Source organism: Leucoraja erinacea, chromosome 6, assembly GCF_028641065.1.
Source record: "Leucoraja erinacea ecotype New England chromosome 6, Leri_hhj_1, whole genome shotgun sequence".
Lineage (NCBI taxonomy): Eukaryota > Metazoa > Chordata > Chondrichthyes > Rajiformes > Rajidae > Leucoraja > Leucoraja erinaceus.
This window is the reverse complement of record NC_073382.1, coordinates 57970547-58090641: the sequence shown is the minus strand read 5'-3', so window position 1 is coordinate 58090641 and position 120095 is coordinate 57970547. Positions and strand designations below refer to the sequence as shown.

The window sequence follows — 120095 nt, the reverse complement described above, 5'->3', positions numbered from 1 at the left end:
TTTTAAGTTGTGAGTACGTGACTTGGGGGCCAATTCAAACCTGCAGTATCTTTCATGCTGACATGGGCTTCAAATCCACCGCAATGGCAACGTTCCAAACCAGCGCGTTCCAGAAAAACACACTCGCAGGCTGATTTGAATGGCCATTAAGTTACGGCAATTGAACACTAAATTCCTTCCATTTGGCCTATAAATTAATGTCAATGAGATTTAAAAATCATGTTTTATTGTGAATTCTTGTGTGAATGTTCTTTGGACACTTAGGCTATTTAAAAATGTTAATCTTTTCTTAAGAAATGGATAGATGTTTAGATCTAGTAATTGAATTTTGGAATTAGCTACAATTGGGTAACTAACTAATTATATGCTTTAATTTCAGGTCATCCAAGTAAGATTGTTTAATATTTGTTTCAGAATGCTTCAATCTGTAATAACTGAAAATGTATTTTAGTTCTCTTAATTTTTAATAAAGTTATGGCCATTTGACTGTCCTTGATCACAGCTTTTGTGTTAAGTCAATGGAAAATCAATAGGGAACAAGATGCTAATTTCCGAGTATGAAAATGGCCATAACATTTTTAATACTGAAGCTATGAAAATGAATTAGGTGTCAAATTAAACTTATTTTTATGCTTTATCTGATGGGATAAATTGCAGACTTGATTTTTAAAATCTCAAAATTTTGTAACATTGCTACTATAGTCAATTTAAAAAAAAAAGCTTTTAGGGAGATATATCGGTATTGATTGAAATAAATATAAAAGTTGCGGAAGGAAGATCATCTTTATGGCATTAATCTACCAATAAGGGAGATAGGAAGTGTTTTCCAAAATTGGATGTAGGCATACAATTTAGTAATTAACGGTGGGAAATTTATTTTAAACAAAGAGGAATACTTTCTAGTCACATAAATTCCAAGATATCTGAACTTTTCAGTAACGATTCTGAAAGGAAATTGTTGGAGTTGAGAAGGGTCTTGTTCTTTTATTGGCATGATTTCACTTTTGTTCCAATTTATTCTGTATCCAGAAAAAGAACCAAATTGTTCTGTAATGTTTAAAACATTTGGAATACTAATTTGGGGATTGGTAATGTATAAAAGTACATCATCTGCATATAACGACATTTTATTGGAGGTATATTTGGTATTATATCCATAAATGCCTGAATGGGACCTGATACTCTCGGCAAGATGTTCTATGGCTAAAGCAAATAACATTGGAGAAAGAGCACATCCTTGTCTGTTACCCCTAGATAAATAAAATTTAGGTGAAAGCATTTGATTTGTCAGCATTCTATCTGTCGGATTAGGGTATAAAAGCTTCACCCATAAAGTAAAGTTATCTTCCAGTTGGAATTTTTCCAACACTGTGAAAAGATAAGTCCATTCCACTTGGTCGAAAGCTTTTTCTGCATCTAGAGAAATAATTGTTAGATCTGTAGGGGACGCTGCTCTGGCAGCAGCCATGTCAGCAGCGCGTCAGTTTTTTCAACTTTTTTTTATTTTTTAGCATGTTTTAAAGTATTATTTAATGTTCCTTCATGTGTTTTGTGTGGGGGGTGGTGTGGGGGGTAAGGGGGAAACCGCTTTGGTCACCTCCTCCATGGAGAGGCAAGTTTTTTCAGGTCGCCTCCCCCGTGGCCTAACATCAAGGATCAGCGCGGCCTTTCCCGGAGACACGCCCGGGGGCTTCAGCGGCGGGCGCAGCGTGGACTCTCGTTGTGGAGCGGGTGAGCCCTCACTGGGGCTCGCTGGAGGGGAGCGCTCCGTTTCACTGGCCTGGGGCTGCCGGCAACCTGATGCCGCGGTCTGCAAAGTTCCAGCTGTCCCTCGTGGGGGACCCGGGGGAAGAAGAAGCCATCACTGCCGGCCCGCGGCCAACTTCTACCGCGGGTCCGGCATGGACTCACCATCACCCCTGGAGGGGAGCTTCAACCGCCGGCCCTGCAGTCTATGGTGCTTCTGGCTGCGGCGGAGTCTTTAAATGTCGACCTACACCATCTTAAAGCCGCGGTCTCCGGTGAGGAAGAGCCGATCCTGGACTGACTCTGGACTCTGGTCCTGTCCACGGGGGGGAAATGGAGGAGGACTGGCCAAATTTTGTGCCTTCCACCACAGTGATGAATGCTGTGGTGGATGTTTGTGTTACAGTTTTATTGTGGTTGCGTGTTCTTTATTATTGTACTGCTGCTGACAACCCAAATTTCCACCGACCCTGCTTGTGTAGCAATAAATTATATCTATCTAATTATATCTATCTATCATCTTCATTTGGCATTCTCTGCGAATATATCATGTTAAAAAAACAAATTATAAAACGAGTGTCGTTTAGGTATAAACCCAGTTTGATCTAGATGTATTAGTTTACCGATAACTAGGCTTAATCTACAAGCCAAAGTCTTAGCTAGTATCTTCCGATCCATATTTAAAAGGGCTATTGCCCTATAGGATCCAGGCTCGTCGAGATTTTTATCTTTTTTTGGAATTAATGTAATAGTTGATTCAGCGTTTGTGGTAAAGTCTGTTCTTTATTAGTTACAGGTCCGCCCACAGGTTGACCGGTGGGCGGCGCGACTCACGTCACAGCGGCCTCTGCTGTCTGTCTGTTTTTTTGGGGGTTTTTTGTCCCGTTTTAATGTAGTTTTTATTTTTTTGATGGGGTATGTGTGTGTGTGTGTGTGGGGGGCGGGGGGTGGGGGGGGGACTTTTAAAATCTTTCCCCTGCACGGAGAACCCGACCTTTCCCTGTCGGGTCTCCGTTGTCGTTGGGGTTGCAACGTGGAGCGGCCTCCAGCAGGAACGTCCTGGGGCTCCAGTCACGGAGCTGCGGAGCTACTCACCATCGTGGAGCTGGCTGAGTCCGGACCGGGTGGAGCGGTGGTGGCGTGCTGCTGCGACCCGACCCCGGGGATTCGGAGGCTCCAACCGCAGGTCTGGTAGACAGTAACACCGGGAGCCCGCGGGTCCCTGCTGGGAGACCGCTTTTCGGGGCTTCCGCAACGGCGACTTCTCCCGCCCGAGTAGCGGGGTCGAGGATGACCTGGAGCGGGGCCTGACATCATCGCCCGGCATGGCTTCAACGGCTGCGGGACTTTGCTAGTGCCCGCCCGGGGCTCCAACATCAAGACCCGGAGCGCGACCTTGCAGCACCCGGCGCGGCGTTAATGGCCGCGGGACAATTGTTGTCGCCCGCCGGGGGCTCTGACTTGGGCTCTGACTTTGACTCTGACATCGGGGGGAGAGGGAAGTGCAGGGGAGAGATAAGTTTTTTTGCCTTCCATCACAGCGAGGAGGAGATGCGCTGTGATGGATGTCTGTGTAAATTGTGTTGTGTCTTGGGTCTTTTTTTTCTTGTATGTATGACTGCAGAAACAACATTTCACTTGAGCCTCTATGAGGTTCAAGTGACAAAAATAAATTGTATTGTATTGTATTGTATTGTATTATATGCTTGAATATAAAGGACATAAGCGTGGAGAATTTAAATCATTAATTTTTTTATAAAATTCATTACTAAACTCATCCGGGCCAGGAGTTTTTCCACTTTTCAATTATTTAATAGTCTCTACGATGTCTCTACGATGTCTTTTGTTGTTATCTCTGCACCTAATTCATCCCGTTCCCCCTCATTAAGAAATGGGAGATTGCAATTCTCAAGAAAGCTTTTCATCTTTGCAGGGTCGGCTGTTGTTTTTGATGAACAGTTTTTGGTAGAATTGTAAGAATCTTTCATTAATATCTTTAGGCAATGTAAGCAAATCTCCTTTTTCTAATCTAATTTTGTGCATTGTACGGTCATTCTCTAATTTGCAGAGTTGGTGTGCTACTAGCTTGTGTGGTTTATCACCAAATTCAACATTTTTTGGTTTAGTATATTGAGATACCCTAATAATTTTTGCAGAGAGAATCTGGTTTAATTTAAATTTTAGTGCAGCTATTTTATTATGTTTTGCAATGGTTGGATCAGCCGCGTTTTCTAGGTCTAACTTTTTTATCTGTTTTTCTAATTCCAATTGTTCCTTATTTTTCTTGTTTTGAAAAGCTTGGTATGCTATAATACAGCCTCTAACATAGGATTTAAAAGTTTCCCACAGCAAAGACGGAGAAATACCGGAGGTGTCGTTTGTCTCAAAAAATGTTTTAATCTGTAGCTTCAAATAGTCACAACCTTGCCTCAGCTAGTATTTGTGGATTAAATCTCCAAAACGGTTGTTTATTATACATTCCTTCCAATTTTACTGAAAAAGTGAGAGGACAGTGATCCAAAATAATAATGTTGTGATATTTTGGGTTGTAGGTAAAAGGAATAAGTTTGGTGTCAACCAAGAAATAGTCAATTCATGTATAAACTTTATGAACACCTGAATAAAAAGAGTATTGTCTTCCAGACGGATTGGCAATTCTCCATACATCTCTTATGTTTGTATTGTTTATATAGGTGTTTAAAAGGTCACTCGATTTTGATGTACTTTTTCTTTGAAGTGAAGATTTATCCAAGTATTGATCTAATACCCTGTTTAAATCTCCCCCAATTATCAAATTATGCTGACCAGAGTCTGAAATTGTATTAAATATTTTATTAAAAAATTGGGGATTATCGAAATTAGGAGCATAAATATTCACCATGGTCAATGTAGTTGAATACAATTCCCCGGGTATTATAATGTACCTGCCTTCCTTATCAGCTATAGTGGATATATGTTTGAATGGTATACCTTTACGAATTAGAATTGCTGTTCCTCTTGCTTTGGAAGAAGATGTAGAATGATATAATTGTCCAATCCACCTACCCTTCAGCCTGTTGTGAGCTCCATTTTTGAGATGCATCTCCTGAAGAAATATTATATCAGTATTAATAGATTTTAAATAGGCTAATACTTTACCCCTAATTTAACTCACAATTTGGCAGGATATAATAGGCCAAATCAGAGGTCAGGTATATCCCTCAGAATAGCTCTTGACCTGGAGAAGAGTGCTCTTTTCTTAACGACTTTTGGCAGGAAAGTCTCTAAAGATTCGTATGTTTTCACCTTGAAAGGTTAGGATTCAGTTGTTGGCAAATTTCTGCAAAATGTCCTCTAGAACATGGCAGTGGTGCACCCTCAGGATCAAATGCCTTGGTGGGGCTGTGCTGTCTGACCGGGCTCTCAGAGCTCTGTGAGCCCGGTCAAGTTTAGGTTTTGCATCCAAAGCGAGTACGTCTTGAAGTAGTTGAGCCGTAAAATCTAGAAGATTTTGACCAAGTTCTTTGCCTTCTTTCTCTCCAACAATCCTTAGGTTCTAACGTTTAGAGCACCCTTACAAATCTAGACATTTTTCTGTTACTTTAAATAGTAACCCGGAGATACGCTCCACCTCAGCCATCAGCCTGTGTGTTGTCTCGACATTTAAAGCCGCAGTAGACTCCAATTCCCGAATAGCCTTGCTTTGTTTTTGTGAAGTAACTAGAATAGGTTCCAACTTACGGCTGATGTCGGTTTCAAGCCTGTCGATTACCCCTTTCAGGTCGGAGTTAACCTCCTCTATACAGGCATCGATCTTATCAATCTTCCCACAGATTTCTGCCTTCACAGCCAAAAGGTCATGACACAGTGCTGAACGGATCTCCTCCACCAAACCCGGAGTTTACCTTGCTGCTTCCTCTCGGGGGTGTGCCATAATCGAGGTTGAGGCTTCTTCGTGGCCTTCAGTAACTTCTGTAACTTTTGGTTGAAGTTTTGGGCTTTTGGGCAGAAGCCTAACTGGCATATTAAAAGTACCAGGGTCGTGTTCTGATGACGTCACTTGCGCGACTGCTGAACGTCTGCCGGTGAGTATTTTTAGATCTGTCCGGTTTAAATTTTCAATAGGTTTTTGGCGTTAGACGGTGCAGAGGTGAATAGCGCGTGCCATGAGCCACCATAGCGCCATCGGAAGTTTATTCATCCAAAATCTTTTGAGAAAAATGGGAGAGAAGGGTGAGAAATGAAAGTAAACTTAAGGGCCTGTCACACTGTATGAGCTAATTCAAGAGTTCTCCCGAGTTTCTTCGAGAATTACGGTAATAGCCGCTCGTAGGTACTCGGGGCTCTCGTGGACGTTTTTCAACATGTTGAAAAATCTTCACGAGCTTACCGTGTTTCCCGAGTACCTGCCGTTAGCGTTACGAGCCGCTAAGAGACGTCCTGAGCTCCGACATACCCACTACGTACATTCTACGTGCTAACCACGAATTTGATTTTTTTTTTAAACTCGGGAGAGCTCTTGAATTACCTCGTACAGTGAGACAGGCCCTATAAAAATGACCATTCTTCTTCCTCGTGTCCGGCCATCTTCTATATCACGTCTTTCCGGTCGGTCAGTGACGGTTGACGGTCGGTGGTTGCAGAATTGACTACTTCAGTCAGTCACTGTGGTACAGTTTCTGTCGTCAGCATTGCCTGGATGCGCCACGTGGAAGCTTCTGCTTGCATCCCACAAATGAACATTAAAAAGATAGCAGTCCAAAATATTTACATGATTTTTGCAGGAAAATTTCAGCGAAACACTCAGCATTTGCTAACATTACTCCATGTAATCGACACCAGTTTCTGCAATTGCCCTGAGAATGAATGAGTAATAGTTGTGTTTCAGTACGAGCATGGGACGGGAACTCGAGTAAATGCCATGTGTTTAAATTGCAGACTTACTGAAGGCTCCCATTTCAGGTGAAATATTGTGAAACTGATCTGTTCCAAGTGGTTTGAATAGAAATAAATGGTTGTGAGAGCCTTGGTTACTTCAAAGGACATTAAGATAGAATATTAAAGGGTGTTTCCAAGTACTTAGAAGCACATGATAAATTAGGCCAATGTCAGTGTGGTTTTGTGAAGGGGTGATCCTGCCTGACAAACCTATTGGAATTCTGTGAGGATGTAATAACAAAATAGACAAAGGAGAGTCAGTGGAAGTTGTTTACCTGCCTTTTCAGAAAGCCTTTGAAAGAATACTGCGGTCTGTTGAAGAAGATGAGAACCCTGAGTAACAGAGGGAAGATACTAGCATGGATAACAGGTTGGCTGGATGGCAGAAGACAAAGAGAGGCAATAAAGGGAGCTTTTTCTGGTTGGCTGCAGGTGATTAACAATGTTCAGCAGGAGTGGGTGCTGGGGCCGCTACTCTTCACATTGTGTATCTCAATAATTTTGATGGGAGAATTAAAGACTTTGTGGCCAAGTTTGCGGATGACACGAAGATCATCCGCAGGTGGTGTAGAGAAAGCAGGGACTCTGCAAAAATACTTGGACAGGCTGGGGGAGTGGGCAAAGAAAGGGCAGACGAAATACAGCATAACAAAGTGTGCAGTCATGCATTTTGGTAGAAGGAATAAGCAGTTATGCTTATTTTGTGAGCAGTTTTGGGCGTTATATCTGAGGAAGGATGTGCTGGTGTTGAGGAGGATCCAGAAGAGGTTTTCGAGGAAGATCCCAGATATGACTGTGTTAATATATGATGAGTGTTTGATGGCACTGGGCCTGTACTCGCTGGAGTTTAGAATAGTGAGGGGTCCTCATTGGACTTTGGCAAGTAGTGAAAGGCCTGGATAGAATGGATGTGGAGAGGATGTTTACATCAGTGAGAGAGTTTAAAACAAGAGGGCATAGCCTCAGAATAAAAGGAAGCAGCTTTAAAAGATGAGGAGGAATTTCATTTGCCAGGGTGGTGAATCTGGAATTTGTTGCCACAGACGGATGCGGAGGCCAAGTCACTAGATATTTTTAAGGTGTAGATTGACAAATACTTGATTGGCGAGGGTGTCAAAGGTTATGGGGAGAAGGCAGGAGTTTGGGGTTGAGGGGGAACGGTAGATCAGCCATGATTGAATGGCAGAGTAAACTCAATAGGCTGAATAGCTTACTTCTGCTCCTATGACAAACTAATAAAAAGCCTTCTTGACCATCCTTTCTACCTGTGATGCCACTTTCAGTAAATGATGTAGCTGTACACACGTAGATCCCGCTGCTCTACAATACACCCCAGGGCTCTACCATTCACTGTGAAGGAGCTGCCCTGGTTTGACTTTGCGAAATGCAATTTCACGTGTTAAATTCCAGTAGCTATTCCTTAAACATACTTATCCAGCTGATCAAGTGCCTGCTTTAATTCTTGATAATGATTTTCACTATCTATGATACCATCCATTTTCCTGTCATCAGCAAGCTTACTAATTATGCCATCTTATCCAGATTGCTGATATAAACCACAAACAGCGGGCCCAGCACTGAACTCTGATGCACACCACTGGACAAAAGTCTCCAGTCCAAAAAACATAATTCCACCACCATCCTCAGCTTCCTTCCATGAAGTCAATTCTGCATCCAATTTAAGAGATCTCCCTGGATCCCATTTAATGTAACCTTCCAGAGCAGCCCAACATGTGGAACATTATCAAAGGCCTTGATGAAGTCCATTTGGACAATGGCCTTATCTTCATTAACCTTTTTGGTTGCTTCTTCATAAACTTACTTAAATTCAGAAGACCCGTACAAACCACTTCTATTTCCTCCCCAAAATCCATCAACGTGGGGGCAGAGTTGGATTCATGGGAGGTCTTGGAGGGGAGCATCTTGCTCAATACAGCTCACCTCCTCTATGACACACTGGTCAACCTGAGGAGTACCTTCAGCAACAGATTGCTTCCACCAAGATGCAGTACAGAACGCCGCAGCAGATCCTTATTCCCTGTACAACTCCTCCACTCCTGTCGTGGGGTAGACGGACTCCCTCCCCCCCCCCCCCCCCCCCCCCCCCCCCCCCCCACACACACACACACACACACACACAATATTTGCACATCGCCAATCCTTTCCACTCATCACTTTAATTTTATGTTTCACGTGCTTTATGATTGTTGGCAATTGTTGGCAATTGAGACAATTTACCTCCTGGGATAAATAAAGTTCTATCATATTGTATTAAACCAACCTGAAATGAGAAGGAACGTGATCAACGACTTATGATATAATTCTGTCTGTCAGAGAACCTGACTTCTGATCATTATCCTTAGCTCCCACAACTAAACAATTCTTTGATTCAATCATGGTCCTGGTGAGATAGAACACCTGGTTGAATGGTGTTGCAACAAACAAAGGACAAAGGACATTTATTGTCACATACACCAATTGGTGCAGTGAAATTTGAGTTACCATGCAGCACACAGATAAGATAAACACACTTTAGAATTTAACATAAAACAGTAAAAATATCCCCCCACAGCAGAATCATTGTTTCCCACTGTGAGGGAAGGCAACAAAGTTCAGTCCTCTTCCTCTGTTCACCCGTGGTCGGGGCCTGTTGAGGCCTCCGCAGTCGCCGCAATGGTGGCCTGATGTTTCAGGCCCTCGAACGGAAGAACACTCTCAGCGGCCTGGAGCCTCCGAATCGGCCGCTTCCTACCAGAGACGGCGGCTCCCAAAGTCCACAGGCCGAGCTGGGCGGAGATTCAACGCTGGCGACCCCGGCAAGGATCCCAGGCTCTGCGATGTCTAAGTCAGCGCCGCCTGCGGTTGGAAGCTCCACCGCCCGCAGCTGGAAGCTCTGTAGACCACAGCTCCACGGTGTCAAAGTCGGCAGTCCCAGCACTCCAACACGGCAACCCCGGTAAGGCATCGCTCGCTCTGCGATGGAATCCAGTGCGGCGCCGCTACTGAAACTCTGGCCAGTCTCTGGCAGGAAAGGCCGCGCTAATCCAGATGGTAGGCCGCGAGGAGGGGGCGAAGATGCGGCTCGGAGGAAAGACGCATCCTCGACCAAGTAGTGACTAAGAAAAACGGTTTCCCTCTTCCTCCCATCCCCCACATAAAAAGACTAAAAGACCTCCAAAAACAAACTTTAAGACAGACTAAAAATAACAAAAAGGATGACAGTTGCTGGCGAGGCTCCACACTCAATGGCGCCACCACTCGGAAGAGAGTTAGCGGCTTCAGAGTGAGCTGTTAAAATTTCAGATGATTTGGCCTGAACTGTGTAGTGTATTTGGGTGCTTAGAACTGACTCAAAAGAACTCTCAGATACAGGAGTAAACTAACAAGCTACTTTATTGCAGGACGCCACCTTGAGTCTCCCCTTGCGCATTATATACATTACACTGTTCCCCCTTTAGCTTGGAGGCGAATAACACAATTTCTATTACATAAAATATAATTGATTAACACACTGCTGCAAAATTATATTATTACAGTCATCTTATATTACATCCTCATAACTGTAATAATCGTATCTAAACTTAGCACTTATAACGGTTCATTCCACTCATCTTCCTTAAACCAAATACATTACCCCTTGCTTTATGTGTTATCCTTTTCCGTTCCCTTCTGTGTGAATTGCACACTTTTTCTAATCACTCTAGCTCTACCTGTATCTCTGCGTCTTCCCTTTTAAAATATCCTAATCTAATTTGCAGATTTCTTTCTGTTCTTGATATTCTGCTAAAGTTAACATTTCCTCTGTTTCTGTTCATTATTTGTAGGTGGGATCTGACACATGACTGCAGGTTTTCGTTTTTCAGTCGCTCTCTGTCGCTCAATTTCCTGGCGCTACGTATTTACTTGCTCTTGTTGTATAATGACATTCTGCAATGCATAAACATTTGTCCATTGCTCAGTGAAGGAAGCTCCATGCTGGACTATAGTGAAGTGCCCTAGTCGCAATTGGTCCTGCATACTTTTGTCTCGACCGACAAGCCTCTCTTCTTTAGACTTTTCTATTAACAGCTTTTTGCTCATCGTCACACATTTGTTTAACCGTTCTTTGCAACGTTTAAGCATTTTCTGTTGTTCATCTATTTGTCTTCTTAAATCACCTTTCTGGTTATTCATCAAGAAGTAGGATCTATATTGTCTTTGCAATGCAACATTGATTTGCGCTCTGTATATATCTCTTACTACATAAGCACGGTAGTGAGATTGCACTACAACTGCTGTATAAATCAGTTTGAGGAAGTCTTTCCTATATCTTTTAAGCCTTTTGTATCGTTTAAGCCTTTCTGTTGTGCATCTATTTGTCTCCTTAGGTCTTTCCTATACCAACTGACTGCACTTTTACAGTAGCTCTCTTTTGCTTAACCCACTGCCTAACCACCATGTTCTTGTAGGCAGTCTGAATGGTAATAGTTGCATCCCTCATTGACTGATATTGCACAAACTGGGAATGCCCTAATTTGCATGCTTTGTACCATCTCTGGATCAAAATGACTGCTTGTCGCATAGCTCTGTAGCGTACCCTTGATCGGTAACCACGGTATGCAGCTTGCAGAGTGACTACAGCCGCCTTTTGCATCAAGAAATACTTTCTTGTAATGCACATCCTTATGAATGACTTAATACAGCGTGCTGCCTTGATTTTCTCAACGAATACTCTGGCTTTGATCCCGCGGTATAAGGCCTGAATACACACCACTGCAATTGCCTTCGAACAAGCATTCCACGGTAGTAAAAGCAGTACAACGCTTCAGCGGACCTTCATCTAAGTTTTGCGATCACTTTCCATTTGAAGGTGTGCCCTATAATGGGTTTGTACTATTATAGCTGCCAATCTCATTGCCTTGTATTGACGGTATACTCTGTGCATTCTAAATGCTGCTTGTATTACCGTTGCTGCCTTCTGTTTGTTCCGGATTTCTCTCTGTACCTTCATACCCCTGAATGCAGCTTGAATAGCTAGGGTTGCCCTTTGGATGACAATTTCCCTTTGCCTTTGACTTCTGCCACTTTGCATTTGCCCTTTGTCCCTTAGCACTTGACCTTTGTCCTTTTGCACTTGACCTTTGTCCTTTTTCACCTGACCTTGGTCCTTTGAGGGACTCTCTGCCTTCTTTAGTTCAGGCTCCTTGCCTCTGGATACCCTTGGAAGTTTTGGCGAGAAATGAGCCATTAATGCCTCCTTACACTCCTCATACATTTTATCTGTGGGCTTTGCTGGCTGCAGTAACATACGTAAGGTCTGATAACCCTCTCTTCCTAAGCCTAATATGAACCATGCTCTCTTCTTCTCCTCTGCAGCGATATCATTGGAAATGAAACAAGCCTCCAAGACTTCGGTCCATTTCTCAAAATTACACCCATAATCTAACTGGGGCATGTTTCCTACAATTTGAAAAGCCATGCTACCTGTTGCTATTCAGGTGCACTATCTTCTGTTCTCTCACTGTGTATTCTGCACTGGACTTAATCCTTCTACACACTATGAAGTGATCCAGCCCACTGACTATTACTAATTCTTATAATAATAGATTTATACTACTAACCAACATTTCATGTTAATAGACATTTAGAACATTTTAACCATATTCCTGCTATGCCCACAGATTTACTATTAATAACAGTGGCCAATGCATTACATCCAAACAGTCCCATTTTTACTGTGAAGGAATAATGAACAATGTATTACATTCAACAGTCCTGCTTTTACTTTGAAGGATTTCACTGGTCCAGCTTGTTGGCCTATGGACTCCGGTGCCTTCTCGACCTCTCGAGCTGTCCCCACCAATACTTTTGCTGCTGGCCTCACCAAACCTCCGCTGCTGCTTTTGCTGGCTCCTCCGGGCTTCACCGTTACTTTTGCTGCCACTGGCTCGTTGCCCAGTCGACTACCGCTGCTCTGTTGACTTGCCTGCCCGCTGTCACCACAGCCCTTCTTCTTTCCTTTTTTTGTTCTTTTATACTTGTCATGCTGTTGTTGTGTGTTTTGGTGTAACAATTCACCTAAAACTTGTACAAAGACTATTCAGCTTGAGGAATTCGACAAAAAAACAAAAAACAACTCAGTCTAAAATGAGTAACAATTCGAAGGACGGCATCTTGCCACGTAGACACAACATAGAGATAGCCTGACAAAACTCGCCGACTTGTACAGCTGATGTTTTAAATGCAGTCCCCGGCATAGAGGATCTCTGCAGGCCTCTCTTGTCCAGCTCGAAAACAACTGCGACACAACTCCGTATCTACTGTTTAAACTGTTAAACAATCCTGCGTGTTGCAAAACAGTCCCGCGGGTGAGTTCACAAACTCTATCCCATCCTCGTCGCCAATTGTAGTGTATTTGGGTGCTTGGAACTGACTCAAAAGAACTCTCAGATACAGGAGTAAACTAACAAGCTACTGTATTGCAGGACGCCACCTTGAGTCTCCCCTAGCACATTATATACATTACAAACTGAACATGTAGATGCAATCACAAACAGGAATACCAATGTGTTTATTTTCCAAGATTAAACAGATTCGGCATTCACCAAATATTCTGACAAACGTCCACAGATTCACTGTAGAAAGTATCCCGATTGTCCTAACTGGTTGCATCAATGTCTGGTATGGCAATCCTATACTAACATGAATGCAAGAGGCTGCACCGAATGGTGGAAGCCCAGTCCATCATGGGCACAACCCTCCCCACCATCGATAGCATCTAGATGATGCGTTGCCTCAAGACAGTGGCATCTATCATTAAGCATCCTCACCATCTGGGCCAGGCTATCTTTTTCATCACTGCTATCAGGCAGGAAGTACAGGAACCTGAAGTCACAGACTACTTGGTTCAGGATTAACTATTTTCCTGTAACAAATTGCATGACATTATAATTTTGAAAGTTAGTCTATACAATCTGAAATGTTACATTGATTAAATCCATATTGCTTTACCAAAGTCTTACCATGTTCTGCTACTTTTTATGTCTATGGTGAAAGACGTGATGTTTTCAAGTTTCTAAAAGTTTTCATTTTTTTACAGACGTGGAATAGCATTCCTACTGCCTATCATTCTTACTGCAAACATCCGTCAAATTGTGGCCATACCAGGTAAATTGTTTACATTGAATTGCTTAATTAATAAAAATGCACTGTGCTTCTGGAACATTGGAACATCCCCATTTACCCTCAACCTCCTATTATTTACCACCTGCAAACAATCCTTTATACAAAAAACCCCACTCCACATAACTGCAGGTGATTCTCAGCCTTGTTCCATCACCAGATCTTGGACTTATTGTTTGCTATTGAAAACCTTAAATCGAATTAGAACAAATGTCCGCCAACCTAGTATTGGGATGGCTATAGCCTTTGTCTTTGGTACTGATCATAAACTCCCTAGTAGTTCCCTGCTAGCTGTCTCAAGTTGAGCTGTTACAGCAGTTATCTTGAGAAGAAGCTCTAAATACACCAGCTTAATCAACAAGGCAGTGTGCCTGACATTGATCGCACCTCAGTTGTGGCAGGAATCCCCAGCATACCTTTTTAATCTTTAGACTTGACTAATCAAACAGCAAAAGAAAATCTAAACATTGCAGATGCTAGAAATCTGAAGTGGAAACTAAGAATGCTGGAACATTGTACAGGTCAGGCAGCATCTATGGAAGGAGAAAAAAATATATACGCCTGTAATTTGACATATTTTACCTTCTATAGATGCTGCCTGATCTGCCTAGTGTTTCCAGCATTCTATTTTTGTTGACTAGTCCAATATTCCCCTTGGCAACCTCTCATTTGTCTATGCACATACAATTATCCCTTTCCAAAGTTGTTTTTTTGTTAGCATTTTAATTGAATTCCAGTCATCGTCACCTCTAGGACCGTTTGCTCCTAGTGGGTCTCAGTCTGATTGTACTTTCATGATTTCACATTGTGCACCATTTGTGTTGCCTTCTCCAGCCTCGCAAGCCTTGGCTATTTCCACATTCTTTCACTTCTGGCAACCGTGCGTTCCCAGGTCATCAATCCACAGTGGATGTACTTTCAGGGTCCAAGACACGAAACTCACATTTATTTCTCTGTCTCCCTAGCTTCCACAATTTATTTAGCATGCTCCTCATAATCCAAGTTTTGGTAATCTATTCTTGCTTCTTCTTGTATGGATAGGTACCAAAATTGATTCAAACAATACTGACTTACGCCATTTTTCATGTTAAAAATTAATAGGTTGCCCTTTGGAAATGCTCAAAAGTAACCAAACACAGGAACTCGTAGAAGGCCCCAGTACTGGGGTTGCTCAGTTGGTCAGGTAGCATCTCAGCAGCACATGGCTAGGTGATGTCATTCTGAAGAAGAGTCCAGACCTGAAATGTCACATCTATTTTTCTACAGGAACTCACTACATCATTTATTATTGTGTTATACAATTAAAACACCCTATTCTGAATTTGTATACCTATGTAAATCTCCGCCACTCCCCAAGTTCCCAACATGAGCCTGTAATTGCCCTCCTGTTCCAATAGGGGCCTAACTAATGTGGCACTCTTCACCAGAGCCTGTTCTCCATTCCTGACCACGTGAATGCACCATTTTGTCATGTATTCTGCTGTTGGTAGATTAAAGCTTCAGATCCACGATGTTTCATCAGTGAAGATGTGATGAAAAATTGTGGATCTGAAATGTTAACTACTTTTCTTTCCCTGAACTTTGAGTTGAAATTCTGAAATGTATTTTCATCTTTCGAATATAGATATTGAATAAAGCTAGAATACAGCATGATGTTCATATTTTGGGTGCCTATCATCTGCTTCCATGAATTAAAACATCATCGCTGCCGGCCTTCAGTGGAGATGACTAATAACAGTTGATCCCGGACCACGTTCATGAACTTCTGCACTTGCAGGCTGTAGTTTAGGTCCATTCAAGTACTTCTGCACAGCTCAGCAGACAAAGGCAGCACCCCAGACATGATGATCATGCACAGAAGGGCTCCTACCTTTGGTATAAATGTATGTTTTCTGCTCATCATTTCACATGCAGACCCAGTTATATGATTATTAATATAGACATTTGCTTGGGGAAAGAACATGAACTCTCTAAACACTTGACTATAGCAGAAATCCCCCCAAAAAACATCTCCACATACTTATTTGCCAGTCGTGTTCATTACTTGCCATTAATTATTAGCATCTCACTGTGACAACCGTGGCTTGGGTAACGAGGCTATCAATAGTCTGCACCGACTGCAACTCTGTCTTTCTTCCCAGAGGCTCTGGGCTACACCTTGTGTCTGTATCTGTAGAAAAAATATTCAAGACATTCAGTCATATTGGTCTTCATGAACTGTGTATTATTAGGGAGCTGAAGAGTTATCCTTGTTAGGATCAATTCTCTAACCTAAAGGAAAGTGCATTACTAAAACAAAGTTGACTCTATCTCAATTATATCTATTTGCTGATTAATGTACTTGCATAAAGAATTAATTTTAACCGGCACCCAGAATACAGTACCTAGTTTCCTAAATTAAGAGTTTTTCTTCTTCCATTTTCAGATGATTGCAAAGATCTGAACAATGAAATAGAAAGCAAAATTCTTCAGCAGGAGGCATTTAAATTAGAATGTTTCGATGACGTGCTGAAAGCAGAAAACAATGAATCTGTTATGTTTCAATGTTTGAAGAATAATCTTGAGATGATAAGCACTGATCAAGAACAACGTGTTCATGTAAATAATCCTTACCTTTGGTTTTTGCCTGCATTGATGAGCGACACTGGCAATTACAGTTGCTACTTGTGGTGAGTAAACTTTGCTTTATTCTGCAAGCGGGAAAAACCCATACTGAATGGTTAAACAAAAAAATTAAAAAGTATTGCCTGGATCTAGATTAGTAAGAGCTCATGCTGTACAAGTAAATGACTGGGGAACAACTGCATATATCTGAAGTGTGTGGCACAGTAGCAAAGCAGTAGAGGTGCTGCCATAAAGCATCAGCCACCCGTGTTCAATCTTGTCTACAGCGGTCAGTATGTTCTTCCTGCGACTGCATGGGTTTTCTCCGGGTGATCTGATTTCCTCCACACTCCAAAGACGTACAGGTTGTAGGTTAATTGGCTTCCGTAAAAGTAAATGTATAGGAGCCCTATACTAACGACTAGGGCAATTAAAAAAAAAAAAAAAAATGATTCAATTTATTGTCATTGTCAGTGTACAGTGCATTTCGTTGTCTCTGTACTGTACAACTGACAATGACAATAAATTGAATCATTTTTTTTTTTTTTTTAAATTGCCCTAGTCGTTAGTATAGGGCTCCTATACAGGGTGATCGCTGTTTGGCGTGTACTTGGTGTGCCGAAGGGCCTATTTCCACGTTGTATCTCTAATGTTTAAAGTCTAAAAGTCTAAATTGTTTTGATCTTCAGCTGTCACCACATACAGAACCATGTGCCCAAAAGAACCTTTTAAATGTCACTATCACATTTGCTTCAACCACCCCCCGGGCAATGTGTTCTCAGTACCGCTCTCACTGTAAGAAACTTATTCCATCTGACATTAAAGTTATGCCTTCTAGTATCTGACATTTACACTCTAGAAAATAGGGATCTGACTGGCAAACCTGCCTATGCCTTTCATAATTTAATAAACTTCTATCAGATCTCCCCTCTGCCTCTGATATTACTGAAAAAACAATTCACATTTGTCGAATTACTCTTAACAGCCAATACCCTCCAATGCAGGTAGCATCCTGCTAAGCTTTTGCTGCACCCTCTCCAAATCTCCATCTCTTTCCTTCAACGGGGGTGACCAGAACTGCACATAAACCTCCAAATGTAACCTCAAGTTGTGTAAAGCTGCAGTATGACTTCCTGACACATCTACTCAGTGCAATAACTGATGAAGGCAAGTATACCATAGGCTTTATTCTCCTCTACTTCTGTATTGAAAGTAGCTACAGAAGTAGAGGAGAATAAAGCCTATGGTATGCTTGCCTTCATCAGTTATTGCACTGAGTAGATCTGTCAGGAAGTCATACTGCAGCTTTACACAACTTGAGGTTACATTTGGAGCTTTATGTGCAGTTCTGGACACCCCCGTTAAAGGAAAGAGATGGAGATTTGGAGAGGGTGCAGCAAAAGCTTAGCAGGATGCTACCTGCATTGGAGGATATTGGCTGTTAAGAGTAATTTGACAAATGTGAATTGTTTTTCAGTAATGTCAGAGGCAGAGGGGAGATTTGATGGAAGTTTATTAAATTATGAAAGGCATAGGCAGGTTTGCCAGTCAGAACCCTATTTTCTAGAGTGTAAATGTCAAATACTAGAAGGCATAACTTTAATGTCAGATGGAATACGTTTCTTACAGTGAGAGCGGTACTGAGAACACAAAACACTTATACCCAAATATCCCTCTGTACATTAACTACATACTCTTCCTTCTCTTTTGATTTGCTAATATGCCACACCTCACACTTGCCAGGATTAAACAACATCTACTATTTCTCCATCCATATTTGTAGCCAATCTATATCCTGCTTTATCCTTTGACGGCCTTCCTCACTTCTAAAGTCTGCAGCTTTACCAATTTTTATATTGTCTGTGACGTTTGTGAGGAGAATGGCACTCGGGCCTCACTGAAAGGCTCCTGGGATTGATATTGTTTCTGGTTTCTTAGAGCACAACCTCAAAATGGTCCCGTTTCCAGCTGAGGGGAAGTCTAGTTCTTCCTCTTCTCCAAATGCAAATGAAGACATCACAATGGAAAAGGGGAGGGAGATGTTGGGAAATGGTATCAATAATTTTTCAGCATGATATACCTGTATATGCAAAAGTAGTTTTATAACAAATAGACATCAGGTTTAGCCCATTGTATTACACAACCATTTTCCCATCATGAATATCAATGGGGCTCCTATTCTGCTCCATTGCCATGGCTTATACTGGGATATACCTGCTTTTCTCAGCTGGAGCCCCAGTGTCCAGCATTGGACGGGGTTAAGCTGGTGTGCTAACTCCCCACCTCGCTGCTAGTGCTTTGGACTGTCTATGTCATGATTCATGATTTCCATCGGAGATGTACAAATGTCCACAGACTTTCCAGCTTCCAGGCTACATCAGCATGTAGAAACAAGGAAGTGCACATTTTGGTTTACCAAGGAAGACACAAAAATGCTGGAGCAACTCAGCAGGTCAGGCAGCGTCCTTGGAGAACACAGGTAGGATTCCAATTGACTTCTCTGTAGCCCTTCTTGAAAGCCCTTCTTGAAGAAGGTTTCCAGCACGAAACTTCACTTATCCAAGTTCTTCAGAGATGTTGCCAGATCCACTGAGTTACTTCATTTTGCATCTTACGGCAGTGAATAACTTGGCCACTGTAGTCTCAGATATATCGGAGAAACCAAACTTGGATTGTTTGACCAATTCCGCAGAGCATCTGCATTCAGTCCCCAGGGGTGACTCAAATGTCCCTGCTGCTTACTCTTTTAATTCTCTATTCCATTTCCATCCTGACTTGTCTGTAGTCTTCTGCCCTGTTAGAACCAAGTCCAATGTATGTTTCAGTAGCAACACCTCAGAGGCTGATTTGGGCACGTTTCAGTCTTTTAGACTGCATCAAATGCTACAATTTCAAGTAACTCACTTTTTTTGTTGAGATCACAAATTGTCATTTCTGCTGAAAATCATCCACTTGTGATATTGGCTTTGCTTTTCTCTCCCATCAGAAAGCAGGAAGATTGGAACCGGAGGTGACTACCATTCTCCTCAAGCCTGCCCCACTATTCAATGACATCATGCCAATCATGGCTGATTATTCCAAGTTTATAATCCCCTTGAGTCAGAACTATTTTGCCTTAATTTGCATAATCTTTCAAAAGTGTATCTACTTTCTCTTTAAATACCTCCATTGATCTAATGTTTACATATCTGATGTGCAAGACTGAAGAAGGGTCTCGAACCGAAACATCACCTAATGAGTCTGAAGAAGGGTCTCAACCCAAAACCCCACCTATTCCTTTTCTCCAAATATGCTGCCTGACCCGCTGTTACTCTCTCTTTTTGTGTCTAAATTCAGTGTAAACCAGGATCTGCAGTTCCTTCCTACACAATCCTTTAAAAAACAATTATTTCTAGATGATTGAGGTTGTGGGTATGGTAGGTGCTGTTGATAAAGCTTCATTTAATGGAAATATCCTGTAGATGGCACATATTGAAGTCAGTGGTTGACATTGGATGCTTAAAGTTGTGGAACGGGTGCTCATCGGCTTTATTGATATGCCCTGGATAATGATGAACATCTTGAGCGCTATTGGGGAAATATTCATCTAGTCAAATGGACAGTGGAACAATAAATAGTGAATACTATTCTGGATTTGTGTTTTATTAATGCTGGAAAGGCATTGTTAAGTTTGTAGGCGAGCTGTGTGCCACAGACCAAGCTTTGTACTTGCCGTGTTTCAATGGCATTTCATAAGTTTATGTTCTAGGAGCAGAATTAGGCCAATAGGCCCATCAAGTCTAATCCGCCATTCAATCATGGCTGATCTATCTTTATTCTCAACCTCGATCTCCTGCCTTCTCCCCATAATCACTGTCAATCTCTGCCTTAAAAATATTTCTATGACTAGGCTCATTGTTAGTGAGGAACATATTGTTTAGATGATGTTGCCATTGAAATTCAAAGGGAGCTTTCACCAGGATTTGACCTTTCATCACGATTTTACATGTTATTACATCATTATGATCACTATTTATATTTCAGGAATGCAACTAGTTGTATAAAGGAGGTTTTTCAAATACAAGTATTTCAATTGCCCCCGAACCAGTGCTTTCATCATGATTGTCTTCAACAACCATTGAAAGAATCTCCAGCTACTCTGTATATTCCCTGCACAGATGACTATACGTGGACAACTTTACGGTGGTACAAGGTATGTGCAAAATACCGAGGTAGAACAGAAAACGTGGTATATATTTTTTGAAAACATTTTTTAATCACTGATTAATTGTTCAACCCACAATCTGATTTCATGGAGCAACATAACACATTTGCAAAGACTACTGCTGGCACAGAGCTGCCAATTAGAATCTAAGAAGTAGTAACAAGTAACTACCCATGCTGGATTACCAAAGAAAGACACAAAATGCTGGAGTAACTCAACGGGTCAGGCAGCTTCTCTACTGAACACGGATAGGTGATGTTTCAGATTAGGAACATAACACCACAAATATATATTGCAGTATAATGTGGATAAAGGTGAGGTTATCCATTTTGGTGGCAAAAACAGGAAAGCAGACTATTATCTAAATGGTGGCCGACTAGGAAAAGGGGAGATGCAGCGAGACCTGGGTGTCATGGTACACCAGTCATTGAAAGTAGGCATGCAGGTGCAGCAGGCAGTGAAGAAAGCGAATGGTATGTTAGTTTTCATAGCAAAAGGATTTGAGTATAGGAGCAGGGAGGTTCTACTGCAGTTGTACAGTGTCTTGGTGAGACCACACCTGGAGTATTGCGTACAGTTTTGGTCTCCAAATCTGAGGAAGGACATTATTGCCATAGAGGGAGTGCAGAGAAGGTTCACCAGACTGATTCCTGGAATGTCAGGACTGTCTTATGAAGAAAGACTGGATAGACTTGGTTTATACTCTCTAGAATTTAGGAGATTGAGAGGGGATCTTATAGAAACTTACAAAATTCTTAAGGGGTTGGACAGGCTAGATGCAGGAAGATTGCTCCCGATGTTGGGGAAGTCCAGGACAAGGGGTCACAGCTTAAGGATAAGGGGGGGGAAATCCTTTAAAACCGAGATGAGAAGAGCTTTTTTCACACAGAGAGTGGTGAATCTCTGGAACTCTCTGCCGAGAGGGTAGTCGAGGCCAGTTCATTGGCTATATTTAAGAGGGAGTTAGATGTGGCCCTTGTGGTTAAGGGGATCAGGGGGTATGGAGAGAAGGCAGGTACGGGATACTGAGTTGGATGATCAGCCATGATCATATTGAATGGCGGTGCAGGCTCGAAGGGGCGAATGGCCTACTCCAGCACCTAATTTCAATGTTTCTATGTTTCTATGTTTCTATAATGCCTCAATGAAAATTTGCAGAACGTTTGAGTGCATAGGTGTTTGAAAGAAGTGTGGGAGATTGTGTCCAGGGTTGCAAAGAAATGTATGTCTTCAATAAGTAAATATATTGGAATGGCCAGTGATGTCACATGACTGTAGAGTCATTGTGGGTAGAGCTGAGAAATTGTAAGGGTAAAAAGACCTTAATGGGAGTTATTTACAGGCCCCCAAACAATAGCCAGGATATAGGGTACAAGAAATATCAGGAGATACAATTGGCATGTAAGAAAGGCAATGCTATGGTAGTCACGGGGGATTTCAATATGAAGGTAGACTGGGAAAATCAGGTTGCTACTGGACCCCAAGAAAGGGAATTTCTGAGATGGATTCTTAGAGCAGCTTGTAGCGAAGCCTACCAGGGAAAAGACAATCCTGGATTTAGTGTTGTGTAATGAACCGGATTTGATAAAGAAACTCAAGGTAAAGGAACCACTAGGAAGTAGTGACCAGAATATGTTAAGATTTAACCTGCAATTTGAGAGGGAAAAGATGAAATTGGAATGGCCGGTATTGCGGCTGAGCAAAAGGGACTACAGGGGCATGAGGGAGTAGCTGGCCAAAGTTGACTGCAAAGGGACTCTAGCAGGGATGACGGTGGAACAGCAATGGCAGGAATTTCTCTGAATAAATTGAAAAATGCAGGATCTTTTCATTCCAAAAAGGAATAGAGATTCTAGGGAGAGAATTAGGCGACCGTGGCTGACAAGGAAAATTAAGGACAGTATAAAACTAAAAGATAAGGCATATAACATTGCAAAGATTAGTGTGAAGCCAGAGGATTGGGAAGCTTTTCAAGAACAACAGAAGGCAACTAAAAACGCAATACAGTGAAAAAGATGAAATAATATAAAAGAGGATAGCAAGAGTTTATTCAGTTATATAAAGAGTAAGAAAGAGGCACGAGCAGGACTGGTGAAACATTATGCAGGAGAAGTGATAATGGGGAATAAACAAATGGCAGAGGAGTTGAATAACTTTTTTTGCATTAGGCTTCACGGTGGAATACATCAGCAACATGCCTGAAATTCAAGAGAATCAGGAGGTGGAAGTTAATGGAGTGATTATTACATGAGAGAAGGTGCTTGGGAAGCTGAAAGGGCTGAAGGTGGATAAGTCACCTCGACTGGATGGACTGCATCCTAGGGTTCTGAAAGAGGTGGCTTTAGAGATTGTGCGGACATTAAGAGAGGTACTGTATTTCAAGTATCGCTAGAGATAGGAGTGGTTCCGGATGATTGGAAAAATGCCAATATTACCCTGCTGCACAAGAATGGAGCAAGGCAGAACAGTGGAAACTATAGGCTGACTTCGGCTGTTGGTAAGATTTGAGTGTCCATTATAAAGGATGAGGTTATGGTGTACTTAGAAGTTCGTGATAAAATAGGCTGGTCAGCATGGTTTTGTGAAGGATTTATCTTGCCTGACAAATCTGCTGGAATTCTTTGAAGAAGTAAATAGCAGGACATACAAAGGAGAGTCAATGATGATGTTTACCTAGAATTTCAGAAAGCTTTTGATGAGGTGCCACACGTGAGGCTACTAAGAAGGATGAGAGCCCATGGTATCAAAGGGCAGATAGTAGCATTGATACAGGTTGGCTGGCTGGCAGAAGGCAAAGAATGGCAATAAAGGGTGCTTTTTCTGATTGACTGCCAGTGACTAGCGGAGTTCCGCAGGGGTCGGTGTTGGGAACACCACTTTTCACGTGGTATACTAATAATTTGGATGAGAGGATTGAAAGCTTTGTAGCCAAGTTTGCGGATGATATGAAAATAGGCGGAGCGGCAGGCAGTGTAGAGTGTTTAACAGCACTGGGCTTGTGCTTGCTGGAGTTTAGAAGAATGAGGGGGGGGACATCATTGAAATGTACGGAATAGGGAAAGGCTTGGATAGAGTGGATGTGGAGAGGATGTTACCACTAGTGGGAGAGTCAAGGACTAGAAGTTATAGCCTCAGAATTAAAGGATTTTATTTAGAAAGGAAATGAGGAGGAAGCTGATGAATCTGTGGAATTCTTTGACACAGAAGGCTGTGGAAGCAAAGTCAGTGGATATTTTTAAGGCAGACATATATAGATTCTTGATCAGTATGGGTGTCAGAGGTTACGGGAAGAAGGCAGGAGAATAGGGTTGGGAGGGATAGAAACATAGAAAATAGGTGCAGGAGTAGGCCATTTGGCCCTTCGAGCCAACACTGCCATTCAATTTGATCATGACTGATCATCCAAAATCAGTACCCCATTCCTGCTTTTTCCCCATATCCCTTGATTTCTTTAGCCCTAAGAGATCAATCTAACTCTCTCTTGAAAACATCCAGTGAATTGGCCAGCCATTGCCTTCGGTGGCAGAGAATTCCACAGATTTACAACTCTCTGGGTAAAAATGCTTTTCATCATCTCAGTCCTAAATGGCCTTATCATTATTCTTAAAATGTGCCCCTGGTTCTGGACTCCCCAAACATGGGGAACATTTTTTCTGCAGCTAGCCTGTCCAATCCTTTAAGAATTTTATATATTTCTATAAGAATCCCTCTCATCCTTCTAAATTCCAGTGAATGAATACAAGCCCAGTTAACCCATTCTTTCATTATATGTCAGTCCCGCCATCCCGGGAACTAACCTGGTGAACCTACGCTGCACTCTCTCAATAGCGAGAATGTCCTTCCTCAAATTCAGAGACCAAAACTGCACAGAATGCTCCAGGTGTGGTCTCACCAGGGCCCTGTACAACTGCAGTAGGACCTCCTTGTTCCTATACTCAAATCCTCTCGCTATGAAGGCCAACATGCCATTTGCTTTCTTCACTGCCTGCGGAACCTGCATGCTTGCTTTCAGTGACTGATGTACAAGGGCACCCAGGTCTCGTTGCACCTCACCTTTTTCTAATCTGACACCAATCAGATAATAATCTGCCTTCTTGTTCTTGCCACCAAAGTGGATAAAGGACAAAGGACATTTATTGTCACATACAGCAATTGGTGCAGTGAAATTTGAGTTACCATGCAGCACACACATAAGATAAACACAACACTTTAGAATTGAACATAAAACATAAAAAAACATCCCCCCACAGCAGAATCAACATTTCCCACTGTGAGGGAAGGCACCAAAGTTCAGTTCTCTTCCTCAGTTCACCCGTGGTCGGGGCCTATTGAGGCCGCAGTCGCCGCTACGGGCCTGATGTTTCAGGCCTTCGAACACTCTCAGCGGCCCGGAGCCTCCAAATTTTTATCCACATTTATCCACATTATACTACATCTGTCATGCATCTGCCCACTCACCCAACCTACCCAAGTCACCTTGTATCCTCCTCACAGCTCAAACTGCCACACAGATTTGCGTCATCTGCAAACTTGGTGATGCTCCATCTAATTCCCTCGTCCAAATCGTTAATATATATTGTAAATAACTGGGGTCCCAGCACTGTGCCTTGCGGTACCCCACTAGTCACTACCTGCCATTCTGAAAAGGACCCGTTAATTCCTACTCTTTGCTTCTTGTCTGCCAACATATTCTCTATCCATGTCAATACCCTTCCCCCATACCATGTGCTCTAATTTTGCAAACCAAACTCTTGTGTGGGATCTTGTCAAAGTATTTTTGAAAGTCCAGATACACCACATCCACTGGCTCTCCCTGATCCATTCTACTTATTACATCCTCAAAAAATTCCAGATTAGTCAAGCATGATTTCCCCTTCATAAATCCATGCTGACTTTGACCGATCCTGTTACTGCTTTCAGATCAGCCATGATTCAATGGTGGTGTAGACCTATGACGAGGCTTGCTTTTTCATGGTTTACATTTATGGCTGTCCATTGGTGAAGCAACAAAGATAAAGCAAGCTATAAAATGTGTTGGCTCCATGTATTTAATTAGTTTAGTTTGAATAAAGTCAATTTTCCTTTCCAAAAACAAAATATTCTGCTTATTATTATGGAGGAAATGGTACAAAATGACAGCAGTTAGAGTTGATTGTTGAAAGCAACTCCCATCATGTCTAACCTCCTCCCATCATGTTTTGATGGCAATGGAAGGAATTGCAGACACTGGAATCTTGAGCAAAACACTAAGCACTGGAGGAACTGAGCAGGTCAGGCAGTAACTGTGGAGGGAATGAATAGGCATCGTTTTGAGTCAGGACACTTCTTCAGGCTGATTATGGTCAGGTGGAAAAGAGGTGGGGGTGGGGCCTGGCAAGTGATAGGTGGATACAAGTGAGGGACGTGGGGGAATGGGGGGGGGGGGGGGGAGCTTGATTGGCTAATGTGCGGAATAAGTGACGAAGGCTAAAGATGAAAAGGACACAAAAGGGTGTCAGATGAGGAAAGAAGAGGAGTGAAATGTAAAGCCAGAGGGAGGGATATAGATGGAAGGGGATGAAGTGGGGTGGGGAGGGTAGTGAGAGAAACGAGTGCCGGCCATAGTGGGTGAATGCTGCTGGAACAGAAGGTGGAATGTGTCTTGGCAACACCCCTTCTTACTGTGACTGGGATTGATCTGCATAAAACTTTTTCCACTTGGACAGACGAGGGGGATAAGTGGAAGATAGTACCCTTGTTGCATCCCCCCCCCACCCCACAAGAAAACATTCACTGCTTGAGATATGCATTTAACAAATGAAGGCCGAGTTGTGGTGAATTCTATCAACAATGTGAAACTGCTTTGCAAAGTCTCACTGACAGTTGTGGGTTTCATGGAATTATTCCAGAGGAAACATCCAGAGACAGACTTGTGCTTTGAAGACTCAAACACAAAGATTATTTTATTATCATCTGTCCCAAAACGGAACAATTAAATTCTTAGATGTAGCAGCACAACAGAAGAATAAGTATGGTAGACAAAAATGCTGGAGAAACTCAGTGGGTGCAGCAGCATCTATGGAGCGAAGGAAATAGGCAACGTTTCTGGTCAAAACCCTTCTTCAGACTGTTGGAGGGTGTGGGGGGCAGGGAGAAGAAAGAAAAAAGGAAGTGGAGGAGCCCGAGGGCTGAGGGAAAGCTGAGAAGGGGAGGAGACAGCTGACATCTAAAGCAGCGGATGCAATACATGAGGTTGGAGGAGATGCAGGTGAACCTCTGTCGCACCTGGAACGACTGCTTAGGTCGACTCCATTCAAGGACCCAAGCAGTCGTTCCAGGTGTGACAGAGGTTCACCTGCATCTCCTCCAACCTCATCTATTGCATCCGCTGCTCTAGATGTCAGCTGATCTACATCGGTGAGACCAAGCGTAGGCTTGCCGATCGTTTCGCCGAACACCTCCGCTTGGTCCGCATTAACCAACCTGACCTCCCAGTGGCTCAGCACTTCAACTCCCCCTCCCATTCCGAATCCGACCTCTCTGTCCTGGGCCTGCTCCATGGCCAGAGTGAGCACCACCGGAAATTGGAGGAACAGCACCTCATATTCCACTTGGGCAATCTGCACCCTAGTGGCATAAACATTGAATTCTCCCATTTCCAGTAGCCCTTGCTGTCTCCTCCCCTACTCAACTTTCCCTCAGCCCTCAGGCTCCTCCTCCTCCTCCTCCTCCTCCTCTTCCTTTCTCCTTTCTTCTTCTCTCTCCCCCCCCCCCCCCCCCCCCACCCTCCATCAGTCTGAAGAAGGGTTTCGGCCCGAAACATTGCCTATTTCCTTCCACCTATAGATGCTGCTGCACCCACTGAGTTTCTCCAGCATTTTTGTCTACCTTCGATTTTCCAGCATCTGCAGTTCCTACTTAAACAGAAGCATCTCTAGCATCTTCGCTCTCAACGGCACGGGTCCCTCCTCACTGAAAGGGACACAAAACGGCAACTGCAATTGTTTGGATTAGTTCAATGGTACGGACCTCCAAGAAGGAGTGATCACTGAGCGTATCTTAAAGACTTTACATAAAGCTAATGAAAGGGAGCATGAGTCACTGCCATTGAAGGAAGGTGCAGGTACATGTCTGCAGTAGTGTTAAAGGTTTTTTTAATTTCCATTTTTAAAATGGGTTTTGGGACTTTCATTTGGAGGAAGAACTGTCATTCGAAAGTCATTTCTTAATGAAACTTTTGTGAAGTTGTCGTCTTGACCCCGTGTTACTAAGCTCTTTATCTCCTTCCTGTATGAAAGATACAATAAGGTTCTGAGATGAATTCCAAGAAGTGGCCTAGATATTGTAATCTAAAGGAAGTGGGAACCTTACCAAGTAATCAGTTGCAGTCTGCACTTCCACAATAATGTTGCATCACGTTGTGGATATTAACAGAAACAGATGCGATGCAGGCTGTCCCTGCGTTACAAATGCCTGACATGGATATTGTATATGAAAGAGCTCCCACACTGTAATTGATTCAAAAGGCTCTGTCTCTGAAACTGTCATGCTCTGTCAATCTCTCTTGCACTCTCCTGACACACTCTAACTCTCTCTGTGATTATCTGTCTGACTCTCTTGACTATGACTATCTCTCTATAAATCTCTCTCGTTCTCTGTCTGAACCTCTCCCTCGCCGTGACTCTCTCTCTGACTCTCTCGCCGTTACTGACTCTGACACACTCTGACTCTCTAGCTGTGGCACTCAGCCAAGCCACTCACACCTGAAACAACAACCTCTTCTGCACAGCGCTCACGGTCGTTGTCAGAGTTCGAAGGACCACATCTCTCTGAAAATTCACTCAGCCCACTGCACAAGCTGGCCTCGTCACGCTTCCCCCTCCTCTGACATGACACCACCCCCAGGATCAATGCCAGCGGAGGGTCCTGATACCCCTGACAGCAACAAGCTGCCCATGAAAGGCCGGACTGCATTCTCCCATCACCCTCCATGTCTGGGCCTGAGGAAGAAAAGACAAGAGGGACCCCCAGGGCTCGATGTGCACTGGCTCCCCCGGAATCCGAAAGAGCATCGTCACCTGAAACAGCACCGACCTCCACAGCACCCAGAAGATCCTCTCCACTTGCAATACCCAGAGGATCTTGACTTGTTTTTGGACTCTCCCCTGCTAACTCATCTGGTGAGGCAGCACAGCCCACAGCACCTCCACTGGCTCTAATAAGGAGCACAGACTGGAACAAAGATGCCCTCAAGCCTCCCCCTTTGGGTTGACTCTGCTAATCCCCCGTCTCAGGGGGCACACTACCAGGGGAGCTAACCCCATCATCTGGCGTGCCAGCACCCTCAGAAGGCTTCTGAAACGAGGGGATCTCCTCCGACCCAGAGGACACACACCCAGGGGAGCCAACCTCAACACCCGATGAGATAACTCCCTCGGAGGGCCCCTGAGATGAAGGGACACCCTCCGGCCCTAGACCACAACTCCAGAGGAGTCAACCCCAGCAACTGGTCTGGTATCACCCGCAGAAGATCCCTGAAACAGAGGTCCAACCTCCAGCCCAGAAAACACTAGTTCGTGACCACCAACTATATCGGGGTGAAAGGTCTGAAAATAGGCATCCCCCTTACTTTGGACTCACGACCTTGCTCTTCCTCGCCATGCGCATGCCTTCTTTTGACATGCGGCGGTACGATGATCTCCATAAAGGAAGGGTCTTTCACCTCCACACTACCCGCTGCCACTTCACCACCCGCACGTTTTACCTTCCCTGCCCCCGTCTGAACCACCTCAGCTCCTTGCTGGGCCATGTCAGGTGCATTCTGGACGTCACTGGAGCTGACAGGCGCCTCTTGGGTGGTCTCAGATGTAGGCAAGGGCCCACCCGCTTGCGTTTGACTCACTTGGATGGGCTTTTTCTTTTTCCTCCCATTCTCCTGCTCCTCCCGTACCTTCTCATCCCCTTCATCCTCCCCCTGCGCCTCACCATCAACCACCACCACAGGTCCAGGCCGTGAGGAGCGGGGGCCACCACTGCCCCGGGTCTCCAAGGCGGAACTTGCAGTCCCAAATGGGCTATCACTGCCACCCCGGATCACAGAGGCAGAGCTAGCGGCCCCAGCTGAGTCAGCAGTACCACCCCGTGCCACTGAGGCATGACGAGCCACCCCGGATGGGCCAGCAGTATATTCCTGGGCCGTTGTGCTAGAACTTCTAGCAGCGACCCCGCGGTTATGACACTCCTTATGGACTCACTGCACGCATGACACCGTGTCTTTCCCCAACTCCAAAACACGGTTCTGAAGAGTCCCTTATACTTCACTTCAAAGCAACCCTCAGCGCCTCTCGCACCTTCATGAAAACCCTCCTTCTGAAGCAAAAGACACCTTTTTCATACGGGTCATTCCCATGGTGCATTAGCCTAAAGAACTTAGACCACACCTCCCCAATATTAGACAGGTGTGGAAGAAGATTTGCATCCAAATACACGTGGGGCAACTCCGCAGGAGAACCAGTCTCACCCTGGACACCCACGGATCCACCTGTATGTGGGCCCCCCCCACTGAGAGCCCCCTCTCCAACACTAGGGTCACATCCTCCCGGGTCTTTAGTATCATCTCAACCTTTCCTCCTGCGAGCTCGGAAGAGACAATAGCACCCCTCTTGAAAAGGTCATTCACGCCCCTCGCAATTGCTCCCCTGGTCCACAGGGGCCCAGTTTGGACCGAGATCCCGAATCTGTCCCAATCCAAGTTAACATGAGGCTCATCCTCCAATGGCCCCGTACCCGCCGCTGATACCACCGCTGCGTAACTCCAGTCCTTCAACCGCACCCCAACCATCTTGATAGTGGCACAAACCAGCTCCAGGCACCCCTGCAGCTCAGCACAAAACAAAATCTCAGAGACAGTCACAGTCTAAGATAAGCAGCAGAAGCAGATTCCTCCAGCTGAAGCAGGAAAAGTCCCCAAGTTCGTCCACAGCCGAGAGCAGCTTTTGGGAAGCTCGTTTACAGCCTTGCTGGAAGCAAAAGTATCTTCTTCACATTAAACCAGACAGCAGCACTGTGCAGTATTGTCCAAGATGCTCCGCAGTTTGAGGAGCATCCTCCTCTCCAAGACCACCTCCCATGAATCCAACTCCATCCCCAGGACAGAGCCAGCCTTCCTGATTAGTTTGTTAATCCTGTTGGCATCCGCAGCCGTCACTCTGCTGCCCCAGCACACGGCAGAGAAGAAGATGTCACTGGCTACCACCGATGGGTAGAACATCTGCAGCATCTTGCATTGAAGGAGCAGAGCTGGCTCAGTCCCTCTTTGGCAGGGACTCAGCATTCCTGGACCAGTCCAGTTTACTGTCCAGGTACAATCCAAGGCATTTGTACTCCTTGGTAAACTGCACATCCACACCATTGATGGGGACAGGGGTGTTCCTCTTCTCTTGATCCACCACTAACTCCATAGTCTTGTCAATGTTGAGCTGCAGGTGATTTAGCCCACACCATTCTACAAAGTCATAGACTACACCTCTGCATTCAGCTTCCATCCCCTCACTGATGCAGCCCACAGTTGCAGAGTCTTCCAAAAACTTCTGCAGGTGGCAGGTGTAGATGGTGAACAGGAAGGGAGAGGGGACCAGTCCCTGTGTTGCTCACAACTTCTCTTTCTCTCGGTACATTCAACAAATACCAACCTGTGATATTCACTGCAGTGTGCAAAAATCTTATGTCGCATGCTCATTCAACAAGCAGTGCAATTGACCTATTCTCAATTTGTATGTCATGTTGTCACTTGCGAGCGGAGCACCAAGGCAAATTTCTTGTATGTGAATACTTGGCCAATAAACTTATTCATTCATTCATTCATTCATTCAGGGGGGAAAAAGAGGATCATGGAGGAAATAGTGCAGGTGTTAGAAAATAGATTACATTTTACCGGTTTTTAAGTTATAGGCCAAAATATATTGATAGATATGCATACAAAGGAACTGCAGATGCTGCTCAAACTGCCTGAATCACACAACGGGTCAGGCAGTTTGAGCATCTCTGGAGAAAAAGGATGGATGACGTTTTGGATTGGAACCCTTCTTCAGACAGAAGGTAGAGGGGAGGGAACTGGAGGTAAGAAAAGGCCAAAACAAAGCAGGGTCGGCAACAGATGACCAAGGAAGGGTGGAGCCCCCATAATGGGGTGCTGGGGAAGAGGTGATAACAAAGGGGTACAAGGATGCGAACAGTGGAACAAGTAGGATGACTGGGGTGGGGGAGGGAGGGAGGGAGGGAATGCAAGGGCTACTTGAAATTAGAAAAATCAAGAACATTTGATATAACCATATAACCATATAACAATTACAGCACGGAAACAGGCCATCTCGGCCCTTCTAGTCCGTGCCGAACACTTTTTCTCCCCTAGTCCCATCTGAATTGAATTGAATTGAATCCTTTATTTGTCATTCAGACGTTTCGGTCTGAACGAAATGTCGTTGCCTGCAGCCATACATGTAATAATAAACAACACACAATAAACACAAATTACCATCCATCACAGTGAGTTCATCAAGCACCTCCTCACTGTGATGGAGGCAAAAGTCTTAGGGCTGCAGTCTCTTCCCTCCTCTTCTCCCTCTGCGCTGAGGCGATACCCCGCCGGGCAATGGTAAGTCAGCCCCGCGGCTCACTGAGCTCCGTTGCCCGGGGAGGTCGAAGCTGCCGCCCTCCAGTCCAGCGGACGCAGCTGTTGCCACGGGAGCTCCGGAAAACAGGCATCAACTTGTGACCCGCGAGCTCCTGACGATGTCATCCACTGGCCCGCGGCCGAGCCCCGGCTCAGGTCGACCGCCGCAAGAACGCTGCCTCAGCCACCGGAGCACCGTCTCAGCCCAGCACTGGGCCGCCCACACGGGAGCGTCTCAGCCCGCACCGGGCTGCCCCCACGGGAGCGCCTTCCAGCCCCGCACCGGGCCGCCCACACGGGAGCGCCTTCCAGCCGGGAGCCGGGCTGCCCACACAGGAGCGTCTCAGCTCCGCACCGGGCCACCCACACGGGAGCTCCTTCCAGCCCCGCACCGGCTTTCTACCTGCTATGTTGATATATGTTGACAGATAGCGGGAAATAATTGGGCAATGTACACTTACAGTGTTGCTTTCTTTTTCAGAACTGTAATCATATTAAAATTGACAATGAAAAATACTTCCTGTTAAATAATAGACTGCAAATTAAAAATGCGGACTCTGAAGATGATGGAATGTACACATGCAGCCTTGAATTTGTGCACTTGGACAGAAGGTTTAATGTAACACAGACAATGGAATTGAAAATAGAACGTAAGTCAATTGTTAAATGTATGCGAAACATACAGGTTTTGAACAATATATTCTACATTAGAGCCCCATTGCAAACAAATGTAGGATGAAACATTATATGATTATATACTGATAGATATTATAAGCACAATACTGCCACTTAAATGTAGAAGAACATGAAAGGGAATGACATGGGAGAAGTTAAGTACATTTGGCATATGAAATGAATTATTACCTACAAGGACTCACTTAATATAAAGCTATGAAGTTGGGTAGTTTCCAGTGACTGGATGATAAAATCCTCTCACTCTCCCAGGTCTGCTCATTTTTTCCTTCAACTGCACTGTCCCATTTCCAGGAAGATATTAGGAACCTTACATTTCTAAGTACAATCATATAATTTTCCTCTCTTTCCATGCCACTGTCGGTGGTACAATTTTGCCCTGAGAATGTTTTATCCCCTTTGAAAAAGGAAAAATGATCCATAATCTTTTGCTTTGTACACTATTTCTGTGCCTTATCAAAATCTTTTTTCTTTCTCTATAAATTTACATTGAATATTTCAGGCTGTGATCCTAACCTTTAAAATTGATTATTTCAGTCATCAAGTTGATACAGCCAGAGTTAATGAATCCTAAAAACAACACAATTCAAGCAAGACTTGGTAAGAACAAAATAAGTTAATCGACAATGATTTTTGCTTTTTGCACCAAATATTCCTTACAACACTTCTATATACATTTTTTCAATTGTTCAGTGTCATACAGTGTGGAAACAGACCCATCGGCCAAACTTGCCCACACTGACCAATATGTCCCATCTACACTAGTCTCACCTGCCTGCGTTTGGTTCACATCCCTCTAAACCGGCTCTACCAGTACCTGTCTAATTGTTTCTTAAATGTTACAATAGTCCCTGCCTCAACTACCTCCTCTGGCAGCACATTCCATACACCAACCATCCTTTGTGTGAAAAGGTTTACCCTACAGATCCCGAGTAAATCTTTCCCCTTCACCTCAACCCCACTTTCCACTCCATCGCTGCTGCCTCTTCCTCCCACTGCTCTGTCCACTCAGCCGTGATAGATATATTTAATTAATGAGATACCTCTTCAACTTGAAAGTGGACAATACAGCAATGGCCTTATGTAATAACTTTTCTCTGCATTGCATTTTTTTTTGTTGTATGACAGGTTCCGAGCTGAATGTGACCTGTGAAGCTCACTTAGGATCTGGTAATCTGCAAATGTATGGGCTTTCCTGGATGAATATTCCCAAAGATAATTTAAGAATTAAGCAAGGGCCTAAATTGTGAGTCTTTACCTCAATGCTTAAATGAAAGCTGAATGACAAAAGGGCAAATACTTGAAAAATGTTAGAATATTTCAGTATTCATTTCATTTTCATTTTTTTTTAAAAGCATTGCTGGAGTTATACCATTACTCCTCCACATCCATCATACAGCATAATAATGAAAGGGTTATAAATAAATGATAACATTTCTTCTGTTCTCTCTGTAGCTATGCAGACAGAAACTTCCTTGTAGTTTGTGCCCCGGGTCACATGTAAATGGGATGTGAAAAAGACCACTCGGACTGCATCGCTCTGCTGGAAATTACCTGGCTTTTGTAGTTGGAATGGGGATCAGAGCTTTGACAATATGTGTTCATGTGATTCCATTCCATTTCCGAAGGAGCTTGGGCAATGCCTTAATAAGATACTCCAGTACAAAGTTTAAACACAGCTCCTGCTTGAATTTTTAGTTTAGTTTCGAGATATAATGCGGAAACAGGCCGTTCGGCCCACCAGAGAAAACTATGCAAGTGTCCAACCTCTCCCTGTATCTAATACCCTCAGACCAGGCATCAAGTCTGTCCAACCTCTCCCTGTATCTAATACCCCCAGACCAGGCATCATCCTGGTAAACCTCCTCGACATCATTTCCAATGCCTCCATGTCCTTCTTGTAATGGGGTGATGAAGACTGCAGTCAAAACTCCAAATACAGCCTAACCAAAGACCTAAATAACTGCATCATGACTTCCTGACTCAATGCCCTGACCAATGAAGGCAAGCATACCATATGCCTTCTTTACCACTCTATCTACTTGTGTTGCCACTTTCAAGGAGTTATAGACTTGGAACCCAAGATCCCTCTGTACATCAATGCTGCTAAGGGTCTTGCTGTTCATTTTATATTTTCCCCTTACCTCCCAAAGTTCAACCCCTCACACTAAACTACAGCTTGCATTAAAATGTAGGTTTCCTTCCTCCCCCCAGCACAATCTGTCTGAAGAAGGATCCTGACCTTTCCATGTTCTCCAGGGCTGTAGCCTGACCCGCAGAGTTACTCCAACACTTTGTGTCTTTTCCTAATTCTCCTGCCCAACCTACGAGAGCAAGTTCAGTTCAGTCAGTTCAGTTTTATTTGTCATATGTAGGGTCAACGTTACAAGGAAATGTGTTTGACAAGACAAAGGGGCACCTCAGCAATGATATTACAAGGATAAAATTAATGTAAAAAAAAGTGTCACATAGCTTCTTCACCCACCCTATCAACCTATGCAATTCAAATTTTTATTTTTTTTAAGGAATGAGAAACAGCAAAGGTAGATTCCCAACAGCAGTGGAAAGTTGTAACTTGTCTCGACAAAATGCTTACGTTTATTGTATTGTTTTCACAGTCGTAAAAAAGGAACTGGTCCTACTTTTATTATCAGGAGAACCCTAATTATCTCCAAGATCATTGAAGAAGACTTTCAAACCAAATTTGACTGTGTAGCACACAATGCCCTGGGATATGGACATACTTTTCTAAAACTTGCACGTCAATGTAAGACTTTGATTATGAAATAAGAATAATTTTCCATATTTCTATAGTGAACCAAGTAGTCTATGTGTATGGCAAGATTTAAGTCTGAGACAATGTTAAGATCTGTTACTTATTCAGTGCACCCCTTGTGGGGGTTAGCGTGGTCTGAAAAATGGCTTGGCTATTAACTGAAAATTTGTTTAATCCTTCCATGAGAAACAACACAAGGTTACCTATATTACCTATGAAGTCACATTACCTATAATTTTCAAATTGGTTTATTCAACAATTTTTGTTGTGACTTCAATTTCTTGTTAAAATGAGTAATTGTTATAATACCATTCCATCAAAGTAGGCAACAAAAGTGATCCAATCTGTTACATTTTATGGTATTAGATGATTTTTTTTAATGAACAATGTTATTATATTCTCTCTGCTGGCATGATTTTGAAGCAACTTCATAATGGTGTCATGAATATACTGTATAAATCCCTGGCACATTGGTTATGCTGAATTCTTATTGCTGGTAATTGTGTATTCCTTGCCTAATTAGCATGACCAACAAATAAGATAAACGGCAGGAACTTCTGTTGCTGAATTCCTTTGCTTTGCATAATTAGATTTAATCCCACCCAGAACCTGCAAGATGAATGCTGGTACTGGTTGAACATTGATTTTCCGGCACGCTCGGTTCTACAGCCTTTCTTGATTATCTCTTTTTCTGGACCAGCAGAGGTCACGTGATGATGAAACAACAATACAACCCTGGCCTGCTAACGACACCCAACTGCGTCTCTAAAACACCAGGGTGTGCCAGAAACTAATGCCCCTTGTCCCATTTAGGAAACCTGAACGGAAACCTCTGGAGACTTTGCGCCCCACCCAAGGTTTCCATGCGGTTCCCGGAGGTTGCAGGTGGTTGCCGGAGGTTGTAAGTAGTGGAAGCAGGTAGGTAGACTGACAAATGGAAACCTTGGGTGGGGCGCAAAGTCTCCAGAGATTTCCGTTCAGGTTTCCGAAGTGGGACAGGGGCATTAAATAAAACAAATATAAAATGTAAACTGAGTGTGAATGGAATGACCTGCCAACCCATCCCACGCTCCCACCATCTGCTGGGCCGTTTAGAGCCGCGGCTTCCGACCCCACTCTTGACTCTCTGGGTGCAATTCATGATTCCACCTTATTTTGTACTTCAGGAAAACTTAGAAATATTACATCCAAATCATTGGTGTATCTTGTCAATGGCTGGGGCGCAAGTATTGATGCTTGCAGTTCCCGACCAATCGCCAATTGGCATGCTGTAATAAGATGTATACATCCTTATTTTCTATGTCCACTAATTTGCAACCCAGGCTAGTACATTATATTGCATCAAGCCTATGTGATTTCATTTTGCACACTATCCCCTGACATGGGTTTCATTCAAAGGCATTCGGTAAATCCAAATTCACCGCTATATTATCTATCTATTCCAACAGTAACTTCCTCAAAAAACTCCAGCAGATTTCCCAAACGATTTCTCTTTCATAAGTCTAATTTGTCAAATTCCACTGCAATAAACTAGCAATTTTCTGCCTGTTGATGTTAGACTGTCTGATCTGTCGTTCTATTTTTGATTTTCCTTGCATTTAAAATGTTGGGGTTAAATTTTCCATCTGTAGCGACCATTCCATAATTTGTTGCATTTTGGAGATGACAACCAATGCATCCATTTTCTGTGGCTACCTCTTTTAAGGACCTCCTCCACATCCAACATGGACCATTGTGGGCTCTTTGGCCATCGGTTCTAGCTCCAATTGTTCTGTACCTGTTCATATCTTTAGTTTCCCTCTCCCCTGACTCTCAGTCTGAGGAAGGATCTCAACCGGAAACATCACCTATTCCTTTTCTCCAGAGATGCTGCCTGACCCACTGAGTTACTCTAGCACTTTGTGTCTATCTTCTGTTCAGGACTCTTGGGTTCGGGATATGGGCCCTATGGAATTAACTGCTTTTAGATCCTATTAATTTCTCCAGCAGTCATTTTCTTAACTGATGCTGTGACTAGAATTCTTTAATAATAGAAATTTACTTGAATTATTTTTATTCATTCCTAATTCCCTGGTATTTTAAGAATTGGGCCTCTTCCATGTCGCCAAAGCCAAATGTTTTATTCCATTCCACCAGCATTTCTTTGTCTCCCATTTTTGACTGTAAGTGTCTGACATTTTTCTTTAGTAATCTGTTTGTTTTCACACGTTTAAAGAAGCATTTTGCGATGCATTTTTATGTTTATTGCAAATTTTGCTCTCATGCTCTATATTTGCCCACTAAATCTCTTGGTCCATGCAAGGAATTATAACATATTATTCAATGTTTCTTACAATTGAATTCTTTCTTTCCTTTTCTAGCACCAGATGGGATGTATGATGTGATTACAGTCTTCATTCCACTAATCTTTGGATTTCTAGCCTGTTTCGCAATATACGTTATTTTCAAGGTGGAGATTGTCCTTTGGTATAGAGATTCATTCGCATCCCTCACAAATCGTTCATGGTAAGTACAATATTATTGATTTATTTGCTTTATTGTTCACTGTAGATTTTATCCAGTGAATAACCGTGTCATATATATGGACAATTTCCCAGGCAATGTACATCAAATACACAAAGTTTGAGATCATTACTTTCTTCGTTCCATTGTACTTCCATTCCTAATGATCTCCTTATCTGGAGACTTCATATTGAGTTAACAACTTCAGATAGAACCCATATTTCCATAGGTGTTGTTAGGCCTTCATTTTAATATGTTACATGTTAAAATAATGATCTCCGTAGCACTTTGTTTCAACTGTGGGTTTTAAAGTAATTGTTACCATTGACAATTTTTGTCTGCACTCTGTCACAGATGTTGTCTCTGTTCTCTCTGTCTCCCCCTATCTGCAATTAAAAACATGCCTAGTTTCTCGCGTTGAATTCCGATGATGATCTTTGACCCAAATTGTTGAATCAGTTTCTCTGCACAGTTGCTGCCTAACTAGCTACGTTTTATTTTGTTTTCTCGGTTTTATTATAGATTTCAGGCAATGATTCAATTTTTGCTCCAGTTATACAGTGCCACTTGCTATTAGGGATTAACACATCTGTGTTTGGCATCACTGGTTTGATATTTACATTAATTAATGGCTGTGTGTGAGTTTAGGATAATATACAGTGGCTTTGTTCTATAATTCTGGTTCATTTTTGAAGGTCAAGAATTGTATTGCTTCAAATGACAGATTTTTTGAATAAATTCTTATCCTTCTGAACAAATATTTATTCTATCCATTATTATCTTTATTAATTACTACTGATATCCCAACAGATGGTAAGATGTTTGACGCATATGTAATCTATCCAAGATCTGAGAATAAAGGCTCTTTGGATAAATGTAATACAAGCTACTTTGCTCTTCACATTTTACCGCAAGTACTCGAAGAAAAATATGGCTACAAACTATTCATTTATGGCAGAGATGAACTTCCTGGCCAGGGTAAGAAGAAAGTAGTTAATATTGGGAATTGAGTTCCAATTGGGTAAAAGGGTCCTCCCCCACAGAACCTTCATGTTGGCAGTGCCAGGCCTCAGCACATATTCCTGCAGTCTGGAATGGGCAAGTCAGTAAAATTCCCTGAAGGATATCTCACTGTGATGGGAGTTCTTCTTCCAGCTGCACTTGATGTCTGTCTCTGAATGTGTCCCTGGAAACAGCTCATAAATCAGAGAGTCATCTGTTTAAGATCTATTCAGGCTAAGACCAGTTTCTGCTGAAAGGACAGCACAGTGGCACAATGGTAGAGTTGCTGCCTTACAGTGCCAGACACTCGGGTTCAATCCTGACTACGGTGGTGTCTGTACGCATAGACGGAAACCGCTTTAAAAACATGGAGGGGACCGAGGGTCAGGGGGGGGAGGGAACACAATTTCTTGGCGGCTGCGCGCGCATGCACACACTCACACACACGAGGCATTGGAAGCTTCAGCCGTGCGTGCTGAATTAGAGCACACGGCTAATTAGCTTGGGAAGCTTCCAGTTCCCAGCCCCGCGACGTGGATGCTTCTACTACGGGGCCGTTACCGTTAGAATAAGTCAATTACTGCACAGATTTAAAGCTTGTAACGTGAAGGGGACCGTCCCCCACCTCAGAAAACATGGAGGGGACACGTCCCCCCTGGCCCCCCCCGGGTTTTCCGCCAATGTCTGTATGGAATTTGTATGTTCTCTCTGTGACCCCATGGGTTTTCTCTGGGTAATCCGGTTACCTCCCACACTCCAAAAACGTACAGGTTTGTAGATTAATTGGCATTGGTACAAATTGTAAATTGTCTCTAGTGTGTAGGGTATTGCTAGTGTACGGGGTGATTACTGGTTGATGCAGACTCGGTGGGCTGAAAGTCCTGTTTCCACGCTGTACCTCTAAAGTAAAGTCTAAAGAATGCATGAAGCCTGTGATCAGCTTAATGTTTGCCACTATTTGTAATACCATTTTTTAGAGGTGGTGGGCGATGAAATTGGGTATGGGAAACTGAACCTGGAAACGATCACCCATATGAATTTACAACCAATAAATAGAAATGATAAGAGACAAATTATCCCCCTCCCCCCTCAAAGGTTTCAATGTATCAAAGAGTAACAATTTTTGAATTGGATGCCTACTTTTATTTGTAGTAACTATTATCCGTGGTTTATATTTACAGCTGCTGCTGAAGTTATTGAAAATAATATACGGAGCAGCAGGAGACTGATAATCATTTTGACTCAGAAGCCTTCTGCTGATGATCAGGCATACTCTGGATTTGAACGCCAAGTTGGATTATTTGAGGCTTTAATCCGGGATGAAATTAAAGTGATTCTAATTGAGTTGGAGAAATTTGACTGCTTGAATGACTTTCCAGCATCCATAAGACATATCATTCAAAAAAATGGCACCATCAAATGGAAATCATATGAAACAAGTAAACCTAATGCAGCTTGCTCAAGATTTTGGAAGCAAGTGAGATACAAAATGCCAGCCAGAAACAAGACCTGCAGCTGGGTTCCGTATGATTCAGCAACCCATAAAATGAATGCAGAGGTGTAATCCTTGCCTTGTACTTAGTTTCATGCTCCATAGGGCTGAAGGAATCAAGGGATATGGGGGGAAAAGCAGGAACGGGCTCGAAGGGCCGAATGGCCTACTGCTGCACCTATTTTTCTATGTTTCTATGTTAGCCTTCACTGTTAGAAACTTTCAACGTTACATTAATATTCCCAATTACAACGGGATAGGATAGTTTTTAGTTTATTTTTGCATTTTTTAGTCATTCTCGGGTTTATTTCAGTTACATATATAAAGGTACATTTTAATCAGGTGGATTTTCTGCTCTCTTTTGATGTATTTTATGGGCTGAAGGACCCGTTTTCATGCTCTATCTTTAACCTAAACATACTTTATTGCTCTCCGAACGAAAATGATCTGAAAGCTCTTGCGGAACTGAGAAAATAAACGCTTATTGTCTTAAAAGATCATGGTTTGAGATGATCTGTTTTGTCATTTGTTCCACGAAAGATGGTAGCTGGCTACTTCGCTGTTTTTGAGTGATACACCAAGCCCAGTTTATTTCTGCATGTGTTATGAGTTGACAAAGAAAGCTGGTAAAGACAATAAATAAGTATGTTTCTTCATTTTTCAACAATTGGGAGAATTGATTCTTGGAGGTAGTGCCTTTAATTATTCAAGTGAAGAGGCATAAACTAAAGGTCATCATCTCCAAAGGCGATCATTCCAAGTTAAGAAGGTTGGTCTCCTGGCAAGCTCCTTCTATGGGTCTTGAAAGTCCTGAAGGGACTGATCTTGGAGCCACAGTCTTTGGTATGTACCTCTGGGTGTGTGACATCTCTAAACATGGGGAGACTGCACTACAACCACCACACAGTCCTCAGCAGTGGCAATCCTGGATCCTATGGCATGGATTCCATCATGGTTGGTAGTCTCTCCCTAATGCAACCTTCTTCCACTTTCTCAGTCGTTATGTTGCTCCATCCACTGGCCAGCCACCATCTTCTGCCTGTTTCACCATTGAGGTTGTCTTTTTGAGCCTCGTTTGTCAGGAACCTTCCCTTTGACTTGCTAACCATAGGACACCCTACCAGCTCCAGTCGGATTAGCTCTCAGGATCTTTGGCACATGCAACCTTCTCCATCACGACAAGGTGAAGAAGAACTTAACATAGTCAATGAGAAACACAAAGAGAATGAGATAATATGAGATAAAGGCTTCTGATACTAATTTTTCAAATTTTGTTAAAAGAAAGAAAATTTCTCAGAGGTCTATAAAGTCTGAGATCAGTCCAATCACTTTAAGGTGATGGCAGCTTGAACCATGATGTCACAGGCAAGTTCATTTTGTTTCAGCAATTCCAAAAAGTAATACCAGAGGGGGTAGTAGGCTGGCAGGTGGAGGAGGGTTGGTCTACGATGAAGAAGAATGCTGGAGATGGGAAAAGGCATCATCACTGGGAGATGAGGACCCCTTCCCATAGAAAAGGGCCCGGAGGCGGTGGCGATGGAAGAATAGCTTCACATTATGGCAGTCTGAATAAGGGTCCTTACCTGAAATGTTCTCCAGTGATGCTGCCCGACTCACTGAGTTGCTCCAGCATTTTGTGTCCTTTTTCATTTTGTTTCAGTTGTAGGAATTATTCTGAGGTAATCAACCAACAAGGAATGGTGGTACAACAGGTTCCTCAACATTAAGGCATACATGAAAAACCAACCTCTCGGTCGCTGTAAGAAAGGAAAGTACTAAGTACTGAAGGATTCATGAAACAATCAGCCAAGGACTTCAAAAGGAGTGGTCCTTGATCCCAATAGTATGAAATATCAGAGAAAAAAGGCTGTAGAATAAGTGACTTATCAATAGGCATCTGAGAAGGTGCCTCTATCAGAAATAGTACATGGAAGCAAAGGCAAGGTGGCCACATGGTTAGACTGACAGGGCAGGGACAAAAATCAAATCATGTTTAGTTAGTCAGGCTGGAGTGATGTCGATTTTATATAGGGGTTACTGTTCATAAACATTCAGGATTTAGAAAATAATTGTAACACAGGTGATAATGGATAATGGTACTATCATGCATAAGTGGTCAAGCTCGTAAGCAACAGATATGAATATGGTCAAGATCTCCTTTTCAGCAACAACTGTTTGTTACTTGTGCTTCTTGGATTTATATTTGGTCATGCTGCCATTTGCAGTTATCAAAGTCAAAGCAGAAGTTCTGAATTCTGTGTGAGCTGAGAAAGTCATTGTGTGTCACTTCAACCAAATATATTCTTGGGGTCATAACCAGCTTAAACCACAAGAAGTGGAAATTAAATTTGGTGTTAGATCATGTGCAGAAACTGAAATTAAAAGACTGAAAGAAAGATGATATTGAAGAGATTAAAAATTGGAAGGAGAAAGTTAAAAAGATCAAATTATTTTAAAATTCCAACGATTAAAATTGAAGGAATATGATTTCACCCTTACAAAAGGGTGGCACTGTGGTAGATCTGCTGTCTCACAGTGCCAGAGACCCAGGTTTGATCCTGATCTCAGATGCCGTCTATGTGGGGTTTGCACGTTCTCCCTGTGACCGAATGGCTTTCCTTCGGGTGATTCAGTTTCTTCCCACATCCTAAGGAAGTATGGGATTGCAGGTGTATTAGCCTCTATAAATTGCCCCAAAAGTGTAGGGAGTGGATGCGAATGTGGGATAACACAGAATTAGTGCGAACGGGTGATCAATAGTTGGCATGAACTCGATGGGTCGAAGGCCCAGTTTTCATGCTGTATCTTTCAATCGGTCAATCAATCAAAAGTGAAAGTTTCAGTCCAGGTGAGGTTGTTTATTGATGATTAAACTTCACCATTCTGTTGAACATTCACTTTCAATAGAATTAACTTTTGATTTCTACTGGTGTGTTTAGATTATATCAAGTGGGCAGCTACCTCTACCCCATAGACTTAATTTATTTTAATGTCAGGTAAGGTGGTGATACATTTTGAAACTTCTGGTGGATGAAAATAACTCAGGCTTCAGATTTCCGATTTCAACTAATCAATGAGGACATGTGGAGAAACTCCGCAATTTAGCAGCTTCTTCAGAAAGAAAGAGTTAATGTTCCAGGTCTGAAACCATTTGTTAAAACCTGTAGCGAGAGAGAGAGACAAAAAAATCATTTTAATTGATGTTGCAGAGAAGGTGAAGGTGGGATGGAGAAATCATAGGAAATATCTGTGACTGGTTGAGACCTGGTCAAGTGGGATAATGGGGGAATTAGATGGTGATCAGCAAGCATTGTTGTGTGTGATGTACTGCTTAGCAGGGCTATGGGACATGGCCATAGAGTCAGTTTGAACTAATGAAGAGATAAATATTGAGCCAAAATCACAGGTTTCTTATTGAAACATATAAATTTATTAAGGGTTTGGACATGCTAGAGGCAAGAAACATGTTCCCGAAAGTACACAAAAATGCTGGAGAAACTCAGCGGGTGCAGCAGCATCTATGGAGCGAAGGAAATAGGTGACGTTTCGGGCCAAAACCCTTCTTCAGACTGATGGGGGTGGGGGGGGAGAAGGAAGGAGGAGGAGCCCGAGGGCGGGGGGATGGGAGGAGACAGCAAGGGCTAGCAAAACTGGGAGAATTCAACGTTCATGCCATCCGGACGCAAGCAACCCAGGCGGAATATGAGGTGCTGTTCCTCCAATTTCCGGTGTTGCTCACTCTGGCAATGGAGGAGACCCAGGACAGAGAGGTCGGATTGGGAATGGGAGGGAGAGTTGAAGTGCTGAGCCACCGGGAGTTCAGGTAGGTTATTGCGGTCTGAGCGGAGGTGTTCGGCGAAACGATCGCCCAACCTCCGCTTAGTCTCCCCGATGTAAATCAGCTGACATCTAGAGCAGCGGATGCAGTAGATGAGGTTGGAGGAGATACAGGTGAACCTTTGTTGCACCTGGAACGACTGCTTGGGTCCTTGAATGGAGTCGAGGGGGGAGGTGAAGGGACAGGTGTTGCATTTCTTGCGGTTGCAACGGAAAGTGCCCAGGGAGGGAAGGGAAAAATTGACAAGGAAGTTGCGGAGGGAGTGGTCTTTGTGGAAGGCAGACATAGAAACATAGAAACATAGAAATTAGGTGCAGGAGTAGGCCATTCGGCCCTTCGAGCCTGCACCGCCATTCAATATGATCATGGCTGATGGGGGGAGATGGGAAGATGTGGCAAGTGCGGGGTCACGTTGGAGGTGGCGGAAATGGAAGAGGATTATTTGTTGTATTTGCCGGCTGGTGGGTTGAAAGGTGAGGATTAGGGGGACTCTGCCCTTGTTGTGAGTACGGGGATGGGAAGAGAGAGCAGTGTTGCGGGGTATGGATGAGACCCTGGTGCCAGCCTCATCAATGGTGGCGGAGGGGAATCCCCGTTCCCTGAAGAACGAGGACATTTCCGCCCTGGTGTGGAACGTCTCATCCTGGGAGCAGATGCGGCGTAGGCGGAGGAATTGGGAGTAGAGGATTGTTTCGGAGATACTAAGCGGAGGTTGGGCAATCGTTAGAGAATACTAAGTGGAGGTTGGGCGATCGTTTCGCCGAACACCTCCGCTCAGTCCGCAATAAGCTACCTGAACTCCCGGTGGCTCAGCACTTCAACTCCCCCTCCCATTCCCAATCCAACCTCTCTGTCCTGGGTCTCCTCCATTGCCAGAGTGAGCAACACCGGAAATTGGAGGAACAGCACTTCATATTCCGCCTGGGTTGCTTGCGTCCGGATGGCATGAACGTTGAATTTTCCCAATTTTGCTAGACCTTGCTGTCTCCTCCCCTTCCCATTCCCCCGCCCTCGGGCTCATCCTCCCTTTTTCCTTCCTTCTCCCCCCCACCCCCCATCAGTCTTTTTATGGGGGGTGGGGGGGTTTTAGCCCGAAACGTCGCCTATTTCCTTCGCTCCATAGATGCTGCTGCACCCGCTGAGTTTCTCCAGCATTTTTGTGTACCTTCGATCTTCCAGCATCTGCAGTTCCTGCTTGAACAACATGTTCCCGATGTTGGGGGAGTCCAGAACCAGGGGCCACAGTTTAAGAATAAGGGGTAAGCCATTTAGAACGGAGACGAGGAAACACTTTTTCTCACAGAGAATTGTGAGTCTGGAATTCTCTGCCTCAGAGGGCGGTGGAAGCTGGTTCTCTGGAAACTTTCAAGAGAGCTAGATAGGGTTCTTAAAGATACCGGAGTCAGGGGATATGGGGAGAAGGCAGGAACGGGGTACTGATTGGGGATGATCAGCGATGATCACATTGAATGGCGGTGCTTGCTCGAAGGGCCAAATGGCCTACTCCTGCACCTATTGTCTATTGTCTATTGTGGAATTCTTGCAGAAACGGGTAGTTTTTATATGGACATAACGAGCTGGTTACTTTTGAGAGTTTGATTCTTGTGTCTGCAGGTTGTAACATGCTTGACCAGATGGAATGTGAGATGTTGTGGGGGGGCTACATACACATAGGTCGATTGGGACTGGGATGAAAAATGCGGATAGCAAAGAACTGCAGATACTGGTTTATAAAAATAGACACAGAGTGCTGGAGTAACTAAGCGGGTCAGGCAGCATCTCTGGACGACATCAAAAGATGATGTTTCGGGTCAGGACCCTTCAGTCCTCAGCAGAGGCCTTGCCTTTGTACCCCTAAGTGCACACCTCTACAAGTTCAGAGCCTGGAGTCTGAAGAAAGGTCCTGACCCAAAACATCAGCCATGATCATATTGATCAGCCATGATCATATTGAATGGCGGTGTACGCTCGAAGGGCCGAATGGCCTACTCCTGCACCTATTTTCAATGTTTCTATGTCACCAGAGATTCTCCAGAGATGCTGCCTGACCCGCTGAGTTAATCTAGCTCTCTGTCCGTTTTTGTAAAATTAAAGTGTCAGGCAACCCGAAGCTTGGTCTCACTCCTGGCTACTGAACTCAGTTGACCTATAAAGTGATCACTCATTTAGTTTCTCTAGTGCAGATGAGACCCCATTGTGAAAGAGAGGCAAGAAAAGTCCAGGACAAATCAGGGTTGACAACAGATTACCTCGGGCAAGGTGGTTCTCTGGCAGGCCAAATGGAGGAAGGTTCATGACCCGAATCATCACCTTTTTTCTCCAGAGATGCTGCCTGGCCCGCTGAGTTACACCCGCACTTTGTGTCACTTTGTGTCTACCTTTAATATTGGGTTCAGGTTCCAACATATTGCAAACTTTTATTTAGTTTTCAGCTGTTTTATGTGTAGTATTTGGTGCCATTACCAGATTATCAAGCATGAAGGGATCAAAATAATGTTTACATTTATAATATTTTAGACATATCAAAATTGGATTAGCTTTGTCAACAGTGTAATTTGACTGGTTAGATTGTGTTTTCTGATACTGCCACATACATTGCACAGTGTTTGTTTGATTTAAATAAATGATCTTATCAAGAAGTCAAGTCAAGTTTTATTCGTCACTTGCACACAAAGTGCAGTGAGATGAATTTGCCAGCAGAGGTACAATAAAAAATGAATACACAATACACAATCAAAAAATTTAACACAAACATCCACCACAGCATTCATCACTGTGGTGGAAGGCACAAAGTTTGGTCAGTCTTCCTCCATTTTCCCCCGTGGGGGGAAATCAAGGGCTTGTTCAGTCCATGCAATTAGAGATGTCATTGACATTTTCTATAAAGCGACTGCCTCCTTTAGTTACTTCAACAAGACCTCTTCCTACCTGCCTCTAATAAGGATGCCATCCCATTTTCTGAATTTCTGCCTCTGTTGCACATGTTTTTGGAAGGGACCTTCTGCTCTCGAGTTCATGACATTTCTTCCTTCTGGTAGCATAAGACATTGGAGTAGACTTATGTCATTCAATAATGGCTGATTCCCTCTCAACCCCATTCTCCTGCCTTCGTCCCATAACCTTTCACCCCTTACTAATCAAGAACCTCTTAATCTCCTCTTTAAAAATACCCAATGACTTGGCCTCCACCACTGTCTGTGGCAATGAATTCCACAGAATTCCACAGATTCACCACCCTCGGGCTAAATAAATTCCTCCTCACATCTATTCCTCCTCATCATATAAGGTTAATTCCCGGGATGGCTGGGCTGTCATATGCTGAGAGAATGGAACAGCTGGGCTTGTACATTCTGGAGTTTAGAAGGATGAGATGGGATCTCATTGAAACATATTAGATTGTTAAAGGTTTGGTTTTCATTGCAAAAGGATTTGAGTATAGGAGCAGAGAGGTTCTACTGCAGTTGTACAGGGTCTTGGTGAGACCACACCTGGAGTATTGCGTACAGTTTTGGTCTCCAAATCTGAGGAAGGACATTATTGCCATAGAGGGAGTGCAGAGACGGTTCACCAGACTGATTCCTGGGGTCAGGACTGTCTTATGAAGAAAGACTGGATAGACTTGGTTTATACTCTCTAGAATTTAGAAGATTGAGAGGGGATCTTATAGAAACTTACAAAATTCTTAAGGGGTTGGACAGGCTAGATGCAGGAAGATTGTTCCCGATGTTGGGGAAGTCCAGGACAAGGGGTCACAGCTTAAGGATAAGGGGGAAATCCTTTAAAACCGAGATGAGAAGAACTTTTTTCACACAGAGAGTGGTGAATCTCTGGAACTCTCTGCCACAGAGGGTAGTTGAGGCCAGTTCATTGGCTATATTTAAGAGGGAGTTAGATGTGGCCCTTGTGGCTAAGGGGATCAGGGGTATGGAGAGAAGGCAGGTACGGGATAATGAGTTGGATGATCAGCCATGATCATATTGAATGGCGGTGCAGGCTCGAAGGGCCGAATGGCCTACTCCTGCACCTAATTTCTATGTTTCTATGTTTCTATGACACGCTAGAGGCAGGAAACATGTTCCTGATGTTGGGGGAGTCCAAAACCAGGGGCCGCAGTTTAAGAATAAGGAGTAAGCCATTTAGAACGGAGACGAGGAAACACTTTTTCTCACAGAGAGTGGTGAGTGTGTGGAATTCTCTGCCTCAGAGGGCGGTGGAGGCGGGTTCTCTGGATGCTTACAAGAGAGAGCTAGATAGGGCTCTTAAAAATAGAGGAGTCAGGGGATATGGGGAGAAGGCAGGAACGGGGTACTCATTGGGGACGATCAGCCATGATCACCTTGAATGGCAGTGCTGGCTCGAAGGGTCGAATGGCCTACTCCTGCACCTATTGTCTATTGTCTATTATCTCCATTCCATAGGTATGTTCTTTTACTCTGAGTCTGTGCCTACAAGTCCTAACTCTCGCACTATTGGAAACATCCTCTCCACATCTATTCTATTTAGGCTTTTCATTATTCGGTAGGTTTCAATGGGATTCCCTCTTATTCTTCTAAACAACGAGTAGGCCCAAAGCCTCCAAACATTCCTCATACATTAACCCAATCATGCCCAGAATCATTCACATAAACCTCCTCTTGACCCTCTCCAATGTCAGTTCATCCCTCCTTAGATTTGGGGCCCAATACTGCTCTCAATATTCCAGCCTAACCTGACCCAACCTGTGCCTTATAAAGCCTTAAGTTTCACTCTGCTCTAATTGATGGAGCCCTTCCAACTGAGCACCCCACCCTCACCCTCTCCCTCTCCAGCCAGAAACGCATATAATTCTCTGGGTCTTCCCTTGCAGTCCACTAGCCTCCAGATCAAACTGCATCCCACTCCACCATTTATGTCAACTCCAAAGTAATCCCACAACCTGTCACACCTTCCTCTTCTCTGTCCTCACCACTTTTTGCTTTCTATAAGGGACCACTTTCTTTAGGTCACTGGTCCACTCATCATGTGGCACCCACCGTGCCATGTTGCCTAGACTTTGACTGCAACCAAAGGTGTACCACCTGTCCCCTCAGCTCCTCCCTCCACCGATCCTTTTAAATGAAGCAGAGGTTCACATGTCAGTCCACGACAGCCATCGCAAACTTCTGGCTACAAATCACTGCCTCTGCCTTCTCCTATCTACATGCTGCTAAGTACTACAAATCTTTCTCCTTACCTCTCAGTTCTTCTTCTTCTTCTTCTTCTTCTTCTTCTTCTTCTTCTTCTTCTCCTTCTCCTTCTTCTTCTTCCCTCCAGGTGCTGGCTCGAAGGGCCGAATGGCCTACTCCTGCACCTATTGCTGCAGCCAGTTAGGCCTTCCGCATTCAGCTGCAGCAGGGTGATGCTATCCGGTTCGACATCTGTAGGCGCTTGCCCTAAAAAGGCCGCATGCTCTGGGTTGGTGCCCAGCTGCGGCGACTCAGGTTGCATCATTCCTGTGCTGTCTTTGTTTGTTGCCGTTGCTCTGAGGTCAGTTGACAGGGCTCACCACGGGGAGGTCGACAACATGAGCCCCTCCTCTCAGTCCCGATGCAGGCTGACACCCCAAAATGTCAAACCTATACCCTTTGCCTCCTGAGATCCTGCTTGGCCTGCTGAGTTTTGTTTTTTTGTCCTGGTTTCCAACATCTACTGTCTATTTTGTCTTAAGTTGAAAAGTGATAGTTGGAGTGTCACACTCCAAATTGGAAATCCTGCCATCATATATATTGTTTCACCCTTACTGATGTCACAATCTATTTATTTGACATACTTGTGAGCATTACATTACAGAGTCTATTCTTCTAACCGATGTGACATTTTGGCAAATAAATGCAGAAAATGCTGGAACCAGTCGATAGTTCAGACAGTTCTGTACCTGGTTCTATACATTTTCATACCTCTAGTTTCCCTCTCCCCTGACTCTCAGTCTGAGAAGGATCTTGACCCGAAACACCACCTATACCTTTTATCCAAAGATTTTACATGACCCAGCATTATTCCAGCATTTTGTGTCTATATTCAGCAGCTTAGGTGTCCGTGGAAAAAGAAGCAGAGCTAACATGTTAGGTCAACGATCCTTTCCTCCATTTTCTGGTTTATTTCAGGTTACCAGCATACGTAGTTTATGAAGACATACATTAGGGGGCACAATGTAACCAATCTGGTACCCGGAGCAGCCATGGAATCGAGGTGCGGTCCTGAGACTAATTATGGGACATGTTAGATCTGTGAATGTGATGCTTGACACCCAATTGATCATCAAGCATTGAAGACCCAATCGTGGCGGAAGGACCTTCCTTCCATTGAGGGGATTTATCGCAGTCGCTGCCTCAAAAAGGCTGGCAGTATCATCAAAGACCCACACCATCTGGCCACATTCTCATCTCCCTGCTACCTTCAGGTAGAAGGTACAGGAGCCTGAAGACTGCAACGACCAGGTTCAGGAATAGCTACTTCCCCACAGCCATCAGGCTACTAAACCTGGCTTGGACAAAACTCTGAACATTAATAACCTATTATCTGTTATTTGCACTTTATCAGTTTATTTATTCACGTGTTATGTAGTCAATGCCTATTATGTTCTGTTGTGCTGAAGCAAAGCAAGAATTTCATTGTCCTATCAGGGACACATGACAATAAACTCTCTTGAACTCTTGAACTCATTGCTAAGTTATATTGTGCCTTCAACATCCTGACCTATATTAATGTGACCCAGAAAAATTTGCATGCAATATGTGTGTTCAAAATGCTGACATCACTTTCAGATCAATTTGAAGAAGGGTGCCGTACCGAAATATCGCCTGTCTATTTCACTCCGGAGATGCTGCCTGACCCACTGATTCCTTCCAGCACTTTGTGTTTTGTTCAAGATTCCAGCATCTACAGTTCCCCGTTTCCCTGCTGGCATCCTTTAATGAGCTTCTAAAGTACTGGCCTGCCATGATTTACATGCAGTATTGTGGCATGTCTCTGTGTAATCCTGAAGTTTTGACATGCAAAAATGTATGTTGAAGGTGCTAGTCTGACATAATGTAGCCCTGAACTGCTGACATACAATGTTTCCCTGAACTGCTGTCCTGTACGGTGAAGTGCTGACATGTTATAAAGCACTGTAATGTTGCAGTGTAAAGCACTGTAATGTTGCAGTGTGCTCCTGAGGCAGATGCAGATTTCAGAGCAAGAGAACCCTTTACAGCAAGAGTGTATTATTCTTTATATGTTGTTACTGGAAAGCAGGAGCTACCATGCATTTGCAACAAACTGTTGAAAGGACACATCTAACCGTGCTGGCTGCTGCTTCTCTTCCTTAATCTCCAATGGTAAATTAATTGTGGGAGACCTTGGAGCCTGGTAATGGACTGCTCCAGCTGTGTGCTTTATCAGTCAGGTTCTATTCAGCACTGGAGACATGATGGGAATTAGAAAAAGGCCTTAGCACAGGTACATGTTTCTTCATAAATTCATGTCATTGGAGCAGAATTAGGCCATTTGGCCCATCAAGTCTCCTCCACAATTTAATCATGGCTGATCTATCTTTCCCCCTCAACCCCATTCACCTGCCCTCTTCAACGCTAATAAGTAACAAGCTAAGCAATGTCGGATGTGCTTAATATGCCTTGTAGAGTAGGAGATTGAAAATAACTTCTTAGTAACTAAAGCATGAACTGATGCAAATTTGCTACGTGGCATAGGTTTAGTGCATCTGTTTATAAGAATCCGATTTGAGTCATCCAGCTTGGAACAGGCCCTTCAGCCCACCAAGTTCATGCCAACCGCCCATTTACAGATTTGAAGAAGGACCTTTTAATTTCTTATTGTTTTACTGTATTCCGGCAATCTTAAATTAGGCTGAAGAAGGGTTTCGGCCCTAAATGTTGCCTATTTCCTTCGCTCCATAGATGCTGCTGCACCCGCTGAGTTTCTCCAGCTTTTTTGTGTAACCTTTTAATTTCTTATTGTTTTACTGTATTCAGGCAATCTCAAATTAAGCTGTTGAAAGACCATTATCTTATCCACTGTTGTGGTATCCCACTAATGTTTCAGTATACAGATAGTGATCTTTATTTCCTTTTGTGCTGTTGATTTAATTTGAATAGAATTATTATTAATGAAAATCCTTAGAGAATAATTTATTTTTGTTATTACACTGAGGATTGTTTTTGGTCCAAACAGAAGTTGTTAATATTTAACATGAAATTGAAAATTCCTACTACAATATTAAGATCCTATTACTTTTTGTACTCTTACTATTCCATTTTCTTAGCTACTGAAGAGATTTAGTTTTTCTCCTACATTTGTCTGTTTCCCAGCCTCTACTATAATCTATTCTCTCCCTTACATTGCAAAATTAGTTGAACCCTTACCTACAATGCTAGCAACCACTACACCCATCCACATGTCTAACCATTCCTGTTCAGGTGCAAACCTTTCAACTGGTACAGCTCCTCCCCGCTCTCCAAATAGTCCCTGTGATCCAGAAAGCTGAAGTCTTCTCTCTCTTCATCATCCCTTCAACCCAGCATTTATCTCCTATTCCTGTTCTTGCTAGCACATAGCAAAAGATGTTTTGTTTAGTTTAGTTTAGTTTATAGTCACATGTACCGAGGTACAGTGAAAATGTTTTGTTGCGTACTAACCAGTTAGCTGAAAGATAATACATTATCACTATTGTGCCATCCACAGTGATAAAGGGAATAACATAAATAACATTAAGTGCAAGACAAAGTCCTGTAAAGCCCGATTAAAGATAGTCCGACAGTCTCCAATGAGGTAGATAGCCGCTCAGGACTGCTCTCTGGTTGTTGGTAGAATGTTTCAATTACCTGATAACAGCTGGGAAAAAAACTACCCCTGACCCATTTGTCTTTCTGTTGACGCTAGCATTTCCAGCCTTTTGTGCTTTTATGGCAGGAGGGGAAAGCCTTGGGTCCATGAACTAGTCTTCATCGGCAGGACAGTGGAGAGAGTCAACGGCTTCATGTTCTTCTTGGTGATGCTCATCTCTGGAGATGCATCCTGGACCCTGAACATTGATGCAATCACAAAGAAATATCATCATTGCCTCTATTTCCTAGGACGTTTTGGGAGTTATGGCATGTTACCAAATACCCTATCGAACTTCTATAGGCAAAGAGAGTATATTGACTAGTTGCATCACAGCCTGGTTCGGCAACTCAAACACCCAAGAACAAAGAAGGCTGTAGAAAGTGATGGACATAACATAGGCCATAAGATGTGCCTTAAGAAGGCAACTAAAATGCCCCCAAAACTCACACCACCCTGACCACTCCCTCGTCTCGCAGCTACTGCCAGGAATAAATTTCAGAAGTGTTGACGAACAGGTTCTTTCCATTAACAATTAGGCTCTTGAACCACACTGCACACTCCTAACCACAACCCCACCTCAGCACCAAACTGCTATAAATGATTCTGGGTTGCAATACCCACTCCGACTTGCACGGCAATGGTCTGGTTGCCTGGTCAAACGGATAATTGATTGCATTATTTGTTTGTTGAGTTGTAAAGCGGAGCAAGTAAGAATGTTATAGTTCCATTCCCGATACATGTGACAATCAAATACTCTCGACTCTTGAGAAGTGGAGAGTTTACACGCCCACACTCCCGGCGTATGGGAGTCATTTTGAAAACTGAAACTTGTTTTGTTCCCATAAAGGACGGGGGAAATCCGGAATGTGCGCTTTCATGCTTCTTAAAAAGTAGCCAAATTGCGACGAATGGTCCAGAGATTCGTTGAAAACAAACCTGGGCAGTCCACGGCCGAAACTGACGGGACTCGGTGTCCCATTTATGGCTCTAAGTGAGTCCATCTGATACTGCCTCAAATTTCACGGATCGCCTGCCTTCCTGGAGCAAAGAAAGCAGCAAAGGACGAGTGGAGGAAGGAACTGCAGATGTTGGTTTAAACCGAAAATAGACACAAAAAGCTGGAGTAATTCAGCGGGTCAGGCAGCATCACAGGAGAAAAGGAATAGATGACCTTTCGGGTCGAGACCCTTCTTCAGACCCTTTCTTCAAAGAACGAGTAACAGGTACTGTGCTGGAAATGGGCGTGTAAGTAAGGTCAGCGTGTAAGTTGCCAGCGGGTAGATAAATGTTGCTTCTCTGCTGGTCTTGCCTGCCCCTTGAGTGTGTAGCGCGTCCCAGGAGATCTCGCCCCGCAGACCACTCGTTATCATCTTAATTTGACCAAGAATTTACACTTCTCCTGCTTTCTAATCAAAACGTCTATCGCTTCAGCGTTTTCCGACCGCGAGGACGGGTTAATTGTCGAAAGGTTCGTTATCTTCAGTGGTGAAGACCTGTTACATTTCATTCACCGCTGCCAGTGAGAGAGGCGCCGCTGATATAGTGGAGCCACCAGTGGCAGTGTTAAAATGCCAGGTGGACTCACTTGGGAAGAGGCACCACTCATGCCGAGTTCCTCCGCAGAAGGGGCTTAACTTAAAATAAGGAGAAAACACAAAGTGCTGGTGGAACTCAGCTGGTCGGGCAACGCTTCGGATGGGGCGCCTTCTTCATACTCAAGGCTATTAAATACTTTAAACACAAGGAACTGCAGGTGCCAGTTTAATAAAACAAAAGCTTGTCCGTATTCTCCAAAGATGACACAGCGGGTCAGGCAGCATCTCTGGAGAACATGGATACGTGACATTTCGGGTTGGGACCCTTCTTCCTCTGGCCCTTCTTGCAGGTGGGGGCGGTTTAGGGGTAATATGGTTAAAACACAAGAAAATGACAACCCGGAATAAACAGGTGTTTTTAGGTGGACTGACTTGTATGATTAGGGTGCTAAATGCATCACTACACACGGTTCTCCTGAATCCTCGCGTTATCGAAAATCGCATTATAAAGAAAGTTGTTCCAACAGGGAATGAGGGGTCAGGGACGAGATAGTTTAGTGCAACTTTTTAAGGGGGGGTTTCCAAATATTGCATTACTGTTATAGGAACATATCTAATAAGTAGGTCATTAAGACTAGCTAATAACACAGACTACATGGGAACAGTTTGTACCACAGACCTCATGATTTCGCTGGGTGGTTTCTGCTGTCACTGCAATTTATATTTCGTTTGTCTTTTTAACATAAATCATTGCGTGTTTTAGAATGCTTCTTGTCAGCAATTGAAAATTAATCTTGTGCAACAATTGAATTCCATAGTTTAACAAAATCATAGATTTAAAATCACGGTCGACTAAGTACTTAACACAAAGTAACTTTGGTAAAGGATGTGGGTTTGACATTTGCATTTTCCCTCTACATCCAAATTCACATTTGTTAAACATGACTGGAGGATAGCTTCCCTCTTTAATGACAGGTAACAATTTTACTTGGGTAATGTTTCAGTGAATTTGGCTCAGAGTCACACAGCATGGAAACGGGCCTTCTGCCCTACTTCCCCATGCTAACCAAAATATACCATTTACACCAGTCCCACCTGCCTGCATTTGGCCAATATCCTTCTAAACCAATCCGACTCTGCTATTGTCCTTGAAAATCTTGAAAACCTGTTATTACATTTTGATTACATAATTGTATCAGGCATTCGCTATTGAACAGTTTTATTCATGTTTCAAGTTCTGGAATTATAGAGAGTTGCAGCACAGAAACAGATACTTTGGCTCACTGAGTCTGCATCGTCAATCAACCACCCAGTTATGTTACTCCTACATTAATCCCATTTTGTTATACCATACATAAATGCATCATGTGTAGCTCAAGTACACTAGATAGAGTAAAGGGGAAGATACAAAGTGTAGAATATAGCTCTCCACAGTGTAGCCATCATCTCCATTGAAAGTGGCTGATGTACCCTAGCTTATGGAAGGACTGTTCAGAAGCCTGATAACAAAGCTGTTCCTGAGGCTGGTTTTATTACAATTTCATTACAATGTACAATGGCCAATTACCTTACCAACTCACATGTCCTTGGGATGTGGGAGGAAATTGGAGCTTCTGGAGGTGGGCACAGTTAGGTTACACAGTAGGCCGGCACAGTCGCTCAGCAGTATAATTGAGTCCCGTATCTTGGGACCCGAGTTCGATCCTGACTACTTGTGCTGTCTGTACGGAGTTTGTGTGTTCTTCCCATAACCATGTGGATTTTGCCTGGGTTCTCCGGTGTCCTCCCACAATCCAAGATGAGCAGGTTTGTAGGTTAATTTGCTACATTAAAGTTTGTAAATTGTCTCTAGTGTTTAGGATCGCGTTAGTGTACAGGGATCGCTGGTCGGTACGAACTCAGTGGGCTGAAGGGCCAGTTTCCATGCTGTATCTCTAAAGTAACCCGAAGGTAGAATGTGCAAACTCCACAGAGACAGCACCCAAGGTCAGGATGGAACAAAGACACAAAAAAACCATGGCTCTACCAGCCGCTCCACTTCTCTGTTTACCCATGTGTTTACTGGAGTGAGCCAAACTATGTTCTCATGACTTTATCTGAATTGCAGGATGCTTGCACTGCCCTGGATATTTTTTCTAATATTCACCATATCTGAAATGAGAAATGGAGACATTACTGAAGGTAAGACATAACAATACATAATCAATGGCAAACATTTAAAGAAATAATTCATCAGCGAATATAAAGTGCATCAGGAAATATTATCATCGCAGGAATACCAGTCCAAAAATGGCTAGCATTTATAATTCATCATCTTTGCCGAGTAGATCTGTGGATGAAGTTGTTTTGGAATTCACTAAATCACTCCAATAAATGGATAGAGGGGAAAATAGAATGTGAAAGTAAGCTAGCAAGAGACATAATAACAGTTTATAAAATCTCCGACAGTTATGGAAGAGTCTGCCGAAACTGTGGGTTATTTGCAAAGACAGCGGAAATTATCTGCGAAAAGCGGAAATGGCAAAAACATGAAATAAGCACTTTTTTTATTAGTTTTCTTTTTCTGAAACGGGGGAAAAAAACACATTTCAGAAAATACCATTAATCAGAATCTAGTTGCCAAGAGAAATTATGCTAGAAATTACTGATAGTGAGAGAATTGTACTGGAGAAATTAATGCCAATAAATCCAAAAAAGTCAATAAATCACCCGAACCTAATAGTTTACCGGCGAGGGGGCTTAAAGTTATAGGTTTAGTTTATTGTCATGATTAATTGTCATATTTACAAGATACAGTGAAAAGTTTTGTTGCGTGCTTACCGGTCAGCGGAAAGACAATACTTGATTACAATCGAGCCATCCACAGTGTACAGATGATACATGATAAAAGGAATAACGCAAGATATGATGACTATTGAGTTAATGGGTGGAATAGTTTTGAAAAGTCTAGAATTAAGTCCCTTCAAGATTGTAATGTGTCCATACTATTCAAGAAAGTGAAGAACAGACAGGGAACCTTGGGTCAGTTAGCTATGCCATCAATGACAGGCAAATTGATCAAATTGATTATTAGGGACTTGGCAGTATGGCATTTTGAAAATCCAAAAATTATTGAGCAGAATCCAACCCTTTACTATGAAAGTAAATTATGTTTGGCAAACCTGTTTTTAGAGGTGTAACTAACAGGTAGCTGGGGAACAATGGATGGACATAACGTTTGATCATTTTGTTCTGTTGCTATTTTTTGCTTTTCATATAAGAATTACTCCCCATTTATTAACTAGAATTTTAAGAAAAACCATTGAAAGCACAAGACTTTAATAAACAAAATAAGTAATGATATTTGGAGTATCCTTTCTAAGACTAATCATCTTAAGATTATTTATTACTGTTCATTGAAAGTGGTGTTGCTGGTAAGGTAAGCAGTTATTTCCCTTGGGACGGTGGGACAATAATAATGCTGGAATATTTGGATTAAAGGCATGCCCACACTGATGTAAGGATCAAGGCTGTGTGGAGCAAGGAACTGAAGCATTTTGTAAATGATTTATCTATTTTTTACCTATCTGCGAAAGCTTCAACCTTAATATCTGTGTCTTTCTATTAAATCTATTTGTAGCCAAACCTTTCTCTATCCCCATTGCTTCCACCAAGTTGGTTGTGCATTACTCAGTAAATTTGTCTCCAAACTATCAGTAGCAACTTCAACTGTCCAGTCTCCAAGTACCAGCATTTCCTCTCTAGATTTTTCCTGGCTCCATCCTCTTTTAAGATAATCTTTAACACACATCTGAGGTAAAAACAGAAAATGCTGTAAATACTCGGTTCACATTTGTGGGAATAGAAACCGAGCTAACATTTCCGATCTTTGAAAGGCACACAGTGCTGGAGTAACTCAACTAACTCAATCTCCAGAGATGCTACATGACCCACTGAGTTACTCCAGCACGTTGTGTCTATCTTTGGTATAAACCAGTATCTGCAGTTCCTTCCTACACATTTCAAATCTTTGACATAACAGAATTTTCTGGTTTTATATTCAGATTTCCAGCATTTGCAGTTTAAATTTAGAAAAAAACACATTGCATTGTCCAAGATGTTAGTTACCAAACCGAATAACTTATTTGTTTCAGCACCAGGTTATACCTGATTATACCTTAATAGAACCTGGAGAATTTGTTTTACATTGAAGGTGCTTTGTAATTATTTCTTCATTTTTAACTTATTCCATTTGTACCACTTGCAAGTACATTTTATCCTATGGGTTAAAGAACTGTTTTATTTGATTGAAATGCTTCTAAAATTCATTCTGTGTGTTTAGGATACGAGATTGACAGATGTCTGCAGTTTGAATCGACGATGATCTTTGTCCTTGAAGGGGAACATGCCCGCTTGAGATGCCGGTTGTGCAATGGATCCAGTCCAATTGAAACAAGTGACCTTCAAACACATGGATTTACTGTCTCTTGGTTTAAATACAATGCTAAACTTGACCGTTCGGAACTCTTAAACAAAGGGTCCAGAATTTCTATTCAAGGACCCTTGTTAGGATTTTGGCCTGCAACTTTCAATGACACTGGAAGATATTTTTGTTCTCTTTTGTAAGTAGCATTAAGGTTACCAGGTAAAATACAGGAAATGGAGACGGTGGTGGGGTGTGGTTGACACTCAAGTCAAGGGAAACAACCTTTCACCATCCAAACTGTCAGGCCCCTTGAGAATATTTTATGCTAAAATTACTTCAGCCAACAACTGCCCATTGTGGGCTCCACCCTCTCTTGGTCATCTGTTCGCCAGCCCAGCTTTGTTCTGGCCTTTCCTTACCTCCAGTTCCCTTCCCTCTACTTTCAGTCTGAAGAAGGGTCCCGACCTGAAACATCAGCCATCCTTTTTCTCCAGAGATGCTGCCTGACCCACTGCGTTACTCCAGTATTTGTGTCTCACTTCTTATGTTTCAAAGAACAGAGGCCAACCAGCTTAATCTACCCTCATGCTGAGTCCTCGCATCCCGATAATTGTACAGTATGGCTGCACAGTGTGCTCTCGTCTCCGAAATTTGGAATTGCCAAGGTAGCGAAAAAGAAATGTCACTGGTTTTTACTCATTTGGATTTTCCAAAGAGGGATGCATTTATTGGCACGTTGTCTTTTCTTCCTTCCAAGCTGAATAATCACACATTTGCCCATCGTACTCCATCTGGCATTTTCCCTCCCACTCGCTCATCCCTGGATTTAATGCAACATCCTCAGTTTACTCTCCCACACGGCTTAGCATCGCCAACAAACTTAGGCAACAGTTGATTCCGTCGTCAATGTCATGAACAATACAAGGGCTCCTGACCTGAAATCCTCACAGCAATCCATTAGTTAAAGCCTATCAACCCGAGAAATACTTTATTCCAAACCTCTGTTGTTTTTGTAACTAATCTTTTGATTTCTATAAAAAAACATTTATGGTAATCAAATGCCTTTCGGGGAAAAAAAATCTAAAAGTATTTCTTCCATTGGTTACTCTTTATCCACCCTGCTGAGTTTTACTGTTTGTAATACTCGTTATCAGCTTCCCCAAGCCAACACTGGAACATTGTGGGCTCCTCTTTTCCTTGATCATCGTCGCTGGCTTTGGTCTGACTTTTTGCGTATCTTTCATTAATTTGTTCTATGTCCTCTTCATATCTCTCTCTGTTCCCTCTCCCCTGACTCTCAATCTGAAGAAGGGTCTCAACCCAAAACTTCACATATTCCTTTCCTCCAGAGATACTCCCTGATCCGCTGAGTTACTCCAGCTTTTTGTGTCTACCTTTGGTGTAAATCAGCATCTGCAGTTCCTTCCTCCACATTCTACATAACAATTCCAATGGATTTGCCAAGTGGGATTTCCTTCCATTTAATCAATTTCCCTTCCATTTAACTAACTCTCCTTCTAGTTAACCAATCCTATAGATCTCTAAAGCATCATTATTACTTCCTACTAATGGAGACCTGCAATTGCCTGATAACCATTGTAGACTAGTTGGACTGAGCTTCCCTGCTTCTCTTTCACTGCTTTATTGCAGTTTATTGATACACCCAAACCTTCCAGAATCTAGGAATGTTGGTGATACTTCCAGTGCAACTGTTATCTCTGCAGTCACTTCTTGCATTACTTTAAATTGTGGGGCATCAGGGGGCAAAGGATTTATCAGTCCTTGGTCTCACTGCTTTCATTAGGATTTTTTCTTTATTGCAATTAATTACATCATGTTCCTCACTTTCACCCTTTCTTTTGCTTAATAGCAATGGAACTCACAATGTTACAGGTCCAAACGCAATTTTGGATGCTACCCCGGTAAGTGATGGATGTTACAGTGAAGAAATAGAATATAGTCGGAGTGGAGTAATTGGAGCATCAATTGAATTGCCTTGTCCACACATGGAAGAGTACAAGAATAATATAGAAGATTTGAAATGGTATAAGGTGAGTAGATTATGCTTAGTCAATCAACTAACCAGTTTTGGAAATGATTCCTTGCTTTGAATAGCATTTTAGAGAGGAGAAGTGAAACAAACTATTGGAAGAAACATCAATTTATGACGAGCAAATCTTTGATGCACACATAGTGGGAAAGGCATGAAATATAGCCATACAGCGCTGAAATGCGTCCACACCGACCAAGATGCCACATATATGTTTGTCCCATTTTTCCGATTTTGACCATCTCTTAAAACTTTTCCTGTCCATATGCATACCTAAATGTTTTTTTTTAATATTGTTATTGTACTTGCCTTAACTACTTTCACTGGCAGCTCCTTCCATATACCAACCACCCTGTGTCTAAAGGTGGCCCCTCGAGTTCCTATTAAATCTTTCCTCTTTCGCCTTTAACCAGGGACGTGCGGGCAGGGGAGGCATAGCCTCACCTGTCATACTCCCAATGGAAAACCGCTGTTAAGCAAAGAAAAATAATAATAAAATAAAATAAATATAAAGATTTTTCCACTGATCTGTGTTACAAATGTCATTTCTATAAGAATCTAATCATTTTTTAATAGTCAAAATCACCAAATTTGCGCAGCTCCACTGCAAATACAGGGTGAGATGAGATGAGAGGTGAGGCAGCGACGAGCTGAGCCTCCCCTCTGATGCGCAACCCCTCAGAAACTGCATGGAGTGCGGGCAATGTTACTATCTCTATGTATGTCACCAATGTAATGTTTGTAAACCCCTTTGTTACATGTCCTCACCTTCCATAGTCCAGGTATCTTATTTCACAGATAAATATATTAAATTTGTGCTCTCTGGTCCCATCATAAAACTGCAATGAAAAAGCACCAGAGGAGGCAGCGATCACATCTGCCTCGCAAGGGGGCGTGGCTTGAGGAAGAAGGAGAGTCAATTACGTAGGCTCAGCCCCCATAATTGATGCTACCTCACTCTCCCTCCACGTTAACTAGCTCCAGCAGTGGCGGCGCAGTACTGGATTCCACCGCAGGCGGCGCTGACCAAAGATCATAGAGCGGAGCCATTCGGCGAAAAAACGGTCACTGGGAATGTAGACTTTGTCGGTACATTAGAAAGTTATTAGATTTTTTAAAAAATAGATCTATACTTATCACAATAATAAAGTTATCAATTTTTGTACTTCTGTATATTTTTGTTTTTGTTCTTGTAAGGCAGACGTCTCTAAAATATGGCCCATGAGACATATCAACCCATCACGAGATTTTTCAAGCTCAGATTCGAGTCTGGGAATGCGGCGGCCCAGGGCTGCTCTTAGTTTTGTTACTGGTTAGATCCCTCGAATTGTCAGAGCCGAGACATAAATGGGCCGCCGTGAAGAAGGGTGCAATGGTGCTGTGGGGGGTTCGGCGGCGGTCAGAATGGGACAACTGTGGGTTATAACGTGCCATCGTTCCTCTCTCCCCCTTATCTCTCTCTCTCTCTCTCTCTCTCTCCCTTATCTCTCTCTCTCCCCCCCTTATCTCTCTCTCTCACCGCTTTCTCTCGCTCTCGGTCTCTCTCTTTTTTTTTTTCTATTTTTCTTTTATGATCGAAGTGGGGCATTGGAGCTTCTTTCACCTGTTTAGGAAACATAAGTTCACAAGTTATAGGAGCAGAATTAGGCCATTTGGCCCATCGTCTATTCCGCTATTCAATCATGGCTGATCTGTTTTTCCCACTCAGCTCCATTCTTCTGCCTTCTCCCCATAATCCCTGACCGTTACTAATCAAGCATCTCTCAATTTCCACCTTAAAAATATCTATTGACTTCGCCTCCACAACCATCTGTGGCAATGAATTCCACAGATTCACCACTGACTAAATAAATTCCTCCTCATTTCCATTCTAAATGTACATCCTTTTATTCTGAGGCTGTTGTATCTAGTCCTAGACTCTCCACTAGAAATACACTATTCTATACTTTCTGGTTCAGATATTTGCCCACATTGAAATCTATGTGCCACAGGTTTGCCCTTTTGTTTACTAATGTTTTGCAAACTCCATCTCCTAAAAATGCTGCTCTCTATGTGTATTGGCAAACGGACTGGTAACCACATTGGTGGTTTTCTGTCCCCTCAATTAATCCAAGGGTGTTTAATTGCCATATTAGCCGAGACTGGAACCATGAAATTCATTTGTAAATGCAGTAAATACTTGCAATCCAGAAGGTTAAATTGGGACAGGAATTGAGTATTTTATTGCCCATAGCCATACTGTCCGTTTAAGTATCAATTTTAAATTTGTTTTAATGTGTTCTGCAGGATTGTCAGAAGAATGTTCACACAGGATCATCACTGCTCTTTGGAAGTCTAGAAAAGGAAAATGCTGGACATTACACTTGTGTACTCACCATTGGCCATAGTGGAATACAGTACAATGTTACAAGGACATTGAAGTTGACATTGAAAGGTATTTTTTGATTAAATGCTTGGGTCTTGGGATTGAGGAGATAATGTTATATGGAGTGGCTCAATTAAGTGCAATTTTGTAAAAGACATTTTAGGCATGCTGTTCCTCTGATGCACGAGTGCTGTGATTAATGCTAGACCTGGAGAAGCATTGTTAGATTGCTCTTGGTATACCATCCATCATTAAGGATGGATAAGGGCGGCACGCTGGCGCAGCGGTAGAGTTGTTTCCTTACACTGCTTGCAGTGCCAGAGACCCGGGTTCGATCCCGACTACAGGTGCTATATGTGCGGAGTTTGTACGTTCTTCCCGTGACCGCATTGGTTTTCTCCAAGATCTTTGGTTTCCTCCCACACTCCAAAGACGTATGGGTTTGTAGGTAAATTGGCTTGGAATAAGTGTAAATTTCCATAGTGTAGGATAGTGTTACTATGCAGGGATCACTGGTCGGTGTGGACTCTGTGGGCCGAGCCTGTTTCCGCGCTGCATCTCTAAACTAAAACTAAACAAAAAAATGTGTAGGATTTATAAGCATTTGGAAACTAGGGGAGTCACAAGGAACAAAAATGCAATTTTCCAATATTAATCACTTAGCAAAGCCTTAACATCAAATTTATCTAAAAATTTTGATTTTTGATTTTTTTCAATACATCAACTGGATTATTCTTTGGACTGTATTATTCATTGGAGTTGTTCCCTGGTAGAGGTGGTGGCATTGTGGTTGGAACTCCTATTGAGAATTTCCATAACCCCTGCCCATGTTTCATTGAGGTATGTCATTAGGCTGGAAAGAGTGCAGGGAAGATTTACAAGGATGTTGCCAGGACTTAAGGGCCTGAGCTATAGGGAGCAGTTGGGCAGGCTAGGATTTTGTTCTATGTTGGGCAGGCTCGGACCTCGACTTTCTTAAGTCTGAAGAAGGGTCTTGACCTGAAACGTCACCTATCCATGTTCTCCAGAGATGCTACCTGACCTGCTAAATTACTGCAGCACTTTATATCCCTCTAGGAGTTTGTTCCTTGGAACAAAGGATCTTATACAGGTGTATAAGATCATGAGAGGAATAGATAGGATCAATGCAGTTTTCTTCTACCAGAATAGGGAATTCAAGTACAAAGGGACATGGGTTTAAGATGAAATTGGAAAGATTTGATGGGAGGGGCAACTTTTTCACACAGAGGGTGATGAGTACATGGAACGAGCTGCCCTATGAGGTAGTTGAGACATGTACTATAACAACCATTGAAAATCATTTAGATTGGTACATGGATAGGAAAGGTTTAGAGGGATAGGGCCAAACGCAGGCAGGTGAAACTCATGTAGATGGGGCAAGCTGGTTAGTTGGGCTGAAGGGCCTGTTTTTGTGCTGTATTTCAATCGAAGAGTTGGTCTAGACACCACGTTTGGTGCAGATATTGGGGGTTGAAGGGTCGTACTACTTGTGCCGTACTAGTTTATGTTCTAAGTCCTAGATCCAGGAATTTTGAGATTAGTTTGGGTGACATTTATCTATATATATGTTATTGTTTCTTGTCTTCCCTCCAACTCCGAATGAGGTTGAAGGAAATCTAGCAGCATATTATGTAGGCTTTTGGAGCTTGTAACATTTATACTACTGAGAAGGTGCAACTGTTCCTGTGACCCATGGTCTCAAATTATTACTGAATTTCCTAGAATGACTTTGACATATGATTTTAATCAAAGAACCAGGCCAAGCACATACGAATGTCCAGCGATCTATTTCGTGAAATTTCATCTCTTGCATCAATAGATACATGGGAATTAATGTTGGGAATATTATCATAGATTGTACATTTTTATTTGATATTAATAGCATATTTTAAGCAATTTAATTCCAATATTAGTTTATCTCCCTCAGACAGTTAAGGGCCTGTCCCAAGAGCATGCGACTCCATGCGGCAAGTGCGACCCAAAGCCGGCAGCCACCTCGACGCCGTACGCACGGAGGTCGAGTGAGTGACGTGAAGTTCGAGCGAAGTCCGACGACTTACGGCGGTGCGTACGGCATTGAGGCGGCTGCGGGCCGGCAGGCCGTTGCCGCGCGGAATTTTTTAACACGGTCGATTTTTCGGAGCCCCGCGCGATGTCGGGACGAGCTCCGCACAACTCCATTCGGCTCCGGCGATCGAAGTGGGACCGGCCCCACGAGGCCATACGGCTCAAGCGACCACGTTAGGTCGCGCTTGCCGCATGCAGGCACATGCTGGTGGGACAGGCCCTTTAGGTCGCGCTTGCCGCATGTAGTCGCATGCATGTGGGACAGGCCCTTAATATTGTTCTTCTCAAAATCTTTCTCCTGGCCCTGATTTTCATCGTCAATCCTGTTCTTTATCCTTTCTTTCTTCTCTTTGACGAAGTAGGTGACATTACATCAGAGGTGCATAAAATCAGGGTTTCATTATTATTGTGAACTTAATAAATGAAATCGTGAATTTAATTTCTCTATCCTTTTTATAAATAAAAATCTCTTTTCAGAACCTTCTATTGCACCAAAATTGGTTTACCCACATCAAGAACACATTGAAGTCACACTAGGTGGGTAAAGTTTGCATTAATTTCTATCTATCAATGTTAATAGTCAGATGAGTCATGGTAAGTACAAAGAGAAGAAATGAGGTAGAATGAAGGTAAAAGGAAATGCAAATTCTTGAGGTAGAAACAAGGAAGCGCAGATGCTGGTTTACAAAAAAAGACACAAAGTGCTGGAGTAACTCCAGGTTGCATCCCTGGAGAACATGGATAGGTGACATTTTAGGTCGGGAGTCTTCTTTAGATCCTGGAGAAGGGTCCTGACCCATATTGTCACCTACCCATCTTCTCCAGGGATGCTGCCTGACTCGTTGAATTAATACAGCACTTTGAGTAAAGTCTTGATGTCAGCCTCGATACACAGAATTAACAACTGTGATTACCTCCAGATAACCTTTAAATGCTTCTCAATTTAGGTTGAAATATTTGACCGCTCTACATTACATCTTTAATAGTCAGCAAAGCTCTGGGGTGCTGAAGGTTTGTTATTAAACTCGGAGGGAGATTTCTTGTATAGAGCTCCCATAGGACAGCATTGGGGTGGGAGATTGCAACCTTCACGTGGTCCGCCCTGTTTCAATGAATGCAATCAACCTGGCGAGCACAATCAAATAAGATCAAATAGAACAAGTTGTCCTACAACTTTAGGCTGTGCACGCCATACGAAAGAAGAAAAAGATAGGACAGCATTGGAGACCTTGCCACTACTTTGACCTTGGTTCAGGAAACTTTGATAGTTCAGTCTAACCTGGCCGATCCTCTTTGAATAGAGCAAATACATTTAGGTATGGGATTGACCGAGCACGGGAGGTCTGTGCAAGTAAGATCCGGCCCAGTAATTATAAATGGCAGCACAGTGGTGCAGTGGTAGAGTGGATGCCTTACAGCACCAGAGACCCGGGTTCGATCCTGACAACGGTGCGGTCTGCATGGAGTTTGTATGTTCTCCCTGTGACTGCATCGGTTTTCTCCAGGTGCTCTGCTTTCCTCCTGCATTCCAAAGACGTGCAGGTTTGCAGGTTAATTGGTTCCTGTAAATTGTCCCTAGTGTGTAGGATAGAACTAGTGTGGGTGACCGCTGGTCAGCGTGGACTTGGTAGGCCTTGGAGCTTGTTTCCACGCTGTATCTCTAAACTAAACTAAACTGAACTAAAATAAGCAGGAATATGCCATTGATCCATTTGATAAACAAATTTCCCAAAAGTTACTTTGCTACATTCCCAAATGTAACAATAAATTATATTTGCTACAATTAATGTATATGCAGTAGTAATTTCTCAACCTCTATGGTTTACCATTTCAGCTGGCAGTTTTTCCTATATTTTCACTTTTTACACGTCCATTTGTATTTGCAACCTTGCCATCCTTCATTTGAATCTTGCTCTTGAATGTAAAATAGGGGGAAAAAAACACTGCCTTCCATCTTCTCTAAATTGCTCATAGTCCTTGAAAGGCTTAATTGTCCTAAAAATGGCAAGATTATTTGAAGAAAGAGCAGCTGCCGGAGAGAAATTGCATCGGGTACTGGAGCATTTTGATATGCTTTGGGAGGTAATATTATCAGAATCAGATTTTATTCGCCAAGTATGTTTTGCAACATACGAGGACTTCACTGGCCAGATCAGTTAAAAGCAACAGATTCAAAAACACATTTTAACATGAACATCCACCACAGTGACTCCTATCACTGTGAGGAATGTGTCGAAGGCAAAATAAAGTTCAAGTTCTTCCTTTTGTTCTTCCTCGGTCGGGGGCCTCGAGGCCTCCGTTGACGGGACGGTCTTAACTCCCGTAGCCGGTGGCATTCGGGCCCTCCCCATCGAGGCATCAGCTCCCGCATCGGGGGGATGTCAGCTCCCCCGCGCCGGGCGATCGAGCCTCGCGTCGGGGCTGGACGAACCTTCTGCAGCTCCCGACTCGGCCTCTCCCGAGACTGCGAGCCTTTGATGGTAAGTCCGCAGGCCGCGTTGGGAGCGATCCCAGGCAAGGGATCCGCTCCGATGTTAAGTCTGCGCCCCGCGGTGGGGCTCACGACAGTCCGAGGCGGCTCCCAGCTCCAGCGATGGTAGGCTGCAGAGCCCGGAGAATGTGATCCGAAAATTGATCACATCTCCGGGAAGGTAAGAACTTGATAAAAAGATTCCCCCCGATTTCCCCCCTCTCCCCCCCTCCCACACACACATAAAACAAACCGAAGAACATAAAAACAAACTTTTAACAGACGCTTAAAAATAACAAAAAGGTGAAAAAAGGAACAGACTGCCGGCAGGGCTGGCCATCTCCCCGGCACCCCTGGTGGTCACATTATCAAAATCTCAAATTTTAAATATGCTTAAGGGCTTTGTGTGTATGAATGACACTTCTGAATATTAGAAGATTGACACAAAATGCTGGAGTAACTCAGAGGGGCAGGCAGCATTTCTGGAGAGAAGGACTGTGTGATGTTTTGGGACAAGAACCTTCTGCAGATTGAGTGATCTACACATTCCACATGTAAAATACTACTCTACATCTGGTATAGATCTTAAACACTGAAGCTTTTTTAAAACTCCTTTTAACATACCCTCAGCTAGATGGATAATTCCTTATCCCATATTTCCCTGGTTATTGCAGAGATACAGCACAGAAACAAACTCTTTAACTCATTGGTTTTTATTCTGGCCATCCACCACCCATTTCCACTAGTCGTATATAAACCAATTATTTTAGTTCACATTCTCATCAATCTCCCCTAGCTGCAGAAACAACTTGCTTGCTTACTTACACAACTTCTGCTTACTTACACTTATTATCTAAGGTAAACAAAAAGGCTGGAGAAACTCAGCGGGTGCAGCAGCATCTATGGAGCGAACCCTTCTTCAGCAGTCTGAAGAAGGGTTTCAGCCCGAAACGTTGCCTATCTCATTCGCTCCATAGATGCTGCTGCACCCGTTGAGTTTCTCCAGCATTTTTGTGTACCTTCAATTTTCCAGCATCTGCAGTTCCTTCTTATACACTTATTATCTATTTCATTTTCCATTTATTTCACTGATTAAGCAGTCTTTCACTGTCTTCACTCATCTGAACCAGTACCATGTTTGACAGAACGGTGGACAAATTGAATTAATTCTCACTGAATTTCAAAATTGCATCTGAAAGGGAAATTGTTGGAAGATGGGATGAAGTCTGACACAATTTCCAGGAAATCTTCTCAGTACATCAGGACCCTCATGAATTCTTCATGTTCACAAAATGTTTTTATAAATTACAAGGGGGATTAACAAAATTGAATGTAAAGCAGTAAAGTGGGTTTAAGAGTACACCAAGTATGTTTAAGTAAAACAATTAAATGCAGCGCATCACAAGGTATGCAACTGTTGCTGGTATGTTTTGCTCTCTAATTACGTAAACATTTAGGAGAAAGAAGAATCATTAATTGCACAGTTTATGCTGGCCCCAAAAGTAAACGGGACGTGATGCTAACTTGGCTCTTCAGAAAAACCTATGTGACCACCTGTAAGGGAATGGAGCCAGTATGCAAAGATTCCCGGAGGTAAGCAGTTAGATCTTGCTGTTTTTGTTATTTGCCTTCATACTAATGCACATTGTACCTTAAAGTTATTTATTGTCAATGACACCTTTAGCAATATTTCCCAGGTGATGTATGCTTTTCTTTCCATTTATTGCACTGTTATTGTTTTTTTCCCCCTTCATATTGCTCTTTCATGTAATAGAATAAATGAAAATGGTTTGCCGAATGGCACCGTATCTTTTTTTTTCCAAATTAAATTGTAAATTGTTTCGCTTTTTAGCACAACACTAAATTTGGTTCCCTCTCCCCTACCCATGTACAATGTATCCAAAATACCTCACAGACCTAAAGTGTTGGCTGTGGGTATCAATGGACCATTATGGGTTCCACCTTTCCTTGATCATCGTTGCTTGCTTTGACTTGTCCTTTTGCCTACCTTTCATGCATTTGTTCTTTGTACATGTTCATATCTCTAGTTCCCCTCTCCCCTGACTCTCAGCCTGAAGAAAGGTCTTGACCTGAAACATCACCTATTCATTTTCTCCAGAGATGCTGCTGGACCTGATGAGTTCCTCCAACTTTTTAAGTCTGTCTTTGGTGTAAACCAGCATTGTTAGTTCCTTCCTGCACACAAAGTCTAGACTGCATAGGTCTTTGGTACATTTCCTTTCTTTGTGTTTCAAATTAAACAGTCCCTGAGTAAACACTAGGGGGAAGACCTTACTTAGATTTACATTTTAATTTCTGTGTCTCCACTTTTGTGATGCGGATTGAATGGCTGGCTATAGGCCATTAATCTGCTCATTATTATTCAGTGCCTGCTCCATTTCCTCCTGTCATCATTCCAAGTTTTGACAGAAGAAAGTGGGCTGGGGGGAGGGGGCGGGGGGGATATGCAAACCTTGATGTGATGCAGTCAACCCTTCCAGTGACTAGCTGTTAATGCCCCTGGGACATAAGGGGACTAAGATGCAAGCAGTGTCAGGGGAATGGAAAGAATAGAAGGAAGTACATATTTTAGCTGGAACAAGGTCACTTAATTTCAACATTAAATTGTCTGTCCAATGGGTGCCAGAAGCAGTTTGAGAGGTTGCCATCCATTGTAAGATTTTTGATTCATTTTTGCAAGAGGGAGTCAAATTAAAATCTACATTGTGTATATCTTTTAGTTTAGTTTAATTTAGAGATACACTCATCTTACTCCTCCCCAAATGAATTATTTCAATGCTTTAGAAACCAGAAACTGCAGATGTTGGTTTAACAAGGAAAGACACAAAATGCTGGAGTAACTCAACGGGTCATGTAGCATCCTGCAGAAAATGATGAAGAGGGTCCCGACCTAAAACATCACCTATAGATGTTCTACAGGGACGCTGCCTGACCCCCTGATTTATTTGAACCCGTTGTGTCTTTCTTTCAATTCCTTTCTATAATAATAAGTTTATAATTATATAGCACATTTATAGTCAATTTTCATTGACCCCAAAGTGCTTTACATAATTTAAAAATCAGTTCCATACAAAGCATAAAGATGGGTTAACAAAATAATAAAATGCATAAACAGGACACAACATGTAACATAAACATCCACCACAGTGATGAATGCTGATGAAGGCACAAAAAACTTTGGCCGTCCTCTTCCATTTCCCCCCCCGTGGACAAGACCAGAGTCCAGTCCAGGATCGGTCTTTCCTCACCGGAGACCGCGGCTTCAAGATTGTGTAGGCCGCAGGCCGGCGGTTGAGATTTAAAGTCCCCGCCGCAGCCAGAAGCACCGTAGACTGCAGGGCCGGCGGTCGAAGCTCCCCTCCAGGGGGGATGGTAAGTCCATGCCGGGCCCGCGGTAGAAGTTATCCACGGGCCGGCAATGGCGGCTTCTTCTTCCCCCAGGTCCCCCACGAGGGATCCCGGGCTGTAGACGCTGCAGCAGCTGGAACTCTGCAGACCGTGGCTTCAGGCTGCGACTTCAGGCTGCCGGCTGCCCCCGGCCAGTGAAACGGAGCACTCCCCTCCGGCGAGCCCCTATCTTTCCTGTAGTGTCGAAGGCAGGAATGTCATTCCCTAAAACAATGACCATGAGGACACTTTTTGTCTTTGTGTCCTCGTACACCTGTTTCAAATCTTGGAAATGTTTAATACAAACAGCTTCCTGTAAGGTTTCACCTCCATTGCCCAGATCAGGGAAAATACATTTGTATTGTATCATAACCAGAGAATTTCCACAAGCACCTATTTCCACTCACAAATATTCACCCGCCCCACCTCCCCCAGAGTCAACACCCTGCAAAGGGAACAAGCGGATCCGCTGACTTCCCACAAGTTTGGGGTTTTTTTTGTGGCAAATAATGCACGTTACTGTTGATTTCATGTTTATATAGTTTCTTTAGTTCTGGGGAGATGATTATTTTTATGTTTCAATCATATTACTTTTTCAAAGTAAGATTCTTTGCATATTTCAGAGAGACAACTACAGAAAACGGAATATATATTGTAAGACCATTGGTATTTACCCAAGTTACCAAAGAGCATCTGAATCAATATTTCAACTGTGTTTTGCGTGTAACATCAGAGCAGGAGACAATGGGATACATCTTTCTCCAGGAGAAAGGTACAGTCCAACAGTTTTAGTTATCTGCTAATGGGAGGGGAAGCAGCTGGACATTGGAAACTTGGTTAACCCTTGATTAAAAACAGAAAATAGGTGCAGGAGTAGGCCATTTGGCCCTACAACCCTATTCAATATGATCATGGTTGATCATCCAAAATCAGTACCCCATTCCTGCTTTCTCCCTATATCCCTTGATTCCGTTAGCCCTTAGATCTTTTAGAGCTATATCCAACTCTTAAGGGCCTGTCCCACTTGCGTGTTCTTGGCATGCAAATTATGCGACCTCGTGGTCGCGTTGAGCCGAGACGAAGGCCGGGCGTGATTACATGCGTACGCACAGCCGTCTGGAGTGCGTGACATCATTTGAAGATGGACACAAAGCTGTAGTAACTCAGCAGGGTTGACAGCATCTCTGGAGAGAAGGAATGGGTGACGTTTCTTGTCGAGACTTCTTCAGTCTGAAAAGAAGGGTCTTGACCCGAAACGTCACCCATTGCTTCTCTCCAGAGATGCTGCAGGTCCCGCTGAGTTACTCCTGCATTTTGTGTCTATCTTCAATTTTCTTGGCCCCGCTCTGGGAGTAGAAGTGGGGGCGGATCCGGACCACAATGGCCGTGAGCCCCAGGCTGAGTTCGGCGATCGTTTGCCTGCTTCTGCTGCTGTTGAAGGTGAGACGTTGCATCGCGCCAGGGTCTTGGGCCTGTCTCACTTTTCTCAGTTTAAAAAAGGACTGGGAAATGATTTCTGCTTCTGACCGCAGTCTCTGTTACATTGACCTTCACGGGCTTTCCTGCTTATTCCAAAGTTATAATGCAGTCAGAACTAGTGGCCTCATTAGGCATTGGATAGCACATATAAATTAGGAGCCCGTCTGGATTAGGTTGGTGGCTTTCAAGGAAAATAGATTTGTCAAATTTATCAAAGTCACTGGGGCTTCTTCATAAAAACCACGTAAAGATAAGTAAAACATTATCCAGATAAGTAATATGTGTTGTAAAGTTGAAATGACTCCGATCTTGAATTGTTGCTTTAATTTACATTTTATTTTACACACTTTTTGTGGCACTGAAACCTATATTGAAATATTCAGTCACAATTTTGTGATAGGGTCAGACTAAACAAGACTGTTTTTAAAGGATATTTAATTTAATGTTTTTTCCTTAGATATAATTATAAATATATATGTAAAAAGTCAGCAGAACAACAAAATTGAAGTTGAAATACGTTCTTTTCTCCCATAGGCAAAAGCAGTGTGCAGCGAACTGTTAAATATTTAATTTCCATTATTGTTGTGCTAATCGCTCTGGCAATGGTTAGTGTGCATTTCAATGTACAAATTGCCCTTTGCTTCAGGGACCTGACTGGTAGAGATGAAACTCTTGGAGGTAAGATTTGGAGAAAGTTCTTAATGTTCACAAAACTCCACCACTCATTTTCATATTGTAGTGTTTGTGTATATTGTCCCAGTTTCATTGACCATAAAGTTAATGTGAACTTCCAAGCTGATGCAAGGTACAAAATGAATGATTGATTATATTTTTTTCACCTCTAAGTTTCCCCCATATTCCACCTTCATTTGGACATATCTATTCAATTTTCGTTGCTACAATAACCAATTTTAAATCACCAAAGAATATCGCAGAAACTAGCAATCCAAGGATGATTTCACTGCACTTTCGGGTGTATGTGACAAATAAAATTGACTTTGACTTTAACAGGTTCATCAACAGATTCTCGTGCTGAGGCCCAGGGTAAAAACACTATGTCTGTATATATGCTAATGTAAATATTTTTTCAAATCATATGCTATGTCGCTCTTCCAGGGAGATGCTAAATGCATTTCGTTGTCTCTGTACTGTACACTGACGATGACAATTAAAGTTGAATCTGAAAAACAGCTGTACTGTTTGTGTAGGTGTTCTGATTAATGTCATGGCTGCCATTATATCTGTAAATTCATCCATTCACTGTGGCCTGGGATACAGTTGAACTAAAACAACTCTCATACGTACAATTTGAGTGCTGATTACCAGCAATTGGGGTGAATTTTCATTACAATCCTCATAGATTTTATGCTTGAACTACATGTCCCAAAATTGAATTCATCCAATGTTAAGGATCCCCAGAAACCTTAAACTAAGTAATCTCAATGTACGATGATTCAATGCTCAGAATTGCTCAGCCAACCTTCTGCAGCCTTCCCTTGGAATAAGGCTGTACTCTTAGTCAGGTGGTCAGCTCTGGAAGGCACCTTGGTCTGCATGGATGAGTTGGGCCAAAGGTCCAGTTTTGTACAACTACGACTTTAACGTTAAAATAAAAATCGAATTACTCAATATCTTCTGCTTAATTCTCAGATCGTAAAGAATATGATGCATATATATTACTCCTTAAGAGTGATGAGATCCTCCTTAATGCTAATGAAGAACAACAATTTGCTTTTGAGCTGTTACCTGCAATTCTGGAAGAAAAATGTGGTTATCGCTTATGCATATTTGAACGTGATATTCTCCCCGGAGAAGGTAAGATTAGTTCATTCTTGTTTTGCTAATACAAAAAAAGAAGCCTGGGTAGATAGGTCGACCTCAAGCTCAATGAAAAGTATTGAGAACACCCTTAGTCCTTCTGAAGAAGGGTTCTGAGCCAAAATGTGTCTAAGCATGGATTCTGTTCTATTTTATGTGTTTAACGCGGGGGTTTTGATCGCCCCGACATGGGGGCTTCAACTGCCCTGACAGCAGGAGGTAAAGAGGAAGAAGATTAGACTTTATTGCCTTCCACCACAGTGAGGAATGTGGGGAATCCACTGTGGTGGATGTTTGTTAACTTTTAAGTGTTGTGTGTTTTGTTGCTTTTTTTTTGGCTATGGCTGTATGGTAATTTGAGGTTCACTGTACCTTAATGGGTACACCTGACAGTAAAGTGACCTTTGAACCTTTATTCGTAGTATTTACAGATTTTTTAAATCACATCTGGCAATAGACCTGCAAAACAATTGTTTTAATTATGATTATTAATATAATTAATATAATGAGAATACATATCAGTGTATTTCTCCTCATTTCATTGATGACATTCATGTCGATATCATAGTAATTTATACACAAGCTACAAACTGTTGTTGATGATCACCATTGCTGTTGAAATATATAGAAGGGGTGAAGGCAGTTTGTTTTACTCCACTCGGAATACTGTTTAAAATGAGCTAATGTTACAATCAGCACTTTATCACCTGGCTTTACGGAACAGCTAAGAACTTTTGGGTTAATGTTGTTATGTTCAGAATATTAGGAATTCTTCCCTTCATGTCATATTTTAGTAACAAAATGCTTAATTTGTTTTACAGCATCTGCAGAAAGTATACTTTTTTATATTAACAAATGCCGAAGATTAATTATAATTCTCAGTAAAGACTATGTGGATGATGATTTCAAATCCACATACGAATTGATGACTGGGCTGCATCAGGTATTGGTTGAAAGACAAATAAAACCAATACTAATTGAATTCAAGCCTATAAACAACATAAAGTCATTCCCAGAGTCACTTCAGCTTCTTCTAAAATCAAAAAGAACAGTGAAGTGGAGAGGAAATAAATCTGAATTCAAACATTCTTATTTCTGGAAGAAGCTACGATACTTGATGCCAGCTAAAGGTCGCCGGGTTCAAGCTGGGAATCAATAATTTATGGTTTTGAAAATCAAAGTTATTTTTGCATGTCCAGTCAGGCATTACATCTTTTCCAGGCTTAAATCAATCTGCAATTGCACCGTGTGGCAAAATACGTGCTGCAGTGGTACGAGAAGATTCTACCAGCTGTGCCAAAGAGGCGTTTAACAAAATGGCAATAAAAAAATTGGTGCATTTATTTGTGTTAATTAAAATCTTTTTGTTTATCTAATTAAGAATGTTATCGGGCAACTGAACAATCCTTTCATCAGCTAGTGTGCAGTCCTGACTTTTCATCACCTCATTGAAGACCTTTGAACTTTCTTTAATCGGACTTCAATGTTATATCTTTGCACTAAATTTGTATCCCTTTATCCAAGATGGCGGCGCCTCACGGCAGCGGCCACTGCAATCCAACTCTTTTTTTTGTCCTGTTAGGTGTATGTTTCTGGTTTTAGTTTTATTTTTAGCTGTGTATATGGGGGGGAGATGGGGGGGGGGGGGGGGGGGGAACTATTTGATCTCTTCCCTGCACGGGGGACGACCTTTTCTCTGTCGAGTCTCCGTTGTCGTTTGAGCTTAACATAGTGAAGCTAGCAGCCTCCAACCGGAATCGACCTGGGGCTCCAGTCGCAGAGCCTGCGGACTCACCATCGCGGAGCTGGCCGACTTCAGAGCGCTGTGGTGGCGCGCGGCTGCGACCCGACTTCGGAGCTTCGGAGGCTCCGGCTGCAGGCTGTGTGGATGGTAACATTGGGAGCTTGCGGGTCCCTGGTGGGAGACTGCTTTTTGGAGTTCCCACAACGGCAACTTCTCCCGCCCGAATCGAGGGGTTTAAATCGACCTGGAGCAGGGCCTTACATCGCCCGGCGTGGCTTAAATGGCCGCGGGACTTACCATCGTCTGCCAGGGGCTCTAACATCAAAAGCCTCGATCAGCTCGATACAGCAGTTTGATTGCTTGGCTGCGGGAGAAGAAGAATAAAGAACAGAGAACAGGAAAGAAATAAGTCTTTTGCTTTCCATCACAGTGAGGAGGTGCTTGGAGATTCACTGGATGTTTGTGTGGAATTGTGTCAATTATGTGTTTTTGTTTCTTTGCTGTTATGACTGCAGGAACCTAATCTCGTTTGAATGTTGTATGTTTAAATGACAATAAATGGTATTCTATCTATCCAGGGCTGGCCTTGGGCCGATTGGACCGATTGCTCCCAATTGGGGCCCCGCGCCTAAGGGGGGCCCCGCACTAATGTTCCGTATTAAGTATGGAAATACGAATTTGCTTTGTTAAATAAAGATTTTTTTTAAAACATTCGCCATCCGGATTTTTTTTTTTAAACGTACATGGATAACAACCGCTGCACGGCCATCAGACACAAATGATTTGTTAACTACTACTGTTAGCACTTGTTAACAGCAAGTAGTTACACATTGAGAATTTCTTAAAACTCACCATCATGATTGAGGGCTCTGGACCACGAGATGGGGCTTCTTCTTGGTGTGCAGGTTAGTCATTCACCTACCGACACACGTTGTGTGTCCCCCCCCTCTCCCCCTCTCCCGCTGAGTTCCTCCAGCACTCTGTGTTTTTTGTTTAGCTCTGAAGTTGAAGGTGGCTCAGTGGGACGGGTAGGGATTCTAGGGAGAGGGTTGCATTTTTGGTCGAGACCCTTCTTCAGACAATCACAAGTACTCTCACCGACGAGATTTCAGCTCAGTCTGAAGGGCCTTCTCTCCAGAGTCGCTGCACTGCCTGTCCTGCTGAGTCAAAGCCCTGTCCCACAGTGCGAGTTCACCCAAGAGCTCTCCCGAGTAAAAAAAAAAAAATCAAACTTGTGGTAAGCACATAGAATGAACATAGCGGGTGCGGGTACGTCGGTGCTCGGGACGTCTCTTAGCGCTAACGGCAGGTACTCGGAAAACATGGTAACTCGTGAAGATTTTTCAACATGTTGAAAAATGTCCATGAGTAAAATATACTCGGGATGGAAAAATTTGATACTTTTTAACATAGTTATACCATAGTAGCTCGTGAGTTTACCGTAGTAGGACCTGGTATCCTATATCACTATTGTATGTTCATGATGGAAATAAGAATACTCAGTGTATTCGTTACCTTTGAATTGTAGTTTTATGTAATCCTCCCATAATTTCTGAATTCCATTTCACAATATCTAGCATATATATAGAATGTTGCAAGGTAATATTTTGCCCAAACTCAGATGTGTATCTTTCTATCTCAATAAATATCACAAAATATGCCATTGTTTCAGCCGCATTATGACAAAAGATAGAATGTATGTTATTTGTAATCAGTCACCCCATCCCAGAAACAACAGTACTTAAGGAAGAACATTTGTTTTACTAATTTACAAGCATGTACTTAACATAGTCCTTTGATGCATATCCAGCATAATGTTGTGATACTTGCATAAAATGTCTAATAAATTTGGTGTGGAATGATAATCCATCTCGGTAATCATTTAGGCAAGTCCCACGCTATAGATACTTTTCCCCCACCCCCAATCCCCCTACCGCTAAGACTGGGCTTGAAGTGATTCGGGGAAACAAAAAGATAAAGAGCTAGTTTCAGTCCAACAGCAGCCTGAAGCACTTCAGCTTCTTAGCCATGTGACCAGCTGTTTCAAGTTTTGTACTGCTGATGGACTGAAACCAGCTCTTTATCTTTTTGTTTCACCCCCTGTCCGTCCACATTCATCTCCCTCTGTCCCACCTTCCTCCCACGGTGCCTGCTGCTTTGGTGGCAGGCACACCATCATATTTACATTGCCAGTTACCACTGATTTATTTTCAAGTGGTCAGTGCAAAGTCTGTCTTCTTAAAAACCAGTATCGTTGCCAAAAGTGAATTGCTTTGTGAAAATGGCATTTGTAAAATTAAACCCCAGTGTCCTCTGAGCTATGTGTTACTGTATTGTTCAATATTCTTGCTAATTGTCGTATTAGCAGTTCAATGCTGCGTGTGCTTCAGCATGGGCCATCCATTAGTTAGATCGCAGCGGAACATAGTATTAAATCGCAAGCGACTGCAGATCTTGAGCAAACAAAAAAAAACTGCTGGAGGAATATTGAGTCACACCATTTAGTGAAGCCACCTATCGAAGGGTTGCTCTTTGGAGGCGAATAGTCACTTCCTGACTAACTGCTGACTCTTTTTAACTTGGCGCAGAGTGCAATGGTTACCCGTTATCTATTGCACAAATGCATGAGTGAAGAGTCGAGTCAAGAATGTATAATTGTCATGTGCACCCACAACAGAACAATTAAATTCTTATTTGCAGCAACATAACAGGCATGTAAACACAATACTCATAGATTTTATGAGAACTTATGAGAAACGACTAAATTCAATAACTTAACCCGAATACTAGTGCAAAAAAGCTCAGGGTGTCCCATCAAATCTTATCAATCGCTTGCTAATCGCATGACTGTTTTGGGAGACAAAAATGCTCATGGCAGACCAAACGTGTTAAACAGAAATTGGTCAGATACTGAGCTTTACACAGTGAGAAATCATGTTAAATAATCACTGAATTTTATTTTAAATTAATGTACCTGCATGTTATACTGTTTAGTTTGGATATACAGCCAGATAGTCCACTGAGTTCGCACCGACCAGCGATTTTTGTTTTCCTATTTGTCAATTTTTTTTGTGCCTGATTGTTTGGCGGCCAATCAATCACTGTTTCTGCGGGGGTTGCGTCCAATCACCAACCAGCCTGCCTTATATTTCCCGTCCAATCAACAAATAGGTCTCCTCCTGTCCAATCAGTCGCTATCTCCAAGGGCATTGTGTCCAATCACATAATGCAGTTTAATGGTAATTAGCTGCTACGGTAAAGGTTGGAAGCCAGTGGAGGTGCTGACAATCAAACGGGAGCAGGAGAGATTCAGACAGTGTATAATCCTTAGTGTACAATTTCATCATTTATACTGAATAACTAGGCTGACAGACCTTGGCTGGGAACCTGGGGCTCACCAAAACTGTTCCCAATTGGGCCCTGCACCCCCTAAGGCCGGCCCTGTATCTATCTTTATCTTTGCACTGCGGATGGCTAGATTCTTTCATTGGATAGCATGCTAACAAAAGCTTTTAATTGTATCTTGGTACACATGACAATAACAAACTAAATTAAATTAACCTCTAAAAATGGGAACATAATGAAATGCAGATGCTGAAATCTTGTGTAGAACACAAAGTGCTGGAGTAACTCAGTGGGTCAGGCAGCATCTCTGGAGGACATGGATAGGAGATGTTTCCAGTCAGGAACCTTCTTCGGACTCACATTTCAGGTTGGGACCCTTTTTGGAGTAATAGTCGCCTATCTATGCCATTCCATGGAGCACATGGATAGGTGACATTTTGGGTCAGGACCCTCCTTGCGGGTTATCTGATGAAAGGATTACCAACCTGATACGACACCTACCCATGTCCTCCACAGATGCTGCCTGACACATTGAGTTACTTTAGCACTTTGCGTTCTATGCAAGAATCTCAAAGTTTGGAAATACTTAATGGAGGAGATTGTACAAAAAGTGGAAAAATGCAATAAACCTTATGATTTTAAGTCAGTTGATAGTTAAGTAGTTGTTATGCCATGCAACATTCCCCCTGTTATTATCACTGTAAATTTCCCTTGTTGTCATCGCTCCTCTGCCTTACAGCAGGCAAGATTGAACTAGTGCAAGCTGGACTGAAGTCCAAACCAAGAATTTAAAGAATGATGACAGAACAGTTACATTGATTCACCACCCTCTTGCTAATAAATTACTTCTCATCTAAAGGTACATCCTTTTATTCTGAGGCTGGGCCCTCTGGTGCAAGAATCTCTCATTACTGGAAACATCCTTTCCGTGTACACTCTACCTAGGCCTTGCATTATTTGGTATTTTTCAATAAAATCCTCCCTCATCGTTCTAAACTCCAGTGAGTATAGCTCAGAGCTATCAAAACCCCTCCTACGTTAACCCAATCGTCTCTCACACACCCCTGCTAAGACTGGCTTCCAGGATAATCCAGAGACAACCAGCATTGCCTTTTCATGCCCAGGGTTGATCCACCAGAAAGAAGCCTGTCTCGTCAGCCACTGCTCACGAGGCAAGGGTGAACCACAGGAAGAAGCCTGAGATCGCCACACCTCCCACCTTTCAAGACCAAGACTAAGCTGATTGGCCGAGCCCGAGATCGCCAGCATCATCGCACTTGCAGTCTGACAATGAGAGACAGTGACCCCATAGTCCTGGACATTCTTATCACCATAAAGAGGGTAAACCATGTACGTTCACCCTACTGCAAGCGTTGGTGTGGTTTTCACTGTAAGTTGCTAGTGCTAACTCGGTGTCGTTCCACTGCGCCACAACACATTTATAGGCTCAACCGGTGTTGGGACACATGTGAGTGGTAGGCCTGGGGATGTAATAGGGAGTGGGGTGTGGGTGGGGTTTTATCTGCCTTTTGCTCTGTTGTACATAGATTGTCATTCGCACCATTTGTGGGATTTGCTCACATTTCAGTTCCCTCACTGGAACCTTGGTGTGCTCTCCATGCCCTGCTCAGAATCTCTCCAACATGGCAACCATCACCTGTGCTGCTGCTGGTCAGTAGAGTGTACGTTGTTAAGGCCATTCTCTGATTGCCGTGCAGTAAAGTGGTGGCAGCTACGCTGGATTGGGAGCGCTTCCATTGGGACCCAAGTAGGTTATGACTCAATGTAACTTTCCAAGTGGAAACCAAGTGATGTTGCAACACTACAGCGCTGGGAATTCAGGTTCCCTTCAAAAATGTTACTAAAGTAAATTTGTGACCTTGTTACTTGCTCCTGCATTCCCGGTACTACATGCAATGATGATGACTTTGGTCATCAAAAAAAGTGAATTCCAATTTTTTGATAAGTTTGCCCAAATAGTTTGTGGGATTAACAGTGTAATTTATGACAGCATTATAAGATGTCTGTTTAGGTAAATTCATAATTCATCTTTTTTTTAAATTATATGTTGGCCCAGTTGCATCCTCTATAAATGTCATGTAGATATAGCATTATCAAATAAGACCTCAGTAATTGATTAAAGTTATGAATAACTAACCAACCATCAACCTGGACACACTGCAGCAGCTGTCGATCGGAACGCCTGTTGATGTTTAGTAGAGAGTAGAGTGTTTAATTTAATTTGTTCATGATATATGTTTTTTTTATTCCTATTTACTTGTTGTTATTTGTACTGCACACTGAACGGACACTGGTTGAGCAACGTTTTTTTGTTTCCTCTGGGTATGTGAGTATTCAGGAAATGACAATAAAGATATACTGATATACTGATACTGATAACTATTGAAATAAAATTTATCAAACATAGTTATCTTCCGTATTTTCTTTACTCACGGCCTTTATGCTAAGAAAATATTGCTTTAAAATCCATTACACTTTAATTGTTGTTAGGCTTCTGCTGCATACTCTAAATGTTCCACTGAAGCACCAAATAGGGGAAGACTTGCATTTTGGTTTTGACACCTACTTAGCGGGTTGGAGTGACTGTTACTTGCCACTTGGTTCTGTTACGTTATTTGTTCAGGGAGGTGAAGTTCATGCCCCATCAATAGTGCCGTACATTATTATTGTCAATGTAACGAACATCATCAAAGGTGCCGAAGTGAAGATGGTCAAGAGTTTCAAATTCTTAGGTGTAAACATTGCCAACAATTTGTCCTGGACCAACCACATTGAAGCTATGGCCAAGAAAGCACACCCGCGCCTTCACTATCTTAGAAGACTGAGGAGGTCTGGCATGTCTCCAATGAGTAAGATGGAACTACGGATGCTGGTTTACACCGAAGATAGACACAAAATTCAGTATTCAGTATTTACTTTATATCATTTTAACTGAGTACTTACATACACAGATGAAACGAAAAAAATGTTTCTCAATCAGTTCCCATCAGTGCAGTTAATAAAAACAGAACAAATACATATAGCCTTAAAAATTAAAATTACCATATCTAAAATAGGCCTAAAAATTGAAATAAAAGACATTCAGACCGAACAGTGGCTTTGCTTTGACACGTGCCTAGCTGTCAAAGTATGGACGAGGTTAGATGTGTTGGTGTATGATGTATGGGGAGGGGACACAGTCCGTTAACCAGTCTTATTGCCTGTGGAAAGAAGCTGTGTAACATCCTGCTGGTTTTGCAGCTGATGCTCCTGTACCTCTTCCCAGATGGCAGAATGGAGAAGATGTGGTGTGATGGATGATAGGGGTCCTTAATAATGAAGATGGCTCTGCTGATGCTCCGCTTCTGATAGATCTCCAACAGGAATGGGATTGGGGCACCAATGATCCTACTGGCTGTCTTCACAATCCTGTTGATTTGCTCATAAGCCTTGCAGCTCCCAAACCAGGAGTAGGTCAATGTACTCTCGATGGTGCCCCGTTGCCATGCTGTGAGACCGGAGAGGTTGAGAAGGAGTTTCTTCCCAGAGGCCATTAGAACTGTAAACTCCTATCTCACCAGGGACTAACTTTTACTGTACCACTCTACTGCTTTTTTTTTTAAATTGCTGTTTTTTTCCCCTTTTCCTTCCGCCCACAATATTTAATATGTAAAAGAATATGTGATTCTGTTCCATTCTGTTTGTAGTTTGTTTGGTTGTTTGTTTGTCTTTTTGCACAAAGTCCGTGAGCATTGCCACTTTTCATTTCACTGCACATCTCGTCTGTGTATGTGACGAATAAACTTGACTTAACTTAACTTGACTGTAGAAGGTCGTTAGGTGAACAGTGGGGAGACCTGCTTTTCTTAGTCTCCGGAGGGGTAGAGCCGCTGATGACTGCTGTGGTGTTGGTCGTTTGAGGTCAAGTCATCCGCCAGGTGAAGTCCCAAGAACTTCACACTGCTGACCCTCTCCACAGCAGCACAATCAATATGCAGCGGAGTGTGATGGTGTTTTCCAGCCCTCCTGAAATCAATCACCATTTCCTTTGTCTTTTCCACATTGAGGGTGAGATTGTGAGATCTGCACCACTCCGTAAGCAGCTCCACTTCCTTCCTGTACGGCGACTCATTGTAGTCACTGATGACCAGACAGAGAAATATAAAATTATGAGGGGCAGGGATCGGATATAAAGCCATAAGATCACAAGGTCATAAGTGATAGGAATAGAATTGAGGCGAAATCGTTTTTCACAGAAAGTGATTCATATTTGGAGCATGCTGCTAGAAGAGCTGATGAAATCAGATATATACACGACATTTAATAGGCATTTTGGCAAACATTTGAATTGGCAAGGCAAAGAAGGATAATGCAGGTAAATAAGATTAGTGTGAACAAACAAAATGTGTGCCCATTTGTGTGCTATATGACCTTATGACTTAAAAATATATACATTTGAAACATGAGTATGCAACGAGAGAAGGGGAGAGAAGGAGAAAGAGACAGAAGCAGGTAGGGGAGAGAGAAGTGGTGAGAAGGAGTGGAGAAGTTTAATAAAGTTTAGCGGGCATTTTACCTACCGGTGGGTCTTCTAGGTTGTGAAACTCCAATGGCCAGTCAGCGAAGGAGATTGCCTTCGATTGCTGTAAGTAAATAGCGACCCCACTCCACTGGCTTCGACCAAACGGCAACCTATTTTTAGTCGAGGTCGGTTTTAAACATGTTGAAAAAAAAAAAGCAGCAACTTCGATGAAGCCTCGACCACGCGGAAACCACTTTCGACCATTAGGGAGAGTGACCAAAACCTCCTGCGACCTCGTGGCGACCTTGTAACGACCATGGGTAGCGGGCAAGGTCGCCCAAGTGGGACAGGGGTACAGGGGCTTTAGTGTGCCCTATCTAACTTCAGCATGGCCCCATAGCAGAAGTGTCCACGTCACGGGGCTGGAAACTGGAAGTATCCTGAGCTAATTCTGCTACCACCATCATCTATTGCAACAAATGATGGCTCCCACTGATTGTCGCCGGAAGCTTGCGTTCTTTTCAGGACTGACGATGACAGTGAGGTCAACATTTGTAACAAGATGGACATGAAAAGAAGAAGAAGATGTCAGCATAACATCCTTACTAAAGTATGTGTAAAATCAAACTGATGGAGTCACTCATGACATTTTGTATCAGGATCCTTCTTCAGATTGATTTGTTCTGACTCTAGATGTTATCTGTCCTTTTCCCTTCACGGGATGCTGCCTGACCCATTGAGACCCTGCAATAGTTTGTTTTTCACTCAAGATTTCACCATCTGTGGTCTCTTGTGTCCCCATCCCTACTTTTCTCTTCAATTTCCCTCAGAGTACATGATAACGTTCTGCTTTCTCTTCTCATCACTTGGTGTACTTGTGTACCAGTATTTTGTGATTTATATAATGCTGTTGAATGGAGGTGTACAAAGCACCAAGTAATGGGGTATCACAAGGATCAGTGCTCGAGTCTCAGCTATTCTCAATGCTTGTCAATGACTTAGATGAGGGAACTGAATGTAACATTGCCAAATGTGTTGATGCAGCAATATTGGGTGGGATCGTGAGTTATCAGGTGGATGTAAAAAAAGAGCTTCAAGGCAATTTGGACCAGTTGAGTGAAAGGGAAATACCCTGGGAGATGCAGCATAAAGGAAATAAATGTTAACGTACTCATTTTGGAGGAAAGAACAGAAAAACGGAAATGGTGATAGATTGAAAGAGTGGGGATGGCACAGTGGTGCAGCAGTAGATTTGCTGATTTACAGCACCAGAGATGCAGGTTTGATCCTGACTATGGGTACTGTCTGTAAGGATTTTGTACGTTCTCCCTATGACCGCATGCGTTTTTTCCGAGTGCACCGGTTTCCGCCCACACTCCATAGATGTGCAGGTTTATAGGTTAATTGGCTTTGGTAAAAGATTGTAGTATGAAGATAGTGAGAGCGTGCAGGGTAGTACAAAGAGTGTTAGTACTTATTGCAAGAGGTTTTCGTTGCAGGGGCTGTGATGTCTTACCACAATTATACAGGGCTTTGGTGAGATGTCACCTGGTTTATTGTGTGTGGTTTTGTTTTATTTAATAAGAAACAACATACTTGTCTCGCAGGGAGTACAATGTATGTCCATTAGTCTGACTCCTCCAATGAAGGGACTGCGGTATAATGAAAGTTTGGATTGATTAGGCCTGTGTTTAATAGAATTTTGTATATTATAAGGAGACTTCATCAAAATCAATTCAATAGACTGGGTGCTGGTAGGAACTTTCCCCTGGAGAGGGATAGGAGGGCAGACACAAAATGCTGGAATAACCCAACAGGAAAGGCAGCATCTCTGGAGAGAAGGCATGGGTGACGTTTCGGGTCGAGACCCTTCCTCAGACTGATGTCAGGGGAGTGGGTGGGACGGAGATAGAATGCAGTCGGAGATGGTTAGACTGGTGGGAGAACTGGGAAGGGGAGGGGATGGAGAGAAAGGGAAAGCAAGGGCTATTTCAAGTTGGAGAAGTCAATGTTCATACTGCTGGGGTGTCAGCCACCCAAGCAAAATATGAGGCGCTGTTCTTCCAATTTGAGCTGGGTCTCACTCTGACCATGGAGGAGGCCCAGGACATAGTGATAGGAGGGGCTGGATATGGAAGCTGGGATGACAATATCAGGAATACACAGCAATTTTGAATTGTTGTGGCTTAGGTGAAATCCATGGTCTTGTTTCTGTAAATTAGAATTTGCAGAAGTGTTGGCTATATTTTCTTAGAACTAAAACTTGGGTTCAGAAGTTCTACAAGGTCCAGTCTTTTTACATCAATAAAAGTCATAAAGTGCTGATGTAACTCAATGGATCAGCAATCCTCTCCAGAGAACATGTATATATGTTTTGTTTAGTAATGCAATTACTAGTAATTCAGTAATATAAACATTCAATGTGTGGGCAAGAGTAAAGCATTAGATTAACTTTATCCTACTTTTCAATGGCTTCAGATAAAATAACGCAAAATAGATCGATGAATATCAAAATATGAGAATTTAATAGACAAGTGCCAGCTGACTGCAAGACAAAAATAAATTAGTATAATATGGTTATTTTGAGTGACTTTAGCTGGAAATTGGAGTTATACAAGAATCAGCACAATTGATTTAGTTTAGCAAGTGCAATTTGAAATTAAAAAAAACATATTTAAAAATTTCCTACCTACAAGAGAGCTCAACCTTTCCTGCTAGTTGTTTTAATTTTAGTTTTGTTTATTATTGTCACTTTGTTGCGTGATATCCAGTTAGCGAAAATACTATACACGATAACAATCAAGCCGTCCACAGTGTACAGGTATAGGATACTGGAAAAATGTTTAGTGCAAGATAAAGTCCAGTACAGTCCGATAAAAGATAGTGTGGGGGTCTCCAACAAAATAGATGTCAGGTCAGGACTACTCTGCATTTGGTGATAGGATGGTTCAGTTGCCTGATAGCGGCTGGGAAGAAATCTATTCCTGGCTCTGTAGGTTTGTGTGTTCCACTGAAAGGGGAAGAAATGAGGAGGAAGAGAAGAAGGGGACGGAAAAAAAGCAGAACCACCACCTCCTGCCTGTCTACACTACTCATGACTACAACTTCTGACTTAAATATGAGTCAGCACAGATAATATCTTCCTTTCCTTTCTTCAGTTGGTGATCTTGGCAGTTTCTGTTTGCTTACTGTGCTGATATGTACATTATATGCCCTATATATCTCCAGCTGACAGCAGATTGTCTTGAGCTCTGTTGTGAGTGGAGATTACCAGTGAGACAGAGAATAAGAACACATGCTCTAAGTGGCACAGTGTTGCAGTTGTAGAGTTGCTGACTTACAGCGCCAGAGATCCGGGTTTGACCCTGACTACAGGTGATGTCTGTACATAGTTTGTATGTTTTCCCTGTGACTGTGGGTTTTCTCCGGGTGCTCCAGTTGCCTCCCACACCACAAAGATGTTCCGGGTTGTAGATTAATTGGCTTTGGTAAAAATTGTAAATTGTTCCTAGTGTGTAGGATAGTGCCAGTGTACGGATTGATTGCAGGTCGATGTGTAGTCGGTGAGCCGAGGGGCCTGTTTCTGCACTGTATCTCTAAAGTCTAGTCTTTCTTGGAAGAGACGCGTCATCTCCACTGACTCCCGGGAATCTCTGGCCTATCATTGCTTCATGAGGACCCAGGATCATATTGAGAACTCTGAGCATGTGTCAGGACAGCACACAAACCCTGTCTAATGGTAGGTGGAGTGTACTATCTCACAAACCATCCCACCAGGCATCATCACCTACATCCATGTAGAGTCCTACATCAACTTCATCACCATATGGGAAATCAAAGAACCCAAGTGGAAGTAAGTGATCCTCAACCCTGAGGGACTCGCAAGAAAATTCCAAGTCGAAACAACGCATACATCCAAGTCGGGACAATGAATAATTTGGAAAATCGCCAATAATGCTGACACAAGGAACTACATTGCTGCATTACAAAATAGACACAAAGTGCTGGACCAACTCAGTGGGTCAGGCAGCATCTGTGGAGTATCCAACAGCAGGAATGCAGCAGGAATCACAGGGGGAGGGGGAGGGGGGGGGGGGGGGGGGGGGGGGGCACTGAGAGGGGGGTCTGAACTCCTCTCAGAGAGAAGAGGGAAGCTTTTCCCGAGGTAAGCATAATTTGCGGAGAAGTGCTGGAGTAACAGCAGGTCAGGCAGCATCTCTGGAGAACACAGAAGTTTCGAATTGAGACCCTTCTTCGGGAGTCGCGACCTGAACAGACATGCTGCCTGGCCTGCTCAGTTACTCCAGCACTTAGTGTCTTGTTCCTTGTTTCTACACTTTGAGGAGATTTCGCATTGGAGCAGTAAAATGTAGACACAGGGAAATTGCAGATGGTGGAATCTTGAGCCAAACATAAAGTGCTGGAGAAACTCAGCGGGTCAGGCTGCATTTGTGGCTCCAGCACTTTGCGATTACTTTTTCTTATTAGGATCTTGCCAAAAGTGCTCACTGCTACATTGCAAACACATTGGTTCTTTTGGATGTGTTGCAATTTTAACTTTGAACAGACGGCAGTGAAGAAACATTAAGCAAGAGAAGCCAGTTTTCCATTGCCTGTAGCTAAGCGCTGAACGGCGCATCCTGGAGAATCCATCGCTTTCCCCAGGCTGCAGCTTGGAGCCATTCCAACCATAAACCCGGGCTAGGGTTTTTTAAACAATGCAATATTGTCCAGCACCTCCTCCCCTTCCTTCCCCACTTGCTCAATAAAAACCTCGCGTCCTCTCGGTTGTTTCGCCTGCCACATCCTCCTCGCGTCGAGATCTGAGTTCCGCCGAATGTACGGCTAATGGGACGGCGATCACAGGGCTGGCTGGACGGATGGGCACTGTCCTCTCTGCTTGTCACAAGCTGGCATTGGGAAGGTCGGTGCGGAGCACAACTACCTGAGAACATTTAAATGGTAACGATAACCTCAGCCTGTTACTTAACCCACTGTCTATCCGCTCTCCACCTTGAGTTTGCGGGTCGTAGAGTTAAATCCATACGCACCCTGGAGGTAAACGCGAGAGATAAGCGGGCAGTACCGTCACATGTTGGCAATTCAACCTGTTCCCCATCCTGAGTGTGGATGGGTTTGTGTTGCGACCTATATATAAAGTGCAAGTTAACCAAATATCTACACCAGCAAAGCCATTGAAGTTGCATTTAAACCGGCGTTTAAAATCACGGGGGGAGAATAGATAGGGTGAATGCAGGGAGTCTTTTGCCAAGAGTCGGGGAATCAAGATCTAGAGGACATAAGTTTAAGGCGAGAGGGGAAAGATTTAAGGCAACTTGAGGGACAACTTTTTCACTCAAAGGGTGGTGTGTATATGGAATGAGCTGCCAGAGGAGGTACAGTAGTTGAGGCAGGTACCATAACTATATGTAAAATACATTTGGACTGGTACATGAATAGAAAAGGTTTAGAGGGAAGGTAGACACAAAATGCTGGAGTAACTCAGCGGGACAGGCAGCATCTTTGGATAGAAGGAATGAGTGACTTTTCGGGTCGAGACCCTTCTTCAGACAAGTGTTAGAGGGAGATGTGCTAAATGCCGGCAGATGAGCGTAGATGAATAGCACAGATGGAGCATCTAGGTCAGCATTGGCAAGTCGGGCTGAAGGGCCTGTTTCCATAATGTATGACACTAGGACTCCATATAAAGAAACCAAGCATAACCAACGGCAATCTCTCATCTCTGCTGGTTAGGTTTCTCATTTGGATTGGTGGGTGGTTTCCAGAATTGGGTTCAATATCCTATGATTAAAGAAAAGCAAGAATTGTTGATCTTGTGACCCATCCATTAATCACAGTTGCATTTGTTTAGTTTTATCATCAGCTCTTTGCTCCTATACTCTAAGGCAAGTGGACTACTTTCTGTTCAGCTGCATAATGTTCATAGTCAATGTAGAAGAGTTTTCCAACAGTGTAATTAAAACGAACGATGATGATTTCAGTAAAATTGTTTGTGCATACTATTTCTACAGGTAATATTATTTTAACCATGAGCTGAGACATTATTTAATTATAATAATAACTATAGTCTCTGGGTAGCGATTGTGAGCACAAACTATATCTCACAATATGCATTTTTAAATAAATTATTTCTGAAATATAAATGTTGTAATTTTCTGCCATGAAAACTTTCTCCAATCTTGATGTTTTTGAGTACAACTTAGTTTAGTTAATGATATAGACCATTCTGATGCTGTATACAGTACATGTATCTCAAATGTTTCATGAAGAAATATTATTTTTAAACGATGGAAAGTCTGTACAATGTTGAAGTATCATATTAACTTATGTTTAAAATATTTTTGTTCCATACTGAGAATCAACCAAATTATTTAAGCCAGTATTTTTCCTAGTATCATTGTTGTCAAAAATATAGTCGTTACAACTATTTATTTTGCAGTTGAGATTAAGGTCAATATTACAAACACTCAATATGTCCAATTTCCTATATTACAACTGTGACCATATTTCACTGATTGTAAAATAATTTCAGACATCCTGCAGTGCTGAAGAGGTGTTTTGTAATTGCAACCCTGGGTTATTTTAATAGTAAATCTATTTATGTTGAAGAAATGTGGCAATTTCCATATTTAGACTTTAAACATTTGAGATACAGTGGCCCACCAAGTCCATGGTGACCAGCAATCCCCTTGAACACTAGCACCACTAGGAGCAATTCACAGAAGCCAATTAACCTACAAACCTGTACATCTTTAGAGTGTGGTAGGAAACTGGAGCATCTGGAGAAACCCACATGGTCACACGTAGAATGTACAAAGTCCGCACAGACAGCACCCGTAGTCGGGATCAAACCTGGGTCTCTGGTGCTTTTCACAATTATTTTTCTGAAACTTTACAGAGGTGGAAGAAGTGTGTTGTTGCTTCATGAGACATATGGCTGATTTGATTTGCTTTTATAAATGAGCCATGTACCTACTCGTATTCTGTGGGAAAAGTTGCCCCTCTTCTCCCTTTTAAATCGTCCTACTCGCACTTTAAAGCTATACCCTCCAGTTTCAGATTCCCTAGCCCTGGGGACATGACAGAGGCTATTCGCATTACCTTCACGGACACTGTGAATTTATATACCTGCATAAACTTACCCCTCAGCCTTCTCTGCTCCACGGCAAAAAAAAAAACAGTCTATCCAGCCTCTCCTTATAACTCAAGCTCCCTGGACTCAGTAACATCCATGTAAATCTTTTTCACACTCTTTCCAGTTTAATGACATGTAAGAGGTAGGAGATATTTGGAAATGCTTTCTGCCAGAGAAGTTGGCTAGCTGAATTGTTATTTACAAATCTGGGACTGATAGATATTTGTTAATTAAGAATTTTAAGGGATATGAGAAAAGGTAGCTGTGGGGAGATGACTGACATACAAGCCAGGTTTTTGTTGAGTGGTGAAACAATCTATTCCTCTTCTATTCCTAAATGTGGGAAAGCAAAACGGGAGTGAGGGTCACAAATAAATAGAATAAGTAAGCTGGAAGAAGCTTCTTTACCGAGGTATAGGTAACAATGAGAAATCCGAGGTATAGGAAACAATGAGAAAAGTTGCCCCTCATCTCCCTTTAAAAGGGAGATGAGGGGCAACTTTTTCCACATAATACGAGTAGGTACATGGCTCATTTATAAAAGCAAATCAAATCAGCCATATGTCTCATAAAGCAACAACACACTTCTTCCACCTCTGTAAAGTTTCAGAAAAATAATTGTGAAAAGCACCATGGAAGAAAACTTCATGGAGCAATTGAGGAAAAGTAAACATCATATATGTATTCAGAAGAAGATAGGTAAATACATCAAAGTGGAAAATAAAGTGGGATATGCTGATAAGACTCTAAGGGGGGTAAGTGGCTGACAAGGGAAGCCAAGGACAGTATAAAAATAAAAGAGAAGACGTATAACATAGCAAAGATAAGCGGGAAGCCAGAGGGTTGGGAAACTTTTAATGATCAACAGAAGGTAACTAAAAGGGCAATACAGGGAGAAAAGATGAAGTATGAAGGTAAGCTAGCCAAGAATATAAAGGAGGATAGAAAAAGCTTCTTTAGGTATGTGAAGAGGAAAAAATTAGTTAAGACAAATGTGTTCAGTTAAACTTAAACTCTTTAACTACTTATAAGGCAGACTCTTTTAGACCACCAAGACCCTTGATGGCTCTAGAAATTGTGGACGCATTGGTGATCATTTTCCAATGTTCTATAGATTCTGGATCAGTTCCTGTGGATTGCAGGGTAGCTAATGTTATCCCACTTTTCAAGAAAGGCGGGAGAGAGAAAGCAGGGAATTATAGACCAGTTAACCTGACATTAGTGGTGGGGAAGATGCTGGAGTCGATTATCAAATATGTAATAGTGGCACATTTAGATAGCAGTAATAGGATCGGTCCAAGTCAGCATAGATTTACGAAGGGGAAATCGTGCTTGACAAATCGTCTAGAGTTTTTTGAGGTCGTAACAAGAAAAATGGACAAGGGAGAACCAGTGGATGTAGTATACCTGGACTTTCAGAAAGCCTTTGATAAGGTTCCACACAGGTAGGGTATTGACATGGATAGAAAATCGGTTGGCAGACAGGAAACAATGAGTAGGGATTAACGGGTCCCTTTCTGAATGGCAGGCAGCGACGAGTTGGGTGTCACAAGGCTCGGTGCTACAAAAGCAGCTATTTACAATATGCATTAATGATTTAGATGGAATTAAAAGTAACATTAGCAAATTTGCAGATGACACGAAGCTGGGTGGCAGTGTGAACTGTGAAGAAGATGCTATGAGGAAGCAGGGTGAGTTGGACAGGTTGGGTGAGTGGGCAGATGCATGGCAGATGCAGTATAATGTGAATAAATGTGAGGTTATCCACTTTGGTGGCAAGAACGGAAGGGCAGATTATTATCTGAATGGTGTCAGGTTAGGAAAAGGGGAAGTACAACGAGACCTGGGTGTCCTAGTACATCAGTAACTGAAAGTAAGCATGCAGGTACAACATGCAGTGAAGAAAGCTAATGGCATGTTGGCCATAATGAGAGGAGTTGAGTATAGCAGCAAAGAGGTACTTCTGCAGTTGTACAGGGCCCTGGTGAGACCACACCTGGAATTTTGTGTACAGTTTTGGACTCCTAATTTGGGGAAGGACATTCTTACTATTAAGGGAGTGCAGTGTAGGTTCACAAGGTTAATTCCCGGGATGGCGGGACTGTCGTATGATGAAAGAATGGAACGGCTGGGCTTGTATTCACTGGAATTTAGAAGGATGAGAGGATATCTTATAGAAATATATAAAATTATTAAGGGATTGGACACGCTAGATGCAGAAACATGATCCCGATGTTGGGGGAGTCCAGAACCAGAGCCACAGTTTAAGAATAAGTGGAAGGCCATTTAGAACTGAGATGAGGAAAAATGTTTCTCCAAAAGTTGTGAATTTGTGGAATTATCTGCCTCAAAAAGCAGTTGAGGCCGATTCACTGGATGCATTCTAAAGAGAGCTCTTTGGGCTAACAGAATCAAGGGGTATGGGGATAAGGCAGAAACGGGGTGCTGATTGTGGATGATCAGCCATGATCACAGTGAGTGGCTCAAAGGGCCAAATAGCCTTCTCCTGCACCTATTGTCTATGTATCTAAGTATTTAAGCTTTAATCAGATCTGGAGAAAACTATTTTGAGCAGAATATTTGGCCACATGAACATTTTATTTCTTGTAAGTTCAATTCAGTTTCAAATATTGACATAGTTGTTCTGAATGTTATTGCAATTTGTTGTTTTTAATAATTTAATGAACATTAATAATGTCATTGCAGTGCTGAACAGTCTTCAGATCATAGGAATGGACTTGAAATATTTAGCACTGCTTGCTTTCTATTATGTTGTGGGAAGAATTCAAGGTAAGCAAATCAGTGGTGTACTTTCTAAAGCCTGCTATAACTATTTTTTAAATTTATTTTATTTTATTTTATATTTATTTATTACATTTTATTTCTTAATATTAATATATTACATATTTTATTTCTGAAAGGAGACTCAGAGGGTGGCACAGCGGTAGAATTGCTGCCTTACAGCGCCAGAGACCCGGGTTTGATCCTGATTACGGGTGCTGTCTGTGCGGAGTATGTATATTCTCCTCGTGACCATGTGGGTTTTCTCCAGGTTCTCCAGTTACCTACAACCTTACCTATAACCTACAAACCTGCACATCTTGGGAGTGTGGGAGAAAACTCACGCGGTCACAGGGAGAAGGTACAAACTCCATATAAACAGTACCTGTGGGCAGAATCGAACCTGGGCTCTGGTGCTGTAAGGCAGCAACTTAACTGCTCCGCCACCGTGCCGCCCTTATTTAAAGGAATTAAAGGAAAATATTTGAAAGGCATGAACTCTCAGTAAAAATTCCAAAGATCAAATCGATGTAACAGAGTCTGTGCACTGTTACTGCTGTTTCATTGTAAATTCTGCAAGTGATTGATTTTTGTTGCTTTTGTTGGTAGGTGGTGTAATTGGCAAGTGTTCTCCAGATAAATATGAAGCAGTCGTCATTACTGAAGGGGAGCACGCCCGTATAAAGTGTAACCTGTGCAAAGCCTCCACCCTACTTGCCATGAGCTACTTTCATACACACGGATTTAACATCACCTGGTTCAAATATATACCTGAAGGTGGCCAGGAGAAGCTTTCAGGAGAAACAGCCAGAATTACCTATGATGACATCTCATTGGGATTTTGGCCTGCATTATTGAATGACACTGGGAAATACTTTTGTTCCGTCTTGTAAGTAGCAATAAAAGTGATTATCCACGGTACAGATTTTTCACATTGCCACCTGTTATAACATCCAAATGACTCTTGGTAATGTTTTTCATACAGATAGACACAAAATGCTGGAGTAACTCAGCAGGACAGGAAGCATCTCTGGAGAGAAATAATTAGTTTAAACCAGCATCTGCATGCAGTTCCTTCATACACATAACGATTTTCATATATGCTATTCCTATGTTGGTGGACCACCAAACATTTTGCACTAGAACATAGCACATGAACAGACCCTACTGCACACAATATCTGTGCTAAACATGATGTCAAGATTAACACATTTCATCTATCTGCACATGATCCATATCCCTTCATTCTCTGCATATCCATGTGCCTATCTAAAAGCTTCTTAAACTCCACTATTGTATTTGACTCCACCACTTCCACCCTGGCAACATATTCCCAGCATCCATCATCCTCTACACCCTTCTCCTTTCAACTTTGCCCCTCTCACCTTAAAGCTATGCCCTCTAGTCTTCAGCATTTCCATCGTTGAAAAAAGGTTCTGACTGTCAACCCTGTCTAGTCCCTCCTTAATGTTATATACCTCAGAACTCCCCATTACCTCTGGCGTTCCAGAGAAAACAATTAATTTGCATTCTAGTACTTTTTTAACTTAGGATAGCCACTCCTCAAAGACAGGAATTTATTAGATTGTATATGAGGGTGCATAGATGTTGTTTGTAATGGATTTTGAGACATAAGGAATGTGCAGCATTTCTAGTGAAACAGCCATGATATAATCTGATCTAAAATAATATTTTTGGTTAAATTCTGTAATGAATACGTGTACAATGGCATGAAAAGTTGCGTGGGGTAGGCCAAATTACCTAATTTCTTAAGAATCAAGATTGTTTTTATATTTACCACAGAGGAACAATTAAATTCTTACCTTCTGCAGCTTCGTAGGTTCATTCAAATCGCATGAAAAAATATACAATAATCAATAATATAATACATTAATAATTAGTAATACTAGATAACCAGATCAAATAGTGCAAAACTGAAGTCCATTGTGCAACTGATACATAGTCGGTCATTGTTGCTGAGATAGTGATAAGAGTGCAGTGTTCAAGAGCTTGATGGTTGTTGGGACAAAGCTGTTCTTGGAGTCATAGTCATACAGCATGAAAACGGGTCTTTCGGCCCAACCTGCCAATACCAACCATAAAGGCCCATTTATACTGGTCCCTCCTGCCCGCATTTGGCCCACATGAAATGCCATTGGCGCGAAAGGTTAATTGTGTTTCCTGCCCTACTGAGTAGTTCCAATATGCTCAGTTTCCATGTCGGCTAACCGTCATTTCCATCTTGTTTTGCTTTCTCATCTCATGAACTGAGTGCTTTTACAACATGACCTGCCCAGTAAGGGCAGAGTGGAGTTCATGCTAGGTTGATAAACCTAACTTGATATTATCAGACTCCTGCAACTAGCTAACCACATCTTCACCAGTGATGTTCAAATTGGCACAATATGCAATCACACCTCTTTCACGGTCATGTGTAGGAAGGAACTGCAGATGTTAGTTTAAACCAAAGATATAAACTGTTATAACACCCAAATGACTCCAGGCAATGATTTTCATTAAAATTGACACAAGATACTGGAGTAAGTCAGCGGGACAGGCAGCATATATGGAGAGAAGGAATGGGTGACGTTTTGGGTTGAGTCCCTTCATCTGAAGAATGGTCTAGACCCGAAAAGTCACCCATTCCTTCTCTCCAGAGATGTTGCCTGTCCCGCTGAGTTACTCCAGCATTTTGTGTCTTTCACTATTATGCCTGGCATGAGAAAGTGGTTGAGGCAGGTACAATGACAAGATACAAGATACAAGATACAATTTATTTGTCATTTGGACCCCTTGAGGTCCAAACGAAAAGACGTTTCTGCAGCCATACATTACAAACAAATAGACCCAAGACACAACATAATTTACATAAACATCCATCACATTGCTGTGATGGAAGGCCAAAAAAACTTATCTCTCCACTGCACTCCCCCCCCCACCCCCCCCGATGTCAGAGTCAAAGTCAAAGCCCCCGGCTGGTGATGGCGATTGTCCCGCGGCCATTAAAGCCACGCCGGGTGGTGTGAGATCGCACACCGGGTCTTGGTGTCAGAGCCCCCGGCGTGCGCTCGCAGAGTCTCGCGGCCATTCCAAGCCGCGCGGGGCGGTGTTGTAAGGCCCCCCTCCAGGAGCTATTCGACCCCGCAACTCGGGCGGGAGAAGTCGCCGTTGCGGAAGCCCTGAAAAGCGGTCTCCCTCCAGGGACCCGCAGGCTCCCGATGCCGGACAACATGGATAGGAAAGGTCAAGAAGGGTATTGGTTAAATTCCGGGCAGATGAGACTAGCTTAGATGGATATCTTGTGCAGCATGGATGAATTGGGTTGAAGGTCCTGTTTCTGAACTGTATAATACATTGACCTTATGACTCTAAATCGCTTCTATGGTCTGTTCCTCTACACCCACATATCAAAGCTGAATTAAACTTATTTCACAGTACTTGTTTTTAATTTGTTCCTGTGTATGTTCCCATTGCTGGAATGGTCAGCATTTATTGTTAGCCTCTTACTGCCCTTGCAAAGTTAATTGTGGATCACCTTACCACTGTAATTATTCTGGTGAGAGTCCTCCCAAGGCATTGTGACTATTGACAAATGTGATCTGAATCAGGATTAGGCAGAAATATCCAAAACACTTAAAAAGGGCTGGAGATTAAACATTATCGTATTTGTGGTTGTACATCAATATTAATTGTAATATTGCTGCATTTATGGCATTGATTTTCTGTTGACAGCAATGGAACTTATAATATTAGTAGTGCAAGTACATATTTAAATGTGCACAAGATGGAAGGGTTGTGCGATGATCACTTTTATAAATACATCGGCATTGTTGGAAGATTTTTCTCATTGCTTTGTCCAAACCTGGAAGATTACAACAGCGAGAAAAATAATGTTACATGGCTGAAGGTAAAATCATTTTTTAATTTTATGTACCTATTTATACCCATAGATTACATATCAGTTTTAATAGCTAAATTACTTGCATTAATAAGATATGTGAAGAAGTTCTAAAAAACCTGTTAACTTCAAATGAAGATTAAAAAAATGTCTGTAAGAATATTGTGTTGAAAACACATCTATTGGAAGAGTTATGGATATTAGTTAAAACAATAAGTAACACTTCAAAAGTGGGCAGCACAGTGGCTAGTGGGCGGCACGGTGGCGCAGCGGTAGAGTTGCTGTCTTAAGCCCCTGTCCCACTTTCCCGAGTTACTCATGAATTCTCCCGAGTTTTCCCCTTGATTCAAACTCGGAGATGCCAGCCGTAGGTACTCGGGGCTATTTCTATTACTCGTGAACATTTTTCAACGTGCAGAAAAATGTCCCGACTTACCCGATGCCCCGAGTACCTACGGCTGGCATTACGAGTCACTACGAAATATCTACCGACTCCTACGGCCTCCTACGGACTCGCTACGAACATTCCCCGAGTTTGAATCAAGGGGAAAACGCGGGAGAATTCGTGAGTAACTTGGGTAAGTGGGACAGGGGCTTAACAGTGCCAGAGACCCGGGTTAGATTCCTGACTACGGGTGCTGTCTGTACGGAGTTTGTGCGTTTTCCCCATGACCCACCTGGGTTTTCTCCAGGAGCTCTGGTTTCCTTCCACATTCAAAAGACATAAAGGGACCCTAAGCAATTTGTAATATTGGAGTATGAGCTACAGTTCAATGTAAATACCTGCATTCTACCTTTTCCTTTTTTGTTCTATTGACCAATTGTTTAAAGAATTATACTCCTTACACCAACAATATTCAAAATCTGGCAACGATGGAATTAAGTTTCTTCACTTTAGTTTGAAAATAAGTCTGAATGCAGCAGTATGCTACGTAATGTCAACTTTGCAAACAATAGTGAATGAATTAACTAATTTTTAATGAGATTACATTTTTGTATTAGGTGGTACAAGGGCATAAAAGGCTAAATCCATTCCATCAAAAACAACGTAATGGAAGAGTTGGCTCTTTACATGCCGTAATATCTAAATTGTGCAGGCAGAATTGCACTTGAATAATTCTCCCACTGCCAATGTCAGTCAACTCTACAGATTATTACAACAGAGTGCAATTCATAAAACTGTTCAAATCTATTAATAGAACATATTTGCCTTCAGCGTTCCGGTGATAATCTTTAAGATTAGACCACTCATCTCCTGTGGTAATTAATCACTATGTGTCAATGGAAAGAAAGATGATTGACTTCACCGTGTGTAATAGTTGGTGACCCTGATAGAGCAAATGGAAAATACTGCTGTTATATTCTTGTAACTTTCAGGACCGAAAGGACAAAGTTCACACAGGGAATACATATACCATTCAGAAAGTGGAGGAAACAAATGCTGGATGTTACTTGTGTGTGCTCACTCTAGAAAATGGTGGAGTGCAATATAATGTTTCAAGAAGAGTGAAATTGCACATAGGTAAAAGTCATTATCAATAATTCTTTGCACTCCTGCACTCTATTCACAACATTTCCACATTGAGCCAGAAACCAAATTTGTCAATCCGGCTGACTTCCATGAATTGTGGAGTTAAAATTCAGCACTTCATCAACACTTCATAGAACAGTACCAGTCGCATATATTCCAGAGATCTTCCTCGCCACCTACTTGTTCTCAATCCCACAAGGCAATGTTCATTTGGCACATTTGGAAAGTGGTGAATTCATTAGACAAAGTCAGCATGGATTTATGAAAGGTAAATCATATCATGCCTGACAAATCTTATAGATTTTTTTTCGAGGATGTAACTAGTAGAGTGGATAAGGGAGAACCAGTGGATGTGTTATATCTGGACTTTCAGAAGGCTTTTGACAAGGTCCCACATAAGAGATTAGTGTGCAAACTTAAAGCACACGGTATTGGGGGTTCAGTATTGATGTGGATAGAGAACTGGCTGGCAGACAGGAAGCAAAGAGTAGGAGTAAACTGGTCCTTTTCAGAATGGCAGGCAGTGACTAGTGGGGTACCGCAAGACTCAGTGCTGGGACCCCAGCTATTTACAATATATATTAATGATCTGGATGATGGAATTGAATGCAACATCTCCAAGTTTGTGGATGACACGAAGCTGGGGGGGAGGGGCAGTGTTAGCTGTGAGGAGGATGCTTGGAGGCTGCAAGGTGACTTGGATAGGTTGGGTGAGTGGGCAAATGCATGTCAGATGCAGTATAATGTGGATAAATGTGAGGTTATCCACTTTGGTGGCAAAAACAGGAAAGTAGACTATTATCTGAATGGTGGCCGATTAGGAAAAGGGGAGATGCAACGAGACCTGGGTGTCATGGTACACCAGTCATTAATAGTAGGAATGCAGGTGCAGCAGGCAGTGAAGAAAGCAAATGGTATGTTAGCATTCATAGCAAAAGGATTTGAGCATAAGAGCAGGGAGGTTCTACTGCAGTTGTACAGGGTCTTGGTGAGACCACACCTGGAGTATTGCGTACAGTTTTGGTCTCCTAATCTGAGGGAAGACATTCTTGCCATAGAGGGAGTACAGAGAAGGTTCACCAGACTGATTCCTGGGATGGCAGGACTTTTATATGAAGAAAGACTGGATAGACTCGGCTTGTACACACTAGAATTTAGAAGATTGACGGGGGATCTTATAGAAACTTACAAAATTCTTAAGGGGTTGGACAGGCTGGATGCAGGAAGATTATTCCTGATGTTGGGGAAGTCCAGAACTAGGGGTCACAGTTTAAGGATAAGAGGGAAGTCTTTTAGGACCGAGATGAGAAAATCATTTTTTACACAGAAAGTGGTGTATCTGTGGAATTCGATGCCACAGAAGGTAGTTGAGGCCAGTTCATTGGCTATATTTAAGAGGGAGTAGATGTGGTCCTTGTGGCTAAAGGGATCAGGGGGTATGGAGAGAAGGCAGGGATGGGATACTGAGGGATGATCAGCCATGATCATATCGAATGGCGGTGCAGGCTCGAAGGGCCGAATGGCCTACTCCTGCACCTATTTTCTGTTTCTATGTTTCCACTTATACCTCAACATAGAAAATAGGTGCAGGAGGAGGCCATTCGGCCCTTCGAGCCATCACCGCCATTCATTGTGATCATGGCTGCCCATTTTTTATGTCATCTCGACATGAGTTGTTGTTCGTCTGTGGAGCCATGGTCCAAAATTGGAATTCAGAGAGTTTTCTTTTGTCCTCAACCAAGGACACGTGGCAAGGTGGGATTCTCCAAGATGGGGAAAACTGAAAGAATGATTGTGCTGAAAATGGACAGGAAGTCAGATTGCAGATACAAAATGAAAGCAAAAGCTCAGGTGCCCAATGTGGCGACTCAAGGTTTGACAAGAAGATTTCAATAGTTTATGTCAGTTTTCCACATACCCACTTGAACACTTGTCTGTATCTTGGTTTCCATCTTTGTGAGTCAAAGGCACGGTACAACCCAACAACCTCTTAATCATTTCTCCTTTTAATAATCATCTGAGAAACAATATATCTATCCACACAGTTTGTTACTGATGTCACAAAATTTAAAAGAAAAGTAATTATTATATTTACAATCCTATTTTAATTATGGCCATAAAATTCACAGCTTGATATGCCAACTATTCTACCCAAGACCACAAGAAATGGCATAGTTGTGAAGGCAGCCTAGTCCATCAAACAAACGAGCCTCTCCTCCATCGACTCCATCTACACTTCACTCTACCTCAGGGAAACAGCCAACTCTTACCCCAGTCATTCCCTTTCCTCCCCTCTTTGGACAAAAGATAAGAATCTTGAAAACGTGTATCACCAGATTCAGGAACAGCTTCTTGCACATTGAACGTCCAATCTCCCAATATATCTCGTTGCGACCTTGGCATTTATTTTGTACCCTACACTCTCTCTGCAGCTGTATGATCATATTCCGCACTTTGTTTAATTTCTCTTTTGCATTACCAGGTACACTCACGTATAGTATGATTTGCCCTGATTGCACACAAAACAAAGATTTTCATTGTGTCTCTGTACATGTGACAAGAAACAAACGGCAATAGCAGTGCCAAGGGTAGCTAATTTAACTATGTGATAGGGTCACAATAGAGGTGATTATCAAATAGGAAAAGTAATTCAGAGAGTTCCCAGCAAATCCAAGGATCCCTCCCATGATGGAAGTTTTTCAGTGAAATATTTGTCAGTTGAGATCCGATGTGATTTTCATTTGGGTCTATTCGAAAGACAGCAATTTAAACCTAGTCTGGGATAATAGCTGCATAATTAATTATTAGCCGTCTTGCAGACAATATTGCTTCCCGTGGAGATGAATCATTTAGTTTAACCCAATGGGAAGTCTAGTTCCACCACTAGATGCTAATCCTGTAAAAGAGAATTAGAAGTAAACATTCCCCATCCATCAATTTGGTTCGGAGCCTGTGCCTGGATTTATGGATGGACAAGATTCCTTATCTTGGCTAGTTTGCAATGGAAGAATTTTAAGCTTTTGATTAATTTCAGTATCAGTTTAGTTTATTGTCACGTGTACCGAGGTCCAGTGAAAAGCTTTTGTTGTGTGCCAACCAGTCAGCAGAAAGACAATACATGATTACAATCGATCCATTTACAGTGTGTAGATACATGATAAGGGAATAACATTTAGTGCAAGGTAAAGCCAGCAAAGTTCAATCAAGGATAGTCCAAGGGTCATCAAAGAGGTAGATAGCAGTTCAGTACAGCTCTCTGGTTGTGGTAGGATGATTCAGTTGCCTGATAACAGCTGGGAAGCTGTTTAGTTTAGTATGTTTACTGCATAAATGTGGTGTGATGGCCTTTAATTAAAAAAAAATAAGATCATTAGATCTGTTATTAACTACCATATTTTTTTTCCCCACAGAGCATATTGAACCATTTATACCAAAAATAGTTTATCCTGGTAAAGAGGAAAAAATTGAGGTTGAACTGGGTATGTACAATTTAGAATAGTGAAGAGTTCTGAATGTTTAAATGTCATATTTATCGACGATTAAAATAATTAGTTTAAAAAAATACTGTAATGGGAACCTGAGAGGTGACCTGAAACATCACTGATCCATATTCTCCAGACATGTTGCCTGATGTGCTGAGTTACTCCAGCACGTTTCGTCTTTTTGTGCAAACCAGCAACTGCATTTCCTTGCAATATCAGGGCGTAGATTATTTTTTAAAGAAAAAAATGACAACGGGGTAAATTACTTTACTACCTGTACAAAAGCAAAGTTTAAAGTAACGAGCCTATATTTGTTTTAGGAGATAAGAGAGAAATCGAATGCAAAGCTGTTCTTGGCTACAAAGACAATGACTGTATGTTATATTGGAAATCTGAATGCGACTATTTTGGGATAGATGCAAATGAAACAGATACGAGGTAAGAGGTGTACTGATATTGAAATATACTCTATCCTATGTCATCTTCTGTGTGAGAAAATAGACCATTGGACATGATATCCTCCACAGTTCAATTATTGGCTCAGTTAATTCTCAGTCTCATAACTCAAAGGTTACAAGAAGAAGGTAGGTGAATTGGGTTGAGAGGGAATGGCAGAGTAGACTCAAAGGGCCGAATGGCCTAATTCTGCACCTATGTCTTATCAACATATGAACGTATAATTTTCTGCTTCATATCAACTTTTACTGCATTGAGAGCTCCTGCTGGATGACAATCACTGAAGAAAATAACCAACATTTATTTTCATATTAATTCAAAAAAATCCACAGAAGTAAATTTTCTTTTTTGTGTTATTAATCCAAAATCCCAACAAGTCTGTTCCATCCAGAGTAAATGTGTAATTTTAATAACGATCCATCTTACACCTTATTCTATTACAGCTTAAAACAGGAGTAGTCCTGTTACACACAGGGTCTTGAATGCCTGAATAATATCATTCAGTATTTTTAACAATGAAACTCACACTTCTTTTTCCTTTAGATCAATCACAGAAAACAATCGAGTATATTTGATAAACCAACTTGTGTTCAAAAGAATCAAAACAGAGCATTTGAATCGAGCTTTTCATTGTTGTTTATTATGTCCAGAAACTGAAATGGTTTGTAACGTCATCCTGCTGGAAAAAGGTACTTATTTCTTTAATTTTGGGTGGGGGGGGGTGGGGGGGTGGTGGTGGTTAGAAATAGTCAGTGAGGTAAACAAACATAAAAGTTGAGTGGCAAATGACAATAGTGCTACCTTCCCAAAATTTAACTGAAATAATGAGTTATCGGGGCTGTGTGTTGTGACAGAGAGCCTGGCACCTTACATGTCATTTTAATATTACATTTATCCCATCCCCCTGGATATTCCAGATTAATAAATTAAAGTTTGGTCAACTAATTACAAATTAGGCTAATTACAAATAAATAACATTTGCCATCTTTGAAACACAAAGTGCTGAGCATTGGGATCAAGACATCATGGACAACTGGCCTCAGTTACCCGGTCACATCTGGCAGTCCCCCCCTCCCCCCCCCCTCCCAAATAGGAACTTTTTTGAAATTTGATGTATTAAAATCATGTTTTAGTGCATTGTAGAAATACGATTTCAATGTTTTTTGTTTGAAGTATTTTTAAGAGTTAACTTTTTCAGGGGTAATTTTTTCCACACAAAGGGTGGTGGGTGTATAGAACAAGCTGCCAGAGGAGGTAGTTGAGGCAGGGACAACCCCAACATTTAAGAAACAGTTAGACCAGTGGTTAAACCCAACCTTGATGTCCTTTGGCCATGCCCCACCTAATCACCTCTAAAATCCTGATGTCACACCCCCCCCTTCCCCCCCTTGCTTTACCTTGAGAGAACTTGAGGAGGAAATAGATATTATAAGGGTAACTTAGCAAAAGCTCTTTGAATCGCATTTCTAAATCCAATTCAAAAAATAAGGTTCTCCCATGACCTCATGCGCTTCGTGCGACGTGCATGAAGAGCGATGGAGCGGTGATTATGTAATAACTACACAATAAAGACCTTTTTTACCCCAAAAAAATTATTTACTCAAAATAACATCTGAAACATAAGCTTAACTTAAACATAAACATAAAAATAAACATAAAAAATAAAAATCGAATATTTGGACCCAGACCTCCTCAGTCGCGCTCAATTGCCCCCCTTAAAAATCAAATTGCCCCCCTGTGGGGCGTACGCCCCACATTGGGAACCACTGAGATAGACTGATACATGGGCAGGACAGGTTTGGATGGATATGGACGAAAAGCAGGTAGTGTAGCTGGGACATGTTGGCGGGTGTGGGCAAGTTGCGCCGAAGGACCTGTTTTCACACCGTATCACTCTATGGCTGCATTATACCTCCACCATGCATGAATGCTTCAAAATCACGTGGTCTATTTTTATTGCCATATATAGTCAAGCATAGAAACATATAAAATAGGTGCAGGAATAAGCCATTCGGCCCTTCGAGCCAGACACTGCCATTCAATATGATCATCTAACATCAGTAGCTCTTTCCTGTTTTTTACCTATATCCCTTGATTTTGCTAGCCCCAAGGGCTAAATGCTCTCTTGAAAACATCCAGTGAATTGGCCTCCTCTGCCTACTGTGGCAGAAAATTCCCCAGATTCACAACTCTCTGCGTGAAGAAAGTTACAAAGTCAAAGTACAAAGTCATAAAAGGTCAATCTATCCCTCATGTCTGCTCCACCTTCAATAAAGTCATGGGTGATTTTTGTCTATTTATTTATTTGTTTATTTATTTATTTTTTACATCAAGAGGATTTCCTGCTTTCATCCCATATCCCTTGATTGCTAAAGATCTGTCAGTCTCCATCTTAAATGTATTCAGTGACTAAGCCTTCACAAGACTTGTGAACATTCCATTCCAAGATTCACTGTCTTCCACGTAAATACATTTTGTCTCATCTCGGTTCTGGATGGCCGAGCCTGAATTTTTAGATTGTGACATGATTTTGGACACCCAACGAGAGTAAATATTATCTCTGCATCCATCCTATCAGTTATCAATGAGATAACTTTTCAAATATATAAATTTAAGAGATTATAGTCTCAGTTTACTTATCTCCTTACATCACATATCTTCCATCCAGGAAAACATTCTGAGCCATTCCATTTCTAGCAGGTGAATCCTTCCATAGGTGGGAGATAATTGTAGCAACTGTAGTACTTGGTGTTCCCTGCGATTAAGAGAGGCTACAATATGTGATTGATATTCTGTATTTATGACACCAATGACAAATATTATTTACTTTCCTTAGACAAGCATGTCACTGGTCGATTATGCGTGCTACTGTTCACAACCTTGGCTCTTATCATTATTGTAGCAGTGATTTATGTCAGATTCAAGATATACTTTGCCCTTTGTATCAGGGACTTCACATGCAAGGATGAAACTCTGCAAGGTAAAATTCTGAACTAAACCTTTTGTATACAAATCTTATTTTGATCCACATCAAAACTGATCAGATAAACATTGAATCAAAGGGATGGATCCGCTGCAGAAAGCTTCACAGCTTATTTCACCTTTCCCCTTCCCCACAAGCCCCAACCTCCTGTAGCAATGTGATCTCTGCCATTCTGGAACTGTCAAAATCAAATTTATTCGGCATATGCACCAACCAAGGTACAGTGTAATCAACTGCAGCGACACAGTTGAAAAAAAGAACACACAATACACAATAGAATCCAACATAAACACCCACCACAGCATTCTTCACTGTGGTGGAAGGTCCTCTTCCAACTGCAAAATCAATTTACAACATTATAGTGATTGGAAGTATAGTTGTTTCATGAGTTTATTTTCAAAAGACTGCATATTCTCAGCAGGGACACACTATCCTGTCACTAAGATATTAAGTCCGGACTACCAGACTGCTAAACAGCTTCCTGCCACAGGCTGTGAGGCTGCTAAACAGTCACTCTGTACTCACAGTCATCTGATTCTGCGGCTTTGCACTGACATTTTAATAACTCGGGCACTGGCCACTCAAATCAGCTGTCCTGGACATTTAAATGATTGTTTTTGCTGTATTTTAATGTTGCTGTTTTACCTGCTTTCAACTATTTATACTGTTTCATCAGGGACTGGATTGTTTTTACTGTTATTATGTGTGAAATGTTTTAAGTTTCATGTGCGATGCTCCGGTATTCCCTGGGAAACGTCTTCTCATTTTGCACTGTACAACTGTTGCTTTGCAAGATGACAATAAAGGTTGATTGATTGATTGATTGATTGATTGATTGATTGGAAAAACCTGTTTAAGTCATTTAACTTGAGTCCAATATGTGTCCTCCAACATTGGATTTCATTTTAAATTAGCACTACGACATGTGGTCCTAATGACACAATGACCAAAGGTTTGGTGAAAATGGGCAGGTCTTTACCTATTGTTTTCAAGGTGTCTGCTTTGGTTTAGTTTAATTTAGTTTAGAGATACAGCGCAGAAACTGGCCCTTTGGCCCACCGAGTCCATGCCGACCGGCGATCCCTGTACACTAACACTATACTACATACTAGGGACAATTTACAATATTTACCGAAGCTAATTAACCTACAAACCTGGACATCTTTGGAGTGTGGGAGGAAACCGGAGCACCCGGGGAATACCCATTGGTCACGGAGAGACCATACAAATTCCGTACAGACAGCACCCATAGTCGGGATCGAACCCTAGTAAGGTAGCAATTCTACCATTGCACCACCATGCTGCTCAAATGAGCTTTAGATGAAAGCCTAAAACATTAGACCAGCAGAATTTCACAATATGTATATTCATGACTGGAGCTTTCCATTCAGCGCAGTTCATCCATTGGAATATAAGGTAACATTCAACAGTATGTAATAATTAGTGCAATGAATATAATGGTCAATACCTGATGCTTTGGATTTGCCTTTCAGATAGTAAGGAATATGATGCATATGTACTGCTTCTTAAGAGTAACGAGGCTCTCATCTGTGCTGAGGGAGAATATTTTGCTTTGAAATTGTTGCCTGCAATTCTAGAACAAAAATTTGGTTATCGGTTGTGTATTTTTGAACGTGATGTTCTTCCTGGAGCAGGTAGGAGTGTCTCTTCAACTTAATTGCAGTTTCAAAAGTACACCTTTATGAAAACATTTATTAGCAGTCACTATCTAGTCTAGTTCATTAAATCTTTTCGTTGTTTCACCTCCAAACATGAATGTGAAGATTTCATCAATTTCTTTGTTTCTGACACTGTGTGTGCTGCTACTCAGCCAAACCTATCCCCTTGCATTTCTAAGCCCTTCTCCCCCTCTCAGTGGGAGTGGGCTTTTCTTCTCAGTGGGAGTGGGCTTTTCTGGACTGGGACCATTTGGAACGTTGAGGTTGCAGTGAATTTAGTCCCCCATATCGGCAGCAAATATACTGCCGGTTCTTCGGGGGGAAAAAATCACCGTTTCGCAACTTAAAATGTGAATTAAATACATCTTAAGAAACACTATTATACATAAAAATAAACTACTTTATTTTACCTGTCCCCTACATAAAATCCGGCCCCGTTGTCTGCATTGACGGCTTCAGAAGCTTAGTTTAAAATCATTCCAGCATTAACTTGTCGGGCAAATTTAAAAAAAAAACCACACAGAACGGCAGTCGGAACGATTCTTTAGCAACATCTTGCACTGCAATAAAAATATAATTCAGGACCAGTCGTCGGGCAAAAAAACCCGTTTTAAACCACCACCACCCCCCCCCCCCCCCCCCCCCCCCCCCCCCCAAAATCGCCAACATTGCGCACACGGCCAGTGGCAAAATTGCAGCGCCGCTGAAGGTAAGTATTGTAACATACCTAAACATTGGACACCTATTCAGACTAGTCCTACGTTACCCACTTTCACATCCACTTTTTAAACATAAGAGGCAATTTTACCTAAGTCAATTCACCTTCAAAACCTGCATGTCTTTGGGATTATGGCAGGAAATTGGAGCACCCAGAGGAAACCCATGTGGTCACAGGGAGAATGCGTGCAAACTCAACACAGACTGCACCCGAGTCAGGATCGAACCAGGGTGTGAGGCACTGTGAGGCAGCAAGTCTACCAGCTGTTCCATTGCATCGCCCATCATTGTGAACACTTTCTTTTCATTATGTCTTGTTTTAAACTCATTCATGGAAATTGCGCATTGCAAAGCCAGCATTAATTAACCATCACTAATTACCCTTGAGAAAGCTCAAGGTGCGGTGTGTTGTTTAACTATTGGAGCCAGTGTGATGTAGCTACACCCATAGCATTACCTGAAACTGTTGAATTCAAAACTGAGTTCCAGAGGTATTCCTCCAATGTATGTGGATGTCACAGGAATGATAAAATCATGAAACATTTATGGAGAGATAAACAGACTTCACATTTCAGTCAACAATTTTTCATCAGAATTCTCCACAGGTGCTGCCTGGTCTATTGAGCATTTTCAGTATTTCAGGTTCAACCTTAAATGTCAGCATTTGCAATTTTATATTTGCCTTTCAGAATAAATTCTTGATTTAACACATTTGACAAATCTGAATTAGTTTAGTCTTAGTTTAGAGATGCAGCATAGATACAGGACCTGCGGCCCACTGAAATTCACCGACCGTCGATCACCAGTTCACTTGATGTATACATTATCCCACTTTCTCACCCACTTCATGCATATGAGGGGCAAATTACAGAGGCCAATGAACCAACAAACCCACTAATCTTTGGGACCCAAGAGGAAACTAAAACACCCTGAGGAAACCCACGTGGTCTCCAGCTAAGAACAGTATAACATGAGCCATTAAAAATATCTGAGCATAAAGATTAATAATCTGTAAAATAGTTAATGTTTGTGTTTTTAAGTGATTTATTTGAGCATCTACTTTTTTTTCTTTTCAGCTTTTGCAGATGATATATTTTCCTACATTAACAAATCCAGGACATTGATTATAATCCTCTGTGCTGAACTATTGGAAAATGAGAGTTCCATGTATGGTCTGATGTCAGGTCTTCATCAGGTGTTAGTTGAGAGGTTAATAAAGCCAATTCTTATCGAATATAATCCAATAAGAGACATTACATTTTTACCACAGTCTCTTCAACTTATTCTGAAATCAAACAGGACGGTGAAGTGGACAAATGAATCTTTATTACAGAATTCATACTTCTGGAAAAGGATAAGATACCTTATGCCAGCAAAGTGCATTAAAAGAACACAATTCTACTGAAGTGGAAGATGTTTTCACATTATCTTTGACACTGGAATCTGATGATCGAGTATTATTACTGATATTGATTCGGGGGAACTATTAAGTCTATGGCAATAGAATAAATCGTTTTGGAGGTAGTTGAGATCTTGAAAATAAATTACAAAATGATTGACTAATCAATAATCCAAGCACAACAATCTTTCGTCCCAGCTGTTACGAGGCAACTGAACCATCCTATCACCAACTACAGTGCGGTCCTGATCTCCCATCTACCTCATTGGATACCTTCAAACTATCTTTAATCAGACTTTACTGGACTTTATCTTGCACTAAACATTATTCCCTTTATCCTGTATTTGTACCCTGTGGCATGATTGAAATCATGTACAATTGTTGAGGAAATTGACAGAGGGAAAACGGAGACTTCGCTTTAAGAGGCCTTATTGCATGATATCATGGAGTGATGGAGGCAGTTAACTGCTCACCAGTTCTGTCTTTGCAGCCGAATTAGCCGACAGTTATACAGTGCAGTAAACAACTTTTTTTGTTGGATACAATTATACGAAATTATACTTCGTCCTTGCCTATATGTTCTCCTGTTATTACTGTCTACTACATGGGTATTAATTATTTCATTAGTCATAAGATACTTGTTTGTGTTAATCTTGATCAACAACGGATGGTTAATACAAGTCAAACATAATACAAGGGCATCTTGACATTATTCTATCTCATCTTTCAAGCAGACCACACCACACCACTGCCCCCCACCCCTGGACCCCCCCCCCCCCTAACCCCCCCCCCCCCCCCCCCCCCCCCCCCCCCCCCAGAGCCAGATCATAAGCCCCCCCATTGTCTGCAATGTTTCTGTGGTACTAGCCACAGGGGGTACAGGTGGTCTACCCACCTATTGCTGTTGTGTTTTGTTCACCAACGCTGCGCATTCTCAAACAATAAACACATTCTAGGAGATAGCGTGTCTGAAACCTGTTTTGCTCTGCAGCTGGTCAACAAGAGATGCCAATTGCCATATCTGCACACCCTTTTGTTACCTTATTTAATTCCAACCATAATTAAGTATCTGGAATTGTTTTATTTTTCTTCTACAATGATCTTTTCACTGACTGGATAGCATGCAACAAAATATTTCTCACAGTACACGTGACAATAATAACCTAAACAAATCTAAAAAAGTATGGAACAAAAATGAAGATTTGACAAATCCTCTCCCTTCTAATCTGCAATGTACAATACCATACCTTAATATATCCGCACAATAACTTGATCTCCTAAAGAATCAAATCATCCTAACAATATGGTGTTGTGTTTACTTTAGTTTAGAGATACAGTGTGGAAACAGGCCCACCGAGTCCACAAAGGCCATCTAACACCTGTACTTTAATTCTGCGTCCGACAAACCCACACGTCTTTGGAATGTGTAGGCATGTTACAAAATTTTGAGATTAAAAAAATCAAGCCTGTAATTTATCCCATCAGATAAAACCACCCATGACATGCCTTTCTGCCCACTACTTTCCCATAAAGAATGTCCTGTAGATCATCACATTTGGAGTAGTCCAAATTCGGTTGATCTCTGCGAATGCTGTCTAAATCAGTCTCTTTTGCTGGGCATTTGGATTGACAAATTTACATTTCTTCTTCGGAGACATCTGTTTAAAATGGAAAGGAAAAAAAAAACACTGAACAGCATTAACAGAAACAAGTTATTATTTGCAGTTTTAGAAAAAAAAGGTAGAAATGATAACGTTAAACGCTAAAACTAATAGTAAATACCCAACAAAAGATTCATATTAATCAGATTCATCGAATCAATTATATTCATCTAAATTCAATTACTAGATCTAAACATCTAACAAAACAATTTGAATAGCCTCAGTATCCAAATAACAAATAACAAACTGATCCCATTCACACACAAATTCACAATATAACGATTTTTAAATCTCACTTTGTCATGAATTTTTATGCCAAATGGAAGGAATTTAACGTTTAATTCATAAATTAATCCAGAAACGTCCAATCTCAAGATAATCAAAATATTTTTTGCACAATACATCGGACTAAAACTGTACTGTTGATATTTAGTGTGAAAATATCGATCATGGATAGACAATAACACAAAATATAGATGAGTTAGATGCTCTTATGACATGATTGTCCAAAAAAAAGCATTTGATCATCTTGAGAGTGGATGTTTCTGGAATGTGATCGATTGGAATGTTGCCGTTGCCATAGATGTAAGCCCATATCAGCAGGCAAGACACGGCAGATTCGTATGTGGGCCTAAATAACATTTTTCGCATCATAAAATTCAAATAAAGCCACACCAAAAAGCAAAATAATATGTTATATACACGACATACCATTTGTTTTGTCCTTATATTGCGACCCGTGATGTTGAATGCGTTGAAGGCTTTTTTAGTCGTGTTTAAATTTAATCCAGCAATGCAATGGTCCAGTAATTTTTTTTTTAACCCGCGAACGGAAGCGCGAACAATTTTTCTTCATCAGCTAGCGGCCCGAGGAAATCCTTTTCCGACAATCAATACAAACCTGCATTTTAACCCCCCCCCCCCCCTTCCCAAAGCCTCTGGAATTGCATGCACAAGCAGTGGCAGATTTGTAGCGCCACTGATGGTAGGTTTTTTAACAATGCTAGAATGTGGGAGGAAACTGGAGCACCTGGAGAAACCCACGTGGTCACAGAGTGAATGTACAAACTCCGCACAGACAGCACCACAGTCAGGATCAAATCTGGGTCCCTCTCGCTGTGAGGCAGCAGCTCTACAGTTGAACCAATGTGCCACCCTAATAAAAAACAATGCTTCAATAATTTGCATGTCATCCTTAGGAAAATGCCATCGTAATCTTCTCTGTATCGTTCCAATTTTAGTATCTGTGGCGTTAAAGCAAATGTTGGTAATGTTGTTGGTTTATTATTATCATGTATGCAGTGAAAAACTTTGTGTGATATCCAGTCAAATTATACTATGTATGAGTAGAGTCAAGCCATACACAAAGACAACAGGTAGCACAAACAAAAAAATACAACAGGACAGAATAATGTATTAGAACATTATTACATTACTGTTACAGAGAATATAAAGATTTTTTAAAATGCAATCGCTGCAATGTGATAGGTAGTGAAATCAGGACCACGCCCTTAAGTTGTGAGAGTATCATTTAGTAGTCGATAACAGAAGGGAAGAAGCTGTTCCTGAATCTGGTTGCACCTGTATATGCTCTCAAGCTTTTGCATTTTCAACCTGACAGAGAGGGAAGAAGAGCGAATGATCAGAATGTACATGGTCCTTGATTATGTTGGCTGCTTTCCCAAGGCAGTGTGAAGTATAAATGAAATCAAAGGTGGGGAAACTGGGTTGTATGGCGGACTAAGGTACATCCACAACTCTCTGAAATTTCTTGCCATCTTGGGCAGAACTCTTGCAAACCTGAGTTGTGATGAAACCCAATAGGGTGGATTCTACAATGCATCTGTAGTAGTTAGCAAGAGTCAGTGGAGGTAAGCCGAACCACCCGAGTCATATTAGAGAATACAATAAACATCCCAGAAATAGCAGCCAATCAGGAATCCAAGAAGGATGGGAGAACGTCAGGAAACTGCAATCATCAGGGATCAGATATTTTGATAAGCAAAGGAGTAAAAGATTACCAAGAGTAGGCTTGAATATGAAGTTGAGATTATTGTCAAAGGTGAAATTATAGTGTGTCTGCTCTCAATTTGTTCATTTATAAGTTCAAAAGGAATGCAAACATGTATGTCATGTATCGTTAGCATGTTTTTTCAGAAAATTTTAATTAATAGCCGTCTTCAGCAAGGGTCAATATAGTTAACAATATTAATTTGCTGATAGAGAACATAACATCAGACGCCGAGTCTACACTGATGTACATGAGGCCACATTGGGAACACTGGATGCAATAGATAAGGTTAGACGAAATGTACATGAACCTCTCTCACCTGGAAGGACAGTCGAGGTCCGTGGATGGAGTCGATGGAGGAGATATAGGGACAGGTGTTACCACATCTGCAGTTGTAGGGTAGTGTACCTGGGGAAGGGGTGGTTTGGGTGAGAAGGGATGATTGTGCTAAGTAGTTGTGGAGGGAACGGTATCTGCGGAAAGCAGAAAGGGGTGGAGGAGGAAAGATGTGACTGGTGGTGGGATCACGTTGGAGTTGATGGAAATATCAAAAGCTGATGTGTTGGAAGAGGAGGCTGGTTGGGTGAAAGGTGAGGATGATGGAAACTCTACATTTATTCCATCTGGGGTGAGAGGAGGGGGAACGAGAGCAGAATTATGTTTAAACATTTTCCAGCTCTCTGAAATGTGTGCCCTTTTTGACTGAGTTTCTTTTCTGTAAAATCTCTTTTAATTTATTTTGTATGTTTTAATTGATACCAGTTTTATTTATTGAAATGTCTGATGATATTCAAACCCAATCAGCTTGGGAAATTCACCCACCCACCTAAGGTTGTCTGGTGAAATCCCCACTCTTTCCTTCACTGTGTTTTCCATGTGTAGTTTTTGTTGCACCAGTCATAAAATCTATTTATTTCTTCATGTAAGAGTTTCTTCTCTCATAATCCTACCTGTTTTTACCTTGTGTTTTCTAGTTTCTCACTTTCTCCATGACAATGTGTGGGCAAGGAATTCGGATTTCACCCCTTTAAGGGTTTTGTCAACTTGTTTGTCTCATGCTGATGGAGAGAAAGATGTGACTGACAGGAAACCAAATGATTAACTAAACTGCTGGGCTTTCCTCTGTCTCCACTTTCTACTTTGATATGATCAGATGTACATGAACTTGATAGAATCCTGAAGTATAGAAACGGACCTTCGGCCTAACTCACTCATGCCGACCAAGATCTGTATGGAGTTTGCACGTTCTTCCTGTGACCGTGTGGGTTTTCTGTGGGATCTTGCTTTTCCTCCCACACTGTGGACAGGGTGAGCTGCTTTAAATACCTGGGAGTCCACATCACAGAGGATCTGACATGGACAACACACTGCCGCACTGGTGAGTAAGGCAAGGCTGTGCCTTTACCACCTCGGGCAGCTGAGGAAATTCAGAGTCTTTCTGAGGATCCTTCAGTGCTTCTACTCTGGGGCTGTAGACAGTAGCAATGTTACAAAATTTTGAGATTTAAAAAATCAAGTCTGCAATTTATCCCATCAGATAAAGCATAAAAAGAAGTTTAATTTAACACCTAATTCACTTTCATATCTCAAGTAATAAAAAAGTTATGGCCATTTTCATACTCGAAAATTAGCATCTTGTTCCCTATTGATTTTCTATGGACATAACAAAAAAGCTGTGGTCATGGACAGTCAAAAGCCCATAACCTTCTTAAAAAGTAAGAGAACTGAATGAAATTTTCAGTTATCATAGATTGAACCATTCTGAAACAAATATAAAATAATCTTACTTGGATGACCTGAAATTAAAGCATATAATTAGTTAGTTACCCAATTGTAGCTAATTTCAAACTTCAATTACTAGATCTAAACATCTATCCATTTCTTAATAAATGATTAACATTTTTTAATAGCCTGTGTCCAAATAATATTCACAAATAATTCACAATAAAACATGATTTTTAAATCTCATTTACATCAATTTATAGGCCAAATGGGAGGAATTTAGTGTCCAATTAGTGTCCAAGTCCATTTTAAATCGGCTTTCTAGTGGGTTCCTGTGAACGCGCTGGTTTAGAACGTTCACATTGCGCTGGATTTGTGCCCTCAAATGCCCAGAAAAATACTGCAGGATATAAAGAGCCCAAAATGAACTACTCGCTATAGTAAACTTTGTATAAAGGGGTCTTAAGAAGCCCCTTTTAATGTAAAATTAAGGTACATACCTTTAATTGTTTGCTTTATAAAACCCTGGGGCTGCGAGAGGGCGCAGGTTGAGAGAGTGATTTTAAAAGTATTATAACTATTATTCGAGGCCTACAAAACTAATAATACCTTTTGCGACGGGGTCTTTCAGCGATTTTTCGTTAATGATTTACTAGGCTGAACATCTTCGATTGGAACAGCCTAGTAAAAATCGCGTTTTAAACCCGCCCCCTCTAAACAGCGCCAACATCGCGCACACGGGCTGGGGCAGATTCTCAGCGACGATTCAGGTAGGTTTTGCAACATACCTATAGACAGCATCTTGTCCGGCAACATCAAAATCTGGTTTGGGAACAGCTCTGCCCAGGACAGGAAGGCTTTGCAGAAAGTAGTGCGTTCGGCTGAACGCACTATGGGAACTACACTGCAGGACCTATACGCCAGGAGGTGCAGATCCAGAGCCAGCAACATTATGGGGGACCCCTACCACCCCAGCAATGGACTGTTCCACCTGCTACGGTCAGGCAAACGCCTCTGATATCATGCTGTGAAAACCGAGAGGATGAGACAGAGTTTCTTCCCACAGGCCATTAGGACTGTAAACTCTTATCTCACCAGGGACTAATTTACTCTTTTAGTAGTCTGAGAAACAACCACTGGAGTTTTCAACAGATCTTTAATCAAAAGTTCAAGTTGCAGCATGCAGTCTTATCAGACACGTCTGCCCACAACATTTCTTCTAACATGTAAATACTGATTCTGTTCTATTCTGTTCTGTAGTTTTTGCACAATCCGCAGGCATTGCCACTTTCATTTCACTGCACATCTTGTATGTGTATGTGGCAAATAAAGTTGACATGACTTGAAACTGCAAAAACGCACAGGTTTGTAGGTTAATTGGCCTTGGTAAAATTGTAAATTGTCCCTTGTGTGTAGGATAGTGCTAATGTATGGGGTGATCGCTGGTCGGCGCGGACACGGTGGGCCGAGGGCCTGTTTCCGTGCTGTGTCTCTAAACTAAAAATTAACGGGGAGAATGTACAAACTCCATACAGGCAGCACCTGTAGTCACTGGCGCTGTAAGGCAGCAACTCTACCACTGAGTCACCATGCTGCCCCTGCCATTAAAGGCAGGAACCTGACCTTGTACATAAGCACATCGTGGGAGTCAAAGCCATGGCCTTCGAGGAGGGGATAAAAAAACAGTGAATAGATGCTGAATGCTCTAATATTTAGCAATTATGAGCAAATGGAGTGAGGCACAGTTGTGGCTATTGTCCTTGGGCAATGTTGCAACAGTAAATGGCTTCCAGCTTTGATAAAAGGTCTCTGAGTTCACCGCGGTTAAACACCATTTCATCAACCTCTGGTAGTAGTGATGCTGGGGTAGTTCTTTGTAAGTTAGTTCAAGATGGAAATTACAATTCTGATAGGTTACAAAGACAAGGAATATGGGTTTCCATAAGGTCATGTGATAGGAACAGAATTAGGCCATGAAGGTTTCAAAGGGCTTTTCTAGTCACATGTACCAATTAAGGTACAGTGATATGTGAATTATGATCCAGCTATACGAAAAAAAACACACACCTACCTAAAAGTTACCATAAACATCCACCACAGTGGATTCCCCACATTCCTCACTGCGATGGAAGTCAAAAAAGTTCAATCTTCTTCCTCTTTATTCTCCTGCAATCTATTCCACCATTCAATCATGGTTGATCTATATCTCCCTTTTAACCCTATTCTCCTGCCTTCTCCTCATAACCATTGACACCCGTACTATTCAAGAATCCATGTCTTTAAAATATCCATTAACAACTTCCACAGCCTTCTGTGGCAAAGAATTCCACAGATTTACCACTCTCTGACTAAAGAAATTCCTCATCATCTCATTCCTAAAGGAGCATCCTTTAATTCTGAGGCTATTACATCTAGTCCTGGACTATCCCACTAGTGGAAACATCCTCTCCACATCAACACTATCCAAGCCTTTCACTGTTCAGTAAGTTTTAATGAGGTCCACCTCATCCTTCTAAACGCCCGCGCATACAGGCCCAGTGCCGTCAAAGCGCTCATAATATGTTAACCAATCATTCCTGGGATCATTCTTGTAAGCCTCCTCTGGACTTTCTCCAGAGTCAGCACATCCTTCCTCGGATATGGTGCCCAAATTTGCTCAAAATGCGGCCTGACCAGTGCCTTATAGAGCCTCAGCATTGTTTTTGTATTCTAGTCCTCTTGAAATAAATGCTAGCATTGTGTTTGCCTTCCTAACTACCGATTCAACTTGCAATTTAACTTTTTGGGAATCCTGCACCTGCACTCCCAATTCCGATTTGAGTATTCTCTCTCCATTTAGAAAATAGTCTACACCTTTATTCCTACTAGCAAAATGCATGAGTCCGAACTTTGCTACAATACATTCCATCTGCCACTTCTCTGACCATTCTCCCAACCTGTCCAAGTCCTTCTGCTGAGTCCATGTTTTCTCTACACTACCTGCGCCTCCACCTATTTTCATATCATCTGCAAACTTGCCATCAATTGCCTCAACCAAATCATTATTATACAACGTGAAGTGTAGTGACCCAGCACCGACCCCTGTGGAACTCTGCTAGTCTCTGGCAACCAACCAGAAAAGGCGCCACAATATGTCAGTCGACAGAACTATGTCTCGGACATGGTAGTGAGCAACACAGGGGCCCCACAGGGAAAGGTCCTCTCTCCCTTCCTGTTCACCATCTCGGACTTCAGATATAACTCCAGCCACCTGCAGAAGTTCTTGGTTGACTCAGCAATTGTGGGCTACATCAGTGAGGGGAGGGAAGCTGAATACAGAGATGTAGTCAATTACTTTGTTGAATGGCGTAGGCTGAATCACCTGCAGCTCAACACCGACTAGACTAATGAGTTAAGGATAGACTATAGGAGGGGAGGAACACCCCTGTCCCCTGTCTCCATCAATGGTGTGGATGTGCAGTTTACCAGGGAGTGCAAATACCTTGTAGTGTAGGTGGACAGTAAACTGGACTGGTCCAGGAGCTGAGGCCCTGTACAAGAAGGGACGGAGCCGGCTGTACTTTTTCAGAAGGCTCCGCTCCTTCAACATCTTCAATGAGATGCTGCAGATGTTCTACCAATCGGTGGCAGTCAGTGCCATCTTCTTCTCTGCCGTGTGCTGGGGCAGCAGGGCGAAGGCTGCGGACGCCAATAGGATTAACAAACTCATCAGGAAGGCTGGCTCCATCCATGGGACGGAGTTGGATTCATGGTAGGTCTCCCTCAGCCCTCAGGAGGGGAGGTCTTCCTTTTTCCCTGCTCCTCAAACTGTGGAGCATCCTGCGCACCCTGTCCATGACACACTGGTCAACCTGAGGAGCACCTTAGACTGGTTCCACCAAAATGCCACACAGAACGCCACGGAAGATTATTTTTCCCTGTGCCTATCAAACTGTATAATCCACCCCTTCTGTCGTGGGGT

The 120095-nt window shown here is 42.3% G+C and overlaps 3 protein-coding genes and 1 non-coding gene across 4 annotated transcripts; 3 read left to right on the top strand and 1 right to left on the bottom strand.

Annotated features, from left to right (window-relative positions):
• Window positions 1-32502: 32502 nt before the first annotated feature.
• On the top strand, window positions 32503-41245 carry LOC129698190 (interleukin-1 receptor type 1-like). The gene is made up of 7 exons (XM_055637144.1): window positions 32503-32932; window positions 33513-33575; window positions 34104-34221; window positions 35594-35742; window positions 38112-38240; window positions 39049-39231; window positions 40437-41245. Exons 1-7 carry the CDS (start codon window positions 32854-32856, stop codon window positions 40817-40819), a joined length of 1104 nt encoding a protein of 367 aa, XP_055493119.1. The 5' UTR covers window positions 32503-32853; the 3' UTR covers window positions 40820-41245.
• A 12372-nt stretch (window positions 41246-53617) lies between these two features.
• Window positions 53618-76672, top strand: LOC129698189 (interleukin-18 receptor 1-like). Its single transcript, XM_055637143.1, has 11 exons — window positions 53618-54652; window positions 57072-57145; window positions 59286-59565; window positions 61240-61420; window positions 63706-63853; window positions 66350-66409; window positions 69800-69935; window positions 72374-72522; window positions 73764-73907; window positions 74880-75044; window positions 75869-76672. The coding sequence occupies exons 2-11, from the start codon at window positions 57073-57075 to the stop codon at window positions 76204-76206; spliced, it is 1674 nt and encodes a 557-aa protein (XP_055493118.1). The 5' UTR covers window positions 53618-54652; window position 57072; the 3' UTR covers window positions 76207-76672.
• Window positions 76673-89385: 12713 nt separating this feature from the next.
• On the top strand, window positions 89386-111471 carry LOC129698188 (interleukin-18 receptor 1-like). Its single transcript, XM_055637142.1, has 11 exons — window positions 89386-89620; window positions 94521-94604; window positions 95205-95484; window positions 98328-98502; window positions 99871-100015; window positions 103435-103503; window positions 103827-103944; window positions 104506-104651; window positions 106799-106942; window positions 108439-108600; window positions 110418-111471. The coding sequence occupies exons 2-11, from the start codon at window positions 94547-94549 to the stop codon at window positions 110744-110746; spliced, it is 1626 nt and encodes a 541-aa protein (XP_055493117.1). The 5' UTR covers window positions 89386-89620; window positions 94521-94546; the 3' UTR covers window positions 110747-111471.
• A 2088-nt stretch (window positions 111472-113559) lies between these two features.
• On the bottom strand, window positions 113560-113663 carry LOC129698493 (U6 spliceosomal RNA). The gene has a single exon (XR_008723679.1). It is a non-coding gene; the product is annotated as a U6 spliceosomal RNA (small nuclear RNA).
• Between the last annotated feature and the right edge of the window lie 6432 nt (window positions 113664-120095).

What these genes read in the sequence shown, in the direction of transcription:
- LOC129698188 (XM_055637142.1), top strand. Translation starts at nt 94,547, where the DNA reads ATGGACTTGAAATATTTAGCACTGCTTGCTTTCTATTATGTTGTGGGA. An exon ending in TGTTGTGGGAAGAATTCAAG is followed by an intron (nt 94,605 to 95,204) that starts GTAAGCAAATCA and finishes TTTTGTTGGTAG; the next exon opens with GTGGTGTAATTGGCAAGTGT. An exon ending in AAATACTTTTGTTCCGTCTT is followed by an intron (nt 95,485 to 98,327) that starts GTAAGTAGCAAT and finishes TTCTGTTGACAG; the next exon opens with CAATGGAACTTATAATATTA.
- LOC129698189 (XM_055637143.1), top strand. Translation starts at nt 57,073, where the DNA reads ATGCTTGCACTGCCCTGGATATTTTTTCTAATATTCACCATATCTGAA. An exon ending in ACACATTGAAGTCACACTAG is followed by an intron (nt 66,410 to 69,799) that starts GTGGGTAAAGTT and finishes GTAAACATTTAG; the next exon opens with GAGAAAGAAGAATCATTAAT. An exon ending in CATCTTTCTCCAGGAGAAAG is followed by an intron (nt 72,523 to 73,763) that starts GTACAGTCCAAC and finishes TTTCTCCCATAG; the next exon opens with GCAAAAGCAGTGTGCAGCGA.
- LOC129698190 (XM_055637144.1), top strand. Translation starts at nt 32,854, where the DNA reads ATGTACACATGCAGCCTTGAATTTGTGCACTTGGACAGAAGGTTTAAT. An exon ending in ATTAAGCAAGGGCCTAAATT is followed by an intron (nt 34,222 to 35,593) that starts GTGAGTCTTTAC and finishes TTGTTTTCACAG; the next exon opens with TCGTAAAAAAGGAACTGGTC. An exon ending in TAGAGATTCATTCGCATCCC is followed by an intron (nt 38,241 to 39,048) that starts TCACAAATCGTT and finishes TATTAATTACTA; the next exon opens with CTGATATCCCAACAGATGGT.